At 40.0% G+C, this 120,846-nt stretch overlaps 9 protein-coding genes across 23 annotated transcripts in view; 4 read left to right on the forward strand and 5 right to left on the reverse strand.

Annotated features, from left to right (window-relative positions):
• LOC106080789 (myocyte-specific enhancer factor 2) overlaps positions 1 to 11,930 on the reverse strand; it is a 400,014-nt gene extending 388,084 nt beyond the window's left edge. For 4 of the 12 annotated variants that reach the window (XM_013242349.2, XM_013242347.2, XM_059368465.1 and 1 more), the window contains exon 1: positions 10,228 to 11,929. The gene's annotated coding sequence lies outside the window, so the exon portion shown is untranslated. Of the gene's footprint in view, positions 1 to 10,227 lie in introns of all 12 variants that reach the window. The other 8 variants (XM_013242350.2, XM_059368469.1, XM_013242351.2 and 5 more) reach the window with 3 other exon arrangements.
• A 6,411-nt stretch (positions 11,931 to 18,341) lies between these two features.
• LOC106080781 (uncharacterized) lies at positions 18,342 to 20,195 on the reverse strand. Of its 2 annotated transcripts, XM_013242315.2 has the most exons (4): positions 20,114 to 20,195; positions 18,869 to 18,951; positions 18,611 to 18,797; positions 18,342 to 18,552 (listed from the first exon to the last, which is right to left on the reverse strand). In XM_013242315.2, exons 2-4 carry the CDS (start codon positions 18,923 to 18,925, stop codon positions 18,386 to 18,388), a joined length of 411 nt encoding a protein of 136 aa, XP_013097769.1. In that variant the 5' UTR covers positions 18,926 to 18,951; positions 20,114 to 20,195; the 3' UTR covers positions 18,342 to 18,385. The 2 variants fall into 2 exon arrangements, with proteins under 2 accessions (XP_013097769.1, XP_013097768.1); XM_013242314.2 differs by lacking the exon at positions 20,114 to 20,195 and having other exon boundaries at positions 18,869 to 19,027.
• On the reverse strand, positions 19,044 to 20,107 carry LOC106080780 (G patch domain and ankyrin repeat-containing protein 1 homolog). Its single transcript, XM_013242313.2, has one exon. The coding sequence runs from the start codon at positions 20,088 to 20,090 to the stop codon at positions 19,044 to 19,046; it is 1,047 nt and encodes a 348-aa protein (XP_013097767.2). The 5' UTR covers positions 20,091 to 20,107.
• Positions 20,196 to 21,860: 1,665 nt separating the features above from the next.
• On the forward strand, positions 21,861 to 41,243 carry LOC106080801 (peptidyl-alpha-hydroxyglycine alpha-amidating lyase 1). The gene is made up of 6 exons (XM_059370104.1): positions 21,861 to 22,250; positions 29,481 to 29,694; positions 29,771 to 30,011; positions 33,510 to 34,012; positions 34,090 to 34,593; positions 40,399 to 41,243. Exons 1-6 carry the CDS (start codon positions 22,140 to 22,142, stop codon positions 40,590 to 40,592), a joined length of 1,767 nt encoding a protein of 588 aa, XP_059226087.1. The 5' UTR covers positions 21,861 to 22,139; the 3' UTR covers positions 40,593 to 41,243.
• A 7,705-nt stretch (positions 41,244 to 48,948) lies between these two features.
• LOC106080799 (probable peroxisomal acyl-coenzyme A oxidase 1) lies at positions 48,949 to 89,199 on the reverse strand. Its single transcript, XM_013242362.2, has 7 exons — positions 88,446 to 89,199; positions 53,104 to 53,263; positions 52,745 to 53,037; positions 49,840 to 50,752; positions 49,667 to 49,772; positions 49,456 to 49,608; positions 48,949 to 49,392 (listed from the first exon to the last, which is right to left on the reverse strand). The coding sequence occupies exons 1-7, from the start codon at positions 88,567 to 88,569 to the stop codon at positions 49,132 to 49,134; spliced, it is 2,010 nt and encodes a 669-aa protein (XP_013097816.2). The 5' UTR covers positions 88,570 to 89,199; the 3' UTR covers positions 48,949 to 49,131.
• On the forward strand, positions 78,774 to 87,593 carry LOC131997699 (uncharacterized). 3 transcript variants are annotated; one of them, XR_009398343.1, is made up of 3 exons: positions 78,774 to 78,862; positions 86,302 to 87,436; positions 87,578 to 87,593. XR_009398343.1 is itself a non-coding variant. In XM_059369017.1 (2 exons), exons 1-2 carry the CDS (start codon positions 78,846 to 78,848, stop codon positions 87,113 to 87,115), a joined length of 831 nt encoding a protein of 276 aa, XP_059225000.1. In that variant the 5' UTR covers positions 78,774 to 78,845; the 3' UTR covers positions 87,116 to 87,494. The 3 variants fall into 3 exon arrangements, 1 of the variants encoding a protein (XP_059225000.1); XR_009398344.1 differs by having other exon boundaries at positions 87,565 to 87,587; XM_059369017.1 differs by lacking the exon at positions 87,578 to 87,593 and having other exon boundaries at positions 86,302 to 87,494.
• A 1,167-nt stretch (positions 89,200 to 90,366) lies between the features above and the next one.
• On the forward strand, positions 90,367 to 95,106 carry LOC106080796 (methyltransferase-like protein 25B). Its single transcript, XM_013242357.2, has 5 exons — positions 90,367 to 90,552; positions 90,616 to 90,831; positions 91,138 to 91,955; positions 94,647 to 94,837; positions 94,897 to 95,106. The coding sequence occupies exons 1-5, from the start codon at positions 90,463 to 90,465 to the stop codon at positions 94,977 to 94,979; spliced, it is 1,398 nt and encodes a 465-aa protein (XP_013097811.2). The 5' UTR covers positions 90,367 to 90,462; the 3' UTR covers positions 94,980 to 95,106.
• Positions 95,088 to 100,630, reverse strand: LOC106080797 (zinc carboxypeptidase). The gene is made up of 3 exons (XM_013242358.2): positions 100,543 to 100,630; positions 96,348 to 96,728; positions 95,088 to 96,291 (listed from the first exon to the last, which is right to left on the reverse strand). Exons 2-3 carry the CDS (start codon positions 96,699 to 96,701, stop codon positions 95,299 to 95,301), a joined length of 1,347 nt encoding a protein of 448 aa, XP_013097812.2. The 5' UTR covers positions 96,702 to 96,728; positions 100,543 to 100,630; the 3' UTR covers positions 95,088 to 95,298.
• A 2,747-nt stretch (positions 100,631 to 103,377) lies between these two features.
• Positions 103,378 to 118,440, forward strand: LOC106080778 (probable peroxisomal acyl-coenzyme A oxidase 1). Its single transcript, XM_013242311.2, has 9 exons — positions 103,378 to 103,600; positions 103,675 to 103,852; positions 110,798 to 110,960; positions 112,447 to 112,739; positions 112,805 to 113,210; positions 113,271 to 113,765; positions 117,671 to 117,776; positions 117,841 to 117,996; positions 118,061 to 118,440. Exons 1-9 carry the CDS (start codon positions 103,568 to 103,570, stop codon positions 118,319 to 118,321), a joined length of 2,091 nt encoding a protein of 696 aa, XP_013097765.2. The 5' UTR covers positions 103,378 to 103,567; the 3' UTR covers positions 118,322 to 118,440.
• The last annotated feature ends 2,406 nt before the right edge of the window (positions 118,441 to 120,846 follow it).

The raw sequence follows: 120,846 nt of genomic DNA on the forward strand, positions 1-120,846 counted from the left end.
AAGAGGTGTCGCGCTATGGCAAGCCATTCGGACTCGGCTATAAAAAGGAGGTCCATTATCATTGTGCTTAAACTTGAAGCGGACAGCTCTCATATATATGTGAGAAGTTTGCGTCTGTTCCTTAGTGAAATGTTCATGGCTAAATTTGCATTTTCATATATATTTATATGTTTCTAGCTGAACCAGGCCCGTTCCTCTGCCCCTTCATGAACTCCTATACCTTTTGAGCCCTGTATTGGCATGATCGGTAAAAAAAGTCCTGTTGGGGCTTAGTACAGCACCTCAGACATTTCGCCCCAAATATGGATTCCGATCCGTGCTCTACTCCCGAAGAACATTCATTTGAGCCCCATATTTCTATGGTCGGTATATATGTCGGATTTGGATGTGTTTTTGGGCGTGGGGCGGCCCCCAAACACTTGAACCGATATTTGGATATCAGATTCGTTTTCTATTCTCTAATACCTTTCATAGCATTCATTGATAAGTGAGAAGTTTGCCCTGTTCCTTCATGGAATGTTAATGGGTAAATTTGCATTTTTATCTCCGAGTTCGGTTTTTTTTAATTAGGATAAAGAGGGTCCTCCCCCTTCAGATATAAAAAAATTAAGTTGCCTATTTTCACCACGGGACCATTTTGCATCATCTGTAAAAATTCAGTTGGATGTAGCGGCATTCTGCAATCAGACTCACATAGATATCCTTTTCCATTCTATGCGACTAAGCTGGTTCAAGCTTGGTATCGTATCCGCACCCATGATCCGTAGTCTGTTTGCCGCAAAAGCTGGTCATTGCTGCTAAAACGCCTTACGTCACTTGCAACACCTATTCTGCATAAATGCGCTCGTAGTCCTATGTGATCGGTAATGCTACCGAAAGCCATACTGACCTCCTTCCAACTTTCGGTCAGTAATAGTCTGACATTTCAAGATCTTGATACCTCCATTAAAATTTAGTTGACCTACCGACAGTTTCGCTGTTACACAATGCGCGTTCTTTACCCACGCCTTTAACTCGAACTGTGTCGCCCCGACGAAAGGTTTTCCATTTACCAAGCTTGCTGATGGCAAGCTTGCGAATTGTTCGTAGAGACCAGAGCCCCTACGAGCAATTCGTCTGCCCTTTCGTTCTCCTCTTTCTCCGTAATGGCTAGGCAAGTAGACGATACGAATTATGCTAACCACAAAGAAGTCTTTGAATTGCTTTTTACCCTCCAAGACTGTTCGGAACCTTACCGTTTTGGTTGTTATAGCCATGATGGTCAGTTAACTGTCTGTTAAAATATTCAGATTCGACGTACTCTCCTTAAAACAATAAAAAATCACGCATCCGTGCTCGCCTGGATTTTCGCAATATGGTCAAACAAACGGAAACAGATTTCAGACCCTGGGTCCCAATATAAACCCCATGGCACACACAGTCCCCTAGATTTGATCAGCATGAACTTATGGTGGCAATACCAGAGTTCGGTCTATCCCCCATTGTACCGCTGAAGCAGTGCCTCGCACTTAACCTCAAGAGTCATCTCAGGTATTCGATTCGAAACCTCTTCCTTTCCATCCAGGTTTCCTACCGCGATAGTATGACCAGCTCCTATCTCCTATCTATTTTTGCATCCCTTCAAGTCTTCACGCATTGGCTGCCTTGTACTTAATTTCTAAGTCTATGTCTATAGCCGTTATCCTCCGGAGGCGTAGTGTAAATTAAACTAGTTTGAATGAGTAGTCCGCCATGCCAGGTCAGTTTGGCCTAGAGTGATACACTAGACAGAAAGAAAAGAGAAAATGATGCGAGACTTCCCAGAGGCACATTCGCAAGGATCGCAGAAAAACTGTCACCTCATGATGGAGAGCCTGCCTCCCTGCAGACCCAGGCGTAAACGGAGCAAGTACTCGACAGTCTCTTCTCCTCGTCAAGACAATTCATGGCACAGTGCCTGTTTATCGCCTTTTATCGAACGCCAGTAATTCCTACGTCCACCTCCGGTTGATGGCTGGCCAGAGCGGACTATCGCTGTGCCCTTATCCCTCACATAAGCACATATGTTCCCTCGCCGGACCTAATAGCACCTTTCGTCAAAACCATACCAACCCGTCCAGAAATCTCAGATTTCCCAGAGGCACGTTCGAAAGATCAACCACCTCGCAGAAAAACCTACTCTCCAGAATGAAGAGCCTGCGTCCCTGCCGACCAGGACATGAAAAGAGCAAGTCATCGACAGTCTCATCCTCAACCTCAACAAGACAACTCACGTAGAAATCGATGTGCGGTATTCCCTTGCGCGCCACCATGCAGCCTATGGCACAGTGTCCGTTTTTATCCACTGTCAAGGTGCTCAACGACCTCTAATCGAATGCCAGTTACTTCTACGATCACCACCTTCGAACCCTTCCTGGCGTATTCGACGAACCCTTCCTGGCGTATTCGACCATACTTATCACTCAAGTAAACACATACGTGACTTTCCCTGATATCATAGATCTTCCCGTTGAAACCATTCTGTCCCGTCCACAAATCTCAGAAGACTTCCCAGAGGCACGTTCGCAAGAAAATTTGCACGGTCGCAAATTCCCTTCCTCAGACAGAAACCTTTCGTCCCTGCAGACTCATCCTCATCAAGACGACTCCTGCCGAATTCATTGTGCGGTATTCCCATCCGACATAATGCACAGTGTTCGCGTATGGCCTCTGTCAAGGCGTTCAGCGACCTCTAATTTAACGCCAGTACGTTCACCTATGGTTAATGGCAGGTCAGAGCGGACTAGCGGTCCGGCACCCAACCACAAAGTCCTATCCCGCCATCAATCCCGCACTGCTACTATAGTGAACAGCTCGAAAAATGTCACGTTATCAAGACCGGCAGCTGATTCGCCTGAGGAATTTGTCCGCCCCTCATTTCGTGGAATCTCATCACGTCCCGTCACATTATGAACCCGGCGTCTATCCAAGGACTTCAAATAAACCGTCACACAGTTCGATCTCACCATCGTCCAACCTTCGCCATTGAGCGTCGCCACTCTATCCACATAAATCCTGAGTTTTGAGACGGCCAATCCCTTTCCAAGATTTCTCTTGAGACTACCGTACGGCACAGACCTCCGTATGAAGACCCGCAGCCTCTTGGATGAATGCAATGGGAAGTCTGGGGTAGCCTGATCAGCCACAATTTCCCGTCTCAACTAAGGAAGTCTATCTCAATGTTTTGAGAATTTTACAATCGATAGTACCAAGCTTCTCAATTAATTTAAGAGCGAGGCACCTTTACAAATCCTACTCTTAGAGGGGCGTATATTTTTGCCATATTTGATGGATGGCAAATGATAGGCAAGCGAAGATGAACCCATTTTCTTTTTCCTCAAAACTCGAACCATATATTTTCGTCAAAAACCTCTACAGACCAAGAGCCGACAACAAGCAGCAACTCCATCTGTCAAGGTTTCAGTAGCAGTCAACATGCTTGATACCTCTACCGCATCTGTTGGGTCTTTGGAGTCAATGCTTAGCCTACACACGGGCTTTAAACCTCTCAAACTACCGAAGATGCAGATGCAAACCACCAACCGAACTATAGTAGCTCTCTTGGGGGATTGTATAACAGTCACTAAAATATGTTATACACCCATTACGAGGTGCAGAGTAGAGGTGTGCACGTGAGTTGTCGTGTCACGCGTGAGTCACGTGATTCGTGAGTGAGATCCATATCTAATCGTGCGTGATTGAATTAAAATTCTACGTGCGTGAACGTCAGTGAGTGAAATCATGCTCCCGACAGTAATGACGACTCACGAGACACTCTAAACTCACGAAACACTCACGAGACAATCACGACATAAAAAAGCCGTGAGTGAGCGTGCGTGAGCAACATTTTTTTCTCTTTAGCGTGTGTGAGCGTGAGTTAATCCCTAGTACAGACATTTACCGGCACGGGATAACTACACAGGCTGGAACATTGAGATCCCATCTGTGTGGTTTTCATTGCTATTCCGACAACCTTAGCTGTGAGCTAAGGGGCGCGTCCACAAGTTGCGGATAATGGGATACGGAGTAGCTGCAACGGCAGTCGCGGACAATTAGCGGTATTGAACGGAGAGTCTCAGTGAGAGGTGGGGTGGCATCGGCTCTTGCACAAATACTGAGTATCTATGATGCTCGATATGACAAGGCGAGTTATTGACGTCTTTAAATAATCAATGACCACCTTGTTCCCGCGGCGATCGGTCCTTTGGACCTGAACGAGCTTACTTACAAAGGACGAGGATCGCCACCTACACATGAAAAAGTGGCTACAACTACAACAACAGAGATATTCTTGCGGAAAATAGCCCCGAGAAATTTAAATATATTATAGTTGGAAAGTCCTTGTAGGGCATTTGCTCTTTCCTACGAATCAAAATTTTGTAAATAACTTAGATCTACCAACTTCTTAAAAAATATTATTTCAAATTCCTCAAAGCACAAAAACAAGAAAGAAGAAAAAGAAACCCCCAACTCTTTACAAAAATTTCCAAAAACCTCCAGCTGTAAACTCCTTAAAAAACAACCTCTTCTTGATGCTTAGTTTTTGCGTTTTTCTAGCTTTTGTTTTTAAGCCTCCTTTGGGCGTTATCCAACCCAATGCGAACGGACAACAAAAAAACGAAAACTCCTTATATAAATGCACTCATGTATATTTAATAATAATGGCTTACTCTTCGTAGCTGCTGCTCCTTCACAAAATAAAACCTCTTCACTCATAATGCGATTAAATGACGCATTTCTAAAACACGAACCTCCAGGTAACACTTAACAATACGTCAGTGGCCATAGAGAGCGCGCTTTTCAATATGAAATGGGAAGTTTTGTTGCCTCCATATGCGTGTCTAACATGACTCAATTGCCTGAGTTGCTGCAATACACACGACACATAGATGGCATGGTTTGCTACTTTGTGTTATAATATTCATAGCGCCAATACGAAAAAACCAACAAGGAGGTGGTTCCAATATGTCTGTTGGTTATCTAATAATAATGTGTAATAATGTCGGAAAAAACTTTACTGAGAGTTGTAGGGAGGCAAAAAGGAATAGATATGTTCATGGGGGGTAGGGAATAACTTTGACCATTTTTGCAGCAATATTATGTTCCACATTTGCTACATAAACCAAAGGATTCAAATGTTATGTACAATGAGTTAAAAAAGTTGTTGCTTTTTGTAGCTTTATCCAAATATAGACCGATTTGAACCATATACGACACGGATGTCGAAAAGCGTAGCATAAGTCACTGTCCCGAATTTCGGCGAAATCGGACAATAAATGCGACTTTTATGGGCCCAAAATGTTAAATCGAGAGATCGGTCTATATGGCAGCTATATCCAAATCTTAACCGATCGGAGCCAAATTGAATAAGGATGTCGAGTGGCCTAACAAAACTCACTGTCCCAAAATTCGACGAAATCGCGCAATAATTGCGCCTTTTATGGGCCCAAAACCTTAAATCGACAGATCCATCTATATGGCAGCTATATCCAAATCCGAACCGATCGGAGCCAAATTGATGAGGGATGTCGAGTAGCCTTACACAACTCACTGTCCCAAATATCGGCGAAATCGGACAATAAATGCGACTTTTATGGGTCCAAAACCTTAAATCGAGAGATCGGTCTATATGGCAGCTATATCCAAATCCGGACCGATCTGGGCCATATTGACGAAGGATATCGAAAGGAAATCGGATTATAAATGCGCCTTTTAAGGGCCCAAGACTTTAAATCGAGAAATCAGTCTATAGGGCAGCTATATACAAAACTGAACCGATCTGGACCAAATTGAAGATGGATGTCGAAGGGCCTAATACAACTTACTGTGCCGAATTTCGGCAAAATCGGCCAATAAATGCGTATTTAATGGGCCCAAACCCTTAAATCGAGAGATCGGTCTATATGGCAGCTATACCCAAATCTGTACCGATCTATGCCATGTTGCAGAAGTATGTCTAGGGTCTTAACACAACTTACTGTCCTAAATTTCGGCGAAATCGGACAATAAATGCGCCTTTTATGGGCCCAAAACCTTAAATCGAGAGATCCATCTATATGGCAGCTATATCCAAATCTTAGCCGATCGGAGCCAAATTGAGTAAGGATGTCGAGTGGCCTAACACAACTCACTGTCCTAAAATTTGGCGAAATCGGATAATAAATGCGCTTTTTATGGGGCCAAGATCTTGAAACGAGAGATCGGTCTATATGGCAGGTATATCGAAATCTGGACCGGTCGGGGCCAAATTGAAGAAAGATGTCGAGAGGCCTAACGCAACTCACTGTCCCAAAGTTCGCGAACATCGGGCAATAAATGCGTCTTTTATGGGCCCAAAACCTTAAATCGACAGATCGGTCTATATGGCAGCTATATCCAAATCCGAACCGATCGGTGCCAAATTGATGAAAGATGTCGAGTGGCCTAACACAACTCACTGTCCCAAAATTCGACGAAATCGGGCAATAATTGCGCCTTTTATGGGCCCAAAACCTTAAATCGACAGATCCATCTATATGGCAGCTATATCCAAATCCGAACCGATCGGAGCCAAATTGATGAAGGATGTCGAGTGGCCTAACACAACTCACTGTCCCAAATTTCAGCAAAATCGGATAATGAATGTAGCCTTTATGACTTAAAATTCAGTTTTTATGGGCCTAAGACCTTAAATCGACGGATCGCTATATATATGAGTGGGCTATATCAAGATATAGTCCAATAGAGCCCAGCTTCGAACTTAACCTGCCTATGGACAAAAAATAATCCTCCATGTTTAGGTCAACATCTCTTTGTTTGAAAGACTATAGCAGGATTTCAACAGAGAGATGGTCGGACAAACGATTGAACAGACGGACAGACATGGCTGGATCGTCTTATATATATTTACGAGTATCAAGAATATATTTTTGTTAAGGTGTCGCCCGTGGCCATATGAACAAACATGGGTCTTCCATATTTGGTCAGCCAACAGACCTCAAGATGCTATATCCAGTCATGTAAGCTATAAGTCCAAAACGATCTTCTAACGAGGTCGAATATGACCATTTAGAGAAAAACAAAATGCTCCGTGAGAGATATGTGGCTACATTGGAAAAAGACCCTTCCACATTTGGTCAGCAGACGGGCCTCGAGATGCTATATCTAGTCATTTATGCTATTAGTCCAAAAAGATCTGCTGACGTGGTCATTTCTGAAAAAGAAATTGTTCCTGGAGAGAAATGTGGCCATCATGGCCACATGGAAAAAGACGGCTCTTCCACATTTAGTCAGCGGATAGGTCTTGAGATGCTTTATAAAGTCATTTAAGCTATTAGCCCAAAAATATCTCCTAACGAGGTCGAATATAGAATATGATACATTTTCCTGTGGAAAAGGGTAATAAAACTACCCTTTCCTTTGGTAAAGGGTAATAAAACTAGCCCTTTCCTTGGGTAAAGGGCAATGAAACTACGCCTTTCTATTGTTAAAGATAATAAAACTACCCTTTCTATTGCTAAAGGTAATAAAACTACACCTTTCTTTGGTAAAGGGTAACAAAACTACCCTTTCCTTTGGTAAAGAGTAATAAAACAACCCTATCCTTTAGTAAAGGGTAATAAAACTACCCTTTTCTTTGGTAAAAGGTAATTCAACTACAATTTCCTTTGGTAATTAAACCAACCTTTCCTTTGTTAAAGGGTAATAAAACAACCCTTTTCCAATGTAAAGGGTGATACAACTACACTTTTCTAAGGTTAAGTGTATTACAACTACCCTTTCCTAAGGCAAAGGATAACAAAACTCCCTTTCCTGCGGTAAATACTAATAAAATACCCCTTCCTAAAGTAAGGAGTAATAAAACTACCCTTTCCTAAGGTAAGGGTAGTACAACTACCCTTTTCTACGATAAATGGTAATAAAGCTGTCCCTATTCAGGTAGAGGGCAATAAAAGTACCCTTTTCTAAGGTAGGGGTAATACAACTTCCATTTTCTGAAGGTAACGGGTAATAAACCCGCCCTTTTCTAAGGTAAAGGATATTCAAACTACCCTATTCTAAAGTAAAGTGTAATAATACAACCCTTCCCTAAGGTAAAGGGTAATAAAACTACTCTTTTCGATGATAAAGGATAATAAACAAGCCTTTTTCTAAAGTAAAGGATAATAAAACTACCCTGCTGTAAAGGTAAAGGGTACTAAAACTAACCTCTCCCAAGGCAAAGGGAATAAAACTACTGCTTCCTTAGTAAAGGGTAATAAAACTAGCCCCTTCAAAGGTATAGGTAGAGGGTAATAAAGCTGCCCTTTTCGAAGGTAAAGGGTGATAAAACCACCCAATTTCAGGTAAAGGGTAATAAAAATACCCCGTTTCTAAGGTAGGAGTAATAAAACTACACTTTTCTGAAAGTAAATGGTAAAAATCCACCCTTTTCAAGTTAAAGATATTCAAACTACCCTGTCCTAAAGTAAAGGGCAATAAAACTGCCCTTTTCGATTATAAAGACTAAAAAAACGACCTTTTTCAAAGGTAACAGGTAATAAACTACCCTTTTCGACGATAAAGGGTAATAACCCGGCACGGGTTAGCTGTGAGCACCACATAGGCTGTGTGTGTGAACGTAGTGAATTTCCGAACATCGTATTCTCTGACAAAAAAATGGATAATTCAACACTTTGTAAACAGTCAAAATAATCGTTTTCATTAAAACCGAGTGCAAGTACGAGAATTTGAGCCATGAACGGCCAGCTGTACCAAAATTCTGTTACTTATAACGAAATTCGTTTAGTTAAATTTATCAAAAAAAAAAATCCTTTGCACTAACGATTATGTTATTCTCTAAATCCTAGTTTACAAAAATCGTTGTCTATTTTTTCTCCTTGGCAACTCTACCCAAAGAAACGAAAAGCACAAAGAGGAATAGGCAAAAATAATAAATAATACTTCTTAAAGCCTGAAATTCTTCTTTTTTAACTTAAAATCATCGCAAATCTAAATAAAATGTACACAATTATTTAGGAAAAGCGTTATAAATCCTAATTTAGCACGCTAACGCGCTTATTAATTAATAGTGCAGACGTATCCGAAATTTTTAAAGAAAAAACAAGAGAAAAATACTCTCCACTGTAATTAATGATTTTTACATCTCGTCGTTAAGCCTAGTACTGACTTCATTCGCAGCGAAAATGCCTATTAAAATTTTGCGAAATCCGACAAACTTATTTTTGGCCAGAACGCAAGCAAAAGTCAAACAACAACATACAACATAGACAACAGTATTGAAGCAGAGTTTAAACGGACCATTTCGTGACCATTTAATTACATTTGCAATTAAAATTGTCCGAAATTTATCCCGATGCAGCGACATGTCGCGACTATTCTACTCATAGAACTTGTACGGAATGTGTTCGCATTATCTTCGTCACCATTCTTTTATAGTGCGTTTTGACAGTTGTTCGTGTAAAAAGTCGAAGTCAGTACTAGGGTTTACAGTAAACACTGAACAATTGTCCGTCGTTTAGTTGAGGATTTAGTTGGGCAACTGCGACCGCCGAATGCCGCTCACCAATTGTTTTCATCAAGCCTGGCATCAAAGTAATTGCAAATTATTATGGGAACAACATTTTTGAATTTTAGATTGCTTCCACGCCTTTCTGTCATTTGAACCTTATGTTTGGCGGTTAAGAATCGCTAGATTTTCTTCATTTCAAAATCTTAATGAAAGAAAAACAAAATATGTACATACAACTCTGCTTTCAAGTTTAAGGTAATTTGTCTTTCAAGCAACATGGCAACGTCAAACAAATGCCGCTGCTGCTGACGAATGGAGACGATCAACCGGCAAAAACGAATGAGCTGAGCGCGCTGAAGGAATTTTCTCGATTTCAAGGTCGTTCATAGAGACCACAAACAATCCAACCAACAAACACAATGAACCCAACAGCAAAGGCAGAAAGACTAGAAATGTGAAGTGGAAGAAAAAAAAAGAATTTTGTTACAAGACAAGGACAGTAACTACGTCAGCCCAGCAAAACGAACAGCAACAACGAAAGCTGAACAAAAAAAAAAATATTGCAAGAGTATTACAAAAACCCATAGGTTGTTTGGAATGCTTATGCCTACTTTTGTAGATACTTTTATGGAGGAATCTTTGCGTGTATGTATGTTTGTGTGTGCTAAAAGAAGTAGATAAGAAAATGAAAGGAATAACTACTACACAGGAACACTTACCTCGGATTTATGAAAAATTGTTGAGATTGTTGCAGGTTCTTTTTTTCACATAAGTATTTTTTTGCGATTTTTTAACAACACGAAATAAGTATAAGCACTAATTTTTTCTCATTTCAGACACTTGTTTGCATAAGAAACTTGTTTTTATTTCAAGATTTTGGCTTTTCTTTTTTATTTTTATTCACACAATTTGATTGCAATTATTTAACAATAACAAATTCTCCCATATGCTTTTTTTATTTTGTTTTGTTTTCTATTTTATTTCTTATTAAATTTTTTCTACTATAGCGGGGGGTTGCATGGGGTGTATGGGTGATAAGCAAGATTTTTTCAACACACTCGTTAGCTCACTTTAGCCTCTTTCTTACTCTCTCACATACAGCTGGGCTGACGTTTGTTTACTTTTCACCTTAGCTTGATGTTGTTTGGGGGAGAATTGAATTTGCAAATTTTTGTTGAGTTAAAAAAGAGCGCGCAGGTTTTGGAGAAGACTTTGTGTATTTGAAAACCCTTTTTTGTTTGCAAAATTATTGTTGCTTAAGGTTTTGGGTTTTCTTAAATTATAATTAAAATGACTTCCGGGTAGCTATTGAAAAAACGGTTTTTCGAAGACCCCACGAGTTATTTTACTTTTTATGCTTTTCAACACTTTTAATTTTTTCATTAAACTCACCACAGACGTTGACTGCGCTGCTACTCGTTTATATTTTTTTATAATGAACGAAGTTATCGCACGTTTTTCCTTCTTCTTCTCGTTCTTTAGTATTTACTCAATTTACACGATATTTTGTTTTGCTTTGGTCATTTTACCACCTCACACTCGCTGGGCACTCATTCACTCACTCATATGTATGTGGTGAATTTGTAAGTTTTGTAAACTTTTATATTTTTTACGCTTTTATCAACAAAGGCTTATGCATATGATGATGATGGTATGTTTGCAATTTCCTGCTGCTGCTCATGTAAAATTTTCCATATTTTAGTATTCCTCCACCACTGCTCTTGTGTAATTAAGAATTTTTCACCATCACATTGGTTAAACAGTTTCTAGCATCGTCGTAACAGCACTCACTATACATACGTACATTCCAATTGAAATCAAAATTATTCTTTTTTTTTTTCTTTCACCAAAAGAGCAAACGCAAAACCTTACACTTAACCACGCATTTGTTATTGTTGTTAGTCGTTTTTCTACACCGCTTGGAAAGAGGGGGGCTCTGGTTTATTCATAAGTTTTGTTCTCCATGGAGGTGTGCTGGGGTCTAGGTTGAACCCAAAAACAATAGCCACATTGGAACGTGTTTCATTAGTCAACAGAGTAGTAAAATACAAAGCACAACGATTTTATGAAACGTTTGTTTTCACGACAATGCAAACGAGAAACTAAAGTGAGGGGGGCACTTTAAAACGCGCGCGACACGGCGGCACAAACGACACTGACACTTGTCTTTTGCAAAGTTTGACAAACGAATGAATCCGAAAATTGTTTTCATAATTTACGCTATGGCAAACAAAACCCCAACACCCCAAGAACAACAACAACCAAAACACATAGGCATCAAAAATCACTAAGCCACCACACTCACACACACGCACACAAACACGCGCGAGCAAAACAGCCAGCCAACCAGTCACTAAAACATGCATAAAAGAGACGGCACAGCCAGTTGTGTTGTTTCACCTTAACGACACAGATTATACACCACAATGTACATGGGAGCACAATTCAAGTTTTCTTGTCAGTCATTCTTGTTGTTGGTGTTCTTCATTCTTCTTCCAATCGTCTTTGGGTTCGTTCGTCGTGCCAGCCCCTCACGGTAGTGAATAACGTTCACTCTCTTATTCACAAACCATGTTTATTAACATATGTGGCCAATGGTCAACCATGGTTTACATTTCACGAAACGCTCATAGGTTTAGGATTTACCCATTATTATTTTTAATATTATTGTTCATGTAAATAGCAGAAAACTTGAAAACTAAGTTGTTTGCCAATAAACCATGTGTTGATTTGTGGAGCTGAGTTTTGTGGAAACGAAAAATGATTGAAACTAACCAGTGTGGTGTGTTTTCACACATCTGATTTAATTTTGAGGTGGGCAGCGAGTTAGTGGTAGGTTAGCATTTTCCGTTACGTTATAAATATTTACATTAAAAGCCTTTGATAGCTCTGTGTTCATGTTTTTAACTAAAGGAAGAGCGAGGGAGAAGAAAGTACACCAATTTAACTTTAGGAATAAAACCTCTCTCACATTACTCGCTGTGCTAGACTATAGTGCCCATTCCTCGAATGTATGCTACTAACCCTAAAGTCTGGAATGCCAAGGTGAAGTTATACAACGTGTACTATATGCCGCCTGATGGTATTTGTGACCCAGGTTTTAAGCTTGACATCAGTCCTCTGTTGTTCGATTAAAATCGCTTGGTATTAGTATAGGAGGCCTTTTAATAACATGATTCTCTGGCTGATATGGGGGTTCCCCGTTATCTGACGAATTGGATTGGTGCTATGCTGATGGGCAGAATAGCAAATGCTTCACTAGCTGGCTGGCTATGCTCGATTGGGAGGATTGGGAATTGAGGGACAAAGCAGGGAAGGGTTTTATCTCCTCTCTTGTGGTTCTTGGTTATCAATGCGATTATCAGGTCCTTTGAAGAGGATAGAGTGAAGGAAGTTGTATATGCTGATGACGCTGTTATTAGCCCGGCACGGGATAACTATGAGCACTACACAGCCTGGAACTTTGAGCTCCGATCTGTGTGGTGTTCATTGTCATCACGAGATGCTCAACTGGTTGAAAACGACCGCGTCCAGGGTTAGTGAAATGCTCCATAAGGAGTAGTTGCAACTGCAGTCGCAGACATTCAGTGGCATCGAGTGGAGAGGATCAGTGAAAGGTAGGGTTGCACCGGCTCTTGCATAAATACTGAGTGTCTATGATGCTCGATACGACAAGGCAAGATATTGCCTGCGTGGAACGATAACGTGGCATAGACGACTCGACGGATTATTTACCGGGTGGAAATTCTTCGATGGCGAACTAGAGGTTGTCCAATCGTTGAAGATTGAAAACATCCCACCCTTCTCGGGTCCCTCAGTCCAAGGTGAATAGGGGCAGGGGTGTACGTTGAGTCCGTGTTCGAAATATCTTTCAGTCTGAGGTTCTTGAGATCCTCAGGACCTTGAAAATGAACCTGGGTCGGGATCGTGGACCCTGTCAGACTCTCAAAATATATGCTGATGGTCAAGTGAGGTCGAATCCTTTCTGGATCTTTAAGGAGCGCTTCGGTCGTTTAGGAGCAGCTGTCCGATTGTTGTTTTTTTTGTTGTAGCAGTATCTTGTGTTCTATCTTTCGTCTGTTTGATTCTGTTGAATATCCAGACCCAAGAACTCTGCGACTAAAGTGGGGTGCGTCCAGAGGAATCTGGGTCTGAGTCGAGTGTGTCCGGCTGGGCAGTTAAATAGGTGACACGTGTCGTGTGTTACCAGGTCACAATCGAAACACACATCTTGCACGTTGGCAAAAATCCTAGCTCTGTAGGAATTAAGGCCACTGCATCTGCAGGGTCGTAGTTGATTCAGAACTACTCTGGTTTTCGGTCAATTTCTTCAGGTGGATGGGAGGATGAAGGAACCCATCGGATCAATCCGGTATGTTGGTAGTTCACTTATATTAGAGTACGCGTTAAAGCAATTTACAAAACAATCTTCAACGAAGCTTTTATTATTAGACAACTGAAAAAATTATTTCTGTATTGTACAAATGTCTACCAATAATAATTCAATGCATACATGTGAATATAAAAATATTTAGACAAAGTACAAATTGTGTTCAGTATAAATTTAACTCTAACACCCTTCCTCAATTTGAACTCCAGCCTCCTCTCGGAATTTTGTTAGTTTGATAGTTGAAAGTGGTTTGGTCATCATATCAGCAATCATTGTTTCTGTTGGACAATACGTACAAACGATTTGATTTTTCTTTACATAGTCCTTGACAAAATAGATTTTGGTATCAATGTGCTTTGTCCTATTGCTAAGTTTCTCATCTTTTATCATACGCAAAACACTTTGATTATCCTCAAAAATTGTTGTCGGTTGACATTGTTTAAGCATCATATCGCTTAAAAGTGATCGTAGCCAAATTGCTTCTTTGCATGCTTCCGATAGAGATACAAACTCTGCCTCAGTTGATGAGAGAGATACACAAGTTTGCTTTCTACATGACCAGTTAATTGAACCACCGTTAATTTTGAAAATAAATCCAGAATTAGATTTTCGGTCGATTCTATCCTCGGCCCAATTTGCGTCGGCAAAACCAATAAGAACATTTTTATTTGCAACGCATTTATTACTAAGGTGTAAGGTGTGATTAACTGTGCCTTTCAAGTATTTTAATACACGCTTTAATTCATTCCAATCTTCTTGAGTTGGACAACTGACTTTTTGCGCCAAAATTGAAACACTTGCTGCTATATCAGGTCTTGAATTTACACTGATGTACAGCAGTGAGCCAATAAGTTGTTGATATTTATTGTTATTTAGTAAGAGTTCGGATGAACTTTTACCATACCCAGGATCAAGTGGATATTTTGAAATTTTTGAATCCTGCATTCCAAATTCTTGCAATAAGTTTTCAATAAAGAGTTTTTGGCTAACGCAGTAATTAGATTCTTTATCCTGCGTAACTTCCAAACCAAGATAATGATGTACTTTGCCAAGATTGGTTATGTCAAATTTTTCTTTCAGTAACTTCTCCACTTCACAGATGTTGTTTTGCTTTTTGCTTGCAACCAAAATATCATCAACGTAGATTAATATATATACTAACCCTTCCTCGTTGGTGTATTTTGTGTATAAACATCGATCTGCATTACTTTGCTTGAAGCCGCCAGACACTAGGACCTCATGAAGTGTTTTATTCCAGACATTCGCAGCTTGCTTCAATCCATACAAACTTTTTCGAAGTTTACAGACAAAATTATTATTCCCTTCCTCAAACCCTGGTGGCTGTTTCATATATATAACTTCTTCAAGCTCACCGCTGAGAAAAGCTGACTTTACATCAAAATGAACAACTGACATACCATTTACACCAGCGACAGACAATAATGTTCGAAGCGTAGCTTGTCGAACAACAGGAGCAAATACTTCGTCATAATCAAAACCAAATTTTTGACTAAAACCTAGAGCTACTAGGCGGGCTTTGAAACGTTGTATTTTTCCAGTAACATCTCGTTTAATTTTGAAAGTCCATTTGCATCCCACAATATTTGCATTGTCAGGTTTGTCAACAATATCCCAAGTCTTATTTGCCTTTAAAGATGACATCTCCTCATTCATAGCTTGAATCCATTCGTTGCGATGTACCGATGAAATCGCTTCCTTATACGTCTTTGGTTCAGCAATGCTCGAAACATTAGAGCTTATATACGTCAACCTCTCTGGTGGTTTTCCCTTAGTAATGCGGTTTGAACATCTAAGTGAATTTTTATCTCTTTCAAAAACTTCGCATGGAACTGAGTTATCGCTTGAGATCATCGTGTTCATTGTAGATGTAACTAATTCTTCAGAATCAACTGCATTATGTTCTTCCAGGCTATAAAAAGATTCCCCATCAGATGAAATTTGATCTGATATAACTTGAATGAAGTCATTTGAAGTACGTTGATTATTAATTTTTTCAATAGATATTTCACTGTGATCGGTCTCTTTAAATTCTTTTCCGGTTTCATGTAAATCAACATCTATGAATTTAACATCTCTGCTAATTACGACCTTATTTGTTCTAAGATCAGCCAATCTGTAACCCTTTGAATGCTCATCATATCCAACGAAAGTCAATATCTTGGTCTTACTATCCCACTTTTTCCGTTTTACCTCAGGAGTAAGAACATGAGCTTTCGACCCAAATATGCGCAAATGTTCAATAGATGGCTTTTTCTTTTCCCATAGTTCAAATGGTGTTGATACAATTGTCTTGCTTACCAACCGATTTTGCAAATAATTCGCGGTCATAATTGCGTCTCCCCAATATTTATTTCCAATACTTGCTTCCTTTAGCAAACATCTTCCCATTTCGACCAAACTTCGGTTTTTACGTTCTGATACTCCATTTTGCTGGGGTGAGTAAGGAACAGTATATTGGTATTGAACACCTTTTGATTCCAGATAACTTTGGACGTGTTTCGATACATACTCCCCTCCATTATCTGATCTGAGGATATTAGGGTATTTGCCGAATTTATTTTTCACCATTTCCATATAGTTTTGAATCTTCTCGTAAACCTCAGCTTTGTTATTTAAAAGATAAACTATTGTATAACGACTAAAATCGTCAATAAACGTGACAAAGTACTTCTTTTTTCCAGGAGTTTCAGTTTGCATAGGCCCGCAAACATCCGAGTGAACTAAATCCATAACTGCGTTCGATTGTGTTTCTGAAACTTTGTGAAATGGCGTTTTCGTCATCTTACAACAGACACATACCTCGCACGTTTGCGTTATACCACAATCAACAATTTTAAAATCACTCATTGCTTTATTTGTTTGCATCTCCTTTACAGCATTGACGCTTCTATGTCCGAAAACCTTATGCCAATAATGTATGCAGTTTCGAGAACTACATTTGGCTAACATTGCCTGGTTAGTCCTTTGTCTGAGACAAAACAATCCATTATGCATATCTGCGACACCAATTTCTTTGCCATTTGCAGATTTAATTTTACACTGCTTATTTTGAAATTCAACCTTAAAACCGTTTCTCATAATTCTTGAGATAGATATCAAATTCCCGTGAAATGACGGTATGTACAAAACATCTTCCATGGTAACTTCTGACTTGACATTTTTAAAATTATACATTATCAATTTACAAGATCCTTTACCACTAGCCACTACGGCAGTCCCATTGGCAACTGAAACAGATTCACATACACTGCCATCAAACGTGATAAAATCCTCCCGTCTTGTGCTAATGTGGCAAGTAGCCCCAGAATCTACAATCCAATGCGATTTGTCACCAGCAGAAGAAAAAATATAATTTTCTTTATTCTCAACGTTATTAGCTTGCTGTTTGGATTCATTGATGTTTCTTTCCTTTTTGAATTTCCAACAGTTCTTCTTGAGATGACCCTTTATTTTGCAAAAGTGACACCGCTTTCCATTAGCATCATCCTGACTTGACTTGACTTGAGGAATTTTGAATGTTTTCATCACGGAATTTGGTTCGACGTTCTTTGATTGACGTTGATATTCTTCCAGCAAATTGTTTTCGACAACGTGTATTGTTAACTCTTCTATTTTTCGAGCTTCCAATGCCGTCACCAACGTGTCATATGAAGGTGGTAAACTGCTTAGTAACATAGCAATTACCCATCGTTCAGAAAATGTCTCGCCAACCGCTTCCAGCTTTTCAAAGAGAATTTTCATATTCGCGATGTGATCAGCCATGGTATTCTCCATACTAAATTTCATTCCACATATCTTACGCATTATTTGTACACTACTTCCAAGAGTGTTCTTTTCATGATGTGCCTTCAGGATATTCCAAGATTCTTTTGCAGATTTAGCTTTCCTGATAAGTAAGAGCTGATTGTCCTCCACAGATAATCCTATCAAAATCAAAGCATTTTCATTATTTTTCATCCATGACTCATCTGGTACGTCTGGAGCAGATTCCACAACACACTTCCAAGCTCCTTCCCTTCGTAAAATCAATTCCATCTTATACTTCCAAAGATGATAATTATCCGCGTTAAGCTTCGTAAACGACGTCTTAACTAAATCCATGGTGGCCCAATAACCTATTAGAGTACGCGTTAAAGCAATTTACAAAACAATCTTCAACGAAGCTTTTATTATTAGACAACTGAAAAAATTATTTCTGTATTGTACAAATGTCTACCAATAATAATTCAATGCATACATGTGAATATAAAAATATTTAGACAAAGTACAAATTGTGTTCAGTATAAATTTAACTCTAACAACTTAAGCGGCGATTACCATACACTAATAAACCATATTTTTGGACGATAATTTTTAACAAAATTTTACATACATCGCAATTAAAATCTACCTTCTAATAACACAAGTTTGTATTTGCTCATATAAAAATATCTTAATTTTAATTTTTTTTCTACATATTTGTTAGTTTACAACATAGGTAGGTTTGCTTTGAGTGCATTAAATTCTTTACGATCTAAGGGTTTTATGTGAGTACCAGAGTAGGGGGAGAAATGTTCCAAATCTCGATGTTTGTTAACTAAAATCTTTTGATCTGATTGTAGGATTTGAATTTCACGCTCAATTTGTTGTTGATCTGTAAAGGCAACGACTTATTAAAGTAAATAACAAAATTGTCTTGCAGTTCACATCACCTTTTTTAAGCAATTCCAAAGCTTTGGATCTATCCAACTTAACTAACATGCTGCCCAGAGTTGTCCACACCTTCTTTTCAGACTTATCATGGGGCTTTTCTAGTTCACGTATAGCTTCTCTATTTTGTTGGCGTCGTTTATCTAAAGCTATCAGTTCTTGTTTGTTGACGAGAACTTGATCAGCCACCTGTTAATGGAAAAAAATTAAAATTAAAAATATTTATGTGTTATTTTTTGTTATAATCGTTAACAAAATACCTCTTCTGTTGATTTTAAAATTTCTAAACATTTTTGTTCATTCGATTTGGAGGTCATAGTTTTTTCTCGATGTAATTTCTTGTCTGCATAAAAGCGTTAAAAACATTAATCATATAAAATGGATGGAAACTTCGGAACATATCACAAATGGGCAAACAATGGCATCCCATGGCATTTAATTTAGCTCATTTCTCAAGCGTTTTTCCCGCTTCCATTCCCTGACTTTTTCTCTGCGCATATCATTGCGATTGCGTGGTTTCTTTTTGTAGTATTGCGAGTTTTGACGTTGCACCGCTTTCTTATCGAATGCCTGAAAATGGGTAACTCTGGCGGGTTCCTGTTCTATGCCCAAGCCAGTACGTTGTTTGCGTATTACCGTCTTAACCGGATACAAACGACCACTTTGTGAAGGTCCTAAGCCACTTTCTCTGTCCCAACCTTGTTTCATCATTAACTGCAGGCCTTTATTGCGTGTGGATATATTAAACTTTTGCAATTTATTATCGCCCAGGGAAGACTTTGTATTAAATTGATGCACTGTTGAAGACAAATGACATTTTCTAGTCGTTTCCGAAAATGTTCTTTTGCAAATATCGCAGTAAAAAGGTTCCAACTGGTTTCCCTCCTCATCAGAACTAGTTGAACTACCATCAAGATGCCTCCAAAAAGTTTCCAATATTTGTTCGATGTGAAAGTGACCCTTTTTTCTAGCCAAATCTTTGGCCATATTTCCTGCCTTATCTTTAATGTCCCTGTCCACTCCCAGTTGCAATAAATATTTGACAGCCTCCACATTGCCCTCACAAGCAGCCATCATTAACGTTGTCCAACCATAGGCATCACATGCATTAACATCTTGTCCTTCAAAGTTTAATTGCCTTAATTTTTCCACATTATTTTCCAATGCATAGCGTTGGTACTTGTTTATATGGAAGGACTCTCTCAGTGACAGCCTTGAGGCACTATTAGGTCTGTAGCAAGGTGATGCTTTCGTTTTTGGTTCTTTAACATGTCTATTTTCCGTTTTCGTTAAACTCTCGTAGAATTCCTTAATTTCACCACCATTGACTCCTTCAATTTGATATCTTTCTTTGCTGGTGGAACTGTGGGTGCCTTGGTGTGTTTCATATATGCCTTCTCTTATAAAACGCTTAATGGGAATATGTATGGTAGATAAGGCTCGCCAATTGGGATGCAATTGCTCACCCATATTTTCCTCCATTATTATAAAGGAAATTGATTTACCAGCAGAGAAATCTCAAAAAAAATATAAAGCCAAAGAAAAGAAAAAACAACAGCTGTTTGGTTTACATTCGCAAAATTATTGAAGCCGGAAAAGTGTACTAAACGTAACGTAGCCTAGCTATGGAGTCAAAAGCAGGTTATGATAAACAAAGCAAGGTACTGTGTTCTAATTTCAAAATAGGTGTGAAAATTTTTAGCAATAAAATAAAAATAAAATAAATAAATAAATATTATTATATTTTAGAATATAATTCTAAAAAATTTTGTGTAGTAACAAAATCTAAAAAATATTGAAAAAAAAAATTAAAAAATAAAGTAGAAGAATTCTTCGATGCCACATTGGCGGTGTGCATTGACATCGAAGGGGCGTTTACAATGTGCGGACCGACACATTGATTCAAGCCTTACAACAGCACCGGGTGGGCCAGGTCCTTAGAGCTTGGATAAACCATATGCTAAGGAACAGGAGGATAAATTGCGGTCCTATGACATAAATATAAGGGAGAAAGTGGCACAGGGCAACACAAGGGGCATCTTAAAGCCACTCCATTGGTTGATCATCGATATTCACTGAATAAGGTTAAGCCAAGTGATCAGCTAACAACAATTTTGTTAATTTTTTGCAGTACTTGGCTTTGAGAATGTCAACTTATTCCCATTTTACATTCATTATTTGTTTACGTTTTCTCCTATTTTATGACATTTTCAATTGGCCGATTTGAGTGCAGTATCTGTCAAAATCAATTATTAGTGCAACTATTATTATGTGTATGTTACTTGTTCGCGCTATTTTTCGTTGTTTGTGTGTGTTTTGGTTTTTAACTATAATACACATACACACAACCAAAATTCGCTGACAGATAGTCCACTTCGCGAGAAAAAAATTTACTCAGCTGTTTACGGAACACTACCTGGTAATTATGTCATGGCTGCTACAAATGATAATGCAAATAAAAACTAGAATGTCAATTTGACTGTGCACAGAAGTTTGACAGCATAGTGGAAATTTGCGCCACCATCCCCAGAGGATTGTATCGTTAGTTATTTTGTTGTTGGACTTATGACTTATGACCCTGGCGTTATTGTTGTAGCCACATTTTCATGTGGAGGTGGCGATTTTCGTCATGCTCCTGTAGGTGAGCAAGCTCGTTCAGGTCCAAAGGACCGATCGCTGTTGGTCAGGGTGACCATTGGTTATTTTAAGGCGCCAATAACTCGCCTTGTCATATCAAACATCATAGGCACTCAGTGTTTGTGCAAGAGCCGGTGCCGCCCGCTCTCACTGAGACTCTCCGCTCGATACCGCTGATTGTCCACGACTGCCGTTGCAGCTACTTCCTATGGAGCATTTCACTATCCGCAACATATCACACTCTATATAAAAAAAAAACGTATAAGCTAGAAACAGGTGAAATAAATAAATGCCTATCTTAAGCTAATGGCTTAAAAGAAGCACTTAAAAAGAATTAATCCGAGTGCAATATGACTGTAAGAGTGAGTTAGTACAAAAAATGTCATATAATTATATTTAAAAAAATTATGATATTGTGTTAAAGTTTTTCGTAGCAATTCCTAAAGCAGAATAGAATACCAACTCTAAAGATGCATTAATTTTGTGAATCCCTATGTTAATGACCAGTGTAAACTTGCTTTAAATAGAACATAATTTTCTCGCAGTGTATCCAGATGTTGTGCGACTGTCATTTGTAAGTGTTAAACCATTTTTTTTTGCATCTGGCAATGCCAAAACATTTGGCTTTGTGGCAATTATAAAAAAAAGAATCGTCGGGTAGGATAATATGCTGTTTTGCGAATATATATGGGAAAACGGCAAAATTAAACATTTACGAAAGTGTTAGTGTCGTTTAGAATTAATTGGTGATTATACAAAATAAGAAAACATTCCAAATATTTGCTCACTTTTCAAACTACTCAAAATACAAAACTACTTGGCAAACAATAGAAGTTTGGGGTCCATGTAAAAATAAAGCTCAACATCACCACACACTTGTACAAACAAATTAAAATGTTAAGTTCAACGCAAGCCACATCTCGACCATTAATTGGAACAACCATATATTTTTGGGCCATAACGCAGCTCTTATCCATGCTGGTTGTTTCAGCAGCAACAGATGAGGTAAGCCACAACAGCCAACCATTCAATTTATTGTCAAAATGATTGGTGTATAAGGGTATGTATGTATGTAACGCGCCTGTGTATGTTTTGAGAGAAGAAATATTGTCATTGCTTTTGTTCTTAAATAGGCCAGGATTTAAAGAAAAAGTACTTTGCAACCGTTTATTATTTTTTTTTTGTTTTAATTTATAAAAATGATTCAAGTATGTCTCCAAGCGCTTGATGAAAAAAATTTTGTGTTGTGCGTTTTTGATTTATTTTTTCCCCCCAACTTCTTGTTAACATATGTTCCCAGTCTGTCCACAACAGCTACTGCAAAATGTACACAAAATTTTTGTTTTTGTTGTTGTTCACTCTATATTTTGGGATGCTTATCATTGTACCCTACAGTGGAAACTTGTACGTGGTACACATTAGACATGCTGTTGAACAAGATAGTAAGACGGCAATGGTTGGCTAACTTTAAAGTGAGGCGATAGGCTTGAAACTGCGTGATAAATAAATTTCATGTATTCATCCCTTCTTATGCCTAGTCTATCCCTTCTTATGCCTAGACAACTTTACATTACAATAAAATAATGTTGCCGGTAAAAATCCAAACTTTTGTTGGCTACTGGATAAGCCGGTATAAATTTAAGCTAAGACTCCATTATGTTAGTGGACATTCGCTGGCATCTTCATAACCAATGTGCGCAGTTTACGAAATGCATGATCGCATACTTTATATATAGATTTCCTTTTCGGAATGGCTTAACATTCCAGTTAATGAGTAAAACCATTCCATTCATATCGCTGACGTGGTTGGATTTCGAAGTGTCGTAGAAGGAAAACAAAGGTGGTCCACCAAAGCTAAAATTCTTATAAATAGAAACTGATATAAATATGTACGTTTGTCGATGACTTTGCCTTTATTGGCTGTCTTTATTCAAACACAGTGTAGCTGACACAAAGTGTTACCAATTCAAACCACGACATTTTTTTGTGAATTTATTTTTTTTTATTGATTTAAAAAGGCAGAAATGTGGGATGGAGTTAATCTTAATTTCAGAAACCATTAAATTTTACTCCATATAAACACATTTTAGGATGACTTTTGCTCTGGGTCGGTCAAGAAACAAGTTGCAAGCTACATGAATGTAACCTGCCGGTATTTTGACCCATTCCCATACAATGGCTTTCTTCAGTCCATCCATACTGGCATATTTCTTAGTCTTTAACATGTTCTCTAAAATGACCGAAAAGTTCATCTGGCGAATTGAACAGCCGAAATAAAATGTGGAACATTATATTTAAGTCATTCTCTGTTTACACGTGCTTTAGTAGAGGGTACCCAGTAGGGTTGATCAATTTGTGTGGCAGCATGCTGTTGCCGCGTCAGGCGATCTGCAAGGATCTTTGCCATAAGATACGTTTCTATCAAACTCTCAAGAGTCTTCAGCATAAAGGATGACAGACTTATAGGAAGAAAATCTTTCGCCTTCGTGTGGTAAGGTTTTCCTGCTTTCGGAATGAAAATGATTTTCGTGTCCCTCCATCCCATAGGTATTTATGGCATTTTGATACAAGCAGAATATAGCTCCTTAAGGCAGGCAAACAGTCTATCAGACACTGCTTGTTATTCAACCGGTGATACATCATTAGGGCCTGGCGACTTAAAGGAGTCGAAACTTATTTTCGCCCAAAGGATTTTCGGCTCAGACACAATTTCCCTTATAACCCCCGATGAATGCATACCAGTGACAACCTCTCATCAGAGGAGTATACATTGACCGCAGGTGTGCCACAAGGCTCTGTCCTTTCCCTTTCCCCTTCCCTTTTTCTTATTTTCATTGACGATCTATTGAGTCAGACTTCGAATCCAGCATACTCATTTGCCAATGACAGTAGTCAGTGTCATTCATATTCATTCGACCATTATTGATGAGAGGCCCTCCCAGGATTGTTGGCCATTTCCGAGTGGGGTAGAATAAACAGAGTAGCCTTAACGCACAGAAGACGCAGTGCTGTTTGTCTCACAAGCGATTCACTGACTCACTTCAATCGTCGATATCTATCGACGGTATAGATATTGAACAGTCAGATGCTCTTGATGTTCAGGGCATGAAGATACGGTGCAAGAAATATTTCACCTCTTCTGATCTTCTCAATATCTATACTACCTACATCAGGTCCAGGATGGAATATAACTCCCATACATGGGCAGGAGCTCCAAAATCATCATTGGAGCTACTTGACCGGGTTCAACGGAGAGCGATGGTGTTGATTGGGGACAGTAGGGTATCCAACTCTATTGCTTCTCTTCATCGTTGGAATGTGGATAGTGTTGTAATGCTCTATATTCGTCTTCTTAACCCTGACTTTAGCATGTTCACCAGGAATAGAAGACTAACCAGAAACTCACACCCGTTTGTAATTGATTGGCCAGTCGACCTAACCATGCATTACCGAGAAAATTCATTTTTCAACCCATCCATTCTTATGTGTAATCGACTTCCGGCTAATGTCTTTCCCACCGACATTGACGTTCAGAAATTTAAGACTAATATCAATAAATACTACTCTCTCTTTCCCTTAACTTTACTAATTGCCAACGCAATGCACAGCATAAATAGGGGACATCCCCTGCTTGTTGGTTACGTGGAAAAAAACCTCTTCTGGCGCTACGTAGTCCGTTGGAGAATTTCCCAGGAAATGTGTATCAACGAGTAGTTCTAAGTGTTTGCTCACTAGACATTGTCCATAAATTCTCTGACTTTTGAATATAACCCATCGTAATAGGTCTCGAGGACAGAATCTTCCTTAGCCTAGAGGCCTCTGATGTATTCTCCAGGGAGCTGCAGAATTCTACCCAGGATTTTTTCTGAGCCCATTGGTCTAAAACCAGATGAAGCTTCCGGTTATTTACGACCTAGTCCATCCGTAAATAATTTGTACGCCCAGACGAAATTTTTGAAAGATCCTTGGTTATGTCCTTTTGCCCATGTTTTGTTTCCGTTTCATTTCTAATTTAACAGATATACCAATGTGAACTTTGTAACACTTGGTGCCAGCTGCCCTATAGTTTAACATTCAGACGCGTCTGGTTGCGCGTCAGTGCCCCTTCTTGGGACAGCGATGAACACTGCACTGATTGGGCCTCAAAGTTTCAGCCTGTGTGTTGCTCACAGCTATCCTGTGCCGGGCAATCTTGTTGTTGTAGCCACATTTGCATGTGGAGGTGGCGCTCCTCGTCAAGCTCCTGTAGGTAAGCAAGCTCGTTCCGGTCCAAAGGACCGATCGCTGCGGGACAAAGATGGCCATTGGTTGTTTAAAGGCGCCAATAACCCGCCTTGTGATATCGAGCATCATAGGCACTAAGTATTTGTGCAAGAGCCGGTGCTGCCCAGCCTCTCACTGAGACCATCCGCTCGAAACTGCTGATTGTCCGCGACTGCCATTGCAGCTACTCCGTATGGAGCACTTCACTATCCCTAAACTGTGGTAGCTCGCAGCTAAGTTTCTCGTGATAGCAATGAACACCACACAGAGTTGACCTCAATGTTCCAGCCTGGGTGGTGGTCAAGCTATGTCGGGATAGCTGTGTTGTTATTGTTGTAGCAGTTTGTTGTGTTCTATCTTTCGTCTGCTTGATTCTGTTGAGTGTTTAGGTCCAGGAACACAGCGACTAAGAAGGGGTGCGTCCAGTGGGATCTGGGTCTCAGTCGAGTGGGTCTGGCTTGATAGTTAAATAGGTGACGTGTGTCGTGTGGTCCCTGCTAACAATCGGGACATATATCTTTCAAATCTGCATGCATCAATCCTTGCTCTGTAGGAATTGAGGCGGCTGCATCTGCCGGAATGTAATTGACACAGAACTACTCTAGTTTGCCGGGAGAGGTCAATTTCCTCAGGGGCAACTGGAGGCGTTCGTTCTCTTGTTGTTGTTGTAGCAGTGTATTGTGTTCTATCTTTCGTCTGCTTGATTCTGGTGAGTATCCAGATCCAGGAATTCTGCACCCCAAAGATGGGGTGCGTCCAGAGGAATCTGGGTGTGGGTCGAGTGGGTTTAGCTGAGCAGTTACACAGGTGTCGTCTGGTCCCTGGTCACAATCTTGTCTTCTTGCTATGCAATTAACGCACTTGTAACATAGTCCATGGGCCCGGAGACCACGAATGCCATGTATTGTAATGCTTCTCTTCGCTCTCCCACTCTCAGAATAATCCACAAATAGTCTTTTGAACAAACTGACGCATTTCATTGTCTTAAAGCTCAAGCCATAAATTAAGCTGGTGATGTCCGACCGTCGGTTGATTTCTCGATTCAGCTCTCTGATCTTAGGGCCCTCTTGACTATGCCTTGAACTATGTCCCAACATGAGGTATTCCATTTCCGTTCTGTTCTCTGAAACGGCTTGAAGTGTTTTATATACAAAATAACATTTGCTGAAGTTACATAGACTTCTATACGGATGTCTCCAAACTAGACGACCAGGTGGGCTTTGGGGTGTAGTCTTAAGATCTATTGGGTTGCCTAAAAAGTAATTGCGGATTTTTTAAAAGAAAGTAAATGCATTTTTAATAAAACTTAGAATGAACTTTAATCAAATATATAATTGCCATTTTGTTCGATAACCTTTTGCCATCTTCCTGGCAAATTTAGTATTCCACGCTCATAGAACTTCTGGCCTTTATCTGCAAAAAACTGAACCAAATGCGATTTTATAGCCTCATCATTGCCGAAAGTTTTACCATTTAAGGAGTTCTGCAAAGATTGAAATAAATGGTAGTCTGATGGTGCAAGGTCAGGGCTATATGGTGGATGCATCAAAAGTTCCCAGCCAAGCTCACTCAGTTTTTGGCGAGTGACCAAAGATGTGTGCGGTCTAGCGTTGTCCTGGTGGAATATGAAACCTTTACGATTGACCAATTCTAGTCGCTTCTCCTTGATGGCTGTATTCAATTTGTCCAATTGTTGACAGTAAACATCCGAATTAATCGTTTGGTTCCTTGGAAGCAGCTCAAAATCTACCACACCCTTCCAATCCCACCAAACAGACAGCATAACCTTCTTTTGGTGGCTATCAGCCTTTGAAGTGGTTTGAGCTGATTCACCATGCTTGGACCATGATCGTTTTCGACTAACGTTGTTGTAAACAATCCATTTTTCATCTCCAGTTATGATTCGTTTTAAAAACGGATCGAATTCATTGCGTTTAAGGTGCATATACAAGCGTTGATTCGGTATGTTAAATGAATTTCTTTCAATACATGTGGTACCCATATTAAAATGACACCAAACAAACAAATGTAAACAAAATTTCGCGCACTTTTTTTCTAAAGCAAGCTAAAAGTAACAGCTGATAACTGACAGAAGAAAGAATGCAATTACAGAGTCACAAGCCGTTGAAAAAATTTGTCAACGCCGACTATATGAAAAATCCGCAATTACTTTTTGGGCAACCCAATAGAGGAGGTCACCGGAACACTGCAGTGTGTATGAAGCGGAGATCCTTGCAATTAAGGAAGTGGCAGAATGGCTAAGATATAATGTCATAACGACGATTGGCATAAATATCTTCTCAGACAGCCATTTTATCCCTGGAAATCATATTTCTGAACAAAAAACCGCCTTCGACTGTCGCAAATCTTTCAGGACCAGGCCCCAAGGACAACGAATGAAAGATGGTCGCAAAGAGGGGGCTGTGAACATTCCAAAAATATGTGGCCTAATCTAGACTTGAAGAGATATACCGCTTTGCTGCCACTGGCTAGAACAGACGTCATACTGAAGGTTGCAACATGTTTTTTGCAGAAGCTGTGAGGACATCGAAGAAGAAGAGACTATAGAACACCATCTGTGTGTGGTTCCACTTTAGGTTCTCATTTCTTTGAGAGCCTTTCAGTGCAGTGATTTGCACTATATATTGGGTTGCCCAAAAAGTAATTGCGGATTTTTCATATAGTCGGCGTTGACAAATTTTTTCACAGCTTGTGACTCTGTAATTGCATTCTTTCTTCTGTCAGTTATCAGCTGTTACTTTTAGCTTGGTTTAGAAAAAAGTGTAAAAAGAAGTATATTTGATTAATGTTCATTCTAAGTTTTATTAAAAATGCATTTACTTTCTTTTAAAAAATCCGCAATTACTTTTTGGGCAACCCAATAGAACTTAACTAACTCACCAAATATTTTCCGCTGGAAAAAAGCCATATTTATCGTATTGGAACAATCAGATGGCAGTAGTATGCTATACATTCATCGATATTCCATATAATGTAACGCAAAAAACGATTTATTCAAGATCAAGTTGGTTAAGAAAATTTGACTTCGATATGCCGCTTTTAACAAAGATGTAGGGTTTCATGTAGTCAACTTTGTTTAACTGTTTCTCTTTCGCTACGATTGTTTTTATGTCTGTTTGTGTTGCCTCTTTCATGTTGTTGAGTGTTTTAGATTTCCCAAGCACCCACCCATAGCCGGCAGTGTTTTATTTTTTTATCAAGGCTTTTGCGGGAATATAGCCATTGATGTTGAGTGATTTCGTTTATTGTTTGATATGGTATGGTAGTATCAATTTTCATCCCAGTAGGTTGTTGTTGTTGTTGTTGTTCTAATGAAGTATGAAATTGGGAGTGGGTTTTTATTTAAGTATTTTCTATATTTAGATTGTTTTACATGCGTAGGTGGTTTTATTCTATGGGGATATGATAACTACTTTTACTGTTATGATGATACAACCGATTGGAATGATGTACACATAATAAAAATGTTGCACTTAAGTGACATATCACACGAAAGTGAGTGATGGGAAACTAAAATTCTCTCTCATGTACCTAGAAGCCCACTATCAACCTTCTTTATAGATCAGGGCTTCAGGGTAGCTATCGGGATGGAGTTCTTAAATACTGTATAAGGTGTTACATCAATATTTCGAGGTGTTGTTACAAATGGTATGACTAAGTGATTGTATCCCTCAGTTTTTTTAAGGGCATACAACTGATTGTCAATATCTTACATTCGTAGGAAGCCTTTTAAGTTTTTGTTTTTAAATGCATATTGGGCAATAATTCAGGTAATAAGTCACTATCGCTTTAGATTTATAGCATTCCACAATAAAATCTGAGTAAAAACATTTGCTTATTATCATTTATTACATATCATTCCTTTTATTATATATTTTATTGCAAAATGAAATTGAATACCTGCTCATTTGTGTTTTTGCTGTCTTTTTCCAATTTACTTTTGGTGGTTAGAAAATCAATCTGCCACGTTATTATCCCCTGGCCGCCGAAGATCAACTGCTAAATAATGACAAACGATTTCTGCAAATTATGCAAGGCAGTGGTGGCAGTAGTGCTAGCATCAATAATGGAGCCACTGTTTCAGCCACTGATCCAGGTTCGTGGCCGGATAAACATAAATCGGAAAAAATTGATATAGAAAAGGAGATCAATAAACTTAACATAAGTAAGTATATGATTATATCACAATACGAAATCAATATCAATTATTGTGAATTTCATTGTGTTTTTGTTTTTCCTAGCATATGTCTATCAATCGTCATGGCCTCAAATGGATGTTGAATTGGGTTCGGTCACCGCTGTAAGTTTCGATAGGGCCGGTAATGTGGTGCTATTTCATCGTTGTGATCGCATATGGGAGCAGAATACATTTTCAAATGACAATAAGTTTTATGGACGTAATAAAGGCCCCATACGTGACAGCACCGTGCTGGCATTGGAACGAGAAACGGGGAAACTGGTCTACGATTGGGGTAAAAATTTGTAAGTACATTTTAAATATTAACCACCAGCATTTTTCTTCGATATTTAATCAATAATCACCGATCGCCGCAGAACAATGTGGCTATTGGTTATTTGAATATCGAGCATCATAGGCACTCACTATTTGTGCAAAAACCTGTGCCGCCCGGCTTCTCAGTGAGACTCTCCGCTCGATACCGCTGATTGTCAACGACTGCCGTTGCAACTACTCCGTGTGGAGTATTCCACTATCCGCAAACTGTGGACGGGCCCTGTAGCTCGCAGCTAAGCTTCTCTTGACAGCATTAAACACCACGCAGATCGGACCTCAATGTTCCAGCCTGTGTGGTGCTCACAGCTATCCCGTCTCGGGTCGAGTGGAGAGTCTCAGCGAGAGGTCGACCACTTGGTTCTGTTGAATCTCCAGATCCATGAGCTCCGGAACTGAGTTGTTGTTGTAGACACATTGCATGTGGAGGTAGCGATCCTCGCCAAGCTCTTGTAGGTGAGCAAGCTCGTTCCGTTCCGATCGCCACGGCAACAGGGTGGCCATTGGTTTTTTAAAGGCGCTAATAACAGGCCTTATCATATCGAGCATCATAGGACCTCAATGTTCCAGCCCGTGTGGTGCTCTCAGCTATCCCGTCCCGGGTCGAGAGTCTCAGCGAGAGGTTGGGCGGCACCAGCACTTGCTTAAATACTGAGTAATTATGATGCACGATGTGACTAGGCGAGCTATTGGCCTCTTTAAATATCCATCAGCCATCACGTTCTGGCGGCGATCCGTCCTGTGAATAGGAACGAGATTTCTCACCTATTAGGGCTTGACGAAGATTTGTTACTTCCAAACACAACAAGGTTAATATTTCCATTTCTGTGGGTATTTATAAACATATCTCAGGGCGAAGATCGCCATAACGCCAACCCTTAGCAAGGTCAGCATTATCAAAAACTTGCTTACTAGTAGACGTTGTTTTTGTAGTAGTGTGTTGTGTTCTATCATTCGACCACTTGGTTCTGTTGAATCTCCAGATCCAGGAGCTCCGGAACTGAGTGGTTGTTGTAGACACATTGCATGTGGAGGTAGCGATCCTCGCCAAGCTCTTGTAGGTGAGCAAGCTTGTTCCGTTCCGTACGCCGCAGCAACAGGGTGGCCATTGGTTTTTTAAAGGCGCTAATAACAGGCCTTATCATATCGAGCATCATAGGCCCTCAGTGTTTGTGCAAGAGCCGGTGCCACCCGGCCTCTCACTGAGACTCTTCGCTCGATTGTTCGCGACTGCCGTTGCAGCAACTTCGTATAGAACATTCCACTATTCGCAACTTGTGGACACGCCCGGTAGCTCACAGCTAAGCTTCTCGTTACAGCAATGAAACCCACACAGATCGGACCTCAATGTTCCAGCATGTGTGGTGCTCACAGCTATCCTGTGCCGGGCCGGGACTGAGTCGAATAGGTCTGGCTAGGTAGATAAACAGTTGGCGTGTGTCGTGTGGTCCCAAGTCACTTTCGGAAAACACATCCTGCTCGTTGGCATCATCTCTAGTTCTGTAGGAGTTGACGCTCCTTGCGCGAAGGTCAATGTCATACTACCATACCACATTCAACCGGTAGCTATTCACCGCATCTACAACTGTGTCTGCATTTATGTTGTTTTAGGCCCGCTCTATATGATCTAGAGGTTCTTGCTTGTAGTGCCGAACCTCTTGCCCCAGATCATGTAGATCCACCTTAAGGTTTCTGGGTGGTGGGTGCCTATCCACAAGATGATGACTTGTACGGTATTGCTTATGTATGCATGTAGTTATGTCTTGGCAGGGGTAGGATCTTTGTCTCCTAATGAAGGTGGTCTACGTGAGGACTGAAGAGACAGCCCGTCTGAATTCGAAGAGCGACATTCTGGCAGATCTGAATATTATTCCACGAGACCATAGTTAAGGTTTAAGTGGCAGTCTGCCATCAGACTCACTTAGACGTTTTCGTCCATTGTGATACCACAGGAACAGAAGAAGGAAGATGCCTTCTAGTTCCTATCGTTGAACCAGCCAGATCGCTATAAAAAGCCCAATAACTTGCGAATGTTCACATCCGGTAAATCCTTCTAACTGCTTGTGCGGGACATCAGAAGGTGTTCTATAGTCTCTTTTTCCTCGATGTCCCTACAGCTTGTGCAAAAGTCGTTGCTGGCATCCTTCAGTCTGTCAGCATGTTAGACAGTGACCTCTCATTACGGCTGACGCAATGACTGAGACATCAATGACAGCAACGCAGTAGACCTCTTCCAAGTCTAGATGAGGCCACATAGTTTTGCATAGCTCATAGCCCTCTCTTTGTGACCATCTATCATTCGTTGCGCTTCGGGCCCGGTCCTGAAAACTTAGCTTACATGTCGCTAGAGGCATACACACAGATTTAAGTGTCCCTGGAGTGTGTAAGGTAGTTCCTAGTCTGGTAAGCTCGTTCGCTTTAGAATTGCCTGGGATATCTCTGTGGCCCGCCATCTTGTTGAGAGATCTGCGACAGTCGAGGGCGGTTTTTGTGTTCAGAAATACGTTCTCAAGGGATTTAATGGCTGCCTGGCTCTCTGAGAAGTTATTTATGCCAATCGTCGTAATGACATTATTAAGATATAAAGATTATCCTCGTTAAGATATAGGAATATCTTCCTCGATTGCAAGGATCTCCTCTTCGATATGACCAGTGCTAAATCTTAAGAGAATATACCAAAGCCCACTTGGTCGTTTAGTTTGAAACCATTCGTATAGAAGTCTATGTAACTTCTGTTACCAGGAATATCGTTGTTCCAATCGGTTCTATCAGGAATCGTGGTACAGTAATTTGTATCAAAAACAAAATGACAATTGATGTTCGGTATCGTTACTCCATCGTCTTTCACATTCAGCTTATCTACAATCTCATGCGTGTCAGTGTCTACATAAACGTTGTCCAGCCCGCTTGATATGCTGCTTGATCTAGAGTTACTCTCTTGTATCGCTAAACATTTAGCTCTATATCACGAAGATCCACCTGATGCAGCCGCCTCAACTCCTACAGAACTAGGATTGTTGCCAACGTACAGGATGTGTGTCGCGATTGTGACCTGGGACCAAACGACACACGTCACCTGTTTAACTGCCCAGCCAGGATCCACGCGACTCAAACCCAGATACCTCTGGACGCATCCCAGCTTAGTCACAGAGTTCCTGAATCTGGACATTCAACAGAACCAAAGTAGACAAAAGATAGAACACAACACACTGCTACAATAACAACAATCCCGGTACGGGATAGCTGTGAGCACCACACAGGCTGTAACTTTGAGGTCCGGTCTGTGTGATAGTCATCGCTTTCACGAGAAGCTTTGATGCGAGCTAACGGGCGCGTTCACATAGTGGAATGCTCCATACAGCGGCAGTCGTGAACAATCAGCGCTATCGAGCAGAGAGTCTCATTGAAAGGCCGTTCAAACAAACATTTCTCTTCCCATTTTTAATAGAAATATTCGCTTTCCCTTTTAGATTCTACATGCCACACGGTCTCACCATCGATCATGAAGACAATGTCTGGGTGACGGATGTTGCTTTGCATCAAGTCTTTAAATTCGGACCCCAAGGTTCCAACGACAAACCTCTTATGAAACTGGGAATAGCTTTCGAACCTGGTGCAGGCGATAAAAAATTCTGCAAACCCACCTCTGTGGCTGTGCTGCCAAATGGGGATTTCTTTGTTGCCGATGGATACTGCAATGCCCGCATACTAAAATATTCCAAAAATGGTGTGCGTATATTGTCCTGGGGACAAAACTCTTTCTCCGGAAGATCACACAAAGAAGCTCCCCAAAATTTCTTCGCCATTCCGCATGCCTTGACATTGGTGCCAGAGCAGGAACTTATATGTGCAGCAGATAGAGAGAATGGGCGTGTGCAATGTTTCTTTTGGTCCACCGGACAATTTCATTCCCAATATCATTCGCCGCTGATAGGTGATCGATTATTTAGCATGGATTACACACCTGCCCAAGGTAAGTGTATTTGGTTTATTTTATTAATATTTAATTTTCAATTTGATATTTAATTTCTTCTTCTTCCTTTTTTCAAGGAGGTCAATTTGTTATTGTTAATGGACCCACCGCAGAGATTGGCTTCAAATCGGATCCCTACAACGAAGTGCGTGGTTATGTTATGGATTTCAAATCCAAAAAGGTTACAGCGAAATTTGGACCCAACGATCTAGAGTTTAGAAATCCTCACGATATAGCCGTTACCATCGATGGCAATGAAATCTATGTGGCCGAATTGGATCCAAAGCGTATACATAAATTCCTACACAAATCTCTGGTGAAGTCAATACCACTGTCAGCAGCCAAGCCAAAGGCCAATATAGAAATGGACTACAAAGTTCAGCGTTCAAATTCCACAACAACATCGGCGGCTGCAGGTCTGTCTGCTGATGCCATCATTGGGGATGATGATTCATCCGCAAGTAGTACACCAACACATCACAAGCCTGGTGCAACGGCCATACTAGTGGCATCACTTATGCTTCTCTTTGCCTTTCTCACATTTGGCCTGGCTCTACTAATAGCCCGAAGGCGTCGAAGAGGTAATGCGGCTGGTTTAAGCGTAGGTCAGCCCAGTGAGCTAGTCTATCGCAAATTGGTAGCCTCAGCTCAGAATGTTTCTGAAGATTCTCCCTAAAATAGAGTGTATTATATATTTAAACTTAAACAAACCTTTTTCAGTTGCTAATTCGTATTTATTTTAAAGTGTGTTTCCTTTTGTGATCATTGCGTTTATTAAGGCTGCTACTTCTCCCAATTATGATAATGAATGTGCACAGTGTATCTATTGTTTTATTATTCCAAAACTAATTTATATGGTCATATTAATTATCATGTGTGTCTTTTGTTTTTTTTTTTTTTTGTGTCCTCAATTCCATTTTGTTTTCCATTTGCATAGTTTAACAGTAAAAAAATTCTTGTTACCATTTAAGCTAAACCATGACCTATCTAACAATAGTAGTCAGTTAGTCATTCATTCCGTTCTGTTTATTTTTATATCCATCACATGTGTGTGCTATGTTTAAAGTCTACTTTATTTTTACACATTTTCTATTGATTTTAATAACTTGCGTAAAAGAATCTCCACCTAGCTGATACAACAACATAATTGTAATTAATTTAAAACAATCAAATCTCATTTTTTATATATATATTTTTTTTACAAATAAATGTATTTTTTTAAAATTTTGATTTATTTCTGTTGTGCTTTGTGTATTGTGTTTGTTTTTACCCATTGAGTGCATAAAAATTCTGTCACATTCATTTTTATTTTGTTTGAATGTCAAAACTTAAAATATTGGGTTGCCCAAAAAGTAATTGCGGATTTTTTAAAAGAAAGTAAATGCATTTTTAATAAAACTTAGAATGAACTTTAATCAAATATACTTTTTTTACACTTTTTTCTAAAGCAAGCTAAAAGTAACAGCTGATAACTGACAGAAGAAAGAATGCAATTACAGAGTCACAAGCTGTGAAAAAGTTTGTCAACGCCGACTATATGAAAAATCCGCAATTACTTTTTGGGCAACCCAATGCAAAAACTTTTCAACTCCTGAAATATCCACCAGCATGATGCCCACCAACCACCATGAATTCTACTAACAGTGCATACAAATTAACTGAGTTTATCAGGCCTGTTCCGGTTTTCGAAAACGCAAAGCGACCGGTTTTTTTTGCCCTACATCGTGCAAACTTTGGCATATTTATGTTGGAATGCATACTCTAATCAAATTTCTATATAGTTGTTGTTTTTGGACACTAAGGCGGCAGCCCTTGCCGATGAAGGACTTCAACGGGTCAATCCGATACGTACAACCGGCTGCCATTGGATTGCCTTCTATATAGTAAGATATAGAAAGCAATTATAGAATAAAGTAAGGTAATTTGAATGCCCTTTACCTTTGAAAAGGATATTTTTATAACCCTTTACCTTGGAAAAGGGTAGTTTTATTACCTTTTATCTTGGAAAGGAGTAGATTTATTACCCTTTACCTTGGGAAAGTGTAGTTTTATTACCCTTAACCGTGAAAAAGGGTAATTTTATTACCCTTTACCTTGGGAAAGGGTAAATTTATTACCCTTTACCTTGGGAAAGGGAAAATATATTACCCTTTACATTGGGAAAGGGTAAATTTATTACCCTTTACCTTGGGAAAGGGAAAATATATTACCCTTTACATTGGGAAAGGGAAACTTTATTACCCTTTACATTGGGAAAGGGTAAATTTATTACCCTTTACTTTGGAAAAGGGTAAATTTATTGCCCTTTACTTTGGAAAAGGGTAAAATTTTTCCCAATGTAAAGCGTAACTTTATTACCCTTTACCGTACGAAAAGATAGTTTGATTGCCCATTACCTTGGAAAAGGGTAGTTTTATTACCTTTTACTTTGGAAAGTGTAGTTTTATTGCCCTTTGCCTTGAAAATGGTTCACCTTGGAAGAGGGTAGTTTTTTACCCTTTATCTTAGAAAGAAGTAGTTTTATTACCCTTTACCTTGGGAAAGGGCAGTTTTATTACCCTTAACCGTGAAAAAGGGTAATTTTATTACCCTTTATCTTGGAAAGGAGTAGTTTTTACCCTTTTTTATAAAAGGTTAGTTTTTTACCCTTTACCTTGGGAAAGGGAAAATATATTACCCTTTACATTGAGAAAGTGTACATTTATTACCCTTTGCCTTGGAAAAGGGCTAATATATTACACTTTACATTGGGAAAGGGTAAATTTATTACCCTTTACTTTGAAAATGGGTAAATTTTTTCCCAAGGTAAAGGGTAGCTTTATTACCCTTTACCGTGCGAAAAGATAGTTTGATTGCCCATTACCTTGGAAAAGGGTAGTTTTATCTCCTTTTACCTAGGAAAGTGTAGTTTTATTGCCCTTTGCCTTGAAAATTGTAATTTTATTACCATTTTCTTGGAAAAAGGGTAGTTTTATTACCCTTTACCTTGGGAAATAGAATATTTATTACCCTTTACTTTGGGAAGAGTAACTTTATTATCCTTTACCGTGGGAGAGGGTAGTTTGATTACCCTTTACCTTGGAAAAGGGTAATTTTATTACCATTCACATTGGAAAAAGGTAGGTTTATTACCTCTTACCTTGGAAAGTAGTAGCTTTATTACGCTTTACCTTGGAAAGAGGTGGTTTTATTACCCCTTACCCTGGAAAGGAATAGTTTTATTGCCCTTTACCTGGGGAAAGGGTAGTTTTATCACCCCTTACCTTGAAAAGGAGTAGTTTTATTACCCTTTACCTTGGAAAGAGGTGGTTTTATTACCCTTTACCTTGGAAAGGGGTACTTTTATTACCATTTACCTTAGCTAGGGTAGCTCTTTTACCTTTCTTCTTGGGAAATGATAGTTTCATTACCCTTTTTGTAAAAGGGTAAATTTATTACTCTTTACCTTGGGGAAATAGTAAATTTTTTACCTTGGTTTTATTACCCTGTACCTTGGGAAAGGCTAACTTTATTATCTTTTACCATGGAAAAGGGTGGTTTGATTACCCTTTACCTAGGAAAAGAGTAATTTTATTTCCCTTTACCTTGGGAAAGAGTAGTTTCATTACCATTTTTATTGTAAAAGTGTAGTTTTATTACCCTTTACCTTGGAAATGAGTAGATTTATTGCCCTCTACCTTAAGAAAGTGTAAGTTTATTACCCTTATTCTTGTGAAAGGGTAGTTTCATTACCCTGTACCACGGGAAATTGTGACTATTACCTTTTATCAGGGAAAAGGATAGTTTGATTACCCTTTACCTTGGAAATTGGTAGTTTTATTACCCTTTACTTTGGAAAGGGCAATTTTTTACACTTTACCTTGGAAAGGGGTAGTTTTGTAAGCCTTTACCTTGGAAAGGGGTACTTTTATTACCCTTTACCTTAGCAAGGGTAGCTTTATTACCTTTCTTTTTGGAAAATTGTAGTTTCATTACCCTTTTTGTAAAAGGGTAGATTTATTACTCTTTACCTTGGGAAATAGTGAATTTATTACCCTTTACCTTGGTTTTATTACCCTGTACCTTGGGAAAGGATAACTTTATTATCTTTTACCATGTAAAAGGGTGGTTTGATTACCCTTTACTTAGGAAATTGGTAGTTTTATTACCCTTTACTTTATAAAGGGCAATTTTTTACACTTTACCGTGGAAAGTGATAGTTGGATTACCATTTACCTTGGAAAGGGGTAGTTTTATTACCCTTTACCTTAGGAAATGGTAAATTTATTACCCTTTACCTAGTGAAAAGGGTAATTTTATTACCCTTTACCGTTTACCTTTATCTTTACATTTGAAAAAGGTATTTTTATAACCCTTAACCTTGGTAAAGGGAAGTTTCATTGCCCTTTTTCTAAAGGGGTATTTTCATTACCCTACACCTTGGGAAAGGGTAATTGTACTACCCTTTTGTCTTGGGAAAGGGTGACTTTATAACCCTTTACCGTGGAAAAGGGTACTTTGGTTACCCTTTTTTGAAAAAGGGTAGTTTTAATACCCGTTTTTTGGGAAAGGGTAGTTTATTACCCTTTACCTTGGAAATTAGTAGTTTTATTACCCTTTTCCCTGGAGAGGAGTAGTTTTATTACCCTTTAACTTGGAAAAGGCTAGTTTTATTACCCTTTACCTTGGAAAGCGGTAGTTTTATAACCCTTTACCTTTGAAAGAGGCAGTTTAATTACCCTTTATCTTGGAAAGCTAAATAAAATTAGTAAGTAGTAATAAAATTATCAAATTTTTCTCGAAAACCATTTAATTTTAAAAATTCTGGGATGGGCGCCAAAACTTTTCAAACTATTTTCAAGAGGTATTTCTACGCTTATGGTAGCCACCCTGATTACCCCTGGAAATGGTAGGTTTATTACCCTTGAATAGGATAGGTTTAACCCTTTGAGATTTTCCCGTTATTGCAGGGCATTGACACAATATATGCTTGGCCGTTGCCAACACCCAACGCTGAAAGCCCAGTAGAAGACAGAAGTCAACCTCAAAAGACGAAACATTGCAAAGACGAGTAAGGATCCTTATCAGTAGCACGAGCTCATACTTGCTCAGGCTATTCTTCTGCGTGAGAAAATCGCCCACAGAGCCTTGAGCACACTGCAACTCATAGCATTAGGCTACGATTTATTCGCAATAGTCATTGTAGGAAGCTACTGCCATACCTGGAAACTGGCACAGTGTTTGATTTGGTTAATTCGGCAGTATGGGCAACTCTTATCGGAGAGCCAAACTCGCCTAATGGCTCATTAAACGCCACTCCTTGAACGCCTATGAGCTGGCAGTGCCTTATAGCTTTTCCTTTGCTTCGAAGATTTTTCTTTCATCTCTCAATCAGTCTCCAAATCCTTTGTTTAATTATACCCACCACCGACGGATGGGGGTATATTCATTTTGTCAATCCGTTTGCAACACATCGAAATATCCATTTCCGACCCTATAAAGTATATATATTCTTGATCAGCGTAAAAATCTAGGCGATCTAGACATGTCCGTCCGTCTGTCCGTCTGTCTGTTGAAATCACGCTACAGTCTTCAAAAATAGAGATATTGAGCTGAAACTTTGCACAGATTCTTTTTTTGTCCATAAGCAGGTTAAGTTCGAAGATGGACTATATCTTGATATAGCCCCATATAGACCGATCCGCCGATTTAGGGTCTAAGGCCAATAAAAGCCACATTTATTATCCGATTTTGCTGAAATTTGGGACAGTGAGTTGTGTTAGGCTCTCAACATCCTCCGTCAATTTGGCTCAGATCGGTTCAGATTTGGATATAGCTGCCATATAGACCGATCCTTCGATTTGGGGTCTTAGACCCATAAAAGCCACATTTATTATACGATTTTGCTGAAATTTCCTTCAACATCCTCCGTCAATATAACTCAGATCGGTTTAAATTTGGATATAGCTGCCATATAGACCGATCCTCGCCGAAATTTGGGACAGTAAGTTAAGTTAAGCCCCTTGACATACTTCTGCATTATCGCACAGATCGGTCCCGATTTGGATATAGCTGCCATATAGACCAATCTCTCGGTTTTAGGTTTTGGGGCCATAAAAAGCGCATTTATTGTCCGATGTTGCCGAAATTTGGGACAAAGAGTTAAGTTAAGCCCCTCCACATATTTCTGCTATGGGACATAAGGTATTAGTATTGTACCGGATTTTGACAAAAGGTGGTTTACATATATACCCGAGGTGGTGGGTATCCAAAGTTCGGCCCGGCCGAACTTAACGCCTTTTTACTTGTTTTTCGTTAATTTCGTTTTGATTTATGTATGTATACATGATATCTTCGCAGTATATATGCACCTGTTTTAACTATTAACAATTTGAATATTTTTCCAGGATGCATGCCATTTGGTAAGAATAATCGTCGACACGCCTGGGATTTTCCAGCTAAACCGGATGGCTTTAAATTAGGCGGCCTGCTGGGGGAGCGCAATAAACGAAGCGGGTTCGAGAAACTCGACCAGACGGCCAGTGATGAAGACGAATCGGAGACACCAACGAATGCCCTAAGCAGTGCGCAATTCGCCTAGACTCGAGGAAATCGCAAATGGCAGAGCATTGTACAGAAGTTATAAACACAAAGAACAGGGATTCCGGCAATTGTAGAACAAATTGGAAACCATAGCGAATAGAAGAATGAATTTACAACTTTTCCTTTTTAAAATTTCTACTCCAACTGCTTGTTTTTCTTTTGTTTTCTCGATTTGTTATTCTCATTGTATATTAGTATGTATGTGTATATGATTTGTATTATAATTGTAATATGGGAGATACTTTTCAATTGTCTCCATAGCATAAGTTCAGATACCATCCCATTGTCGGATGGTATATGCAAAATTGACTGGTTTTGGACCAACCAAGTGAAAGCGTATCAGGGACAAAGACTCTCTGAGTTTTTTGAGAAAACTGCAATCATTCCATTAAGGCTCATCACACCACTGACTGTTTGCCATTTATATAAAGCCGAGTTTACTTTAAATCAAACAACAAACAAACAAGAAACGGCAAAATGCAAATAAATGTTAATATTTTATTAGTCTTATACATCATGTTTAGTGATCTCGGATTGTGTAAATAGTATGTGAAGCAAAAAAAAAAAAAAAAAAACAAACAATTACTTTATTAGTTCCTATGTTTTTCAGTTTATATTGGGTTTTGCTAATGATCACTCTGTATTTTTTAACTACATATTAATAAATAAAATCAAAAAAATAAATGTATGTCTACATACTTAAACTAAGTAAGGTTTCTTCAAAGAGAAAATTTTCTTCCAACAAAATTTCAGGAAATTTTTCTCTAAAGACAAAATTTTTTAGAAATCGTCCCTCAAGTAGATATAAAATCTCTAACCGTTCAGCGTCAAAGGTAGACATACTTACCTCCCTGCTACCATTTAAAAGAGAACTAAGTTTGTTTATAAATGTTTCTTAACTCTAAACTTAAATCTAAATGTACAAAAGAACTATTGGGTTGCCCAAAAAGTAATTACGGATTTTTCATATAGAGTCACCTAGAAACAGACGATAATGACCAAACAGTAGCCCACTTATGTCTGGCCTGTCAGCTTAGCCATTAACACACACACACAACCACAACTACCAACCGTCGGTATGTACACGTTGTATAGCTCTATCTGGGCAGTACCAGAACTATTGGTTGCCCAAAAAGTAATTGCGGATTTTTCATATTGTCGGCGTTGACAAATTTTTTCACAGCTTGTGACTCTGTAATTGTATTCTTTCTTCTGTCAGTTATCAGCTGTTACTGTTAGCTTGCTTTGGAAAAAAAGTGTAAAAAAAGTATATTTGATTAAAGTTCATTCTAAGTTTTACTAAAAATGAATTTACTTTCTTTTAAAAAATCCGCAATTACTTTTTGGGCAACCCAATATATGGTCATACGCGGCGAAAATGTCATATACTCCGCGCTGGCGCCTCGTAGCCATACAGATGGGACCCCAAAGTTCCAGCTTGTGTGGAGCTCACAGCTATCCCGCACCGGAAAGCTTTCTCAGCTTACTGTTCTGCGTGCGAAAATTGGCTTTATTCGCGTAGTAACTGCAAAATCCGTCTGCTCTACCAAGAACCTCGCTCAGTTTTCGGTTTGACAGGTCCCACAGCATGGGAAACATTTATCAGAAAATTATTTCTAAGAAAAGTTCTCTTGAGATCTAAAAATATGGTTGAGGCTCTGGAGGAATAAGAAAATGGACTCCCCTAAAGTTGACGAACCACGCAAACGAACTAAAGACCATGATTTGCAAGTCTTTACGTGGAATGTCCAAACTCTTTACAGAGAAAGTGCAGTATACGCACTGAAAAAGAACAAGTCAGACATCACAGCCTTACAAGAAGTGCGATGGTTTAGGAGTGGCGGTACAACACCAACAACGAAAGGTGTAGCATTGTACGAATTCAACTATTGGGTTGCCCAAAAAGTAATTGCGGATTTTTCATATAGTCGGCGTTGACAAATTTTTTCACAGCTTGTGACTCTGTAATTGCATTCTTTCTTCTGTCAGTTATCAGCTGTTACTTTTAGCTTGCTTTAGAAAAAAAGTTTAAAAAAAAGTATATTTGATTAAAGTTCATTCTAAGTTTTATTAAAAATGCATTTACTTTCTTTTAAAAAATCCGCAATTACTTTTTGGGCATCCCAATACAAGAGACATTAGTTTCGCATTTCATTTATGGTAAGTCGAAGACAGAAACACCTTGTTTCCATATTTACGCCGGTGGATGAAAGACTAGCCACAATCCGTATAAAAGCCAAATTCTTTTATGTAAGTCTTTATTGTGCCCATGTCGCGATAGGACAGAAGAACGTACATACCAAGGATATATATTTTATGAGCTCCTAAAGAGAACATATGTATGCTGCCCAAACGTTGTTAGAAAATTTTATTGCCAAGATAGGGGGGGCAATATCTTTGACCCAACGGTTGTACGATTTTCCCTCCGTGAGAGAACTTCCGATAAGAGGATTGAGGCTTATAGACTTGGCCGCAGCAAAAAACATTATAGTGAGCAGCATTGGAGCTCCAATTACAAGACCGGGGGTCATTGGTTTGATTCTCGGCAGTGGTTTTGTTCTGTCGCAACTGTAATATCACAATGGATAACAAGTAAAAGAGTGCTAAGTTCGGCTGGGCCGAAACCTCCCACCATGGATCGCATTTGGATTTGGTTCTTTGAATGACTTTTTGAACTTTTTGTCCACTACTACAGTTACAGCTACTCCGTATGGAGCATTCCACTATCCGCAACCCGCAGCTAAGCTTCTCGTGACAGTGGTCCACTGGGCGATTAAGGGGTGAATCCCCGTGCGGTCCAGTGCAGCGACTATCGCCCCTATCTCCACGTTATTAAAGTCCCCCTCAATATCCAAGAAGGCCGCCAAAGTGTACTCCTTCTATCGGAGAGACGTCTCAACCTCCTGTACCAACTCGTGCAGCGCCGTATCCACCGACCTGCCTTTGAGGTGTGCATGTTGTGTCCCACTGAAGTTGTCCGGCGTCAGTCCCCCTCTCACCTTAGGTCAATCAGTCTTTCCAGTGTTTTTAGCAAAAACGATGGCAGACTAATAGGCCTATAATTTTTCGTCGTACTGTGGTTTATTCTTACTGCCTTGGGGAACTCAATGTTCCAGCTTGTGTGGCGCTCACAGCTATCCCGTGTCAGTGTTCTAATCTTGTAACTCAGAACTCGGGGGTAGGCGGTTTTAACAGACGTGTGGTATCTGAGTGTTCTAACCTTGTAACTCAGATACAGAGTTCTACCTTTGTAGCTCAGCCACTGAACTACCGACCACGCGTTTGTTAAAACCGCCTACCCCCGAGTTCCTTTGGCATAGTGCAACGTTCACACCGTGAGTGAGTTTCATCTAGCCAGCATTTTGTTCTTGTCCCGCTGCCACAGGAGCCGCTAAGCCATTGAACCCTTCATCCTGGTGACCAAGTGCCACGTTCACACCGTAAGTGATTCACGTCTTGTTGTTTAGTCTAACCAGTGTTCTGCACTTCTACCTGAGGTACATTCCGACCCATTGACCACGCATTCGTTAAAATCTCCTACTCCCACATTCCGACTACATAGTGCCGTGTTCACGCTCGGTGATTTGTCTAACCAGTGTCCTGCACTTGTCCACCAGACACAGAAGCCACTGAGCCGTAAATGATTTACTTCTTGGTATTTAATTTAGACAGAGTTCTGCCTTCGTACCTCAGACACAGGAGCCACTGAGCCACTAACTATCCGTCCGTTACAAATACCTACTACCACGTCCCGGAGACATAGCGCCACTTTCACACCGTGAGTGAGTCACGTCTCGGTGAATAGCCTAGACAGCATTCTGGCCTTGTCTTGCTACCACAGGAGCCACTAAGCCATTGACTCTTTCATCCCGGTGACCAAGTTTCATGTTCACGCCGTGAGTGTGTCACGTCTCGGCCAATAGCCTAGATAGCATTCTGCACTTGTACCTCAGACACAGAAGCCACAGAACCATCGACCACGCGTCCGTTAAAAACGCCAACCTGTCGTGTTGACATAATGCGTCGTTCACGCCCTGAATGAATATCTCTTCTCGGTGTTAAACCCAGCCAGCGTTCTTCCCTTGTCCCTTACATACAGGACGATCGTTACAACCGCCTACTCTCACGTCTTGGAGATATGGTGCCACGTTCCCGACGTTCTCGGTAATAGCCTAGCCAGCATTTTTCTCTTCTCCCGCTGCCACAGGAACCATAAAGCCATTGACTCCTTCATTCCTGTGACCAAGTTCCACATTCACGATATGATTGAATCACGTTCCGTTGATTAATCTACCCTGCGTTCTGCGATTTTATTTCAGACACAGCAGTCCCTGGGCCATCGACAACCCGTCCGTATAAATCGCTTACTCCATGTCCCGGCGACATTTTGCCACTTCTCGGTATTTAATCCATACATAGTTCTGCCCTTGTACCTCAGACGCAGGAGTCGTTGACAACCCGTCCGTTACATACGCCTACTCTCACGTCCCGGAGACATACTGTCACGTTCATGTCGTGAGTGAATAACGCCTCGGTGAATAGACTAGTTAGCGTTCTGTCCTTGTCCCTCAGACACAGGAGCAATTGATCACAAGTCCATTACAAACGCCTACTCCCATGTTCGGAGACATAGTGGCACATTCATGCCGTGAGTGAATCACTTATCGGTGTTTAGCCCAGCCAACGGAGCCACTAAACCATCGATCACGCGTTGACACGAAACTCCTATACTGCGTCCTCTGTGACCAAGTGCTCCAATATCGTCGTGGGTGAACCTCGTCTCAGTAATCTGAGTTGCCAGCGTGGTGCTCAGCATCTTGTAGACACGAAGCCGCTAAGCCACCGCCAACTGCGGTCATCACCCTGGAGTCGACGTAACCCATCTGAGGCCCCAATCACCTGCCGTATCCCGTAGCATTAGTCTAGCATGGAAGTGCAAAGTTTATGAACTGCTATCGTAAATAAAAAATAATCGAAAAAAACTCCATTTGCTATCCCATTTCTCTGGGGGGGATACTGCCCCCGGTGAGCTGTCCCCAAGCACCCAGAGGTAAATTTATTGTTACACATTGTCTAATGAATCTAATCTCAGATTGCCACTTTAGCCCGATCTAGCGCCAGATTTCAACATCGTGATATTCACAGGGCCACCGTAGCGCAGAGGTTAGCATGCCCGCCTTTGACGCTGAACGCCTGAGTTCGAATACTGACGAGATCATGAGAAAAAAATGTTCATCGCTGATTTTCGTCTCCCCATAAAGGTGTCTCACTGCGCCACGACGTTCGAACTCGGCTATAAAATACAAGTCCCTTAACATTGAGCTACATTGAGCTATAATGCAATGTTCGTCAAATTTGCATTCTCAACAATACATAGTTGCCCCCTTATCAGGGGGCTATACTCTCTGCAAAATTTTCATTCTCAACAGCGCATCGATAAAGTTGAGTCAAATGGAAGGTATTCATTCAGCTTTTGAGCGTACAATAGATCTGAAGAGTGAACATTGCCTAAGCGTAACGAGAAACGTACAATCTGACGATGTATGAAAGCTGGACGTCGATAAGCTGCAACAGATAACAATGGCTTATTTCACTCGACTATACCAAGAGCCTTAACAAAGCACTACTAGTCCGTGCCGGATAGCTGTGAGCACTACACAGGCGGGAACATTGAGATCCGATCTATGTGGTGTTTATTGCTCTCACGAGAAGCTTAGCTGCGAGCTACCGGGCGCGTCCACAAGTTGCGGATAGTGGAATGCTCCATACAGAGTAGCTGCAACGGCAGTCGCGGACAATCAGCGGTATCGAGCGGAGAGTCTCAGTGAGAGGCCGGGCGGCACCGGCTTTTACACAAATACTGAGTGCCTATGATGCTCGATATGACAAGGCGGGTTATTGGCGCCTTTAAATAACCAATGGCCATCCGCTTCTTGAGGCGATCGGTCGTATAGACCGGAACGAGCTTGTTAACCTAAAGGAGCTTGACGAAGATCGCCACATCCGGATGAAAATGTGGCTACAACAACTACTACTACTAGTCCGCATATAGCAGCGCAATGGCAAACATCCACATGAAAATGTGGCTACAACAACAACAAGTACTACTAGTGCGGATGATATAACAGCGCAATGGCAAACCATTGCACACACTACATGGTAATTGCAGCGAAATGAGAAAAGAGTTAGCAAAAGCTTTCCCCAAGAAAACCCTGGGACAACCAGGTTTGTCGAAATGCTACTAAATCTAAGACTGCAGCATACTGCGCTACTCTGCAATGCCAGACAAGTGCAGGCACAACCTCCTGCAGAGATAAATAGGTAAAAACGCGTTAGTTTGGCTGGGCCGAATCTTATATACCCTTCATGTTCTTGGAATGAATGCGGTTATCACCGTACTTTTCGAACCCAGGCGTTCAGCATCATAGGCGGACATACTAACCTCTGCGCTACAGTGGTCTCCTCTAGTACAAGTCATAAAAAAATATCACGTTTAAAATTTCAGCCAAATCGAATAATGATGGCGCCCTCTAGAGGCTCAAGAAATCAAATCGGGCAATCGCTTTATATGGGAGCTACATCAGGTTATGGACCGATTTGGTATATACTAGACACGGCTGTTGTACTCTATGTGCAAAATTTCAGTTAAATAGTTGGTAGTTGAACCTTTTAGACGATTAAGTAATCAAATCTGAAAATCGGATTATATGACAGCTGTATCAGTTAATGGACCGATTTAGACCATACTTGGCACATTTATTACAAGCCAAAATAAAACACACCTTGAAACATTTCAGGAAAATCGGGTAGGAATGACACCATTTAAAGGCTTAAGAAGTCTCGATACGAGATCGGTGTATATGGCAGCTATATCGAAACATGGACCCATATGGCCGATTTACAATCCCAACCAATCTACACTATTAGGAAGTATTTGTGTAACGTTTCAGATAGACTGAGGGACATGGTTAAATCGACTTAGAATATCAATACGATACAGTGCCAGAGAAAAGTCTATGTACCCCGCTCAAAAAACACTTTTCGCAAATGAAATTTTTTTACGAATTTTTTTTTTGGCAAATATTTATTGACGCTTAAATTGTTTACCAGGGTTTCCAGTATTACAATTAGTTAAAATATTTAAGAAAAATCTTTTTCTATCTCTGTTGTTGTAGTTTTATGTAACTTTTTGAAAAGGTATATAGACATATCTGTGCCACTGTATATACTTTGTTGGGTTTGAGATCAATATTTCGATGTGTTTCAAACGGAATGACGAAATTAGCATATCGCCATCCGGCACGGGATAGCTGTGAGCACCACACAGGCTGGAACATTGAGGTCCGATTATCGGTCACCGGCTCTTGCTCAAATACTGAGTGGCTATGATGCTCGATATGACAAGGCGGGTTATTGACGACTTTAAATATCCAATGGCCAACCGGTTCCCGCGGCGTAGCTTGCTCATCTATAGGATCGTGACGAGGATCGCCACCTCCACATGCAAATGTGGTTACGACAACAACAGTATATCGTCATCTTATGGTGGTGGGTTGAGGCCACCGTAGCGCAGAGGTTAGCATGTCCGCCTATGACGCTGAACGCCTGGGTTCGAATCCTGGCGAGACCATCAGAAAAAATTTTCAGCGGCGGTTTTCCCCTCCTAATGCTGGCAACATTTGTGAGGTACTATGCCATGTAAAACTTCTCTCCAAAGAGGTGTCGCACTGTGGCACGCCGTTCGGACTCGGCTATAAAAAGGAGGTCCCTTATCATTGAGTTTAAAACTTAAATCGGACTGCACTCATTGATAAGTGAGAAGTTTGCCCCTGTTCCTTAGTGGAATGTTCATGGCCAAAATTTGCAATTTGCATGGTGGTGGGTATAAAAAGTAATCTGGCAACAGCTATAGAAACTGTGCTGAGAATATAAAAAGAAAATTGTTCCCAACTGTTGGTATCCGGCGACGGGAATAAAATAGAACCAATCCCATATGATGGTATCGAATGGTATCTAGTGCAGTCCCATGACAGTCGGTTGCACGTACCGGATTGACCCGATGGAGTTCTGCATCGGCAAGGGCTGCCGCCTCAGTGTATAACACACTGCTACAACAACAACAACTGTCTAGTCATAATGAGTTCTACTTTATTGTAAATCGGCTAACGAACTTCAAGGCAGCAAGAGCCAAAGGGTTGCCAGCTGAACTATTTAAGACCGGAAGCGATTTTCTGATGAAGTGTATACATCACTGTGTCTGCCCGAAAAAAACACACCCGATGATTGAAACCTCAGAGGTACGAACTAACTCTACTACCTAATCTATGTATCTTAAATATAATTTTTTATTGTAGTTATTTGTAAAAAAACGTAAATTATTTTATTCATTAAAAATAGGTATATATGTAACAACAACCGCTAAAACAATGTAAAAAAAAATTATAGTCAACGATTATTTACATTAATTACATTGATTACATACATAATACTCATGGACTACTACAAATGGAAATGGAAATTTAAATGTATATGGACATTTACAAATTTGCTCGCATGAATGGCTTCAAATACTTGTGGAATGATTGATTGACGGGTTCCTTGTTCAAAGGACTCTTCTTGGCTTCCTCAAACATTTTCTCATAGACATTGCCATCGAAAACACCTAAAGCTGAGTCTAAAATACGATCATGAATGCCAAAGGCATCGACCATTGCCACAGCATTGGGTCTGAGACGTTTCAGGCAACTTTGTAAGCGCAATTCCAGTTGGCTAACATCGTTGTCGGTCAGATTAATGAACTGTGGAAGAAATGGAAAAGCATTTAATGATGGCTATAACTACACTAATGCAGTTGGACTTACTCTCAAGAAATCTCCTAGGCGATTTAAGCAAGCATCCACCAAATATAATTCCAAAACAACTTTCAAGACATCGCCCAAGGCTTGGGATACTTGGGAGGAAAGATTTCTCAATTCAAACAAAGCAGAGGAGGCCAAGAAAGCCCGTCCATGAAGCTAAAATTGTAGATATATAAATGTAAGACCATTGTGTAAGGCGAGACAATTTACTTACATCTGCTGCTTGGGTCAATTCAATGCCACACAGGTTAGCACTAACTTCGGGACCATGGCCTTGCTTGCGGCGCTGTTCCATACGCTCATAGGCTATGCGGACTTTGCTGTAAATTAAAAATTTAAAGTCAATGGTTCTTCTTTTTTATTGAAATTTGTGAGTTTTTAACTTACTTTGCTGCCACAAATTGGAAAGCCTTTACAATGGATTCCAATGATCCATCGAATCTATGGAATTCCTTATTATTTATGGCATCATTGATGTAGGCTACAGTGGGCACCAGTTTGACACCTTGCAGGGCTTGACCGTAAACCTTAACTAAATAACGAGCAGTCTGCAACAACATCACCGTATTTTCACCCTCATAGGTGCAAACAGCTGTGGCCATGCCATAGAGTGTGGGGAAATTGGAACAATCCATGAAGCCATGACCACCGCATGACAAACGGCACACCTCAATACCAGCTGCCGAATCTGAACTACAGATGGCCTTCAGGCAACAGGAGAGAGCATGCATTTCGGGCAGTCGTTCCAGTGCTCCCTTTTCGATTTCATCCGAAATATTATTGTACATATTCCATATATTTTCGCCGTTCGCCTTGAACACTATGGCCTTGGCAATAATGGGAAATACTTTCAGCTGTTGTATTGTATGTTCCATAATTTGGGGTTCCGGCTCATTGGGATCTATGGGACTTTGGCGACGCACGGCAGAGTAACGGCAGGCAATAGTTGAGGCTTTGGCCAAGGCCATGGCAGCATCACGTATTAAGGCAACACGCACAAACATCATGGTACCATAGGTCAGCACTGATGTCTTGGGTGGTACATAGGTGCCATCAGGTAAAACTTGTTGGTTCTTCATTAACATATTGTTGAGAGGTACGCGCACATTTTTGAAGCCCAAATAGCCTTGATTGACGGATTTCATGCTGAGTTTGGAACCAATTTCACCAATATCAATACCGGGCATAGGCATATGTGTTTCTTCGTCACGCACTTGAACTATGAAGGGAGCTAGACCACGGAATTCGCCCTTGGTGTAAAGTTGGGCAACAACGACAGCATAGTTTGCAGTGTGACCCACTAAAAAAATGGAATACCATCAAATCAAGATAAGCGGCAATAACAAAAAACAAGTTTGGCCGGGCCGAATCTCATATACCCTCCACCATGGATCGGATTTGTCAAGTTCTTTGCCCGATATCTCTTTATAGGCAAACAAAAAATTATGGATAAAAATTGGTATGCTATTGGAGCTATACCAAGTTATGAACCGATTATGGCCATATTTAGTATGGCTGTTGGAGACCAAACTAGAAGTAATTTCAGCCAAATGGGAAAAGAATTGGCTCGAGAAGTAAAATGGAGAGATCTGTTTAAATGGGAGCTTTATGAGGTTATGAACCGATCCAAACCATGTTTGCCAAGTATATTGAAGGTCATAGAATAAGTCTTGGTACAAAAAATCGGCAAAATCGGATATGAATTGCGCCCTCTAGAGGCTCAAAAAATATAATCAGGAGAACGGTTTATATGGCAGATATATAAGATTATGAACCGGTTTGGATCATTTGTTGTTGGAAATCAAAAAAATAACTCTTCGTGCAAAATTTAGGGCAAATCGGATATGAATTGCGCCCTCTAGTGGCTTAAGAAGTCAAGATCCCAGATCGGTTTATATGGGAGCTATATCAGGTTATGAACCGATTTGGACCATACTTAGAACAGTTGTTAGTAGTCAAAATAAATCACTTCCAGCAAAATTTCAGCCAAATCGGATTGTAATTACGCCCTCTAGAGGCTCAAGAAGTCAAGAATTGAGATCGTTTTATATGGGAGCTATATCAGGCTATGAACCGATTTGAACCACATTTGGCACAGATATTGGAAGTCGTAACAAAACATATCATTCTAAATTTCAGACAAATCGGATAAGAACTACGCCCTCTAGAGGCTCAAGAAATCAAGATCCAAGATCGGATTATATGGGAGTAATACAGGTTATGAACCGATTTTAACTATACTTACTAGAGTTGTTAGTAGTAAAAATAAATCATTTCGAACAAAATTTCAACCAAATCGGATTGTAATTACGCCCTCTAGTGGCTCAAGAAGTCAAGATTTGAAATCGGTTTATATGGGAGCTATATCAGGTTATAAACCGATTTGAACCATAAATGGCAAAGTTATTGGAAGTCATAACAAAACATCTCATTCAAAATTTCAGACAAATCGGATAAGAATTAACCCTCTTAAGGTCCAAGAAATCAAGTTCCCAGAGTTGGGAACTATATCAGGTTATGAACCGATTTGAACTATACTTGGCACAGTTATTGGAAGTCATAACAAAACACCTCATTCAAAACTTCAGACAAATCGGATAAGAATTAAGCCCTCTAGAGGTCCAAGAAATCAAGTTCCCAGAGTTGGGAGCTATATCAGGTTATGAACCGATTTGAACCATACTTGGCACAGTTATTGGAAGTCATAACAAAACATCTCATTCTAAATTTCAGACAAATCGGATAAGAATTACGCCCTATAGAGGCTCAAGAAATTAAGATCCGAGATCGGTTTATATGGCAGCTATATCGTGGCGTATTGACCGGAACGAACTTGCTTGCTTATAGGAGCTTGACGAGAAGCGCCGCCTCCACATGCAAGTGGGGCTATAACAACAAAAACAACAGGAAGCGCCTAGCTTTATTCCTTCGAAAGTTAGCTTGCTTTTGACAGACGGACGGACAGATGGACAGACAGGGCTAAATTGACTTAGAATGTCAAGACGATCAGGAAGGTATATATACTTCGTTAGGTCTCAGATCAATATTTTGGTTTGTTACAAACGGAATGACGAATAACGAATGAAGTGTCGGAAACATATCCATGGATCTATCCATAGAACAATAAAGGATCATTTGAATTCTCAATCGATATTTTTGTAATGTTTGTATAAGAATCATTTCGGCAGATCAGTTTATATGGAACGTGTAAACAAACATGACCCCTTTTGGCCCATTCATCCCCTATAATCCCAACAGACCCTCATTTTTTCGCCAATTTTTTTTTACTTACATCCTCCTGGCCACCATTTGTACGATGTGAGTGTTGGTGAATTCAATACAAATTCTTGTGTTTTAACATCATAATCGGCACGTGTCTCCAAACCACGCAAGAATGTGCCATGACCCAATTCCGTTTGGGCATATGTACCAATAATCGAACAATCCCAAGCCTTTGGCAGCCATTCCACTTGCTGATCGACTGTACCTTGACCCATAATTGTTGGAACGAACATAACAAAATGCAAAGACATGGGATTGCCTTCTTTGAGCAGAGCAGTACCCAGAGAGCCACCCAAAAGAGCACTAAATGCAAAGGAAATTAGATCAATGTCACGTGGGATTTAAGAGTGGTTAGTTAAAATTACTCACTTGTAGGTTTCAACATTATCTTCCCCGTTGTTACGAATTTCTCGAATTTTTTCCGCTATCCGTACGGCTTTACGAACACTATGCTCATAGTGTTCTTTGTGTGACATGTATGATATGGGTAAGTCATCCTTCAGTTCGGGATCATTGAGAAAATTTTGTTCTGTAAAAAAAAAACAACTCAGATTTACATCAAGTATGTGCTTAGATAGTAATAACAGTTAGAAATTTTAATTAACAGGTCAACAAAGGAAGGATTATGCAAGATTTGATACCTGAGGGGTACTCAGCCCACAGACTGTCCTAACCCCAATTTCAAAATACGAAAGATTTAAGATACTGACAAATTCATTTGGGTAAATTTATGTTTGCATCCTTACTGTAATCCAAAACTGACAGTGAAAATTGAGTTTATAGTGCTTCCAAGCTAAGAAACCTTCTAAAATATAGGACTCAAACAAAAGGTAAAGCACGGATTTGTCATGAAACGAATATCTTTGGGAGTGGAATATCTGCTTCCACTCCCAATTTCCAATTGACCGATCATAACCATATGGTAGTTTTATGAAAGTTATTTGAAAGAAGAAGTGTTGGCTACATTTTGCGTTATAGAGCAATTTAACAGATCTTCCGATTAGACATGGGTCATGGGATTCTACGATTATGACCCAGTGAAAAAAGAAATGCCCATGATTTGACGATCGTATTTTGGAGTAGTTATTTTCCAAGTATTTATTTCATAAATATAACCAAGGTGACGTATGATTGTTGACAAAATTACCAAATAGTTGTCATACACACCCAGGACCATCAAAGTAAAGAAATTATTGGGTTGCCCAAAAAGTAATTGCGGATTTTTTAAAAGAAAGTTAATGCATTTTTAATAAAACTTAGAATGAACTTTAATCAAATATACTTTTTTATACTTTTTTTCTAAAGCAAGCTAAAAGTAACAACTGATAACTGACAGAAGAAAGAATGCAATTACAGAGTCACAAGCTGTGAAACAATTTGTCAACGCCGACTATATGAAAAATCCGCAATTACTTTTTGGGCAACCCTAGTAATGTACACAGAGAAAAATAAGAATCGGTTTCAATCACGAAGTTAATTGATCCAATTAAACTTTTAATTGAAACTGCTTAATCATGAAAACAATCACCGTTTTTGAAATACTAATCGAAAAATTTTTCAGTTATAAAAATTGCATAAACAAGTAAAAACAATTATTGAAATTTTCAATTAATTTTTTAATTGATCCAATTAAAAATATGATTGACATTTTTTAAATTTGCAAATTAATTTTTTAATTGATCCAAATGAAAAAAATTATTGCAATTCTTATCCGATTTGGCTGAAATTTGGTACGATTTCTCCTATGACCTTAAACATACGTGCCGATCTATATCCTGATACAACTCCCATACAAACCGATCTCCCGATATTACTTTTACGATTAAGCTGAAATTTTGCACAATGACTTCCACTATGGTCTTCAACATTCAGTTCATTTATGGTCCGAATCGAACTAAAACCTGATGTAGCTCCAATAGCATAAAAATTCTTATCCATTATTCTTTGTTTCTCTAAAAAGAGAAGCCGGGCATAGAACTCGAAAAATGCGATCCATGGTGGAGAGTATATAAGGCTTAGTTCGACCGGGCCGAATATACTTGTGTTGATTGAAAATGCAATCTTTTTCATTAAAACTTTTTCAAATACTTCTTCAAAAACAGTGATTGATATTATCATTTTCTTGATTGAAGCAGTTTCTATTAAAAATTTAATTGAATCAATTAATTTCATGATTGAAACCTATTTTTTTCTGTATAACAACAGTCTTTTTAGGAGGCAGCCTGCTGATCTGAAATTGCAAACATTTAACATAACAGAAGAACTTCAGCAGCCAAATGAACTAGGTACAGACAGCAGACAGTGTCTGCTATTATTAGCAGTCTTTTTTTTTTTTCTTTGAGTGCACTTTAAGTAACTCTTCTTGGATCTTTTCAATGGTTGCAGTTACTATTTCCGATGATCGACCCATTATATCGATGTCGTCGACGTGTCCGAGCAGCATGCGTCCCTTTCTATGCCACGTCTATCCACATCTTAATCTTGTATAATCTTCTTCAAGATATTGAAGATATTATACGATAAACTGTCTCCCTGCCTGAAACCTCGTTTGATAATGAACGGTTTTCCATTATAACCAAGAGGAACGTGTTTTAACTAGCTTCATTCTGCAAAGTTGCATCAATTTGTAGGGACACCAAGCATAGACATAGGTTCAAATACCTTTCAATGTTTAGGGCTGTCGAGGGCGGCTTTTTTAGTCGACGAAATTGTGTAAAGTGTCGATCGGTTTACCTTGGTGTCTTTTCGTAAAGTGAGCGTAGTCTCATTATCTGGTCTAGGTGGATTTTTTTAGGTCTGAATCCATATTGATAGTGCCCAATTTTCTCGTTAACCTCCCACGCAGTATGCTTAAATGTATTTTGCGATGTGAAGGAGACTTTTTCCTCCTTGCCTCTTTTCTTCTAGTAAGATCGCGCAGAATAGCTGATGACTACGTCCTATCTGTGCGCCATCTCTGGTCTCAATTAGCTTAGTCGGCAACCCATCGGCTACTGCTGCCTTTTTGTTTATCAGCCGGGTAACTTCTATGTAGACATAAATGTGACAAGGCAGTATAAATTCTATACCATCATCTGAGATTTTGGCTGGGGTATTCTCGTGAATAGCCATCACTATCGGATAACAACAGTTAAGAAGTTGTTCTTTCCATATTCTAAGCACATTATCTGTATTCTGATACAAGATTTCCTTCATTTTCTCTGCAGTACGATGTCCCTGTACCAAAGCCATAGGTTCGAACTTTAACTCATGGGTAAAGTTTTCGGGCACCATTCTGACTTCTGAATGTCTCCATTTGATCACATTCACGTTTTTCCATTTCTCTCTTTTTTTCTGGTGAATAAAAATATATTCTTTTCTTTTCTCCCCATACCTCTCCTTCGAGGCGCTGCATTTTTGGTTTCATTATTATCTCGGCATTCCTGGTCGTATTATGGGTTTCTTGGAGGTGGCTTTTAATACCCTTGTACGGATACCCATGCAATGATTTGCAATTGCTCTGCTGTATCTTCCGGACAAGCAGTGCATTCATCAATCAATTGGGTCCGTCGAATAGAGAATGCAGTTGGTATCTGCTGTGATTACTGCTTTTTGACTTGGAGTTTCTGTGCAAGTTAAGATCATATGTTTCTCACTCACGCTTAGAAGGGTGCGAACCTCTTATTTCTCTTTTTGACTAATATTGGGTTGCCCAAAAAGTAATTGCGGATTTTTCATATAGTCGGCGTTGACAAATTTTTTCACAGCTTGTGACTCTGTAAATGCATTCTTTCTTCTGTCAGTTATCAGCTGTTACTTTTAGCTTGCTTTAGAAACAAAGTGTTAAAAAAGTATATTTGATTAAAGTTCATTCTAAGTTTTATTAAAAATACATTTACTTTCTTTTAAAAAATCTGCAATTACTTTTTAGGCAACCCAATAATTGATTTTCTCCGTACACTATATTTTGCATATCTACACCCATAGAAAAAATCAAGCACGGCGTTGACAAAGTGGCCACATTCTTTCATTAAAGTGAATCAATAAACAGATGTTATTAGACCAACAACAGTTATGTTAAACAAAACGTCCACAGACGTTCACATTCTGACAATTTCTAGTGCACAGTATATTTAAAGATCACAAAAAGATTTTGTGTGCCGATGAGTATCGAAGCTGTGTTCCATCAATCTCACTGTGTGTTTACAAACGCCTTATCACATTGCATTAAACTTAAGGTTGGTATGCATACACATTTCGAAGGAATGATGTCCACAACGGCCATTGCATGAATCGACAACGCTTGTTCACAAAGTCATTCACGTTTGTTGACAATATTTCCAACAACGCCCGTATATGATAATGGCAATGTTGGCGCATGATTTTGAAACATATTTTCCCTATCTGTGTACACAATTTGTTTGTTATTTTTAGGAGAACCTAAAATGCTTTGCATAGACATAAAAGGGATGTGATGCAGTTAATTCATCTATTACTAAAAAATTTAAGACTAAAAAATTAAACATTGACTTGGAAACAAACAAAAGAAATAGTTTAGTTTCAGTGAACAGCTTTATTTTGGTAACAATAAAGCTTTTAAGCCGTTTTACTACATATTTGACCTGCAAGCGAAGCCCTTCATAGATTAAATTTAACTCAAAGTAAAGGTAATTAAAACTAAGCTGTTTTAATTAAATATACATATGCACATTTCCACTAACATCCATGACTCAGCAATAGACTTGAATGCTTCTAAATTTGTCTAAGCACCAATTAAAACGAACTATTTGTATAAAACAAGTTTTGATGAGGTATACTAATAAATGTAACTCGTTGAATATTACAAGGCAAATTACAATTTGGAAATACACGTAAACAGATATTTAGATCGAAGTTGATGTCAAAACCAGGCGCATAGAAAACATTTTTCCTTATTCAAGACATTTTCGGTTTGTAATACTTCGAAAAGTATCTAGGAGTACAAAGTAAATCTCGTTAACTTTCAAATTAGCAAAGCCAGCCGCTCAAAAGTACTTTTAATTCATGTAGGTCGCCTGGGATTGAAAATGGTCCAAATCGGTCCATAAACGATCTCACAATTAGACTTCTTAAACACCCAGAGGATGCAATTTTAAACTACTTTGACTGCCATTTTGCGTGAGGACTTCTGTATGAGAATGTATCATGCACTTATCCGAACTACGAGCGCTCCGTCCGGTAGCTGGATGGGTAGGGATCTCGGGTTACCAGTGCAAGTGTTGTGGGTTTGATTCACACCAGAGGGTCATCTAACGCTGCTGTGGTTTCACAATCGACCAAAATTATCCTAGAGAGTCTAATTTCAGGCTTACCCTATAATCTCCCTTATCCAAATAACGCTTAAATGAAAAATGCGGATAAGAGTTTCGTTTCACTTATCCAAACATTTTTAGCATTTCACTTATTCGGCTCTCACTGTATCCACACTTCCATCTTTCGAAGTTATGTTAGCTACTTATGTATAATTGCCCCTGAAATTTAAACTTTGTACAAGTGTTGTTTCTTTTAACGATTGTCATGATTATTGCGATTATCTTTGGTCAAGATTTATAAGCTTATCAAACTTGAACCATTTATAGGTGAAACCACAGCGAAATGTTAACAAAAAAGTTATAAACGTATATCAATTCGATCGACCAAAGGCTGACCAAGCGGTAGCATATTTGCTGTTTAAGCTATGCGATTGGACTACCTAAGAATCGATAGATAAGATTAAAAATTTTAATACATTTGCTATTAAGCTATTTAAAAAAAAAGCCATAATTGGATGAAATGCAAGTTTTAATTCAGTTAATGTTTCTGTACACGTATACGAAATTGCCAATTTATCTATCGTTTTTTTGTGATTAGAAGAAACTGCAATGAAATTATTCTTTAACAAGTAAAAAGGCATTAAGTTCGGCCGGGTAGAACTTTGGATACTCAGCACCTTTGATATGTATATCTTAACCGCCTTTCGTCATAATACGGTGAACAATGTATCATTTATGAACGCATAGTAGCTATATCAAATTATGATCAAATTTTGATCAAACTCGGCGCGGACGTCGAGGTGTCTAATAATTCACTGTTCAAGTAAACAGAACATTGGTCTATTCGGCAGCTATATATTGAAATAAAGTCCGATTTTCACCATATTCGGGAAGCATATGTTAGGGCCAAATACAACTCATTGTACCAAATCGGCGAAATCGGTTAAAAAGACTCCACTTTTATAGGTCCAGGAGCGTACAGAGAAGGCTCACAGATGTTGGGCGCTAACATAGACGGGCCGTAGGCTCGAAATGGGGCCTGAATCCTAGGATAGTCCACTGGCTCTAGAGGAGCGTGATTAGACCAATACTTACGTACGCCTCAGTAGTTTAGTGGACTGCTTCACCATTTTCGGGAAGCATATGTTAGGGCCAAATACAACTCAAAACTCAACTTTTATAGGTCCAGGAGCGTACAGAGAAGGCTCACAGATGTTGGGCGCAATGTAGACCGGCCGTAGGCTCACAATGGGGCCTGAATCCTAGGATAGTCCACTGGCTCTACAGGAGCGTGATTAGACCAATACTTACTTACGCCTCAGTAGTTTGGTGGACTGCTTCACCATATTCGGTAAGCATATGTTAGGGCCAAATACAACCCATTGTACCAAATAGGTGAAATCAGTTAAAAAAACTCAACTTTTATAGGTCCAGGAGCGTACTGAGAGGGCTCACAGATGTTGGGTGCTATGTAGATGGGCCGTAGGCTCGAAATGGGGCCTGAATCCTGGGATAGTCCACTGGATCTACAGGAGCGTGGTTAGACCAATACTTATTTATGCCTCAGTAGTTTGGTGGACTGCTTCACCATATTCGTGAAGCATATGTTAGGGCCAAATACAACTCATTGTACCAAATCGGCGAAATCGGTTAAAAAACTCAACTTTTTTAGGTCCAGGAGCGTACTGAGAAGGCTCACAGATGTTGGGCGCTAACATAGACGGGCCGTAGGCTCGAAATGGGGCCTGAATCCTAGGATAGTCCACTGGGTCTACAGGAGCGTGATTAGACCAATACTTACTTACGCCTCAGTAGTTTGGTGGACTGCTTCACCATATTCGGGAAGCATATGTTAGGGCCAAATACAACTCATTGTACCAAATCGGCGAAATTGGTTAAAAAACTCAACTTTTATAGGTCCAGGAACGTACTGAGAAGGCTCACAGATGTTGGGCACTATGTAAACGGGCCGTAGGCTCGAAATGGGGCCTGAATCCGAGGATAGTCCACTGGCTCTACAGAAGCGTGATTAGACCAATACTTACTTACGCCTCAGTAGTTTGGTGGACTGCTTCACCATATTCGGGAAGCATATGTTAGGGCCAAATACAACTCATTGTACCAAATCGGCGAACTCGGTTAAAAATCTCTACTTTTATGGGTCACAGATGTTGGGCACTATGTACACGGGCCGTAGGCTCGAAATGGGGTCTGAATCATAGGATAGTCTACTGGCTCTACAGGAGCGTGATTAGACCAATACTTACGTACGCCTCAGTAGTTTGGTGGACTGCTTCACCATATTCGGGAAGCATATGTTAGGGCCAAATACAACTCATTGTACCAAATCGGCGAAATCGGTTAAAAAACTCAACTTTTATAAGTCCTGGAGCGTACTGAGAGGGCTCACAGATGTTGGGCGCTATGTAGATGGGCCGTAGGCTCGAAATGGGGCCTGAATCCTAGGATAGTCCACTGGCTCTACATTACACCAATACTTACTTACGCCTCAGTACTTTGGTGGACTGCTATGGAGAAGAAGTGCAACATAAGGACCATACAACAGGTTCAGAGAACATGTTGTCTTGGCATAGGCGGAGCGAGGAGGACCATGCCCACTAGGGCGCTGTAGACTATTCTAGATATCCGACCCATTGACATACATATGAAGTCTGAGGCAGCTACTGTGGCTATGTGACTTAAGGCAATGGGAGAATGGATTGAGGTTGGGAGCAGCTCATACCATAGCGGTATAATCGAGGCGACGATAGGAAAGCTGGAAGAAAGGGAAGAGGTTTCCGATCGGATACCTGAGATGAACCTTAAAGTCGAGTACGAGGCACTGATGCCAGAGGCCCAGTCTTGGATTGACGGAGTCCTAGTATTGCCATCTGGAAGATCATGTTACACGGATGGATCAAAGCTAGAGGACAGAGTGGGCCTGGGGGTTTACATTGAGAACCCAGGGACTGAGATCTGTTTTAGATTGTCTGACCATAATACCGTCCTGCAGGCGGAGATCCGGGCGATCACGGAATGCGTGAAGTGGTGTGGTGCTAACGCGAGGACGTCGAGTGTGAACATCTTTACGGACAGTAAAATTGCCATAAGGGCAATAACAACCAGGACGGTAAGGTCACGAACAGTCTTGCAGTGTAAGAAGGAGATTAACGCCTTCTCTGAGGATGGAAAAATCCGCATCGTTTGGGTGCCGGCCCATAACGGAGTTAGGGAAAATAAAAGGGCGGACGATTTGGCGATGAAGGCCAGAGGACTGGACAGATGCCAGCTTAGTCGCAGAATTCCTGGATGTGGATATTCAACATAACAAACAGATGCTAGAGTCTGGCCCCCCCTGTGAAAATATTGGGTTGCCCAAAAAGTAATTGCGGATTATTTAAAAGAAAGTAAACGCATTTTTAATAAAACTTAGAATGAACTTTAATCAAATATACTTTTTTACACTTTTTTTCTAAAGCAAGCTAAAAGTAACAGCTGATAACTGACAGATGAAAGAATGCAATTACAGAGTCACAAACTGTGAAAAAATTTCTCAACGCCGACTATATGAAAAATCCGCAATTACTTTTTGGGCAACCCAATAGAAGCCGGCTCTTGTATAAATACAGAGTGCCTATGATGCTCGATATGATAAGCCGAGTTGTTGGCACATTTATCATGTTCCAGTGTCTCTTTGGACCGGGAGAAGCTTGCTCACCTTTAGGAGCTAGACGAGGATCGCCGCGAGAACAGGGTGGCCATTGGTTATTTAAAGGCGCCAATAACCCGCCTTATCATGTCGTGCATCATAGGCACCCAGTATTTGTGCAAGAGCCGGTAACGTCCGGCTTCTCACTGAGACTTTGACGCTCGATATCGCTGATTGTTCGAGACTGTCGTTGCAGCTACTCCGTATAGAGTATTCCACCATCCGCAACCTGTGAATGCGCCCGGTAGCTTGCAGCAATGCTTCTCGTGACAGCACTGAACACCACACAGATTGAATCTCATTGTTCCAACCAGTGTGGTGCTTACAGCTATCCCGTGCCGAGAAGCTATATGGTGTTGTGGTATGGTGGACGGCGCTTCAAAAGCCCATCTTCTGTTCAATACTCAGACGGATCCGAAGAATGACTTGTTTGTGCATCACAGTCGAACTAAGGACGACACTATCTGATGCACTGAACTTAATGCTACACCTAATGAGAGAAGATTAGCTTACCACTGTAGTGTTTAGCAAGCGGAGATCCTTGCAATTAAAGAAGTTGATGTCGCTGTCTTGGTCGATGTGTCCATCAAGACAGGTTGCTATATGATATGAAACCGATGACTGAGTAAAAATAGTCAAGCTCAAGGTCTTTATGTGTAATTTACATTCCTTTATTTTCCGATATTTCGCAATTATATTGAATTGCATACTCATGGGTTATTTTCTACAAATAGATGTGCATTTTTTTTTTTGTAGAAAATTTCCCATGAGTATGCAATTCTATGTAATTGCAAAACATCAGAAAGTAAAGGAATATAAATTACACATAAAGACCTCGAGCTTGATAATTTTCACTCATTTTTCATATAATGAAAAGGTCGGAAAAAACAAATTCCAAATGGTTGGATTTGTTTTCTCGTTTTAATTTAAAGATAATTAGTTTTTCCAGATGACGTTGTCAGAATTACGAGAGTTGCCTTTTATATTTCGGGATTAGAGAACACAAAAGCAAATATTAATCATTGAAAATCGCTTTATTTTTCTTCTTTTTTTATGCGATTGACAAATTGTGTGGGATTCAACGATTTTTTTTAGGGTCAAATCATGCCTAATGCCTAAGTTTGTCGCAATAGGCCACATGACGATCTTGCAATATCATCGCCAAAAATTTAATTAAGTTCATCGATGCACTGTTGTTGAGTTAATCCACGTCGAAAGTTGTAAAAAAACAAGTAAGCGCGTGCTAAGTTCGGCCGTGCCGAATCTTATGTTGTTGTGCTATTGGAGCTATGTATATCAAGTTATAGCCCGATTCGAAACATAAATGAATTGTATGCTGAACATTGTAGAAGTCATTGTGTAAAATTAAAGTCCATTCGGATAAGAATTGCGCCTTAGGGGCTCAAAAAGTAAAATCGGGAGATGCGTTTATATGGGATCTGTATCAAGCTATAGATCGAAGTAGTAAAATCGGGAGATCGGTTTATATGGGAGCTGTATCAAGCTATAGATCGATTCAGACCATATTGGACACGTATGTTGAAGGTCATGGGAGAAGCCGTTGTACAAAATTTCTGACAAATCGAATGAGCATTGCTCCTCTAGAGGCTCAAGAAGTCAAGATCCTTGATCGGTTTATATGGCAGCTATATCAGGTTATGGACCGATTTGCGCCAGACAAAGCACGGTTGTTGGCTCAAGAAGTCAAGATCCTTGATCGGTTTATATGGCAGCTATATCAGGTTATGGACCGATTTGCGCCAGACAAAGCACGGTTGTTGGAAGTCATAACAAAATATCTCATGCAAAATTTCAGCCAAATCGGATGAGAATTGCGACCTCTAGTGGCTTAAGAAGTCAAGATCCAAGATCGGTATATATGGCAGCTATATCAGGTTATGGACCGATTTAGACCATACAAAAAAAGTGTTTGGGATTCGTATCAAAACACTTCATGCTCAATTTCAGCCAAATTGGATAAGAATTACGCCCTCTAGTGGCTCAAGAAGTCAAGATCAAAGATGGGTTGATATGACAGCTATATCAGGTTATGAACCGATTTGAACCATACTTAACACAGTTGTTGGAAGTGATACCAAAACATCACGTGCAAAATTTCAGTCAAATCGGCGCCATCAAGAGGCATAAAAAGTCAAGACGCAAGATTGGTTTACAATCCGAACCGAATTGGTTTACAATTTGGCCCATTTACAATCCGAACCGATCTACAGTAATGAAAAGTATTTGTGCAAAATTTCAATCGCCTAGCTTCACTCCTTCGAAAGTTAGCGTGATTTCGACAGACGGACGGACATTACTAGATCGACTTAGATCCCGAATGTTGATATCAGATTTGTGGACTACTCCCAAATACTTTCACATATCCGGTTTGGGGTATGGGGCGGCCGTTCAGTGACTTGGCCCTGAAAATATATATCAGATTCGTGTTGTACTCTAAAATACTTCTTATTGCAGCCCCATATTGGATTGGTCAGCAAATCCGTCCTATATGGGCGGTGTTATTGGGGTGGAGTGGTCCCATAGATACTTCTTCCCGAATATTGATTTCAAATTCATTCTTTACTTCCAAAGAACTTTCATGTGAGCTCCATATTGCTATGGTCGTATATTATTTGTATTAAACACTCAAATACCTTTTATTTGAGCCATATATTGCCATGGTCAATAAATAAGTCCTGTTTGGGGGTGTTTAAAGAATGGGTTAGATTCGCATTCTACTCGCAAATACCTTTTGAGTCCCATATTGCCATGATCGGTAAATATGTCCGATTTAGGGTTGTTTTGGGGTGTTGGGGTGGCCCCCCTTACATTTGGTCTGACAATTGGATATCAGTTACGTTTTCTTATCCTAAATACGTTTCATTTAAGTCCCATATTGCTGTGATTGGTCTAAATATAAATTTGGTAGGTGGTGGGCGGCGCCCCCAGGTACCCCATCCGAAATTTGGATACCCATACAATACAAAATTTCGCACTTCCCATCACCGATAAAGACTTTTTTCACTTATTTCTTCCCCATCCCACTGTGCGTCGTTTTTTGAAATTTTCTAGCCAACCTGCTTTTAGGAACCGAATAAGGATGATCCAAAGACCGGTTTATATGGGAGCTATATCAGCTTATAGATCGATTTGGAGCGTTTTTGGCACAGTTTTTGGAAGTCGTAACAGAACATCACATGCAGAATTTCATCCAAATCGGGCAAATATTGCGGCTTGTAAGGACCTAAGAGATCGGTTTATATGGGATTTATATCAGGTTATGGACCGATTTGGACCGTACTTAACACAGTTGTTGGAAGTCATAACAGAACACTACATGCAAAATTTCAGCCAAATCGGAGAAAAAATTGCAGCTTCCAGTGGCTCAAGTAGTCAAATCGCTATATCAGGTTTTTGACCGATTTGAGCCGCACTAGACACAGTTGTTGAAAGTTATAACAGAACACTAAATGCAAAATTTCTGCCAAATTGGACAAAACTTGCGGCTTCCAGGGACTCAAGAAGTCAAATTGGGAGATCGGTTTATATAGGAGCTATATCTAAATCTGAACCGATATTGCTGATTTTGACCGTATTTGGCACAGTTTTTGGAAGTCATAACAGAACACCGCATGAAAAATTTCAGCCAAATAAGACAAAACCTGCGGCTTGTAAAGGCTCAAGAAGTCAAATCGGGAGATCCGATCATATGAGAGCTATATCAGGTTAAAGACCGATTTGGGCCGCACTTGTTGGAATTGTTAACAGAGAACTAAATGCAAAATTTCAGCCAAATCGGACGGATAGGATCAATAATATATATACTTTATGGGATCTTAGAGGAATATTTCGAGGTGTTACAAACGGGATGACTGGATTAGTATATCCTCATCCTATGGTGGTGGGTATAAAAAGAGAATCCCAGATTTTAACACCAAACAAATATGTGTGTGGTGCACGGAAAATAGAGGGAGCATAATTGATGCACGGATAATAGAGGTAAAGCACGGTTAATAGAGGTTCGAAATCAAAAGCACAGCATGCCGGTTAATAGGGGTACCGGTTTATAGAGCTCCGGATAATCGAGTTTCAACTCAATTAGCTTTAATTGCTTTCTTTAAACTTGTTTGTTTGTATAGGAATAACGAAATTCTTATAAAATTTAAATCATTCTTCAATTTCACCATTTCATTTTCAAGTCTTTCTGCTACGTATATTGTCTCTGAAAATCTAATTGACCAGTTTTGAAAATATTGGCAAAAGCAATTTGAGAGCTACTGCAGGCGAGAAGATAATCACATGTTAGGTATGTGAAAGCAAAAAAAAAAAAAAAAAACAACTCTAGAATAAAACTTTTTGCATTGAACTCTTCAACGTAATAATCATTATCGCATATAGAAAATAACTGAAATAATGAAGATTTCGTTGACGCACACCTTTGAACTTCACAAACGTGTTTATAATATACGCATTAAATGCATACAAATTAATAACAATAAAACAAGCATTTAGTACTTGTCTAAATGCAAGAGAATAACAAAATATATTTGAAGAAAATTTGATAAGGCAATCCATGAATAGAAATATAATGACTGATAATGATAGAAATTAAAAAAAATGAAAGACCATCTTAATTGTTAGACAAATTAAGCCTTTCAAAAATTCTGTCTTTTTCTTTATTAAAGAACAAAATAAATTTACTGTAAAGGGTTCGCTGGTAATTTTGTCTAAATGTGGTTTTTGGATGTAGAGTATGAATCTGAATCCACTTTCGGAGCAAAGGGTTTGGCTTCTCTAATCCATCACCAAAACCAAGAGAATAAAATATTGGGTTGCCCAAAAAGTAATTGCGGATTTTTCATATAGTCGGCGTTGACAAATTTGTTCACAGCTTGTGACTCTGTAATTGCAATCTTTCTTCTGTCAGTTATCAGCTGTGACTTTTAGCTTGCTTTAGAAAAAAAATGTAAAAAAAGTATATTTGATTAAAGTTCATTCTAAGTTTTATTAAAAATGCATTTACTTTCTTTTAAAAAATCCGCAATTACTTTTTGGGCAACCCAATATATCTAACATCCAAACTTTAATGGGCGGACCCTCCCCATACCCTGTTTTCAAAAACGCCAGATCTCGGAGTGGGACGATTTAAGCGAAATTTGGTTTGTTTAACTCGAAAACAGAAATTTGGTATCCTTATTTATGGTGGGATATATAGGGGGCCGCTCCACCTCCAAAGCCCGGGTCTTAAATGAAAGGTATTTGAGACTAGAACACGCATCTGTTATATGAGGGTCCACCTGATCCCCAAAAATACCCCCATTATGAACATATTTATCGACCATAGCAATATAGGGCTCCAATTAAAGGCATTTGGGAGTAGAGCACCAATGTAATATCCACGTTAGGGCGAAAGATCTTAAAGGCTGTACTAGTACGCCCAAACAGGACTTATTTTCTGACGGTGCCAGTATAGGTCTCAGATCAAACAGTTAAAAGCGTGCTAAGTTCGGCCGTGCCGAATCATATGTGCCCACCACCATGGATTCCGTTAAAAATTCATATTTATTAAGTGAGTTTGTATTTGAATGATGTTGGCCTGAAGAAGACATAGCGGGATATCGGTACTTACTTACTACAATACATCACCATATTGAACGATTCGATTAATACTTGGCATGAATGTTGTAAGTCATAAGATAGGGGTTTGGACCCGATTTCAGCCAAATCAGGTAGAAATTTAGGCTTATAAGAGCTTAGAAAGTCGAGTCTGGAGATCGGTTTACAAGGGGCTATATTTGTTTATAGACCGACTCCGATCATACGTGGCATGGATGTTGGAAGCCATAATTCTAGTCTTTGTTCTAAATTTAAGCCAAATCGGACAAAAATTGAGGCTTCGAAGGGCTCAAGAAGTCAAATCCGGCGATAGGTTTATATAGGGCCTATATCTGTTTATATACCGATTCGAATTATACTTGGTATGGTGGTTAAAAGTCATAAGACAAGTCCTTTTTCCAAATTTCAGGCAAATCGGATGAAAATTGAGGTTTCTAGGGGCTCAAGAAATGGAATTGGGGGCCCGGTTTATAGGAGGCTCAATAATTCAAATCCGAAGATTGGTTTATATGGTGGCTATCATCAGATTTTACCTAGCATGGATGTTGGGAATCATAACTCAAGTCTTTAATCCAAATTTTAGCCAAATGTGATGAAAATTGAGGCTTTTAAGGTCTCAAGAATCCGGGGATCGGTTTGGGGTCTATATCTTATTACAGACCGATTCGGATTAAACTTGGCATGGATGTTAGAAGTCATAACTCAAGTAATTGTTTCAAATATTAGTCAAATCGGATGAGGTTTCTAGGGGCTCAAGAAGTCAAATCGGGGGATCAGTTTATAGCGAGGCTATATCCAAATTTGAACCGATATGACCTATTTCCAATCCCAATGACTTGTATTAATAGGAATTATCTATTCAAATATTCAAGTGGCTAGCTTTACGCGTTCGACTGATATCGTGATTTCGACAGACGGACGGACATGGCTAGATCGACTCAGAATGACGAGAGGATCCGGAATATGTATACTTTGCGGGGTCGCAATATTTCGAGGTGACTGGATTAGTTGTTGTTGTTGTTGTAGCAGTTTATTGTGTACTATCTTTCGTCTGCTTGATTCTGTTGAGTGTCAAGACCCAGGAACTCCGCAACTAAGATGGGGTGCGTCCACAGGGATCTGGGTCTGAGTCGAGTGGGTCTGGCCGGGCAGTTAAACAGGTGACGTGTATCGTGCGGTCACTGGTTACAGTCGGGACATACATCTTGCACGTCGGCATCAATCCTAGCTCTAAGGGAATTGAGGCGGCTGCATCTACCGGAACGTAATTGAGCCAGAATCACTCTGGTTTGCCGGGGGAGGTCGATTTCTTCGGGTGCAATGGGTGGCGGTCGTTCTCCAAGGACTACATTCACCCGGTAGCCAGTTAACGCGTCTGCTACCGTGTCTGCATGAATGTTGTTCAGACCCGCTTGATATGCCGCTTGATCTAGAGGTTCTCTCTTGTAGCGCTGGACCTCACGCTCTAGATCATGTAGATCTACCTTAAGGCTTCTGGGCGGTGGGTATCTATCCACAAGATGATGATTTGGATGATTTCTGCGATAACAGCCCAGAAGGTATTGCTTAGACAGCATGTAGTTATGTCTTCGCACTGGTAGGATCTTTGTCTCCTGGTGGAGGTGGTCCACATGAGAACTAAGGAGGCAGCCCGTCGCAGTTCGGAGGGCGGCATTCTGACAGATCTGAATATTATTCTATTAGAGTACGCTTACAAAGGAATATTTAGAAGACTATCTTCAACGATTTATTAATAGAGAATGAAAAAATATTTTATACAAATTGACAAATTATGAATTTCAAAGAACAATTGTTAAAAATTATCGTTTATAAACTAAAGTAGTAAAGTTGATTTCTAACACCCTTCCTCAATTTGTATTCCAGATTGCTCTCTGAATTTTGTTATTTTGATTGCTCTCAGAGGCTTGGTCAACATGTCAGCTAACATATCCTCCGTGGGGCAGTATATACATTGAATATGATTTGATTTTATATGATCTTTGACAAAGTATATTTTAGTGTCGATGTGTTTTGTTCTATTGCTAAGTTTCTCGTTCTTTATCATCCGTAAACAGCTTTGGTTATCTTCGTAGATGATGGTTGGTTTACTTTGCTTTAGCATCATATCATTTAATAATTCTCGTAACCACAATGCCTCCTTGCATGCCTCTGACAAAGCTATGAACTCTGCTTCTGTCGAAGAAAGAGATACACATGTTTGTTTCTTGCAGGACCAGTTTACTGAACCTCCATTCATTTGAAAAATGAATCCAGAATTTGATTTTCTGTCGATTCTGTTTTCCGCCCAATTCGCATCAGCATAGCCCATGAGTGTATTCTTTTCTGGAGTGTTTACATCACTGAGTCGAAGTAGATGGTGTGCGGTGCCCTTCAAATATTTAAGAACCCTTTTTAGCTCGGTCCAATCGGCGTTTGTTGGGCAACACACCTTTTGTGCTAGTATAGATACACTTGCCGCAATGTCTGGCCTAGAATTCACGCTTATGTACAGGAGAGATCCAATAAGTTCCCGGTACCTTGTATTTTCTGGTAAGAGTTTAGATTCCGTCTTGCCGTAACCAGGATCAAGTGGGTACTTCGAACTTTTGCAATCCTGCATTCCAAATTTTGTAAGTAAATTCTCAATAAATGTTTTCTGGCGAATGCAATAATTAAATTCATTGTCTTTTATAACCTCTAAACCAAGGTAGTGACAAACGTTTCCAAGATTAGTGATGTCGAAATTTAATTTCATTAAACATTCTACTTGATTTATGCATTCAGTTGTATCGCTTACTACCAAAATATCATCAACGTAAACTAAGATGTACACACATCCTTCTTCGTTGATGTGTTTTGTATATAAGCATTGATCTGCCGTGCTTTGTTTAAAACCTCCTGCAACTAAAACTTTATGTAGAGTTCTATTCCATACATTTGCTGCCTGTTTTAAACCGTACAAGCTTTTTCGTAGCTTGCAAACAAATGTTTCACCATTTTTCTCAAATCCTGGCGGTTGCTTCATATAGATTTCCTCTTCAATTTCACCATTGAGGAAAGCAGATTTCACATCCATATGAACTGCTGTCATTTTCTTAACACCAGCAACAGACAACAAAGTACGCAAAGTAGACTGTCTAACCACGGGTGCGAAAACTTCGTCGTAGTCTTGTCCGAACTTTTGACTAAACCCACGTGCAACTAACCTTGCTTTATAACGCTGAACTATGCCGTTTGCGTCGCGCTTTAGTTTGAATGTCCATTTACAGCCTATAACATTCTTGTTGTTAGGTTTCGGAACAATCTCCCATGTATGATTGTCTTTCAGAGACGACATTTCGTCGGTCATTGCTTCCATCCATTTGTCGCGCTGCTTCGAATTTACTGCATCCGTGTATGTTTTTGGTTCAACAATGTCAGAAACCGCAGAACTCATTAGTGTTAACTTTTCTGGAGGCTTGCCCTTTGTCGACCTATTTGATATACGAACTCCAGAATCTGTGCGAATATTAGATATATCGTTCTGACTAATATCTTTTTGTACCAATTCTTTTGACGAAATAACTTCTTCATTAGCGTTCTCGGCTTCATGAGCATTAATCTCTAAGTCATCAATATTTTCTTGATCTATACTGCAAAATGAATCACCATCACAAGATTGTTCTTCGAAAGAACGATTTATAAAATTTGACATGGTTGGTTTGAATTCACCTTCAACAAAAACCTCTTCCTTTTGGTTATTCTGGAATTGCACATTTTGGTTATTTATAGCGGTGTCAATAAACTTTACATCTCTGCTTATAGTAATTTTCTTTGTTCTGAGATCTGCGAGTCTATATCCCTTCGAGTGTTCATCATAACCCATAAATGTTAGTATCTGAGCTTTTGTATCCAGCTTTCGCCTTTTAACATCTGGTGACAAAACATATGCCTTTGACCCGAAAATACGAAGATGATTTATGTTTGGCTTTTTGTTTTCCCACAACTCAAATGGTGTAGAACTGATGGTTTTGCTTACCAAACGATTTTGTAAATAATTGGCAGTCATGACAGCTTCACCCCAATACATATTTGGTAATCCTGATTCTGCCAATAGACATCTCGCCATCTCAGCTAAGCTTCGGTTTTTCCTCTCCGCTACTCCATTTTGTTGAGGTGAGTAGGGAACTGTGTACTGACATTGAACTCCTATACTTTCAAGATAGTTTTGAACACGTTTCGCTGTGTACTCCCCTCCATTATCAGATCTAAGTACATTAGGATATTTACCGAACTTGTTTTTGACCATTTCCATATAAGCTTTTATCTTCTCGAACACTTCAGCCTTATTATTGAGCAAATACAACTTGGTATGACGGCTGTAGTCATCGATAAATGTAAGAAAATACTTCTTTCTTCCAGGAGTTTCCGTTTGCATGGGACCGCAAACATCTGAGTGCACTAAATCCATTACTGCTTCAGATTTTGAATCAGATGATTTGCTAAATGGAGCTCTTGTCATTTTGCAGCTTACGCGCACATCTCAAGCTTGTCTCACTCCACAATCAACAATTTTAAACTCACTAGCTGTTTTATTTTTCTGCATCGTCTTGACTGCATCAACATCCCGGTGTCCGAAAATTTTATGCCAATAATGTTGACAGGTTTGAGAATTGCATTTAACAACCATCGCTTGATGATTCGGTTGTTGCCTAAGTAGAACCAATCCGTTACTTATATCTCCTACCCCAATTTCTTCACCGATGTTAGTTCGTATCTTGCACTCTGCGTCTTGAAAATCAATTTTATAACCTTTCTTCAGTACTTTTGAGACTGAAATCAAATTTCCATGAAACGATGGTATATACAAAACGTCTTCCACCGTCACTTTTGTCTTTTCACCATTTGAATTATACATTACCAGTTGACAGCTTCCTTTACCAATTGATGTAACAGTTTGACCATTTGCTACCGAAACTGTTTCACGGCTTGTATTATCAAATTTGATAAAATCATTACGTCTTGTACTAATGTGACAGGTTGCCCCTGAATCAATTATCCATCCTGATGTTTGAAAACGTGGTGCTGTTGAGAAAATATGATGTCTTTCAATTTCAACACTGTTTGCATGCTGCTTGGTTTCATTGTTGTTTCTGTCCTTCTTTAGCTTCCAGCAATTTTTCTTTAGATGACCCTTTAACTTGCAGTAATGGCAACGTTTTCCAATGTTATCATCTTGCTTATTTTGAAAAATCTTTGAAGTTTTTAAAACTGTGTTCGGAATTGCATCCTTTGCTTGGCGTTGATATTCCTCAAGCAAACTGTTTTCTACCACATTTACAGTCAATTCTTCCAGTTTTCGTGCCTCTAATGCTGTGACTAATGTATCAAAAGAAGATGGTAGACTACTGAGCAACATCGCAACGACCCAACGTTCCGAGAATGTTTCTCCAATTGCTTCTAGTTTCTCGAATAAAATTTTCATTTCAGATATATGGTCAGCCATGGTATTCTCCATATTGAATTTCATACTACAAATTTTCCTCATAATTCTTACGCTACTGCCAAGATTGTCCTTCTCATGATGCGATTTTAAAATATTCCATGATTCCTTCGCCGTAGTAGCCTTTCTGATGAGCAAAAGTTGGTTGTCCTCCACAGATAATCCGATTAATATTCTGGCATTTTCGTCATTTTTCTCCCATTCATTATTTGCTACCTCTGGAACAGATTCGATAATACATTTCCAAGCGCCTTCTCTCCGTAAAATTAACTCCATCTTAAATTTCCAAAGATGGTAATTATCAGCGTTGAGCTTCGTGAACGACGTCTTAACTAAATCCATAATGGCCCATAACCTATTAGAGTACGCTTACAAAGGAATATTTAGAAGACTATCTTCAACGATTTATTAATAGAGAATGAAAAAATATTTTATACAAATTGACAAATTATGAATTTCAAAGAACAATTGTTAAAAATTATCGTTTATAAACTAAAGTAGTAAAGTTGATTTCTAACATATTCCACTGCGTGTCACAAAGCTGACGTGACCACACTGGCGCTGCATAACTTACCACAGACCGGCCAATTGCTTTATACGTGGTCAACAAGGTTTCTTTGTCTGCACCCCAAGTGCTGCCAGCGAGTGACTTGAGGACCTTGTTTCTACTTTTGACTTTATTGCAGATTGCTGTGGCATGTGGGGAGAAAGTGTAGGAGCTGTCAAATGTGACGCCAAGTATTTTGGGACACTTGATGGTCGGAATCAATTCTCCATCGACCATCACAGTCAGCTCAGAATTCACCTCACGCGTATTTGTAGTGAACAGTGTGGCTGAAGATTTGGTGGCGGATATCTTCAGATTTCTTGCAGCGAAATATGAGGCAAGCTCGTTGAGGTAGACGTTCAACCTATCGCAGATGTCATCAATGGGTGGGGGGCCTGATGCCAAGATCGTACAGTCGTCCGCATATGATACGATCTCTATGCCGTCTGGAGGAGGTGGGATGGAGGATAGGTAGAGGTTAAACAGAGCCGGAGATATCACCCCGCCTTGGGGAACTCCCTGTTTCACTCTACGGTGTTTTGACTTCTTATCCCTAAATTCCACAAATGACTGGCGGCCACACAGATAATTCGCGACCCAACGTTTAAGGCCTGGCTGGAGGGACGTGTTGGCGATGTCCTCAAATAATTTGGCATGGCTGACCGTGTCGAATGCCTTCGATAGGTCCAATGCCACGAGGACCGTCCTATCACATGGCCTGGGTTGATTGAAGCCACGGCAAATGTGTGTGGTGATGGCATGCAAAGCTGTTGTTGTGCTGTGCAGTCCCCGAAATCCGTGTTGATGCTCGGCGAATGGAAATTCTCCTACGAGGCTCGGGAGGAGTAATGCCTCAAGCGTCTTAGCCACTGGTGAGAGAAGGGAGATCGGTCTGTACGACTCCCCCAAACTCGGGTCTTTACCAGGCTTCAGTAGCGGGATCACTCTGCCCATTTTCCAGACATCGGGAACTATAAGAGTGTTCAAAGACAGGTTAAGGACAGTGGTAAGGTACTCAACTCCAGGTAAATCCAGATTCTTCAGCATCAATGTAGAGATTCCGTCGGGGCCCAACGCCTTGGAAGATTTGGCGCCACGGATGACATTCGTAACTTCGCCCACGGTAAATTGTGATGGCTGTTCATCGGCTCGGAGACCACGAATACGGCGAATGGCTATCCTCCTTGCCCTGTCTCTCTCGGGATGCACGATAAATTGACGGTTGAACAACCTGGCGCATCTCTTCGGATCAGTCACGGTTAACTCGCCAAAAGTGACTGAGGTCCTGTCGTCCCGTCTACCGGGGTTCGAGAGAGACTTAACAGTGGCCCACAATTTGCCTGCACCGGTGCCTAAGTTACATTGCTCCAAGTGTTCCAGCCACAAATTCCGCTTATGTTCGTTGACTACCCTGTTTATTTCCAGATTCAGCTCGCTGATTCTGGGGTTAGCGGGGTCCATAGCACGAATCCCATCACGCTCGTCTGCGAGTACCACTGCTTGCGCCGGGAAATTGGGTCGCACTTGCGGTATTCGACCGGCTGGTATAAAGCGAGCGGCTGCTGCGTTGATGATGTCTCGGAATTTCCTCTCGGCCACAAGCACATCAGAGGGGGTGGCAGTTCATTGAAGCGGCGATTGGTATACTCTCTGAAGCCAGTCCAATTGGCCTTCTTGTAGTTGATGAACGTTCGGCGCTCAGAGGTTATGAAGTCGGGTGGTCGGTCGATGGTGAGGATTATGGGGAGGTGGTCTGACCCCAAAGAGATGACGGCTTGCCAGGATACGTCACTCAGGAGATCAGGGGATGCGATTGAGATGTCTGGCGAGCTGCTGCACCTCCTCGTAATCCTAGTGGGGGCATCCTCATTCACCGTGCAAAACGTGGAGCTATCTATCTGCTCTGCCAAAGCTATGCCACGCTGGTCGTTGCCTAGGGGAGAATGCCATGACGAGTGATGTGCATTGAAATCCCCCAGAACCAGACGACTATGGCCAGATAGCAACCCACTTATGTCGGGGCTGTAGGCCTGGCCATTAATCGGGACACAGCTGCCAACCGGCGGTATATACACGTTGTATATCTCTATCTCGGCAGTACCAGACCTGACTGCTACCCCCATACATTCCATGTATGGGTCACTAGCGTCAAGCGCAGGCGAGATAGGTCTATACTGCACGGAATGGTGTATAACGAAGGCCAATCCTCCACCTCCATTCCTTGAGCGATCCTTACGTAGCACATTGTAGCCGTGACAACTGTGCAAGCTGCAGGTGTTAGTCAGCTTTGTCTCCTGGATCGCTGCGACCGATATGTTCTTCCGACTCATAAAATCTACAATCTCATCAATCTTGCCTCGCAGTCCATTGCAGTTTAACTGCAGGAACGATACATTTCCCGACACTGGCCTAGCAATAGTAGGGCTAGGGTGCTGTCTTTGCATAAATTGCCGTACGGGAGAGGTCGGGGGGGTCGCATAGTCCGACGACGAGGACGCCGAAGGCGACGACGGCGACGCTTGTGACCCACTGCTGGCTATGTTCGCACAGCACCTAGCGACATAGCCAGTATGACTATACTCCCGTAGCGAAGTTAGGCCAGAGCAAGAACGGAAATGTACCCACTCCAAGCACCTGTTACACCTCACCGACACTGACCGATGATGAAGGCGGTTCTGGCAAACGGAACAGAACCAGGGTCCGGGGTTCTTTTCAATCCGGGCACGGACCAAAAGCATACGGAGAAGGCACTCCGGGATGTGCCTCTCCCATGACGAAAAAAGACGAACACGTACACTGAGGCGGCAGCCCTTGCCGATGAAGATTCCATCGGGTCAATCCGGTACGTACAACCGGCTGCCATGGGATTGACTGGATTAGTAATATTGGGTTGCCCAAAAAGTAATTGCGGATTTTTCATATAGTCGGCGTTGACAAATTTTTTCACAGCTTGTGACTCTGTAATTGCTTTCTTTCTTCTGTCAATTATCAGCTGTTACTTTTAGCTTGCTTTAGAAAAAAGTACATTTGATTAAAGTTCATTCTAGGTTTTATTAAAAATGCATTTACTTTCTTTTAAAAAATCCGCAACTACTTTTTGGGCAACCCAATAGTATATATGGTGGTGGGTATAATTTCTACGAAAATTGCTATCAATTTTTCTGTAAAGAACAATTTCTATGAAATTTTCTCTACAAATAATATATCTATGAAATTTTCTCTAAACACAAAATTTCTATAAAATTTTCTCAAAACCCAAAATGTTAATAAAATTTTCTAAGACTAAGACTCTAAAGTCTAAGAAATTTAAAGACAAAATGGTTAAGAAATTTTCTCTTAAACAAAATTTCAATTCATTTATGTACGAAACCCCTTTAAATAACCCTTTCATAAATTTCTATCGATCTACCATTTTTTCAAATGTTGCCTTTTAAAACCTTACCAAGTAAATTTATTGACCTTAACCCCATTATGTTTCCGGACAGATTGAGAACACAAAAAAGTTCAGTTTTGCATGAAATATAGAATCTGTCATCAGCTTACACTTGTTGTTGTTCGTATCATAAACCTCAATTACTTCTACAAAGACTTGAATCAGCTAATCAAACTAAATTTGGCGATTAAACAATAACAATAAAGCAATAACAAAAACCTTATAAGAAATTCGGTCAAGCAAACATAAGAATAACAATTGAAAAGTTTTTTTTTCTGTGAATTAATAAAATAAACTCTCAGCAATAATGTTGAATTCATTATTATCAAAATGATAAAGGAACAAAACAAGTAAAAAGGTGTTAAGTTCGGCCGGGCCGAACTTTGGATACCCACCACCTCGGATATGTATATGAACCACCTTTTGTCATAATCTGGTGAAAAATGCTTAATTTATGCCCCCATAGCAGCTTGAGCGAAATATGGTCCGATTTGGACCAAATTCGACACGGATATTATATTTGTCTTTTTGGTAGCCATATCCAAGAGGACTGACGAAGGGCCTAACACAACTCACTGTACCAAATTTCGACGAAATCCGACAATAAATGTGCCTTTTATGGGCCCAAAACTTTAAATCGAGAGATCGGTCTATATGGGAGTGTTGAACTGTGTTCAACAAAGTAGGTTAAGTTTAATAATAAGTTAATAATGAATTACTCTTATAATGAATGTGGATTTTTAAATTGAATTTAACGGTTAAAATATTTGCTAGTTTGCATCAATGGAAACCCTTGGCACAATCAACCTCACCAAAGGCTAGAGCTTTCGCTCAAATTGCCCAATAGTTTCCATCTTGAAATAATATTCCAATTCACCTTGCGCTGAATTAGCCCTTTTGCTATGTATGAAATACTTTGTCTCTTCACTTAAAAAGAAACCAGCTTACTCTACGGTAAGAACGAAGCTCTTTACGGAGACCAAAAAATAAACTTTGAATTGCATAAACCTAACTCTGGCTTTTCTATTTTTTTTGTTCTATTTGCATGGGTTTACAATTGTGAGTTTCACACTAAAATACAGTCCACTATTGCAGAAAACCTCACAATTGTACATGGTCCTTCGAACCGGATACTTGTATTGTGGGACAATTTGCAGCCCCGCTACCAGCACCGGGATTGTAGTGAGGGGGAGGAGCCTGAGCATACACAGGGACATTTTGAGCTGGTGCTGGTATTCCAATGGGTTGGGGATTTCCAATATATTGATTGGCACTCGCCGAACTTACAAAGCCACCCGGTGGGGCTGGGCCATAGTAATAGCCGTTCATAGGGGACACATAGGCTGGTGCCGGTGCCATGCTGGGATCGTAGCTGTAATAACCGTAGATTTCCTCTGGTTGTCCGCTTATAGTATGTGTATAGGCTGCATACGTGGGATACACGCACTGTAGATCCGGCATATATACGGCAGCACCGGCGTTTGGATTGTATGGATCCAATTCGTAAATACCTTCGCCATGCTGTACAGCATAGCCCATGGAAGTTACACCATCCTGATCTTCGCCTACGCCATTGTAAACAGCCACTGCTGTTGTCTCGCCCGATCCAATCTTTCCAATGTCGTTGCTGTTGCTAGATCTTAAACTGGAGCGATTATTTTCATTTGCATCGCCTGTTCGCTGTTGCCCATTTTTCTCCGCAGATTCTCCTCCGTCGTTTCTCCCAACCCCCCCGCCAGTGTGTTCTACCGTCAAGGGCATAGTACAAAATTCCACAGTTTGAGCCCGAAAATTCTCCAAATGCGTGTACTGCTTAAGTTTGTAATATGAAGTGGTACAATAATAATGGGAGCGTTTTGGATCATCCTCATTAATGTAGTCGCTGCTGTTGCCACAACTGTCATTGTCCATCATGCCATTACCACAAAACTGTTGATGATGATGGTGATGTTCAGTGGTCGAATTAAATTTAAAACGATAGTTGTACATGGTCCTTTTCGAGCCTTTTACGAGGAAATTGACAGCTAATAAATAGAAGTTACTTATATTTGGAGATGAGCCAAAAACACAGGTACGTTAAGTTTGGATGAAAAAGAATAGTACGGTTTGGCAAACTCGGCAAAATATAAGTGTTATGGTAACCCCTTGAACGCTCATTTAATTGTTTTTTACGAAACGAGAAAATTAAAAAAAAATCTGGATTACATATCCATGTGCATTTCTACGAATGTTACATCATAGCTTTGCTAAGGAAAGAGATACGAACCTAAAGAGCGTAATCAGCGTAATTTAGAATTTGGCGCATCATATCTGAATGTTTAGCAACATTTTTTTTAAATGCCCTCGTGCGGAAGCTCTTACATTTTCTCTTGGTAATTAGTGCATGTCCGTCTGGTTTGCTCTTTAAGAGGTTTGACTGATTGCTTGATGTAGGAGTCACTGTTGGCAAGAGATCTTACTGTCGTCTCTTATTTTCATCGACACTGTTACTCTGGTTCAGATAACGTAACCGGTTTTTTGTTGTGACTGAGTTTAAATTGTTATTCCATCTATGCATAGTTATTTTGTTTTTGCGCTTTATCTATTACTTCCTCCTTCTATTCTTTCGCAGTTGAGCGAAGACCTTTGGGGGCGTTTATGAAGTAAATGTCAGTTGACAGCTTGGTTTGACGGTTATGGTCTCCACTGCACCCATCGTTTCACGTGTGAATGACAAGTATGCCAAAATTGATTTGTGGAGTTTTAATTTATTAATTAAGTGGAATGAGACAAAATTTTAAGACTATATGTCGCAACAGCTTAGAGAGGGAGAATTAATTTGAAAGTGAATGATAGTGAAGACTACACTAATGAGTGTAACTAGTGGCGATTGAATGAACAAGTGCATATACATAGGAGAGCGAGAGGATTGATGCATACAGTTTGGCAGCTTGCTTTGCCCATCGAATTCATGAGGAGGAAGTGTCAACAATTTTCTGTCCACGAAAATTAGGTATACCAAGCCAGCGAAAGAGATTTGGCTCCGTACCATAAGGTGGGTCAGAACTTTGAAGTACTAAATATTTTGCAAGAATTATGAATTTTAACTGTAAATAAATATTTGGATCTGGAATTATAAATGAACAAGTTATTTTATACGTAATTTTATCAAAGTTATATGTTGGTTTTCCATCTTATGCGAATTTATGAACCAGAGTATATCTAGAAGATTGGTATTAAATAGAGGAAGAGGATTGATGTTTCCTTGACCTTTGAGAGACGAAAGTGGAAGAGATTTTCTTGACTTAGAAGGAAGGCCTGATGAATTTCTTAAATACCTAGTGTCTCGAGATGAGTGCATTGAATTATACGTGAAATATTGGTTTCTTATGTGGCATTACCATAGAAGATTGGATTTGAAAACACATTCGGAGCGTGCTACCCGGTAGAAGAAACAGCGACAGCTATGTTCAATGTTAGATATGCGAACAGTGGAATGCTTAAATAGATTGTTCTATTTTACTAATAAACCTATTCTAGGTTTAAATTAAATACCTATATTTGGTTTGAGGCCAAATGATAGAAATGCATTTCTATGCGAATTCGTACGCCTATTAGTCTGTCGAGAAGAAACTGCTTTCAGGAACGTAGATTGGAAGCTAATTTTACACCTGCTGTGATCAAAACTTGACGGTTATATTAGATTTATTCGCTGAGAAAGCCGAGTAAGAGCTTTTTAAAGGAAGAGAAATTGTTTGGTATCTTTCTTTCAGAAGTTGTTTGGAATTAGGTTTTGAGGAATAGATACTCTGATTTTACCTGCTGCGAAAGTAAAAGGTAAAACGATTTATTTTTCTTGATATAGAAACCATTTCAGTGCCTTGTCGGATATTTGGTGGAAATTTTTTTTTATAATTTTGTTTGATTTTATGACCTTATATTAAGAGAAATGATTTTTTAGCTCATTTCTTTATTTCGCCAGTTCAAACTGCATTGAATACCCCTTTCCTGACTCGGGCTAGAATTTTTCTAGGATAGCACTACGCTTAGATACTTTTATACCCAGTCGGCTTTGATTGTATTAGGCGACATAATTTTGAAACGGATATAGCTGATTTAAGGTGGATATTGTATTGGATAATAAGAGGGATACTGGCCTGACACAAATACTGTTTACGCAGTATTTTTAGATAAAATCCCTTATTTGATAATTTGATCAACTATACGGTTGATATTTCTGTTATTGTGGGTAAAGGGAGACAAGATACTTAAGAGATGAATTCACAAAGATTCGTTTTCTTTTCGGACCAAGTGGTCACATTTTGCGCGGCATTCGCTGACATACCAATTCAAGATCATACGACCTCTAGTTTGGAAGTAGAGTTGGATGATTTAGAACGTCGATGGCGTCAATTGGTGCAGATATATGAGTCTGAGATGACGTCAGATGACCCGGCGTATACAAAAGAGATGAGGCAATCGACTCATTCAAAATTTTCTGTATCATGTAAAACCTACAAGGGATGTAAGGCACAGATATTGGATTTGCTTCAGATTGAAAGACAAAAGGCGACCAAGGTGCCTATCGGTTCGGAGACTGCTGGGGCATCTCCACTTGACACATCATTTTCGTTGAAGCTTCCACCGTGTGATACGGAGATCTTTTCTGGGGGATATGAAAAATGGCCAAGTTTTCGCGATATGTTCTCGGCTATTTACGATAAGCACCCAAAGCTATCTGCCGCTCAGAAATTGTTTCACCTTAGAGCTAAGACACGCGGAGAGGCCGGCCAAATAGTGAAACAATTCGCCCTTTCGGACGACAATTATAGATTGGCATGGAATGCGTTGGTACAGAGATATGAGAATAGACGAATTCTCATTAATAACCAATTGAGGAAGATTTTTGCCCTGGAGAATGTAGTTTCTGAGAAAAGCAAATCCTTACGGAATTTGCAATACACTATGAATAACTCGATTTCGATTTTGAGGACATATAACATTTCTGTTTTGGCATGGGATCCTATTTTGGTATATTGGGTGTCTTCGAAGCTGCCGGAGGAGACACTGACGGCATGGGAAAATTCCATTGATGACCATAAGGAGATGCCTTCATGGAACCGATTGAATGAATTTATATCGAAGAGACTGGACTTATTGGAGTCTATATCCGATATTCGCAGACCTGGGTCGAACTCGAACGCGGGGGTGCAACGGTCCCAAAATCATCATGTCAGTTCTGACGGTACATATCGCCAATGTAGAATCTGTGGTGAGGAGCATAGACTCAGAAAGTGTCCTCAATTCCAGGCTATGACAGTTTCCGAGCGGAGGAAATATGCTGAGCAGAACCAGGTGTGTTTTAATTGCTTGACACATGGACACAGTGTGAACAGCTGTCGTAGTAGTAGCCGATGTCAGGTTTGTCAGGCGACACACCACACCTTTTTGCATGCTGAATCGACTCAAAATTCTCGACGGTATCAAACCCGTTCTATGAGTTCTCAGGTTCAATCCCAGTCATTTCATCTTGATTCTAATCAGGACGGACCTCCGGCCGAGATAATGTCTCATTCGGGTCTCGATAATGACGTGCAGGTTAATTTGTCTCAGTCGGGGCATCGTACTGTACTTCCTACTGCATTAGTGGATATCGACCACTTGGGCCACCGGTTTACGGTACGTGCTTTTATTGACCAAGGCTCTCAGGAGACATTCTTGGCGAGTGGGGTCGTTGAGAGATTTTCAATCCCTACGATGAGATCAATTACAAGGATATCCGGCCTTGGCGGTACACCCCTTGAGAACTCTTCACGAGTATGTCGGATAAATCTCAGGTCTCGTAGATCCGACTTCTCATTACCGGCCACGGCTGTTGTGATTAGGAGTCTGAATCATTTTATGCCAACCGAACATACTAGGATCACTGATTGGAGTGATCTGGAATCTTTGGAGTTAGCGGATCCTTATTTTTATAAGCCGGCCCAAATAGACCTACTGATTGGCAGTGATATTCTGCCACAGATATTGAAACCAGGTATTCGCCGGAATATCTCGGGTGGACTCATGGCACAAGACTCTGAATTCGGATGGTTTGTGAGTGGTCCTCCAGAGGAGAGAATTGTGACTTCATTTGCGACGTGGACTTCAGATGTGTCTTTGGACGAGGCGGTGAGAAAGTTCTGGGAGACGGAAGAGATTCCTGAAAAAATTCAGAAATCTGATTCGGAACTATGGTGCGAGAAGTATTTTCGAGAAACGACAATACGTCGTGATGATGGACGGTATGTGGTTCGGTTGCCATTTAAACCTGGATTTCCAAGGGATGTTCACTTGGGTAGTTCCCGTAGGACGGCCTTGGGCCAATACTTCCGAATGGAGAAATCCTTGCGGAATTCATCCAATCTTGGTCACGAATATTCTGCCGTACTTAACGAGTATTTACAGCTCGATCACATGACCTTGACGGATTCTAGTGAGATTACCGATGGTGCGCGGTATTTTTCGTTCTACCTCCCACATCATGCCGTTATACGACAGGAAAGTAGATCTACAAAAATTCGAGTAGTCTTCAATGCTTCGAAGAAGACTACTAGTGGTTTTTCCTTGAATGATGTACTTTATACGGGTCCGGCACTACAAAATGATCTTATGAACGTCATTTTACGATGGCGGTTATTTAGATTTGTGTTTGGAGGAGATATCCAGAAAATGTATCGGCAAATACTTGTCGATGAAAGGGACCATCAATATCAGAGGATTTTATTCCGGGAGTCTGTTTCTGATACAGTTAAAGATTATGCTTTGAAGACGGTCACATTTGGAGTTAATTGCGCTCCATATTTGGCGATACGGACACTGCTGCAGCTAAGTGAGGACAACATTCAAAGTTATCCTGTGGCCGCAGCTATCCTTAAAGATCAGACATATGTTGATGACATACTGTCTGGTGGGCATAGTTTGGAGGAAGCAAGGACAGCGCTCTTCGAGCTGAAATATGTACTGGAGTCAGCGGGATTTCCGCTCAAAAAGATTATGGCAAATAATACGAAGTTGCTAGAAGGAATTCCAAAAGACGATCTTTTTGACGAAGATTTTTTGATGTTTGAAGATAGTAGTGAGACGAAAATTTTGGGAATACGATGGAACGCTATGACTGACGACTTTTTCTATAGCGTTTGCGCTATTGATCTGCCTCCGCGGAATATCACAAAGCGAACAATTCTGTCTTTGGTGGCGAAATTGTTTGACCCAGCTGGATGGTTATCACCAATCATTATTGTTGCCAAGATGCTATTACAACAGTTATGGATTGATGGTACCAGCTGGGACGAGGAAGTCAGGCCGCATTCGTTGGAGAGATGGGCATCATTCGTTCAGAATTTTTGTGATATCGCCGATTTCAGAATCCCTAGATGGGTACATTGCACTCAGAATGAGAATGTTGAACTACACGGTTTTTGCGATGCTTCTGAGAAGGCATATTGCGCCTGTGTTTACATAAAGACGTCGAATGGGGACAATGGAAACTCTTCATTCCTCTTGGTGGCCAAGAGCAAGGTGGCGCCTTTGAAGACAATTAGCCTACCGAGGCTTGAACTATGCGGTGCTGTTTTGTTGGCAAGGCTTATAAAGTCTATTGGCGAGAATTTAAAATTTAAAGACTGCCATATTTTTTTGTGGTCAGATTCGACCATTACGTTGTCGTGGTTAAGAAAACCCCCCTTCGAATGGAATACCTATGTCGCAAATAGGATTTCAAGGATCTTGGACAATGTTGGAAATGCTAGTTGGATGCATGTTCCAAGTGGTGACAACCCAGCGGATATTGGGTCTCGAGGATGTACGGCCGTGGAGTTGAGAAACAGACGACTCTGGTGGAACGGACCTGATTGGTTGCTGAAAGAACCAACGGAGTGGCCAGAACAGCCAACATTAGCTGAAGTTAATTGCGAAAGGAAAACTAAGGCATGTACCATACAGAGCGACCAAGAGGACATTTTGGAAAGGTTCTCTTCTTACAATAGGGCATTGCGCGTCTATTGTTACGTATTTCGGTTTGCACAGAGATGCCAGCGCAAACCATTGTTGGAAAACCGGAAGGACTACATCACCGCTGCTGAATTATTGTTTGTGAAGTACCGATTGGTAAAATTGGCACAGATTGCGTATTTCCCTTCTGAATATAGGGCCCTAGAGAATAACTTACCTATCAGTCAAAAAAGTAGGCTGCTGACACTAAATCCGTTTCGTGACGAAGAAGGACTTTTGAGAGTTAACGGCCGTTTATCTGATTCCAACTTAAGCTTCAATGAAAGGCATCCCATTATAATGCCGGAAAGGGCTAGACTTTGCAAACTCTTTATAGAATTTACCCATAGGGTTTTACTTCATGCGGAAAATAACCTGATGCTTCGAGCAATTCGACAAGAATTTTACGTTATACGGTTAAAAAATTCTGTCAAACAGTGCGTTAGAAATTGCAAGATTTGTACGATTTACAAACATAGGATTCATAATCAAATCATGGCCGCCTTACCCCCTGAGCGTTGCACGTTTTCTTTACCTTTTACCTATACGGGTATTGACTTTGCTGGGCCGTTTGATGTCAAAACATCTCGATTGAGAAATTCAAAGATACAGAAAGGATACGCCGCCATATTCGTTTGTTTTTCAACACGCGCTATTCATTTAGAATCATGTTCGGAACTGACATCAGAGGCCTTCCTTGCAACCTTTGACAGGTTTGTTGGACGGAGAGGACTACCTGCTAAAGTATTTTCGGACAACGGAACCAATTTCGTTGGGGCCAGCCGGGCGTTACAAAGAGAGTATCGCCAGTTTCTTCAGAAGTCCGAAGAACATATTGTGAATAAATTTGGCTTACATGGGTTCACTTGGAATTTTATTCCGCCCCACGCACCCCACATGGGGGGGTTGTGGGAAGCCGGAGTAAAGAGTATGAAATCTCATATGAGGAAGACTGCTGGAAATATCAAATTTACGTTTGAGGAATTTACGACCCTACTGGTACGCATTGAAAGTGTCCTTAACTCCCGGCCACTTTCTCCAATAAGCGAAGATCCCTCTGAGCTCATTCCGCTGACGCCTGGGCATTTATTAAAAGGAGCACCATTAGTTGCTGTTCCGGAATGTTATTCAGACAATTTGTCGCTCATCAACCGTTGGCAAAAATTAAAGATCTTACAGATCCATTTTGCTAAACGATGGAAAAACGAGTACATCTCGGATATGCAAAGGCGGTATAAGTGGAAAACAGCTCAGGCTAATTTGAAGAAGGACGATTTCGTCGTAGTGAAAGATGATATTTTGCCGCCAACAGAATGGCGACTAGGAAGGGTTGAAAGAGTTTTTATGGGTTCTGATTCCAGGGTTCGAGTAGCAGAAATCCGGACTCAAAATGGACTCGTCACTCGACCATTAACCAAGCTTTGTATTTTGCCAGTTGCCTGATTTATAAAGCCGTATTGTCTCTTTTCTTTTCAAACTTAACCCTAATTTCCTCAACAGCCAAGCCAAATGTCGAGTATGTTCAAGTCAACATCATCTGAGATTGTGTCCTGATTTTAATCGAATGTCAGTAGCAGCACGATGGGAAGCTGTCAAAAGCCGTGGCTATTGTTTTAATTGCCTTTGCCTATCACATACTCGGGAATGGTGTCGCTCTCGTAATAAATGTGAAGTATGTAACAAAGCGCACCACACTAAGCTTCATACCGACAAAATACAACAACAGTCAGAGGAAAACCGAAGTAAAAATCTGTCCAACCCGGTCACACAATGTAAGAACTCCATGTCGAAAAAGGAACAGGGGACTAGAAAACCAGTCCAAGAAAGACTAGGCAAAAAATTACCTACCAATGTTTTTATGCCAACCGCTTTGGCCAAAATTATTACAACAGAGGGACCCCAAAAGGCAAGATTATTGATAAGCTCCGGTCAAGTACAAACACTCATTGCAAAGTCGCTTGTACATCGTTTAAGTCTTCCAACAACTATAGCCGACGATAAAGAGTTCTGTATTGTGTATCTTCTGTCATACCACGACCATACGACCAAATTGCAGGTGCGCGGTTTAGTTAAAAACCACCTATCAATTACTATGCCACCAACATCATCCGATAAAAAATTCCAAAGCATATATGGCCACATAATCGACTTAGCCGATCCTCACTTTTATAATCCCAAGGATGTCGAAATAATTATTGGTAGCGACTTGGTGGCCTCCGTTCTACGGGCTGGTCTTATACAGACTTCAAAGAATATGCCAGTATTACAAAGCACCATTTTCGGTTGGGTGGTTTCAGGAGCTTGTACTCTCTAATTTTGCACTGCGGCAAGAGGTGGCGCCATGTTGAACTGTGTTCAACAAAGTAGGTTAAGTTTAATAATAAGTTAATAATGAATTACTCTTATAATGAATGTGGATTTTTAAATTGAATTTAACGGTTAAAATATTTGCTAGTTTGCATCAATGGAAACCCTTGGCACAATCAACCTCACCAAAGGCTAGAGCTTTCGCTCAAATTGCCCAATAGTTTCCATCTTGAAATAATATTCCAATTCACCTTGCGCTGAATTAGCCCTTTTGCTATGTATGAAATACTTTGTCTCTTCACTTAAAAAGAAACCAGCTTACTCTACGGTAAGAACGAAGCTCTTTACGGAGACCAAAAAATAAACTTTGAATTGCATAAACCTAACTCTGGCTTTTCTATTTTTTTTGTTCTATTTGCATGGGTTTACAATTGTGAGTTTCACACTAAAATACAGTCCACTATTGCAGAAAACCTCACAATTGTACAGGGAGCTATATCCAAATCTGGACCGATCTGAGCCAAATTAAAGAAAAATGTTGAAGAGCTTGACACAACTCACTGTCCCAAATTTTGGCGAAATCGGACAAAAAATGCGCCTTTTATGGGCCCAAGACCTTAAATCGAGAGATCGGTCTATATGGGAGCTATATCCAAATCTGGACCGATCTGGTTCAAATTGAAGACGGATGTCGACTGGCCTAACACAACTCACTGTCCCAAATTTCAGCAAAATCGGACAATAAATGAGCCTTTTAGGGCCCAAGACCTTAAATCGAGAGATCGGACTATATGGCAGCTATATCCAAGCCTGGACCGATCTGAGCCAAATTGAAGAAAAATGTTAAAGGGCCTGACACAACTCACTGTTCCAAATTTCGCCAAAATCGGACAATAAATGCATGTCGACTGGCCTAACACAACTCACTGTCCCAAGTTTCAGAAAAAACGGTTAATAAATATGGTCTTTAAGACCCTAAATCGAAGGAACGGTCTATATGGGGGCTATATCACGATATAGCCCTATACAGCCCATCCTTGAACTTAACCTGCTTATGGACAAAAAAAGAACCTGTGTAAAGTTTCAGCTCAATATCTCTATTTTTAAAGACTGTAGCGTGGTTTGACCTAACACACGGACGGACATAGCTAGATTGTCTTAGATTTTTACGCTGATCAAGAATATATATACTTTGTAAAGGGTCGGAAATTGATATTTCGATGTGTTGCAAACGGAATGGCAAAATGAATGTACCTCCCATCCTTCGGTGGTGGGTATAAAAAATGAAAATGTATTCCATATCAATTGAAAATAAAAAAACAATGATCATAACTTACCCAAAGCTTTGATCTGTTCGTATTTTTTGGGTCCACCATTCCACCACACTGTAAATTCATCGGGGTTAAATGTGGCTGTGTTCCTCTCCTTTTGTAAGTCTGGATTAATCTTTGTACCACTCATTTCAGCGATGACGATGATTTTTGCTTATTACAATCAATTTGTTATTGCTTTATATCCACAATTTCACAACTTTTGTTTTCTCAATTCACACACAATGTCTAGAATTAGCTTTGCTTAGCGTTTATGTTTTAGGTAATTATCGCGCACAACCGATGCACTTTCAATGAATGAATGTGTGTAAAATGTTAACACAAAAAGCCGTCCAACTAGTTGTATGGCTAAATACAATCTAAATGTACTTGGCCACTGTTGGGCATGACGTTAATAACAAAAGATTTTCTACTACTAGAGAACAATTAGACCAGACCTTTGACTGACACCACCAATCCATACTTATTATCAACCATTAATACAAGGGGGACACTTCAAAACTAGAGCTTATCAATTCTGCTACTGTGCTCTATTTTATTCCCACTGATGATATGAGACTTTTATTTTTCTTATCACTCCGCGACGACACTGACCAAATCAAGCTGTGCACATATGATTAAAGCTTTAATGCGTACTAACTTCCATTTAGAATATGGGACTTTATTTAAAAACACTTAATGGGCAGAATTTGTAAAGTTGTTGTTGCAATATGAGCCGAGATTTGAAAGCGAAACCAGAATTAATTAAAAAAATATGAATAATAATACAAAAGAACAGCTGTCCCTAGCCAAAACAAAGGAATCGATTATAATTTTTAACGAATAATCGATAAATTCTCTGCTTAGTCGATTAGTTCGAAATTGACTATTATATCATGAGCCCTTAACACTATGCGTCGAAAAATTGATAATAGGAGTTGGTAACAAACAATCTAAACAAGGAGGATTTGAAGTTCCAATCTAAACAAGGAGGATTTCACTCAAACAGTTGCTAACAGCCCGTCAGGTTTGACGGTATTAAGATGTCAGATTTTTTTTGCATTCTTTTTGTTGTTACCTTCTTTCTCATATATATTATCTGTTCATGTACATACACGTATACACCCAGGCACACAAATTTCTTGATGGCAAGATGATTTTAGGTTATTGTACAAATCAGACCACCTTTAACTGTTTCGCCATGACGAACTAGTAACAAACTAGAGTTGCACTAAATACTGATTTTGACAGACAGTGCACTCAATTTGTTGTTGTTGGACAACTGATCAAAGTTTTGCCAAAGTTTTTGTGGGTATATGGCATGTGGAGGTGGCGATCCTCGTCAAGCTACTGCAGGTTCAAGCGACCGATCGGCGCGAAAACAGGGTGTCCATTGGTTATTTAAAGGAGCTAATAACCTGCTTTGTCATATCGAGCCTTATAGGCACTCAGTTTTGTGCAAGAGCCGGTGCCGCCCGGCCTCTCACTGATACTCTAAGCTCGATATCGCTGATTGTCCGCGACTGCCATTGCAGCTACTCCGTATGGAGCATTTTACTAGCCACAAACTGTGGACGATCCCCTTAGCTTGCAGCTAAGCTTCTCGTCACAGCTTGCGTTGTGCTCACAGCTATCCCGTGCCGGGGTTCTATGCAATGCAAATCTCTTATTATCGCACAATCCCATTCCAGCCGATTGTATCGAATTGACCCGATAAAGTGCTTTATCGGCAAGGATAGCCGCCTTAGTGTACAATTCTCTGCTACAACAACAATTAAAACAACTTGTGAGCGCACGCCATGGAGTGTGGGCTGCCGTGTGGCCACGGCCCTATGTCCTGTAGTGGGTGGCACAAGACAAAGGATTTTGGGAACACCGATTTTCTTGTTCTAAATCTTTACAGGTCTTTTGTCTTTTGAAGCTCTGAACTATTGTAAGGCTTAAAAATCTGATTGGAATTCTCGCCTTGCCCAACAACTCTATAAAACAGCAAGTCTGGCAACACTACAGCTGTGAAGCTTTAAGAGGTCCAAAACCAAAACAAATGGAACAACAAATAAATGCACAAATTAAACTGGATAATAGTCTTAAAATTATAAGAGAATATGACTGGCTAATAAATGCATACGTTTTGGCAAGTAACAACAACAACATAATCGTAGTATTTAATTAAACTCAAATGTAATTCCTTTCACAGGATTTCTATGTAGACAATCATTGGGATAAGTTGCCACATGCATGGCGAAAACATTTCGAGAATATGCCTCCAGAGCAAATGTGCTTTCTCTTGGAGGATAATGATGATAAATCTCAAGCAACCACACCGAAAGTTAATTCTGTTTGGCCTTTGAGTTTATTGGTGCTGAAATCGGCATTCCAGTGGTTGTGTATAGGAAGACGACGCACAAAAAAGGTACATTCAACTTTTATTACCTTATATATTAGACTGGATTTATTAGCACCCCCTTGAGTAAATGAAATTTGGCCGAGAGGCGCGATTTGATGGTCTGAACCCTATGTCTTTGATGACCTTCATTCGATTGATAAGTTTAAGTACGTATCCCAATATTGCAACCAAACAGAACGTATATGCACCCAAATAAGCTGATGAATGGTTTTGCTTTTTATTCTTGTCATTCGATTTATAAGTTTTGGTCCTTCCAACAATCACACTTCTCTTTATTCGGTTTCTATTAAAAGAATTTTATTTTCATTTCAGGATATACTTCCCAGAAGTCATTTATTGGATCATCCCAAGTTGAAGCATATATTCAATAAAGGTGTTAAGCCCAAAAAACGCCATGAGCTGGATTCAATGGCTGCGCTCTGCAAACACATTTGCCAAGATACACCTGTCGATTTCATTGTTGATTTCGGTGCTGGTTTGGGACATCTTGCTCGAACTTTGGGATATGCTTACAACATTAAAATATGTTGTTTGGAAATGCAAACGAAACTTAATAAGCAGGCCTATGCAATGGATGATTATATGGATAAGTTGCAAAGGAAATATGTTGATGAAATATACTGTCAGAAGCCAGAACATGTAGACCTTTGCCTAACAGCCGATATGGAAGCCAAAGAGTTCCTTCATACAATTGAAACTAAATTGGGCCTTGCAAATAGCAGCTACCGATTTGGTATTATTGGTCTGCATCCTTGTGGCGATTTGGGAGCCATTCTCATGCGTATGTTTTTAAAGTGCAAACAAGCAAAATTTCTTAATTTTGTTGGTTGTTGTTACATGAAATTAACTACAACCGAAGATAGCGTTGTACCAAAGCAAACGTATGGTTATCCCATGAGTGCGTATCTGAGAAAAAATATCTCGTTTTCCAAACTATCCTATGAAGCTAGAGAAATTTCTTGCCATGCGATAGAATTGTACCGTGAAAGGTTATCGTTGAAAGACTATGAGTATCTGAAGGTACATTCCTATAGAGCTGCCACCGAGCGAGTTATACGTCAACATTATCCTGAACTAAGGCATACAAGAATGAATAATGTTAGGCATATACCCGGAACGAGTTTTGAGGAGTAAGTATTGAAGGATATATATATTTTTGTAAGATATTTTGCTTCAAAAAATAAGGAGGAAACTGCTTGATCAGGAATGATACTGCGTGGATACCGGTACGTCCTCCATCTGCAGTGAGAGTCAGTTACGTTTTTGTTGTAACAGTGTTTGAGGAACTTTGGAAGTTAAGTTGGTTTGTCCGAAGCATATTTGATTATAAGTTTAGTAGGTTAATATAGGCAGATAATAAGATGACGTGTATTGTGTAGCTCTCTGGATACACATCCAGCATATGGCATTCAATCCCAGACCAACAGCATTCTAGGCGGCTGCATATACCAGATCGTAGTTGAACCAAAAATAACCTGTTTCAGATGCTATAGGTGACAGACTGTCTCCATGAAAGGTATTCAGCAGCTGTTTCCCGCCTCAGACTACTGTATCTTTATGCATGCAGTTCGAAACTACTAATACACTCTTTGATCTAGAAACTTTCTGGCAGATCTGGAAAATACTCCAATGCACGTCACTCCACCGGGCCCCATAATTTGACTACGCCCAATGCGCTACTGCAAGTGCACATCACTCCACCAGGCCCCATAATTTGACTACGCCCAATATGCTACTGCAAGCGACTTGACCTTATTCACTGCTACTACAACAACCAATCCCATGGCAGCCGGTTGTATGTACCGGATTGACCCGATGAATTCCTTCATCGGCAAGGGCTGCCGCCTCATAGTACCACACACTGCTACTACAACAACAACAAGAACTTGACCTTATTCCTTTTCCTTAGGTTAGGTCAGGTTAGTTGGTGGGGAACCTAAGGTCTCCAAGGAGCGGCTTGCAGCCGACGTTGCGTCAGGTTGCTTGAAGCCTTCTCGTCCCCAGACGTGAGAACACAAATATATAGATATAGAGATCTTTCATAATACGGTGCAAGGTACTACAAGGAAAGTAGTAGGCAGTCGGATATTCGTACCGAAGTGACCCAATGAAGTCCTTCATCGGCAAGGGCTGCTGCCTTAGTGTACAAAACAAGAAAGCGGTAAATATCTATATCTATAACGACCGCCCTCAGTTGCACCTGTAAAAATTGACCTCCCCCTGCAAACCAGAGTAGTTCTGGCAAAATTACGTTCCGGATGCACGGATGCGGATGCACACGCCTCAATTCCTGCAGAGCAAGGATTAATGCAGACGTGCAAGATGTATGTCCCGATTGCGTCCAGGGATCATACGATACTGTTTAACTGCCCAGCCAGACCCACTCGACCCCAGATCCCTCTGGATGCTCTCCATAGAAGAGTTCCTGGATCTGGACACTCAATAGAATCAAGCAGACAAAAGATAGAACAAAAAACTGCTACAACAACAACAACAACAAAGGAAGTAGAATGGAAGGGTATAACAAACGCATAAGGCAGGAAGCTTGCCAAAGATCTCCATCATCCAAACATGTCGCTACAATAACAAAAAACGAAGGGAATTGACTAAACCGGGTCTCCTTTTGCTAAAAGCTTCATACAGTCGGTCACTTCAGGCTTCGTCCAGGACGAAAAGAGAGCTAAATACCTGTAGGGAATCTAGGCACGGAAGGAGGTGTCCACCGATAATCGTGTGTCAAAAAAGGTTCTCAAATGTCTTTTTCACCACAGGGTTGGATCTCTGAACTCCAATTTTTGCGATGTTCATCGCATTATGAAAAGCTTAGCTGGAAGCTAACACAGGTTGTCGGTACTAGGATGCTTCGTATACGGAGTAGCTGCAATTGCAGCGCCGACAATCAGCCACGTCGATATGACGATGATATCGTGGAGAGTTTTTGCTGTTGCTGTAGCCACATTTTCATGTGGAGGTGACGAGCAAGCTCGTTGCTGCCCAAAAGTACCGAACGCCGTGGTGCCCCGACCTATCACTGAGACTCTCCGCTCGATTTGGCTGATTGTCCGCAACTGCCGTTGCTGCTACTCCGTTTGGAGCATTCCACTATCCGCAACCTGTAGACACGCCCGTTAGCTCGCAGATAAGCTTCTAGTGACAGCAATGAACACCACACAGATCGGACCTCAATGTTACAGCCCGTATGACTCTCACAGCTACCCTGTGCCGGGGTTGAAACATGATGACCATTGGTTATTTAAAAGCGCCAATAAATCGCCTTTTCATATCGAGCACTTAGTATTTAAGCAAGGGCCGGTGTCGCCTGGCCTCTCACTCATGCTCCACGGTCCAAGCACGGAACATGATATTGTGTTGTTGTACCCACATTTTCATGTGGAGGTGGTGATCCTCGTCAAACTTCTGTAGGTGAGCAATCTCGTTTGGGTACAAAGGGCCGATCGCCGCGGAAACAGAGTGGTCATTGGTTATTTAAAGGCGCCAATAACTCTCTTTGTCATATCGAGCATCATAGTCACTCACTATTTGTGCAAGAGCCGGTGCCGCCCTGCTTCTCACTGAGATTTTTCGCTCTATACTGCTGATTGTCCGCGACTGCAATTGCAGCTACTCCGTGTAGAGCATTCCACTATCCGCAACCTGTGGACGCGACCTATAGCCCGCAGCTAAGCTTCTCGGGATAACAACGAACACCACACAGATCGGGGCTCAAAGTTCCAGCCTGTGTGGTTCTCATAGTTAAACCCTCCCGGGGTTTTCAGAAAATGAAGTTTTACTAAGACTTGTTGGCTATCTTTCTCTTTCAGTTATTTCTACAAAGCTGTAAAAGGTTTGCCTTGTGAGCAGCTTTCTCCTAGCCATCTGTGTACCTCCACAACTGAAAGTGACCTTCGTAATTGGAAAAATATTGTTATATTCTATACATTGAGGTTATTCTTCGCCCCGCTCATAGAGAGTGTTTTACTCTATGACCGTATGCTATATCTAATGGAAAATGGTAGGTATAAACTTAAAAGAAGCATTACTTCCATATCTTGATTTTAAATTACATTTCAGATTGCAAAGTTGATATAAACGCCATATTTGATCCCCGTTTATCACCTCGTAATCATATAACAACTGCCACGAAAACAAGATGACAAGAAGGAAAGGAGACCACCATTATCGTTTTAAATAATAATGGATTTTTTTTGTTTGACAATTCTTGGATCGTGCTTTATGGGTGGTATAATAAAATGGCCATTATCTCTGCGTTATCACAACAAATGTATTTTATACAGATTCAAGATGCAGAACGGGAGATGAAAAAATACAAAAATGGGATTTGGTAATATAGTATTGCAAATATAGGAGTATATGAAGCTCATTGCTAGCAGTGCTAGCATACAAAATCTTTAAATAACGTTTGTGTTTATGGTCAATTTCCTTTTAATGATGCTTATTTTCTGCCTGTATAGCTCATTTAAAATAACCCTTGGCAGCAGCCCCCTCAACAATTGTTTTAATGGCAGCAAATGCTTCTTGGGATGTTGGCAAAATTTCCTCTGCCGGCAATATAAACATATCTTGACTATCTGGCGGTCCCCGCAACTCAAATGTATAGGCAATCGGTATTTTATGCTCTTCATAAGCCCAATCCATACTACCACCACTGCTGGGATAGATAGTCTCAATAATGCTACCGCTAACATATTCCTTGCCCGTCAATGATTTAATCGCCTCCGTTGCCTTCTGACCCAATTCTTTCAAATCCCCATAGTTGGCCACACGATCTTTGGTATAACCAAAGGGGAACATAATCATTTGCGAATAGGAATGCAATGCCAAATAGGCCTTAATCTGTTCCTTGGCCACATTATCTTCAATGAATTTAACGACACGTTGTGTTTCAACTTCTGAGGCCGCCGAGGGACCGGCAAAATCAAAACGACGTGCATCACTGCTGCTGCCAGTCGAATTCCAGTGATCCGGATAGTTGCGATTCAAATCAACACCATAGTTAATGCCAAAGAGTTGACGATTTTTGCGCCACATGCGATTATGCTCAAAAGTGTATTTATAGCCATCGGGATTGATGCTGGGGAAGATAATCCAATTGAAATTTTTGGCCAGATTTACCACATTTTCCTCGGTGGAGGTTAGCAGTTGGTTAATAATATAATTAGCCGCTGCAGGGGCTATCCATTCTCGCGCATGTATGCCCGCCTCAATGAACACGGCTTTGTTGGCGGTGTTATGGGAGATTTTAATGCCTTTTATGGGCACTCCCTTAGTGCTGGTGCCCATGTCCAGCATTGTCACTACATTGGGATATTTCTTGACAAGCGAATCCAGCCACTCGTATATGGTCTCTAAATGATAGTAATGATACCAATCAAATTTACTTAGATCTGTGCCAACAGGCAAGACGGCAGCATAGTTCTTATCAATTTTCTCTTGGAAGTTGTAGGTCTAAAGAAAAAACCAAAATTAATAACAATATGTTACAATAAAACCTTTCAACTTACCAAAATGCGATGCTTCACTTTATAATGCTCCAACAGATCGGCCAAATCAGCCACTTTGTGCGCTGCCACCAGTATGGATAATTTCTGCCCCACCTCTCGGGCATGACCTATAAAATCCATACTATCGCATTGTTCTTCCAACTGTTTGAACACGTGCACATGTTCCTCGGTGTCTAGCTCAACATTATAGATGCGATAATGGTCATAGCGCGCCAGATTCTTAAATGGCTCCACACAACGATCATCTTTTGTGCAAAACGAAGCACCGGTAACAGACTTTGCCTCCGACATGGTTAAAAGAGCAATGAAAAGGCTTAAAAGTTTAAATTTATTCCACCGCATGTTGTTACTCATTTTTCACCGGCAGTCTCTCTTGTTTTTCTGAAAACAAAGCAAATGAAAATAAACAAAAATGTATTTAGTTCATTGGGGTCGCACTTTGTATACCCTCTGCTATGGATGGCATCTGCCAAGTTCTTTTTTATAGGCAGAAACCAAAAGATTATAAATGGAGATAATTATAAAGATCAATATGTACATTTTTATATATTTTGATAAGGTTGCGCTCTTCAGGTCCCCAATAAGTCAAACCAAGAGAAGGCTTTTATGGTATGCAATCGACCCATCTACAATCATCAACAAGAGAATTTGTGTAATATTTGGATAGGAAAGCCTTCCTTATTCGTTCAGAAGAAATGTATCTATCATATTCCCAGATTTGATACGTTACAATGGTAAAGACGAAAAAATATTCCACCCCATGGTGTAGGGTATCAATAAGTTTGACAGCCACTACATGAAGAGAGCGATAAACATTTATTTTGCAAATTCTTATCCAGTCCTATGTGTGTATGCTTATACACATCAAGCATACACACATGTGTGCAATGCGATAGGTAAAATAGCATAGGACGTATATACGGTGTAACAGGCTATGCAATTAATTGATATATTCTCAATACCAATAGGACTGATGGCCTACTTTTTCAGTAAAAATTTGTAGGAAAGTAAGAACAGCTTCAAGGCGGATTTAAAAAGGTGGTCTTACACAGCTGTTAACAGCCGGCCAGGTTTGACAGTACTAAGATGTCAGATTTTTCTTAATATTCTCTTCCTCGCATATTCTCTGCTCATGTACGAACACGTATACACACACGCACACAAATTTCTTTGTGTGTGTTGGCGAAACGTCGATCAGCTTGACGACAAGATGACGGTTTGCACCATATGATATGTGGTTGTTGTACAAATGAGACCATATTTAATTGTTTCGCTATGGTAGGAAACTAAAAACAGATTTTAGGCTCTTTTGCCATTTATTTCAATAAAACATCTGGTTTTAAAAATCATCAGTTCGATGCTGCAAAGAAAAAAAAGTCCATCCGAAATTTGCATGCTCTCAAAACCTTGCTCGCTCTCACGCACACTTCTGCTGGCAAATAAAGTACGCGAAAGACTTCCAGTAGGCTAGGTGAGGTAAGAGTGTCAGTCTATTTCCAAACAGACTCACTTAGACCCGTTTAGTTCATTGTGATACCACAATAGCGACAGATCAGGCCCTAGTGTTAAATCAAGTCCACGACCCCGCACGCTATCAACTCAGTTACCGGGGCGACCTACTACTTCCAGTAAAAATGTGTGCAAATTAGTATCCGCTTGTGACATGCTAGTGAGTAACATGTCACTCACTCCCACGAGACCAGATTCTTGTCTCGCGCACGACTATTTTCATGCCGACTAAAGCACAGTACATAAGCCCTGTTTGTTTAATCTCGCCAAACTCTTTATCCAGTGTCGTAAATCATGTAAATCGGTTCAGTAGAACAAAGTTATATCCCCTTGAAAGTTGAAGAAGTGGAAAGTGGTAAACTTTGACACCCTATATCTCACCCTGTATTATAGATATAGACCAATAACGCCACTTTTTTGAAATTCTATATCCTCCTCTACAAAGTTAGATTAGGTTTAAGTGGCAGTATGCCATCAGACTCACTTAGACGTTTTCGTCCATTGTGATACCATAGGAACAGAAGAAGGAAGATGACTTCTAGTTCCTATCGTTGAACTATCCAGATCGCTTTAAAAAGCCTAATAACTTACGAATGTTCACATCCGCTAAATCAGACAAGTTCTCAAAGAAATGAGAACCTATAGTGGAACTTCTTCAAACTGCTAGTGCGGGACATACACACAGAAGGTGTTCTATAGCCTCTTCTTCTTCGATGTCCTTACAGCTTCTGCAAAAGTCGTTGCTGGCAACCTTCCGTCTGTCAGCATTGTTTTCCTATTAGATAGTGACCTGTCATGAGGGACACAATGACTGAGACATCTGTTCTAGTCAATGACAGTAAATCTGCAGACCTCTTCAAGTCTAGATAAGGCCGTATAGTTTTGGAATGCTCACAGTCCCCTCTTTGTGACTATCTATCATTCGTTGTCCTGCTCCTGAAAACTTAGCTTACATGTTGCTAGAGGTATACCCACAGATTTCAGTATCCCTGGAATGTGTAGGATAGTCTAACAAGCTCATCCGCTTTACAATGCCCTGGGATATCTCTGTGGCCTGGCACCCAGAACAGGTGAATTTCGAACTATTAAGCCATCTCGTTGAGAGATCTGCGACAGTCGAGGGGGTTTTTTGTGTTCAGAAATACGTTCTCCAGGGATTTAATGGCTGCCTGGCTGTCTGAGAAGATATTTATGCCAATCGTCGTTATGAAATTATATCATAGGAATTCCACCACTTCCTTAATTGCAAGGATCTTTGCTTGATACACACTGCAGTGGTCGGGTAACCTTTTCGATATGACAAGTTCAAGATCTTTAGAGTACACCCCAAAGCCCACCTGGTCGTCTAGTTTAGAACCATCCGTATAGAGGCGTATGTATCTTCTGTTACCAGAGATATCGTAGTTCCAATCTGTTCTATCAGGAATAGTGGAACAGTAATTTTTATCAAAAAGCAGCTCCGGTAGGGTGCAATCCACAATGCCTAGAACATCGGATATTGTATCAAGGATAACACAGTATCCGTAGCCGCCACATGACCAATGAGAAAGCTCCCCAATCCTCCTCTACAAAGGCCTAAAACATTTTTTAACGCTCAGATCAACTTTTTACCTGTTGATGTGAGAGGACTTTTTTTGCTAAAGTCAGGTAATACACCAATCGTGCCAATAATACGACCACAACCCCGTGATTTAGTGTCGCATCCACGTCGTGAGTGAATCACGTCACCGAGATACATGTAGCTAGTACCTCGCCTTTGCCTTTGTGCCATCTGTCTACTACCACCACCCCGTGAATAAGTGCCGTACCCACATGGTGAGTGAATCACGTCGCCGAGATACACGTAGCCAGCAACTCGCCTTTGTCCAATAGACATAAAAGACGCTGAGCCCGCGAATACAACAACGTGCTTTTTGTCTAATGCCATTACCCCGTGATTTAGTGCCGTATTCACGCCGTGCGTGAACCACGTCTCCGAATCAAATATAGCCAGCACTTCGCCTTTGTCCTTCGGACAAAACAGCCGCTGAGTTAATAAATAGTCCCACGTGCCTTCCGTCCAAGACCATCATCTCCGTAATTCAGTGTTGTATTCACGTCGTAAGTGAACCACGTCTCCGAGATAATCGTAGCCAGCACCACGTCTTATACGGACGCAAGAGCCGCTGAGCCCGTGAACGTGTGTTCATGGCACACTCTTGCCATCGGCCGACGACCACCACACCGAGACTTAGTTTCATATCCACACCGTGAGTGAATCACGTCATCGGGATTTACATAGCCAGCAAGCAGATGTCTGACTAGAATTTAAGTCTGACTCAATAACGCCTAGATTAAGTACTGCTTACTAAACAAAACCTATTAAAACAAATATAAAAAAATTTCTCTCTGTCACTAACATATGTATATACATTTCTATGATTGTCCCTGAGCCCGGTGAGCTGTACCCCAGCAACCAGAAGTAAACTCGTCATTACAAGCTATGTTAAAACTTCTCCCCGAAGAGGTGTTGCCCTGTGGTACGCTGTTCGGAATGGGCAAAATAAACGGAGGTCCCTCATCACTGAACTTAAAACTTGAATCAGACAGCACTCATTGATATGTGGGAAATTTGTGCGTAAATTTTCATTACACTTCTGTTATTAGATTTTAAAACAATTCTTATTTTTAATCTTTTAGTACTTACAAATACTCTTAAAAATTTTGTTGTATAACTGGATTCTGAAAAATTCGGTATATAATTTATCGCCTACTTTTATAAATATTAACCTGTCAGATTTCTTTGGAGTGTGAATTCTAACTGAAGCATGCATACATTTTGAAACGGATACATAGACAAACATACCGAATGACATTTCTTATCTAGGGGCAATACTTAACATTTCTTAAATCAGGAAAGAGATTTAAACATTTAAAAACAATTGATCAAATTGAATGAAACTGATATTTTGAAAAAAATTGTCTAAATGAAATAGTTTGTTAAGATATTCTTAGACAAAATGAAGATCGCACATAGATCATGAAAGGTTAGATTACGTCATGGGGACAGCCTGGATGAATAAGTTTTTTTTGGGAAAACATTAATTCAGCCTGGCTGAATAAGGTTTTCTATGGGAAAACATTAATTCAGCCTGGCTGAATAAGGTTTTCTATGGGAAAACATTAATTCAGCCTGGCTGAATAAGGTTTTCTATGGGAAAACATTAACTCAGCCTGGCTGAATAAGGTTTTCTATGTGAAAACATTAGTTCAGCCTGGCTGAATAAGGTTTTCTATGGGAAAACATTAATTCAGCCTGGCTGAATAAAGTTTTCTATGGGAAAACATTAATTCAGCCTGGCTGAATAAGGTTTTCTGTGGGAAAACATTAATTCAGCCTGGCTGAATAAGGTTTTCTATGGGAAAACATTAATTCAGCCTGGCTGAATAAGGTTTTCTGTGGGAAAACATTAATTCAGCCTGGCTGAATAAGGTTTTCTGTGGGAAAACATTAATTCAGCCTGGCTGAATAAGGTTTTCTATGGGAAAACATTAATTCAGCCTGGCTGAATAAGGTTTTCTATGGGAAAACATTAATTCAGCCTGGCTGAATAAGGTTTTCTATGAGAAAACATTAATTCAGCCTGGCTGAATAAGGTTTTCTATGAGAAAACATTAATTCAGCCTGGCTGAATAAGGTTTTCTTTGAGAGAACATTAATTCAGCCTGGCTGAATAAGGTTTTCTATGAGAAAACATTAATTCAGCCTGGCTGAATAAGGTTTTCTATGAGAAAACATTAATTCAGCCTGGCTGAATAAGGTTTTCTATGGGAAAACATTAATTCAGCCTGGCTGAATAAGGTTTTCTATGGGAAAACAATTCAGCCTGGCTGAATAAGGTTTTCTATGGGAAAACATTAATTCAGCCTGGCTGAATAAGGTTTTCTATGGAAAAAAACATCAATTCAGCCTGGCTGAATAAGATTTTCTATGGGAAAACATTAATTCAGCCTGGCTGAATAAGGTTTTCTATGGGAAAACATTAATTCAGCCTGGCTGAATAAGGTTTTCTATGGGAAAACATTAATTCAGCCTGGCTGAATAAGGTTTTCTATGGGAAAACATTAATTCAGCCTGGCTGAATAAGGTTTTCTATGGGAAAACATTAATTCAGCCTGGCTGAATAAGGTTTTCTTTGGGAAAACATTAATTCAGCCTGGCTGAATAAGATTTTCTATGGGAAAACATTAATTCAGCCTGGCTGAATAAGGTTTTCTATGGGAAAACATTAATTCAGCCTGGCTGAATAAGGTTTTCTATGGGAAAACATTAATTCAGCCTGGCTGAATAAGGTTTTCTATGGGAAAACATTAATTCAGCCTGGCTGAATAAGGTTTTCTATGGGAAAACATTAATTCAGCCTGGCTGAATAAGGTTTTCTATGGGAAAACATTAATTCAGCCTGGCTGAATAAGGTTTTCTATGGGAAAACATTAATTCAGCCTGGCTGAATAAGGTTTTCTATGGGAAAACATTAATTCAGCCTGGCTGAATAAGGTTTTCTATGGGAAAACATTAATTCACCCTGGCTGAATAAGGTTTTCTGTGGGAAAACATTAATTCAGCCTGGCTGAATAAGGTTTTCTATGGAAAAAAACATAAATTCAGCCTGGCTGAATAAGGTTTTCTATGGGAAAACATTAATTCAGCCTGGCTGAATAAGGTTTTCTATGGGAAAACATTAATTCAGCCTGGCTGAATAAGGTTTTCTATGGGAAAACATTAATTCAGCCTGGCTGAATAAGGTTTTCTATGGGAAAACATTAATTCAGCCTGGCTGAATAAGGTTTTCTATGGGAAAACATTAATTCAGCCTGGCTGAATAAGGTTTTCTATGGGAAAACATTAATTCAGCCTGGCTGAATAAGGTTTTCTATGGGAAAACATTAATTCAGCCTGGCTGAATAAGGTTTTCTATGGGAAAACATTAATTCAGCCTGGCTGAATAAGGTTTTCTATGGGAAAACATAATTTTAGCCTGGCTGAATAAGGTTTTCTATGGGAAAACATTAATTCAGCCTGGCTGAATTAGGTTTTCTATGGGAAAACATTAATTCAACCTGGCTGAATAAGGTTTTCTATGGGAAAACATAAATTCAGCCAGGCTGAATAAGGTTTTCTATGGAAAAAACATTAATTCAGCCTGGCTGAATAAGGTTTTCTATGGGAAAAACATTAATTCAGCCTGGCTAAATAAGGTTTTCTGGCTGAATAATAATCAGTTTAAGTTTTGTTATCTCTTTTATATATATAAAAATAATATGAAATTCAAATATACTGAATTTAATTAGTTTCATAAATTTTTATACCTTAAACCAGCCCATATTAACCTTTCATAACAAAAAGTACCCAGTTTGCTCCTCACTGATCTGAAAAAGTTGGAATTTAACCTCAGAGAACTGAGAGTATTCTCATATAGATGAGTTAAATAACATTGAAATAGAACCAAGTTGTCAATTGAAACGGCAATAGCAAGAGTGTCGAAGAGCATGAAAGAGAGCTAGATCGAGGGAGCACTTCAACAAATAAACAAACGATTCTTGGTTTTTTGGGCTAGTTGCTAGACTCTAGCTAGAATTTAGACAGCTAAATGCTAGTACAACAGTGTGTGCTCTCAATAAAACTAAATTAAAACAAGTTGTTACTTTGTTTTTCTTTTTTGTATTTTGCTATGAGGTTGCCAAGATTATTCTTTCACTTAGTGGTAAGCTGTAAAAAATTTGTTAGATTAGTTCAGATATAGACTTGATAATATTTTCACCTGTGCTTCGCTTACAGAAAAAACAACAAGGCACTTTCTTTAGAGCAATGAGTGGCAGCAGCAGCAGCAGCATTATTCCCAAGACTGTCAATCCGGACATTCAAAGAGAACGAGACAATGCCTCATTCAATGTGGAAGACTTTGCCATATGGTGGCATGGTGGCCAAGATAAATTAAAATTGAAACGATATGTGGGTAAGTGTGGGTATAAAAAGCAAAGAACGATTAAGCTTTGGATGTATGGACTTTGAATTCAATGAACATGTATTGCTGATAATTTTTACAGTCTTCAACTATAGTTGGTTGAAAATGTATGATATGGACGGAAGTTTTATAGGACACCTGGTCAAATTTTTAAGGAAATCTGCAAAGAAACCCAAATTTTAAGAAATTTGCATTACCGATATTAAATTTTCAACCAAGCTAATCAAGTTCGAGTGATTATCATATACCCTCCATCGTGGACCGCAATAATTAAATTCTTTGGATTTTCGAAAGATCGTTTTATTTGAGAGCTATAGCAAGTTTTGCACTGATTCAGACTAAATTCAGCATAGAATGCTCTAGATGCTCAAGAAGTCTCATTTGGCGATCAGATAATATGGGAACTAAAGGGTGATTTTTTTGAGGTTAGGATTTTCATGGTGTCAAAGAGAAAGATGCTCAGTATGCTTTGACATTTCATCATGAATAGACTTACTAACGAGCAACGCTTGCAAATCATTGAATTTTATTACCAAAATCAGTGTTCGGTTCGAAATGTGTTCATTCACCGTAACGTTGCGTCCAACAGCATCTTTGAAAAAATACGGTCCAATGATTCCACCAGCGTACAAACCACACCAAACGGTGCATTTTTCGGGATGCATGGGCAGTTCTTGAACGGCTTCTGGTTGCTCTTCACTCCAAATGCGGCAATTTTGCTTATTTACGTAGCCATTCAACCAGAAATGAGCCTCATCGCTGAACGGTGAATGAACACATTTCGAACCGAACACTGATTTTGGTAATAAAATTCAATGATTTGCAAGCGTTGCTCGTTAGTAAGTCTATTCATGATGAAATGTCAAAGCATACTGAGCATCTTTCTCTTTGACACCATGTCTGAAATCCCACGTGATCTGTCAAATACTAATGCATGAAAATCCTAACCTCAAAAAAATCACCCTTTATATCAGGTTATGGACCGATTCACATTATACTTGGTACAAATGATCGAAGTCATAAAAAAGCACCACACGCAAATTTTAGCAATCGCGAAAAGCGAACATAGTGACAGACTTTAGACCTTTAGACGGCATGGAGCTCTCAGGCTAAACTGCTTTAGGATCCTTTTTATATAACCTTATCCGAGGTCTACGCTGATGACCTCGCACTACTTGCGACAAACAAAGAAGACATGCAAAAAAACATTGACCATCTGGCTATTAACGTTGGCCAAACAAAATGCATGGTGATTCAAGGAAACCAATCATCAAAATTTTTGTTTAATAATACAATAATCCTAAGCGTGAAAATCTTTCAATACCTGGGTAGTACTATAACAACTAGAGGAGGCGCCTTATACGATGCAGTCTCTCGTATATATAAAGCCCGAACAACATTTTATAAACTAAAAATATTGGGTTGCCCAAAAAGTAATTGCGGATTTTTTAAAAGAAATTAAATGCTTTTTTAATAAAACTTAGAATGAACTTTAATCAAATATACTTTTTTACACTTTTTTTCTAAAGCAAGCTAAAAGTAACAGCTGATAACTGACAGAAGAAAGAATGCAATTACAGAGTCACAAGCTGTGAAAAAATTTTTCAACGCCGACTATATGAAAAATTCGCAATTACTTTTTGGGCAACCCAATATATGGAACTTCAATGTCTTTTCGCCGAAAACCAAATAACATATAAACAAAGCTTGCGTGCAATGCATTGTGCTTTTCGGCTCAGAAACATGGCTGGTAAATTTAGCCCTTAAAGTCAAAGTTCAAACCTTCAGAAACAGATTTTTGTGGACAATAATAAAGCTATGATGGAAAGACAACTCCCAAATAAAAAAGAACTCCCAAATAAAAAAGAACTCCCAAATAAAAAAGAACTCAAAAAAAAGAAGGAAATATGGTTGGCTTGGGCAAACACTACGAAAGCCATACAGTGAGATACACAGAGTTCGCGCATATGAGGAGGACCAAAGACATCATGGAGACGCACAATTATTAACAAAACCTAGATATTTTGCAATTCTTAGTAGTAGAGATGTGCGCGTGTCTACTTACGAGAAAAAATGTTACTCACGCACTTTTTTATGTCGTCTCACATTCACGTACGCTTACGAGAAATAAATGTTACGCACCCTCATGCACGACTCACGAGAAAATCACTACTCACGAGACAACCACGACTCATGAGGCATTTTTAGAGAATTAATGTTTCCATGAAGAGAATAATAACTTTTTTTGATGCATCTCAACTCGAACAGCATTTGAACTTACAAATATCAATGTATAAAATTTATCAGCCCCGCATAACCACTTACTTGCTCATTTAAGTTTTATGCATCTATACACAGATTCATACGTTATAACACCGTTTAATTTGAGACCTTGCAAAAAATTTTGATTTCCGTTATTTTTTGTACTTTAGTTGTGATTTTCTCGTGAGTCCCGAACGTCTCGTGAGTCGTGAACGTTTCGTTAGTCATGAGCGACTCGTGAGCTGCCTGTGAGTCGTGAGCGGCTCTTGATTCGTCAGCGACTCGTGAGCGGCTTGTGATTCGTCAGCGATTCGTGAGTGGCTCGTAAATGGCTCGTGAGTCATGATTTCACTCACTCACGCTCACGCATGAAGAATTTCAATTCTATCACGTTCACGCAAGATCACGTGATTGGATTTGGATCTCACTCACGAATCACGGAACTCAAGCGTGATTTACGCGTGACACGACAACTCACGACTCATGTGCACACCTCTACTTATTAGCTGACAGACAGGGAGATTCTATTTACACAGCCTATGTTCCTGGTAGACTATTCTGATAAATAGTAAATTACTCGAAGACTGAGTCACCATGTTTGCGATATATCAAAGATAGTCAAACCGAATTATAGAGAGTGGCTGATGAATATTGCTACAATGATGAATATTGCTACATTTTTTTTTCGGTGTATGGAATACATTTTTCTTTTATTCATGTTAAATTAAATTATTAAATTAATTATTAAATTATTATTAATTAAATTAATTAATTAATTAATTAAATTAATTATTAAATTATTATTATTAAATAGAAAAAAAGTTATTACATTTTTTTTTGGTAGCGGCTTTCATCAGCCACCCTGTATATGTGAATTTTTTTATGTCATTGTGTTTGTAAAACCTCGAAATAGGCGTCTAAGACCCCATAAAAAAGAAATACTCTTGATTGTCATGACATTTTAAGTCGATCTAGCCATGTCCGTCCGTCTGCCCGACCATCTGTCCGTCCGTCTGCCCGTCCATCTGTCCGTCCGTCCGTCCGTCTGTCTGTCGAAAGCACCCTAACTATCGAAGGAGTAAAGGTAGGCTCTTGAAATTTTGAACAAATACTTTTCATTAGTCTAGGTCGGTTGGGATTGTAAATGAGCCAAATCGGTCCATGTTTTGATATAGCTGCTATATAAACCGATCTTTGATCTTGACTTCTTGAGCCTCTAGAGGGAGCAATTTTCGTCAGATTTGACTGAAATTTTGTACGTGGTGTTTTTGGTATCACTTCCAACAAATGTGTTTAGTACGGCGTAAATCCCTGCATAACCTGATGTAGCTGCCATATAAACCGATCTGGGATCTTGAACTTCTAAAGGGCGCAATTCTCATCTGATTTGGCAGAAATTTTGTTCTACGGCTTCTTCCGATCTCCCGATTTTGCTTCTTGAGCCCCTACAAGGCGCAAGGACTGAAATATTACACAATGACTTCTACAATGTTCAGCATTCAATTCATTTATGGTCCGAATATGGTCCGGACAATAATTGGATATAGCTCCTATAGCATAACAGTTCTTATTTATTACACTTTGCCGCGCAAAGAACTCGACAAATGCTATCCATGGTGGAGGGTACATAAGATTCGACCCGGCCGAACTTTGAACGCTCTTGCTTGTGCAAAATTTCAGCGAAATTGGATAAGAATTAAGTCTTATATGGGTTCAAAAAGTATATCAGGTTATGGGAGATATATCAGGCTGAACTGCACTTGGCATAACAGAAAACTATGTAAAAAATTTTAACTAAATCGGACAAAAATTGCGGCTTCCAGGGGCTGAATAAGTCAAATCGGGAGATCGGTTTATATGGCAGCTTTATCAGGTTATAGACCAATTTGAACCGTACTTGGCACAGTTGTTAGAAGTCGTAAAATTTAAATCGGACAAAAATTGCGATTTGTTAGGAATCAAGAAGTTAAATCGGCAGATCGGTTTATATGGGAGCTGTACCAGGTTATAGACCGATTTGGAATTTACTTAGTACAGTTGTTGGAAGTCATAACAGAAAACGATGTGCAAATTTTGCAATTTAAGCTTAATCGAACAAAAATTGTGGTTTCCAGGGCCTGAAGGAGCTATATCAGGTTATACACCGATTCGGACCATACTTAACACAGTTGTTGCAAATCATAACCGAACACTATGTGCAAAATTTCAGCCAAACCAGACAAAAATTGCGGCTTCCAGGGGCTCAAGAAGTCAAATCGTGATATCGGTTTATATGGGAGGTATATCATGTTATAGGCCGATTAGGACCGTACTTGACACAGTTGTTGAGAGTCATAACCGAACACTATGAGCAAAATTTCAGCCAAACCAGACAAAAATTGCGGCTTCCAGGGGCTCAAGACTTCAAATCGGGAGATCGTTTTACATGGAAGCTTTATCTAAATATGAACCGATATGGTCCATTTGCAATGCAATTTGCGACCTACATCGGTTTTAAGTGTCTGGGCAAAAGCGGCGTGCTTAGCGCGTACGACCGTTATCGTGATTTCGACAGACGGACGGACAAGGTTATTTCGAATCAGAACGTCGAGACGATCAAAAATATATATATTTTATGGGGTCTTAGACGAATATTTTGAGGTGTTACAAACGGAATGACTTGATTAGTATACCCCCATCCTATGGTGGTGGGTAACAGACAGTAACATAAAACAATTCCAAATATTCACAGACTTTTAAACAGACAAAGCATTTTTAAATTCAATAGTGATTTGTTACTGCAAATTAAACAACGAAAACACGTCAAATGCACATAATTGTATAATGAATTGGTGTTTTCTATAGGTCAAATCCGAAAGTGAATAATACATACATAACAAATTCCAATGAATGCTTGCTTAAATATCAATTTATTCAAAACAGGGGATTAAACATTCCCTAACCTAAAAGAGCTAGACCGTCCCATGCTATAAAGGAGATTTTTTTGCTAATAGAGAAACGAATACCCTTTAGTCTTTTTCTTTTTGCAATTTGTAAACTAGGCATAAAGGGTTTAGGGGTCGAGCCAATCCCAAAAATTATTTTGTCTAAAGAAAAATATTTTAATTCAATTTATTCTAAACATAAAAATTATAATAAATTTTTTCTAAGGACAAAATTTCAGTGCAACGTTCTCTACTGTTTAGAATTGGATTTTTTGTGCCTGCTCAATACATTTGACGACACCACATTTTGTCTAAACTTTTTTAACCTTCACAAGCCCAACATATGTGCAATCACATGGTTGTACGCACCGTATTGACCCGATGTAATCTTTCATCGGCAAGGGCTGCCGCCTCAGTGTACGTGTTCGTCCCTTTTTCTGCTCCGTGTCGGGATCGAAAATAAACCCAAACTCTGGTTCTGTTCGGTCTGCCAGAATCGCCTCCATCATCGGTCGGTGTGGTGTAACCGGCGCATGGAGTGGGTACATTTCCGATCTTGCTCTGGTCTTATGTCACTACGGGAATATAGTCACACTTAATATTTTGCAAGGTGCTGTGCGAACATAGACTGCAGTGGGTCACAAGCATTACCGTTGTCACCGTTTGCGTCCGGAATATGTGACCCCCCGACATCTCCCGTGAACCAATAAATGCACAGCAGCATCCCAGCCCCAATATTGCCAGGCCAGTGCCGGGAAATGTATCATGTTTGCAATTGAATTGCAATGGTCTGAGAGGCAAGTTCAAAAAGATAGCGATCCAGGAGACCAAGCTGACCAACATCTGCAGCTTCCCAGTTGTCACGGATACAATGTGCTACATAAGGATCGCTTAAGGAATGGGGGTGGGCGATTGGCTTTCGTGATACACAATTCCGTGCAGTATAGACCCCTCTCGCCTGCACCTGGCGCGATTGACCCCAACACGCAGTGCATGGGGATAGCAATTAGTTCTGGTACTGCCCAGATAGAGCTATACAACGTGTACATACCGACGGTTGGTAGTTGGCACCCAGTTAATGGCTAAGCTGACAGGCCAGACATAAGTGGGCTACTGTTTGGTCCTTATCGTCTGTTTCTAGGAGACTCTAATGCGGATCACGTTACATGGGATTCTCCCTTAGGTAACAACAACAACAACAGCAGAGCAAATTGAAGGCTCCACGTTTTGAACGGTGAATGAGGATGCCCCCACTAGAATTACGAGAAGCAATTCACTAGACATTTCTATTGCATTCCCTGATCTCCTGATGTAACCTGACAAGCCGTAATTTATTTAGGGTCAGACCATCTCCACATAATTCTCACCATCGACCGATCACCCGACTTCATAACTTCTGAGCGCCCGACTTTTATCAATCACAAGAAGGCCATTTGGGTCGGCTTCAGAGAGTACACAAATCGCAGCTTTAGTGAACTGACACCCCCCTCAAATGTGCTAGTTGCCGAGAGGAAATTCGGAGACATTATTAACACAGCAGACTCTCGCATTATACCAGCCGGTAACCTGACAAGCCGTAATTTCTTTAGGGTCAGACCATCTCCACATAATTCTCACCAACGACCGACCACCCGACTTCATAACTTCTGAGCGCCCGACGTTTATCAAACACAAGAAGGCAATTTGGGTCGGCTTTTTGATATTTTCAAGCTATTACTCATAATTGAATATTTTTATATTCTTATTTTAGAAAAATCCGTTTACGCTGACATGAAGGAAGAGAGCATGTTCAAAACCCTTAATTTATCCCATGAAGACTTATACACTGAAGCTGTCAAAGATTCTATACGACTAGCGAAAAAGTTGCAAAAGTTACAGGCCGAATTGAATCCGGGTGGTACCGATATATGGCCGTAAGTATTAAATATATTGATCACTCACTGGCGATCTAAGTGAGAAACTATGCGATTTGATAAATTAGTATGGCAGTCATGTAAAAACTTCTCCCCAAAGAGGTGTCGCACTGCGGCACTCCGCTCAGACTGGGTTATAAAAGAAGGCCCCTTGTTATTGAGCATAAACTTGAATCGGAAAACTTTCATTGATATGTGAGGATTATGTCCCTGTTCCTTTATGGAATGTTCATGGACAAATTTGCATTTGAACTGAGATGCTAGCGAGAATATATGCAAAAGCAATAGTAGGTGGTACGGAGGCCTTTTGACAGGCTTTTAAAGTTGATCAGCTCCACCTTTTGAAAATTAAACCGGGCGTCTACATTGTACATCCAGTTGACGACCTCTTCTATTGTTTGCTGGATCATAACGCAAATATCTGAGCCATCTTGGAATAGGTAATCCGGTATGATAGTTGTTGTTGTTGTAGTGTGTTGTACACCATCGGGCCAATCCGGTTCGTACAACCGGCTGCCATGGGATTATCACAGAAAGTCAAATGGCTATTGTGGCTATAACAATCAGGGCGGTTGGTCCAATGCCCGGAATTTTCATACCGTTTGGGATTATACCCTCTCATATCCATTTGACATTTGGTGTCATCGAACTATGTAAGGGACTCCTTGTTCCTTGTTCACTTTCAAAACTGGCCCCCATTGTTATACTTAAGCGAGAAAAAGTGTAGGCGACAAGGTCAAAAACCTGTGTGAGTGTGGACCCGTATATGAGTAATACAAGTGCTCTATTGGCTCCCACTTATCCTGATCAAGACAATTTCTATTTATAATTAGAAGGGGTTGCCATGAGGGAAAACTGCAACTGGTTCGTTTCCTACAAAAAAGTTCGCTTTGGGTCTACGATATCTTCTCTTGTTTCGGGGATGTTCGATTTTTGTTTTTTTTTTTGCAATTTTGACCGAGGCCTACTTCTTATTTTGCAATTTGAGAAGGCCTTTGTTTGATTTTAATTTTTGTGAATGTCGGAGAAATGAATATGTCAAATGCATGATGAGTAATTTCAAAGAGATATCTCTACCCGTTCTCACACGGCTTTTTTTTACCAGTTTTTTTTTTTGGTTCTATCCCACTGTGCAGTGTCCCGTCTGTCAGCAATGGGCTCAGAATGACCGTGTACATGGAATAAATCACTCGTTAGTTCACTTTCCAATTCATACCGAGCAATCTTATGAAGGAGAAGAAGGCGCAAACTACTCCAGGGGTCAAAAAAAAATCTGGTTTTTTCCAAACTCCGACTATGAAGGAGTCTATATTGTCCGTATAATAATGGTGGCATACTTTACACCAGAGAGGTATTTAAAAAGAATTATTAATTCCCACGTTTGCTTAGCAAGAGCTTATCGCAGATCATTAGCGTAACACCGATTCGATTTCACTCGCCATCGAAAATGATTTCAGTTTTCTTTTTACCACTCTCTCTTTTCCAGTGGACTTTTTAGTGGCACCAATATGTGGGGTGCACAGCCGGCTGGAAATCCCTTCACCGTGCATCTCTCTGTGACAATTGAGGCCATACGCAATTTGGGCACTGACGAACAATTTGAGAAATTCGGTAAACCAGCCGAGAATTTTGATATCGCTATAGCATATGCCCAAACAGAACTAGGCCATGGGACATTCTTAAGGGGCTTGGAGACCAGAGCTGATTTTGATCGCGAAACCGATGAGTTTATTTTGAATACACCAACGATAACCGCCTATAAATTTTGGCCTGGCGGATGTGAGTGTGAATGTTCAATAGCAATATGCTGTCAGGAAGATTAACCAAATCCTTTTCCATTTTAGTGGGTCACTCATCCACACATTGTATTGCCATGGCGAATTTATTTATCGACAATGAGCCAAAGGGTGTGGCCACCTTTTTTGTACCTCTGCGTGACATGGAGACATTTATGCCTTTGCCAGGCATCGACATTGGTGACATTGGTAAGAAATTTGGTTTCTATGGAGTCAATAATGGATATTTGGGCATGAAAAATGTTCGCATACCCCGCACAAATATGCTAATGCGTCATGCTCAAGTTAATCGCGATGGCACTTTTGAGCAGAGTCCAGCAGCAGGATTGAGTTATTTTTCAATGCTCTCTGGTCGTTGTTGGATAGCCTCCAATCATGCAGCAATGTTGGCAGTGGCCACCACCATAGCCACTCGCTATTCGGCGGTGCGAAGACAATCGCCCATAAATCCCAAGTAAATGTTACACTTTCCATAATTTTTGTTTGTTTTTAATTTGAAGACTTCTTTTTCCAGAGAACCCGAGGTTCAAATTATGGATCATGTGACGCAACAAATGAAACTGTTTCCCGAAATAGCCACTTGCATTGCTAACAAATTGGCTACTCAGAAATTGGGTCAGATCTATCAACAAACAGCTGCTGAGATAAAGCGTGGTATATTCACAGGCTTGCCTGAAATACATGCGCTCTCATGTGCCATGAAAGTGCTCAGCACCAGTGACAGTGCTTCAGGAGTGGAGCGTTTGCGCTTAGCTTGCGGTGGCCATGGCTATTTGGCCTCTTCCAACATGAGCAATTTGTACACCACCACCACTGCAGGCTGCACGTATGAAGGTGAAAATACTGTCTTGTTGCTGCAAGTGGGTCGATTTTTAATGAAATCGGGTCAGCAAGCATTGGCCGGTAAGCCATTGGCTCCCACTGTGTCATATTTACAAACGGCTGTCGTTGAGAACTGGTCGGGATCATTGGAGAACATTGTACAAGTATTGCAAAGTGCAACGGCAAAGTAAGTAATATATGGATGAAGTAGGGTAACAAAAAACAAAAACCGGTTGGAGCCGTATCACAAAACGAAAAAATTTAAAGGGTTTCCTTAAGATGGATTTTTTATAAGAAAATGGGCTCAAACAGACAAACCAAACGAACCGGCTCATTGCTGTGCTGTAGATCAATGTGTAGACATGGGCGATAGGTAAATCCCCAAAAGGTATTTACCCGGTTAAATGGGTAAATATCCGGGTATTTACAAAAAATTTTGCAGATATCTTGGGTATAAAAACATCTTCCAAACAATTTTTGATGATTTCGTATTTTTTGTATACAAACCTGACCTTCCGATCTTAAAAAATTGGAATTTAGTTATATATAGCAGCTATATAGACCGATCTCCAGACTTAAAGTCTTGAGGGAATAAATTGGTAATTTTTCATCCGATTTCGATAAAATTTGGCACAGTGAGTTTTGGTAGACCCCATATTTGGATATAGCTGCCCTATAGACCGACCGCCCGATCTCTCGATATAGGGTTTTAACGCCATAAAAGATCCATTTATTAACCTATTTCGATGAAAATTTACACATTTGGCACATTGGCAATTTGGTCCAGATAGGACAATATTTGGATGTAGCTGCCATATTGACCGATTTCCTGATATAGGGTATTGAGCCTATAAAAGGAAAAAATTTCATCTGATTTTGATAAAATTTGGCATTTTGAGTTCTGGTAGACCCCTAAAACTATTTGTTGAATGTGGTCCAGATCGGACCATATTTTGATTTAGTTGCCATATAGACCGATCTTCCGATTTCGATGAAATGGCTCAACATCCTTCTTCAATATGGTCCAGATCTGTCAAAATTGTGATATAGTTGCCATATAGACCGATCTCTCGATTTAAGGGCTTGGGCCCATAAATGGCGTATTGATTAACAGATTTCGCTGAAATTTGGGACAGTGTGTCTATCTCTTCGATATCTCGTTTTAATTTGGCCCAGATCGGTCCAGATTTGGATATAGCTGTCATATAGTCCGATCTCTAGATTTAAAGTCTTGGCCATAAAAGGCGCATTAATTATACGATTTCACTGAAATTTAGGGCAGTGAGTTGTGTTAAGCTCTTCGACATCCTGTTTTAATTTAGCCCAGATCGGTCCAGATTTAGATATAGCTGCCATAAAGACCAATTTCTCGTTTTAAGGCCTTGGGGTCCCTAAAGGACCCATTTATTGTCCGATTTCGCTGAAATTTGGGACAGTGAGTTGTGTTTAGCCCTTCGACATAATGATTTAATTTGGCACAGTGTGTTTTGTTAGACCACTCGACATCCTTCTTCAATTTGGCCCAGATCGGCCAAGATTTGGATATAGCTGTCATATAGACCGATCTCTCGATTTAAGGTCTTGGGTCCACAAAAGGCGCATTTATTGTTCGATTTCGCTGAAATTTGGGACAGTGCGTTGTGTTAGACCACTTGACATCCATCTTCAGTTTGGCCCATATCGGTCAAGCTTTGGATATAGCTGACATATAGACCGATCACTCGATTTAAAAGTCTTAGCGCCATAAAAGATTTCGATTTCGCTGAAATTTGGCACAGTGTGTTTTGTTAGACCACTCGACATCCTTCTTCAATTTGGCCCAAATCGGTCTATATTTGATATAGCTGTCAAAAAGACCAATATTTTGTTCTACAAAATTGAAGTGACTTGTATTTATTTAACCACTCAATGTCCCTGACGAATTTGGTCCAAATCGGACCATATTTCGATAAAGCTGCTATTGATGCAGAAATTAAAAAATGTTCACCAGATTATGACAAAAGGTGGTTTACATATATACCTGATGGGGAGGGTATGCAAAGTTCGGCTAGGCATATTACTTTTGTCACAGAAACGACTTGATATCTTTCCTATCTTTGTGGAGGGCAGTCACCATCGCCATGACCCTTAAGTATGGGTCCTGTTATAGCTGCTTTCTTAAAAATTTTTATACCCTCCATCATAGGATGAGGTATACTAATTTCGTCATTCTGTTTGTAACACCTCGAAATATATCTAAGACCCCATAAAGAATATATGTTCTTGATCGTCATGACATTTTAAGTCGATCTAGCCATGTCCGTCCGTCCATCTGTCTGTCGAAAGCACGCTAACTTTCGAAGTAGTAAAGCTAGAAGCTTGAAATTTTGCACAAATACTTTCTGTTAGTGTAGTCGGTTGGGATTGTAAATGGGCCAAATCGGTTCTTGTTTTGATATAGCTGCCATATAAACCGATCTTGGGTTTTGACCCCTTGAACCTCTAGAGAGCGCAATTCCCGTCCGATTTGACTGAAATTTTGCACGTGGTGTTTTGGTATAACGTCCAACAACTCTGCTAAGTATGGTTTAAAACGGTTCATAACCTAACAAAGCTGCCATATATACCGATCTTGGATAGAGGGCGCAATTTTGATCCGATCTTGGCTAAAATCTTGCATGAGGTTTTTTGTTATGACTTCCAACAACTCTGTTAAGCATGGTCCATATCGGTTTTTAACCTGATATAGCTCCCATATAAACCGATCTCGAATCTTGACGGCTTGAGCCGCTAGAGGGCGTAATTATTACCCGAATATTTGCTGAAATTTTGCATGAAGTGTTTTGTTATGACTTCCAATAACTTGGAATACCAAGTATGGTCTAAATAGGCTCATAATCTGATATAGCTCCCATATAAACCGATCTCCCGATTATACTTCTTGAGCCTATAGAGGGCGTAATTGTTACTCGATTTTGCTGAAATTTCGCATAAAGACTTCCACGTTGGTCTCCAATAGCTAAACCAATTACGGCTCCAATCGGGTTTTAACTTGGTTCAGTTGCAATAGCATAAAAATTATTATCCATTATCACTTGTTTCCCCTATAAAGAGATATCGGACACAGAACTTGACAAAAGCAATCCATATTAGAGGGTATATAAGAATCGGCCCGGCCGAACAAGGCACGCTTTTACTTGTTTAATTTTATTCTGGCCTTATTTCATTTTTACTTTTAGGATCTTATTTCATTATAAAATAAAGTCCCATTTTTGGGTCTTTATTTCATTTTCCGTTTAAGGTTTTATTGCATTGGGGCCATATTATATACTGCCTTTCAATTATGGCCTTTTTGATCGTTCAAAGCAGGGCTTCGTTGTTGACTGGAGTCAAGCTTTTAAAGGCTGAGTCGAAGATGGAGAACTTCACGGACTGCAGTTAGGAGTTGAGAAAGTTTGCTCCGACTTGGACATAAGGCCCCAATGCAATAAAGCCCCAAACGGAAAATGAGATAAAAACCCAAATATGGGGCTTTATTTCACCCCTAAAGTAAAAGTGAAAAAGCCTCAACGAAACGAAAAAAAAAACACCTCAAACTAAAAAGAAATAGGTTTGGGGCTTTGTGTCATTTTAAAATTCGGGGTCTTATTTCAAACGAAATTAAGCCCTAATATTTAAAATGAAATAAAGCCCCATAAAACGAAATAAAGCCGCAATTATCGTTGGTAATGTTTCATGTATAAAAGTTTAGGTTTGGCCCTATAAAACGAAATAAAGCCGCAATTATCGTTGGTAATGCTTCATGTATAAAATTTTGGGTTCTTATTTCATTTTCCGTTTTGGGGATTTATTGTATTGGGGCCTTATTTCATACCGTTGGACAAAATACTCCTATGACCTGAGATCGGAATCGAGGGTCAGACTTCACAGCTCTGGTCCAGAGAACTTGGCGCATATAAACTACAGCGAAGGGTATATACTCGTAAGTCTCGGCGCGGTCTACCTTAATGTCCTTTAACTCGTACGTGTTCGTTTGGCTTTGGTTCTGACCTACCGAACTATCCATAATAGTTTTTATTTCGTTTCTCTTTTTTATTTATGTCTTGTGTGTAGCAAAACTCGTTTGGCTTTGGAAAACATAGCGGCCCGCATGCTGGGTGGCCAAACGCAGGGTGAAGCTGCCAATAATGCAGGCATTGAATTGACCCAAGCAGCTGAGGTGTGTAAGAAACATAGGCTAAGTCATAAAAGCTTAAATTTTTTTTTTATTTTAATTTTTTTAGTTATACGGACGCTGTTTTATAGCGAAAACCTTTCTGGAAGAAATGACAGGTCCCAGCTCGAAGAACCGTAGTCCTGCTTTAAATAAAGTTTTGCGAAATCTCTTGGAATTGTATTTGGTGAATACAGCCTTGAAGAATATGAACGAAATACTCAGAGTAAGTCTACAAAATGTGAAAATCAAAGAAGTCTTTGCAATTGGACTACCATTTTCTCTTGCAGGTCATACAAATTTCCGATGCCGACTTACGTGCTCTGCAAAGACGTTTGGAGGACTCCTTGGCGGCTATACGCAAAGATGCTGTGGCAATTTGTGATGGCTTTGATTTTCATGACAGAAATTTATTATCAACTTTGGGTGCTTATGATGGCAACGTTTACGAACGCATCTTTGAGGAGGCCAAAAATAGTCCTTTGAATCAGCAACCGGTGCCTAAAGTTTTCCATACGCATTTAAAATCTTTCATGAAATCGAAATTGTAAAGTTGTTTATTGCTTTATAATGCTATTGTCATGAGGGTTTGTTAATAATTTTTTTATATCTGTATATTTATTTTTTATATATTGCATTTAAAGTTGAAAATATAAATTTTTATTGGTAACGTTTTGTTTTTTGTTTATTTATGTAAACAGGAACTTTTAATCGATTGTGATGTATAATAACGAAGGTATACTAACGCTTGCTGATACAAGCAGGGTATATCTCCCTAAGCCAAGGAACCAGTCTATCAGACACAGCTTGTAATTTAACCGGTGATACATCATCAGGGCCTGGCGACTTAAAGGAGTCGAAACTTCTTAACGCCTAAAGGATTTTCGGCTCAAACACAATTTCCCTAATAACCTCCGACGAATGCATACCAGGGACAAGCTCTTCGTGCGCCACATTGTCCGTTGGAGAATTTCCCGGGAAATGTATGTCAACGAACAGTTCTAGTTTTTCCTCACTAAACGTTGTCCATACATTCTCTGACTTCTGAATAAACCCCACCGTAATTGGTTTCGAGTACAGAATCTTCCTTAATCTAGAGGCCTCAGATGTATCCTCCACGGAGCTGCAGAATTCTACCCAGGATTTGTTCTGAGCCTTTCTCAGCTCGCCCTTATATTTTCTTAGCTCAGCCTTATAGATGTCCCAATCATGTGGTGCTCTTATGGCTTTTGCTCTGTTGAAGAGTTTTCTGCAGTACTTCCATAGACCCCAAGGTTTGGGGGCCACCATGGCGGTCGCTGTTTGATCCATGGCTTGGCACTAGGACATGCTGACACAAGCGAGTCTTTCAGGGGCTTCGTGATCCGCTATTTTGTCTATATCCTGCGCAGTTACCACTTCCTTTTCTCGTCCAGAAGGGATAGACGTGCGGAATTAGTGCCGAAATTTATTCCAATCCACCCCTCTTCTGTTTAGCCGAGGGAACACTTCTGCTGTATTTTCGCCAAGACTGAAATTAATATAACGACGATCGGAAAGCTGTGGTCATCCAACACTTCCCAGTCACATACACTTACGCTTATATCCTCCGATACAAATGTAACATCAAGTACCTCACGCCTGTTCCTGGTAATAAAGGTCGGTTTATCCCCTTTATTACATAGCGCCAGTTTGCAACTTATAATATATTCGATAAGTATCTCTCCCCTCACCCTTTTCGTTAATATCCAAACTTGCCCATATTGGTTGATGTGCATTAGCATCACTTCCTACAATGAGGCTTTTTTTCCCCTGCAGAAGCGACTTCAACCAGCAACTTAAGGATTGAAGACGGATTCTCTGAATCATATGCCATATACAGAGAAGCCAGCCAGTAATGAGATTTAATTATTTTAAGGCTAACTACCACTGAATCTTCAGAGCTTAGCGACGGAAGAAGAAACAAGTATAAGCGTGATAAGTTTGTGGTATTGTCGTAACAGAACACCACATGCAAAATTTTAGCCAAATCGGACAAAAATTGCGGCTTCCAGGGGCTCAAGAAATCAAATCGGGGGATCGATTTATATGGAAGCTATATCAGGTTACAGGCCTAAATGGAGTTTCCTTAGTACAGTTCTTGAGAGTCGTAAAATACTACAATACATGCAAAATTTGAGCCAAATCGGGTAAAAATTACGGCTTCCAGGCGCTCAAGAAATCAAATCTGGAGATCTGTTTATGTGGGAGCTATATCTAAATCTGAACCGATATGGCCCATTTGCAATTTCCAATGATCTACATCAACATTAAGTATCTGTGCAAAATTTAAAGCGGCTACCTTTACGTGTTTGACCGCTATCGTGATTTCGACGGACGGACGGACATGGCTAGATCGAATCAGAACGTCGAGACGATCAAGAATATATTGACTTTATGGGATCTTAGACGAATATTTCGAGGTGTTACAAACGGAATGACTAGATACCCCCATCCTATGGTGGTGGGTATTAAAATATTTAGACTACTCTTTGCAAGAATATAGACTCTGTGTCTCCCATTCCCTGTACCCTTGAATAGTTTAAGTCAAGGAATTCTTAATCCACGGACCATTCCTCGGTAAACCCATGGTTCCTGAACAAGAAACACGTCAAATCCTCATGCTATCAGAAGGACCTTTAGTGACGCCGAAGCGGGAGATTTATCTGCAGAAACCGGACCATTGTCAGCATTTAGAATTTCCACCAATGTTGCGTTAGGCTAGTCTTCTGAGTCCGCCAGGAGTTCATGCTACCAAGATTCGTTCCATCATGTCTTGATGAGCTTCTTTACGCATCCAGATGTAGTTGTGAAATCGGTGGAACCACTTCTACTCAGAACAGTGGACACTTGCGGTGTGGACGATTCCTCGTTACATACTTCACCAGCTACTGCGGCCCAGGTACCTTTTGAGTTCCGTCCTTCCCCGCTGGCGCACACCTTGAAACCAATCCCACTGGATGACCCACCCACTCAAGGATGATCGGGCCCAGTCTTGACATCTTCTTCTCCTGTTTCGATTGTGGCAGGAGGATTTCCAGTATCCTGCAATACGCCT

The sequence above is a fragment of the Stomoxys calcitrans genome, chromosome 5 (assembly GCF_963082655.1).
Source record: "Stomoxys calcitrans chromosome 5, idStoCalc2.1, whole genome shotgun sequence".
Taxonomy (NCBI): domain Eukaryota; kingdom Metazoa; phylum Arthropoda; class Insecta; order Diptera; family Muscidae; genus Stomoxys; species Stomoxys calcitrans.

Bases quoted from the DNA above. Each gene is read 5' to 3' on its own strand.
- LOC106080780 (XM_013242313.2), bottom strand. From the start codon at position 20,090: ATGGAGGAAAATATGGGTGAGCAATTGCATCCCAATTGGCGAGCCTTA.
- LOC106080781 (XM_013242315.2), bottom strand. From the start codon at position 18,925: ATGACCTCCAAATCGAATGAACAAAAATGTTTAGAAATTTTAAAATCA. The intron at 18,798-18,868 runs GTATTTTGTTAA...TTCCATTAACAG, and splicing joins TTTTAAAATCAACAGAAGAG to GTGGCTGATCAAGTTCTCGT. The intron at 18,553-18,610 runs GTGATGTGAACT...TTGCCTTTACAG, and splicing joins TTTGGAATTGCTTAAAAAAG to ATCAACAACAAATTGAGCGT.
- LOC106080778 (XM_013242311.2), top strand. From the start codon at position 103,568: ATGAGGTTGCCAAGATTATTCTTTCACTTAGTG. The intron at 103,853-110,797 runs GTAAGTGTGGGT...TTCTTATTTTAG, and splicing joins AAAATTGAAACGATATGTGG to AAAAATCCGTTTACGCTGAC. The intron at 110,961-112,446 runs GTAAGTATTAAA...TCTCTTTTCCAG, and splicing joins GGTGGTACCGATATATGGCC to TGGACTTTTTAGTGGCACCA.
- LOC106080797 (XM_013242358.2), bottom strand. From the start codon at position 96,701: ATGAGTAACAACATGCGGTGGAATAAATTTAAACTTTTAAGCCTTTTC. The intron at 96,292-96,347 runs GTAAGTTGAAAG...TTTTTTCTTTAG, and splicing joins AAGTGAAGCATCGCATTTTG to ACCTACAACTTCCAAGAGAA.
- LOC106080796 (XM_013242357.2), top strand. From the start codon at position 90,463: ATGGAACAACAAATAAATGCACAAATTAAACTGGATAATAGTCTTAAA. The intron at 90,832-91,137 runs GTACATTCAACT...TTTTCATTTCAG, and splicing joins GAAGACGACGCACAAAAAAG to GATATACTTCCCAGAAGTCA. The intron at 94,838-94,896 runs GTAGGTATAAAC...ATTACATTTCAG, and splicing joins GCTATATCTAATGGAAAATG to ATTGCAAAGTTGATATAAAC.
- LOC106080801 (XM_059370104.1), top strand. From the start codon at position 22,140: ATGTTAAGTTCAACGCAAGCCACATCTCGACCATTAATTGGAACAACC. The intron at 22,251-29,480 runs GTAAGCCACAAC...TTTGGTGGTTAG, and splicing joins TTTCAGCAGCAACAGATGAG to AAAATCAATCTGCCACGTTA. The intron at 30,012-33,509 runs GTAAGTACATTT...TTTCCCTTTTAG, and splicing joins TACGATTGGGGTAAAAATTT to ATTCTACATGCCACACGGTC.
- LOC106080799 (XM_013242362.2), bottom strand. From the start codon at position 88,569: ATGAGTGGTACAAAGATTAATCCAGACTTACAAAAGGAGAGGAACACA. The intron at 53,038-53,103 runs GTGAGTAATTTT...CTTTGCATTTAG, and splicing joins GATAATGTTGAAACCTACAA to TGCTCTTTTGGGTGGCTCTC. The intron at 50,753-52,744 runs GTAAGTAAAAAA...CCATTTTTTTAG, and splicing joins CAAATGGTGGCCAGGAGGAT to TGGGTCACACTGCAAACTAT.